Source organism: Ursus arctos, unplaced genomic scaffold (assembly GCF_023065955.2).
Source record: "Ursus arctos isolate Adak ecotype North America unplaced genomic scaffold, UrsArc2.0 scaffold_3, whole genome shotgun sequence".
NCBI classification, from domain to species: Eukaryota; Metazoa; Chordata; class Mammalia; order Carnivora; family Ursidae; genus Ursus; species Ursus arctos.
In genome coordinates, this window is record NW_026622985.1 from 29,277,163 (window position 1) to 29,413,761 (window position 136,599).

Sequence of the window (136,599 nt, forward strand, 5' to 3'; positions counted from 1 at the left end):
TTGCCCATTTTTCTTTGGAGGTGATAGCATTTTTTTCCTTTTAAAATTCTTTAGATAATAAGGATATCAATTGTTTACAATAAATATTGCAAATACTACTCCCAGCTTGTGTCTTTCAATCTTGTTCGTAGTTTTTTTTTTTTTTTTTCTTTTGTAGTCAGAGTATCATTCTTCAGGGTATTTTCTTTTTTCATTATGCTTGCATATGTCTCCACCACCAGAAGGATCAGCTTTGGAAGAGACCAATTACTGTGAAAAGTAATTCATTGTCAAAACAGAAAAAGAGTTTTATATTTTTTAAAGTGCAGGAATATTAAAATCCTGTAAGAGCCCTTTATAAGAGCAAGGCAAAATATTTGAATGTCAGATTATACACTTCACAACTGCACATCCTGTGCCCCACCCACCCCGGCCCCTAGAATTCTGTACTGATGTGTGTGGTTGGTGTGAGAGCTATCATAATGTAAAAACACAAGAACCAGCAGGATCACATCCACAAAGAATGAAGACTGGTGGTTCCAGAGGACCCACTGTGAAAAGACACGTACCATGGGAATTATTTATACTATTTAATGCTTCTCACAAAAATTAATGGAAGTTTTTAAAGAAGCCTTTCTTTTTTTCAAATGCAGAAATAATCTTTAATATTCCAAATGGGAGATGATGTGCGTACAAGCATTTTAGACAAGATGACTGTGGTCATATAAAAGTTTAGTTTTATTATAGCACTTTATGCAAACATTCAGTACTTTTTGCCTCTCCTATAATCTTTCAGCAAGGCAGTAAGTTACAAATAAGAAAATATAAACAAAAACTATACAATTTTATTAACAAAATCTACTTTGAATTATTCTGTAAGTTTTAGAATGCAGTTAACACCAGCATTTTATTCCATTTGATAGTGTTTCTTTTGGTTCCTTTAATTATAAAATCTGAAGACTCTGAACGTGGTGGAATAATCTTTGGTTGCGACAGGAAATGTTAAACAGGTAATTCTACAGGGTTTTTCCAGTAAGCACTCACTTTTAATTTTGATTAAATGCCATGTTTTAACACAAATATTAGAAAATATTTAACAGCTCCTATGGTCACAGTTCACTAGCGCTTTGCTCCAGCCTGGACACTGACCATGGAAAAATAGATGCCTTTCTGAGCCAGCAACTGTTGATGGGTGCCATGCTCCTTGACCTTGCCGTTCTGAAACACCACTATGAAGTCTGCGTTCTGGATGGTGGACAGGCGGTGAGCGATCACGATGCAGGTGCGGCCCTCTCTGGCTTTGTCCAGAGCTTCTTGGACAACCTGATCAATAACCACATAAGTTAATTCTGATAAAAACAGTCCTCTCCTTTCCTCCTCCATCATAAGGCTCACAAGCTTCCAACAATGGGTCCTTCTTTAATGACGGTATCAGTGAAATAGCACAGAATTGACCAAGCGAGGAATTTGTCGTATTGGAAGATAAGGGAATCCTAGTCTGGATTAGTTCTGAGGCAGGAGTTATTTTTTCTTGAAGTTACGGCAATAAATACAGTCTGTGCAATCGGGAAGGCATTTACTGGTGTGCTCACCCACACGACATCCTTCGGGGTTGCCCCCAGTCCAGCTCTGTAGCAAATCCAGGGAGACTGAGCACAGGCTGAACACAGCCGCCTTGAATTTTGGGATTTTAGTAAAGATAGGGGATATCTCAGAATTAATTTGTCTTTCAGGTACCTGAATAGTCAACTTTTTCTCAAACTGAGAATGATTACTAATATTTGTCTTAAGGTAGAGTCAGCTTTTATAGTGTATGAACCTCCCACTTCTTTATGTAGTTGCCGAGGACATGCCAATGGTAGAAATGGGGGAGTGGCCTCCTGAACACAGCGTCTTTGGTCCATACAAACTGATCCGGGGCTGTTTTTTGGAGCCTGAATGCTCTAAGACTAATTTCCCCTATTTTGTCTGAGGTCTCTTGAATAACCGCTACAGAAAGTGACCACACTCTGTGGAAAGCTGATGTAAGTAACAATCAACAAATCTGGGCTGAATTTTGTTCTCTACCGTGGAAGACAGAAGCATTTAAGGACAACCAATTCAAGGGTGATGGATCCAATTTAAATTCTTACCTTTTCACTCTCTGTATCCAGAGCTGATGTAGCTTCATCCAAAAGCAAAATATGAGGCTGTCGAACAAGGGCGCGAGCTATGGCAATGCGCTGCTTCTGGCCCCCAGAGAGCTGGGTTCCTTTGTCTCCTACTCTGGTGTTATATTTCTGTGAATAGGGTTTTGTTATTATGAAACACAAAACTGATATTCCTAAAAAAGAGTTTGCTCACAGAAAATAGGATGACCACTTCCATAAACACACAAAAAAAGTCTTGGTTCAGAAGCTAAGAATGGTCTCATAGAGGATTAAATATCAAAAATGTAGCTCTAGATGGCAGGTTTGACATCTCTTCTTGAAAATAGACATGCGGGGGGGGGGGGGGGCTCAGTCTGTTAAGCATCTGCCTTCAGCTTAGGTCACGATCCCAGGGTCCTGGGATAGAGCCCCATGTCGGGCTCCCTGCTCAGTGGGGAGTCTGCTTGTCCCTTTCCCTCTGCCTCTGCTCCTGCTTGTGCTCTCACATACACCCTCTCTCTCTCTCACTCTATCTTAAATCAATAAAAATCTTAAAAAAATTTTTTTTCGAAAAGAAAATAGACATTTGGGTCTGAGAATATATGTTTTAGTGTAACAAGTCAATATCTTTATGAGGAAGAATACTGTTACAATGTTAGTCTCTTTCAGTCTTCTGGTTTCATTATATTTGGGACAAAGTTTGGTTTGAGGAAGGAAATGTGACTTATACGGTCTATGTAATAAATGAAGCTTAGTTTACTTATAACCAGCAGGTGGTGCTCTCTGCATTAAAGTCAGGAAGGGAGACTTTTTGCGGGGGGGGGGGGGATTCTAGGGAGCCTTCTGGTCTCTCTAACACTTCAAAAATTTTAATGGATGCCAAGGAATTCCATCTTGATATCTAACTTTAAAAGCTAAAACCTTCTTTTTAATTTTTTGATTTTAGAGTTCTTCCAAAGTTCCTCTCATACTGAATCCCACAGTAGGTAACTGTCATTAACTACTCAATAGGATGATAGAGACAAGAGTTAAAAGGCTATGTAGGGGAGAGCAGGAACAAGATGTGACAGCATGTGTAACCTAGAAAACAAGACTATCATAATTTTCAGCCCCTTGCCGGGCTGGAATTTTAGTCAAACCATGGGCTCTGATTCTGACAACCAGAGTTTCACTTAAAAATTCATGTTCTATATAGGACCGCCTATTTTTATTGGCTCTCTCTTGTCTCCCTAGTTCAATGGCACTCAGACTGAGATCTCCACTGAGGACCCCAGGGGAGGTCCACCCCAGGCTGCCGGTGCCTCAGGAGGCAGGAGCACTGTGTGTTCCATGGGAGGGCAGGGGTTCCCAGGCTGCACTGAGACCGTATGATCCTGCTGCAGCAGGTAAAGGCAGGGCTGTGACCCTGAAGGAGGTCAGTAACCAGACTAGCCTCCTGCAGGGTGAGCTAAATCCTAGTAGGAATTGCTCAGGTAAAGAAGTGGGTCCTTGGGCAGAAAACAGGGCTCAAGACCGGGAGCCCAGAAAGGCTGGGTCCCTGTGACAGACAAATGAATGCCAGAGGGGCAAGGTATGTTTAATAAGCTAGTAATATGTACTCTCTGTGTTTGTCTTTGTTAACCCCTAGCCCAGTGGTGCTCAAACTGTAGCCCGGTATCTGGGCTATTAAAACAGATTGCTAGACTCTACCTTCAACATTTTTCATCCAGCAGGTTCTAATGGTTCATGCCCGTACTTTGAGATCATTAGTAAAGGGGATTGAAGCTGTATCTTTCAAGTTTTCTAGCCTTGGGAAAGACTGATTATCCACAGCTGGGCAAGAAAGTTAAATGGAGGGGAGAGGGACAATTCCTCCTCCTGGGGTCTATGATGTGGTGTCAGCAGTTATCGGAACAAGAGTCTCAAGGAAAGGAAGTTTGGGAAAGGGTTGGGGCCAGCTGGTATTGCCATCCTTCCGCATAAGGAAACTGCCTTCCCTGCTGGTTAGAGGCTACTGAGCTTTATTTTTGAGGGGTGCTTCCTTATTATAAAAAAACTAACCAGTGATAATGGGAGGGGGTATAGACAAGCCAGGTCCAGGTGACTTCAAAATGCAGTATCTAAGGGGCTTAAGAGAGGGCAAGAGGTTCCTTTTATCTAAATTCCCAGGAAGAATTCAGAGGGCATCCATGGACAACAGCTCAGGGAGCCCCAAAGAAGCTTTCAAGAATCAGCCCTATAAGCAGAGCTTGGGGGCCAGGAAATGTGCAATGATGAGAGATTACATAATACCACAGTCGCTCTAAGGGCTCCGTTCTATTCAAGGAGAGCCTTCTTTCGGACATGGGTTCAGTTCCCTGGCTGGGCCCAACTCCACAGAGGTAGGTTTGCAGCTTGGCGGAGAGCAGCAAGGAAGCAGAAGGAAGGTCAGAAGAGAAATGGGGGTGAAGAGGCTGTGCCTGCTTCTGTGGGCGCTGTACTTAGGCTCAGAGGGAAAGGCTTCCTCCAAATACACACTTTTCGGTCAGGCTTGCTCACAGAGAGAGCCAGTCCGGTGATCAGGCAAACACAGTATCAAATGGGGATAGGAAGTGTGGCAAGATGTTGTATACAGGTGTGTATTTTGGTTGTTCACTTCTCTTCACCTTTGGAAACCCAGCCCTTTAGAAATCAAAGTGCGGGCCAGGGAGGCTGCCACAGGCTCTTGGGCTCCTAATTTAGAGAAAGACTTACATCAGGGAGTGTCTCGATGAAGGGGTGTATGTTGGCCTCTTTGGCCGCCCGCACGATCTCTTCCTGGGACACGACCCGGCTGTTGTCTCCATAAGCAATGTTCTCAGCAATGCTGCAGTCGAACAGGATGGGCTCCTGGGACACAATGCCCAGGTGGGCTCGGAGCCATTGGACATTCAGGTGCTTTATCTCTACGCCATCAATTAGCTGCAAACGAGAGTTCATAGGTAAGTTCAAGGACCAGGTCATTTTTAATTTAGCAAAATCAGTATCGTTATTTCATACGCTAATATTGCCAAGTAACTATAGGGCAACATTTTTGTTGTTGTTCTGTTGAGTTTGGATTGTCAAAGTTAACTGAACAAGGTCATAGTTGTATGCTCTGACGAACTGTCACGCTCCTTCTGTTTAACCCTGGTTTCTGATACATGCATTGAGGAAAGGGCCAGGAGCTAGAAGAAGAAAATGGTCCCCTAGAGCCTGCAGAAGGAACACAGCACTGGTGACACTTTGATGTTAGCCTGGTGAAATCCATTCTAGCCATCTGACTTCCAGAATTTGTAAGATAATAAGTTTGTGCTGTTTTATACCACGAAATTTGCCGGCGTCCTTATTCTTACATATCAGTTTTTTGCAAGAAAAGTAGCTGAGATTAGGCTGGAAATCAGTAACTACTGCAAGCACATAATAGGTTTGCGGGTCAGGTTTCTAAGAATCAGGTTTTGGAAGAATGGGATGCAGCAGTTAAATGGAAAAGAAGTAAGTGTGGGAAGGTGGCTGCTGTATCTCTAAGTAGTTGCTGATCTTGGGAAAATGAATTAATTTCTCGACAGTTTCTTTGTGGGTAAAATGGGAATTACGATAATAATTCCTAAACTCATAGAACTGAGGACTGCATGAGGTCATGTCTAGACCGCACTCAGCACAGTGCTGGGCACTGGGTATGTGCTCCAAGACTATCAGAGATTGGTAACTGTATCACTGTAATGGAAACTACAGTGGATGGACGCAGGCTGGGTGGACAAAATGATGGACAGACATCTACAATGTTGGGCCAAAGGAGTAGGGGGAAGAAGCTGCCTCTTCTCTAGTGGCCTGGCTCCCTGGGTTACCCCGGAGGAGCCTGGGGAGTGTTCCTTCCAGCCTTGCTCTGATGCACACACGTCTGCCCAAAAGATCTACTTCACAAGAGAACTCTGGTATTCAAGTGAGAGAGCTACTCATCCCCTCTGAAGAAGCAAATGACTCAGCTTCAGGCTTTTCCCATAGTGCTGGTGAGTGTCTACTGTGCTGTATATACTCGCTGGATCCCATGTGCCTGGCTGGGTGCCCCTGGGAGACAGCTGGCTAGGGGTAAGGTACAATTTTTGCTGCAGGAACATGGCTTCTGTTCGTGAAGTTGGCAAGTACAGGGATAGGAAACACAGTCATGACCTTATTAGTACCAAGCCCAGTTGCCATGGAGACTATTTCAGCATCTATGTTCTAGGCTTCCCTACAGTGTTCAGTGAAGGTGGGAAGTAGAGGGTGGAGAGTGGCAGTAAAAACCATACAAGAATGTGGCAAAACAGCAGATCTTGTGAGATGGAACACTGTACTTGAGAAATGGAAATTTCAGGAAAGGAGTAGCTTAATTTTCTCCAAGCTTATACTCCTGGGAGGAAAACAGACACTGCCTAACTAATATAATTAGACATATTTGAATGATCCCATCAAGTTTTAATGAGTTTCTCCATCACGCTGAATACAGTAATACTCTTGGCTCTCCTCATCCCCACATGATACACCGGAATTGCAAATACTTTAAGCCTGGGTTAGCTGAAGCATCCTTTCTGTAGAGAAAACATGCTTAGAAACCCAAATGTAAAAGAGACCAGTGCAGAGGTTCTCTGGCTGAGGCATGGGTGATGGTCTGAGGGAAGACCAGGGAACTTTGGGAAATCAGCGAACACTGTTCAAAAGATACTGGCCTAAATACAGCTTAACCAAGAAAGTAAACACCTTGGTAATAATAAGGTAAAACCAGGTTAAGTGACTACTTATCTCTGTTCTAAATTGTTAAATACACTGCTGCCTTCCTTAGCACAATCAAATGTTAAATATGTATTATTCTCCTATATGTATTTACTCTGAAATCATGATTACAGATAAATCATTGAGCACTGACTATATTATAGGTCAGGTGATAAGCATGTCTCATGCATTCTCTTGTTTAATCTTCACAACAACCCTAGTGAGGTAGCTGGGTTTCGGTTGTTTTGTTTTTTTTTTTTTAGATTTATTTATTTATTTTAGAAAGAGAGTGTGTGCGGTGAGTGGGTGAAGGGGCAGAGGGAGAGAAACCCAAGCAGACTCTGTGCTGAGTGACCCTGGGGCTTAATCTCATGACCCATGAGATCCTGACCTGAGCCAAAACCAAGAGTCAGATGCTTAACTGACTGAATGACCCAGGAGGGCAGGTGTGGTTTTAATCTCCATTTTACAGATTAAAAAAAAATGAGCAAAGTTAAGTAATTTGCACAAGATCACACAGTAACTCGGGGAGGTAGGACTGAATTTATACACTATAGGTTGGGTTTTGGTAACACAAGTACCTTAGAATTAAAAGCTAATCTCTGTCCTCCCCTCATAGAGGAATGCCCCGTGTTAGCTCAGGTGCCCACTGGGTAATACCCGGACTATGACAACAGGCTTCTGACGATGGTGCGTGTGATAGACCGGAGAGGGGAGACAGGAAATGGGGAAGACTCAGACCAGAGGCGGTTTAACGGTGAAGGTAATGACGTTCGGCTTCCAGGGTCCTGAGCTGCAGGTCACTGCAGGCCGCTGAGCTGTGTTTTGCAGGGGAGGGAGGCCAGGCTGCAGCCAGGAAGCTCATCCAGGTGAGTATTCATGTAGCAGCCTCAAGAGGAAAGGGAGCTGAGGAGCGCCTGGGTGGCTCAGTCAGTTAAGCGTCTGCCTTCAGCTCAGGTCATGATCCTGGGTCCTGGGATCGAGCCCCCAGTCGGGGGGTGGGGGCGTCCCTGCTCAGCAGGAGTCTCCTTCTCCCTCTCCCCCTGCTCGTGTTCTCTCTTGTGCACTATCTCTCTCTCTCACTCAAATAAATGAGAAAAGGGACCCCAATCTTTAAAGTTTCAATATTTTGTTATGATTTGTTTTACTAAAGGTAAATATTCACTTTTGTACCTAATTTTGCATTCATAATTTTGTATTTTTTTAAGTGGAGTCCCTAAAAATGTATAACCGGCAGGCCCCACAAAAGTTGGAATGCCCCCTCTGTATAACTCACTAGCTTCATTTTTCAAGACTCTGCACAATTTAACCTACACCTTTCAAATGTATCAGCTCAGGGGGTCTCAAACAATGGCTGGCATCAGAATCATCTGGGAAAATTGCAAAATTAATAGGCCAGACCCTGAGGGACTCGAGTGAGCCAGGGTGGCTGCTCTTCAGTCGTTCCGTAAGCCATTCTGATACACATCAGTGGGAGAACCACAGCACCGGTCACTATGTCTCGAAGCATCCTTCAAGGCCCACGGAGGGTCATGAGGACTTCCCGACCTCACGGTCTCACCTTTCTTCAGTTCTCATGAGTGATCATGCTCAGATCCACACTCATTCTTACACGGCGATGAGAACTCATTACTCATCACCTACTCACTGGGTTAAGGGTTACTAATTGATACTCATAAACAAAACTTGGCACATTTATTCATGCCTCTTGAAGACACTTCCGCTAAGAATTCTGGCTGCTGTGACCACTTGGCAGTACTTCAAAGCCCTAGCACAAATGTACGGGAGCAGATAACAGCGTGCCTACAATAGACAAGGACACGTTGTTTTCCTAGCGTTTTCAGTGTTGTCTCGAGATGGTTATTGCCTTGTGCATTCAGCATTCATTTCCATATTCTTCTTTGTCTACCCTTCCATATATGAAGGGAGTGGAAGGCTAAAGACTATTTCCCAGACTCCCTTCCAGTTCTGGAAGTAACTGTGGCTCTGCCAGTGAGAGGCACTGTGCAAAATCTGGAAGGCACAGGCTGATTCTCTTTAGTAGCAGTGCTAAACTAACACACGTGACTACGAGTGCAGTGAGGAGAACATGACTTCTTTTTTTTTCTCTTCCTAAAGGGTTGTAATTTAAAAGTTTAAGAATCACAGCTCTCATTAAATCTGCTATTTCAGCCAAAATAGGCTATATGGACATTGGGAGCAAATCAACTATCAACCACAGCTCACATTCACTCTTTTTTTTCCACTTCAAATTTATTTTCTTTTAGGTTTTTATTTCTTTTTATGTTTAAAAAATATTTATTTTTTTAAAATTTAAATTCAATTAACATATAATGTATTACTGGCTTCAGAGGTAGAGGTCAGTGATTTATCAGCTTCATTACAACACGTGCCCTCCTTAATGTCCACCACCCAGTTACCTCATTTTGTGTCTTGCAACAAATGACATCTTGACTGCTCACTCTGTCACCCTCAGGCAACCAGCTCTACTTATCCCTTAAGAGCCAGCTCTAGGCCTATCTTCCTTTACATAACTGATGTAAGTATATGCCCCATCTCTTCAAGTGAAGTCTTTGAGTGCAGACATCATAACCTATAACTCATTAGAGCTCAACATTTAATACACTGCTTACTCCACATCTGTTAAGGGCCGTAATCAGAGTCTGAGAGCTAACATTTCCTTCTGTATTTGCTTCCTTTGTCTCTTCCTTTAGAGTCCTCTGTTCAAACTTTAACAGTAAAATTGAAGCATAAAATCAGAATTCACAGAAAATATAAAACAAGAAAGTAAAAATAAGTGACACAGCTTATGTAGCTGTTAAGAAACAGACTGAGTAGAATACAATAAAAAAATATTTATGACTGTGACTGAATTTAAAAAGAGCCCTGGACTACAGGTTGAAAGCTCTATTTTCATTAATGCAAGTGGGGCCCATATGCAGCTGGGGCTTCAATATGACTATGGAACAGGTGTCCATTCTGTTTGGTCAGTGCCATAACATTCTAGTAGTTAATTTTTTTGTAGAAAAGGGGGTAGGGGAGGGGCAGAGGGAGAAAAAGAGAGAGAATCTTAAGCAGGCTCCACGCCCAGCATGGAGCCTGATGTAGGCCTCCATCTCATGACCCTGAGATTATGACCTGCACCGAAATCAAGAGTCAGGACATTTAACCGACTCAGCCATCCAGGCACCCTTGTCGTTAAATATTTTTAATAGCTCCTCTGAGTACAACCAATAACTAAATACCTATATAGTAAAAATTTCTTCTATTCCTTCCTAATTTGATTCTTTTCCTATTCTCCCTTGTAGTCATTTAAAATTTCACTACTCCCTTCATGACTCCTATCTCATCCTCAGGACCTAAGAGAGTCCCTGACACGCACTCAGTAAATGTTTGCTGAACGTTGAACAAATAAATGTGACCCTCGTTTATTCTTTTAGTTCATGAAAGAAAAGGGAATCCCTCCATATTCTTCATCTGCTCCCCAAATTTGCTGATCTCACTTTTTCTTTCTTAGAAGGTGTTTCAATACGCTCTCTCAATGGTTTTACCTCGTCCTCAGCCATAAAAATGCTCCAGATTCCCCCTCCTGAACCTCTCTCCCCTGGACTCTGCCCCCTGCTCACACTGCTGTTCTTAATAGTCTTTCTTCCACCTTTGATCTTCTAGAGAGTCTGCACTCAGTCTCCGCTTCCCCTTCCGCCGTGCCTCAGCCATGCTAAACTCTTTCCCATCACCACCCCACTTCACTTAGAATACTTAAAAATGTCACAAGTAGCCCATTCATTGCCAAATCTTATCATGTCTTTTCAGCCTTCATCTTCTTAACTGTCCGCAGCATCTGTCATTGCTGACTACCTTCTCTTTCTTGAAACATTCCTCATCCTTGGCTCCCACCTTACTGTCTCTCTTAGCACCTCTTCCCTCCTCTATCTTTCTGGCTACTTAAATTTTTGCTAGATCTTCTCATGTAAGTGGAAACCTAGCCAAGGGAAGGGAGATGGGAGATAAAAAGGCTGCTCGCCAAGGACAGTGGAGGGGCAGTTTGAGAGAAGGCTGAAGAAGTTGCCTGGGAAAGCAGACACAGCTTGGAGCCTGTTATGTAGGACGTCAGACTTTAAGTAAGACAGTTGTTTAAAGGTTAGAAAACCTGTGGCTTACACTCAAGAATTAAATACATCCAGGCATTTAGAATGATGAAAAAGTTAAAATGAGGAGGTAAGAAAGTGTGCTCACCACTGTTCCAGCCAAGGGGTCATAGAACCGCTCAAGGAGCTGGACCACCGTGCTCTTCCCACAGCCGCTGCTGCCCACCAGTGCCAGCGTCTGGCCCTTCTTCACCTCAAGGCTCAGCCCCTGAAGCACGGAGATGTCTGGTCGAGTGGGATAGTTGAACACGACTTCATTAAATGTCACATTTCCTTCCAGTGTATTCTAAGATCAGAACAGTAACAAAAAGATGATTATTGCAATCCTGAAAACTCACTGTACAGAGAACCCCTCTCTACCACTAGGCATCAGAAGACAGTGAACTTGTATTACAATTAGGCTGCATTTGTAACTGCCAGAACGCAATAAATAAGATCTGAAAGAGTCAGTGTTTTTTTCCATGTATTGTTAATACAAATATACTAACTCAAATATGTTCTCCAAAAATACAATGACTTACATATAATAAAACCTGATAAACAGGATTTGCTTATAAACGGGGCAGTATATCTATCTCCTTGTAGCCTTGTTATACAAAAATACTGGATGTTAACATACATGATTAGCATTTATTAAAATGACCTCATGATCTAGAAAGTTTCTTTTTATTACCAGAAAAATTTTTTAAAAACCCACAGATTTTATTAAATTTCCTCTTAGAATGCTTCCACTCATCAGTTAGGAATATATCTTATCATCAAAACATCAAACTCACCGGCTGGAGGCCTCCTGTGCTGTAGCTGTCAATCAGAGGGGTTTTTTCAATGATCATGATGATGTGGGCTGCTGATACTTTGGCTTTGGCATAGTCAGGAGCAAATGAACTGACCTGCCCCACCGCCATGGCACCAAAGACGATAGCTGAGAATACCCTGCAAAAACACAGATGAAGCATGTGCAGAGTTAGGATTATAATGCTACACAGCTGGCAGTTCTACAACCACAGAGCAGTGCCTCAAACAATGAGAAAGAGAAGTTAAAAGATAACAAAACAAACAAGTGTCTTCATACAGTTCACGTCAGTGTAATACATTGTAAAATGGCCCCATTTTTCATCTGTTTCTCTCTCCTCGCCTTCTAGCAATGTGACTTGGCAGCTCCTCCATTAAGAAGTGGAATTTGTTTTCCTCGCCTTTGAATCCGGTTGGCCTGTGACTTGCTTTGGCTAACAGGATGTGGTGGAAGTGACTGTTGCCAGTTCTAAGCCTATGACTCAGGGGGCCTTGTGTGCCTTCGATCAATGCCACTAGCACAGCCCTGCTAGCTAGCTGGAGGACAAGGCACAGATGGAGACAAGCTGTGTGGGCTCCAGCCAACTAGCTTGCAGTCCACTGCACCCATGTGTGAGCCCAGCTGAGATCTGCTATGTCCAACCCAGCTCAGCAGAACTGCCTGGCTGACCCACAGATTTGTGGGCAAATATGAACGTTTATTATTGTATGTCACTGGGGCTTACTGGTTGGTTGTTATGCAGTGTGACTGTGGCAATCAATAACACATGTAGGCATTTGCGACAACATGGACAGACCTAGAGGATATTAAGCTAACTGGAATAAGTCAGACGGAAAAAAGACAAATGCCATATGATTTCACTCACGTGGAACCTAAAAATATAAATGAATAAACAAAGAGCAGAATCAGACTTATAAACCAGAGAACAAACTGATGGTCGCCAGAGGGGGGTGAGCAAAAGGGGCGAAGGGGAGTGGGAGAGACAGGCTTCCAGTTAGGGAATGAATATGTCACGAGAAAAAAAGGTATAGCATAAGGAACCCAGTCAATGATATTATAATAGCCTTGTATGTTAAGGGATGGTAGTTGAATTTGTGGTGAGCATAGCATAACGTATAGAGAAGCTAAATCATTATGTTGCACACCTGAAACTAATGTAACACTGTGTGTTAACTATTAAAAAAAAATAACAGATATGGGCAGTGGTGCTGAAATTACCTTGGGTTCATAGAAAATACGGGAGCTGTACAGAAAAGACTGAGCTCCTTACAGAGTCAGGTATCACGCTGCTCTCAAGATGCATCCACATGCTTAACCTATGACATGGGAATCAGCAGCTTAAAGCTGGGAAAGACTCTATAGGACGTCAAGTCCAGTTCCCAATGTTTGTTCCCTGGGCAACTTCCCCTAAGTTGGCTTCCATCCTTTGTTTTAGGAAGTAACAAGTTTGATTAAGTCTATTGTTAAAAAATTCTTTTTCAAATGGAAGAAAAATATACATCCTTTTGCATAATCCAGGCCTTAACTGGAATATTGTCAAAAAGGCCCTTTGCTTCTTTGGTAAATCCTTTCCCTCTCGACACTCCAGTTGCCCTCCTCTGGACACATTTCTCCATATGCCTTTTTATTATTTTATTTTTAATATTATTTTTTCCTTTCCAAGTTTTTATTTAAAATCCAGGTAGATGACATACAGTGTACTATGAGTTTCAAGTGAAGAATATGCTGATTCAACACTTCCAAACGACACCTGACGGTCATCAGGACAAGTGCCCTCCTTAATCCCCATCATCGATTTCACCCATCCCCCCACCCATCTCCCTTCAGGTAACCATCAGTTTGTTCTCTGTAGTTAAGAGTCTGTTTCTTGGTTTGCCTCTCTTCTTTTTCCCCTATGTTCATTTGTTCTGTTTCTTGAATTACACAGGTGAGTGAAATCATCTGTCTTTCTCTGACTTTTTTCTTCGCTTAGCGTTAAACTCTCTGGCTCCATCCATGGCATTGCAAGTGTCAAGATTTCATTTTTTTATAGTTGAGTAATATTCCATTGAATATATATACCTCTTCTTCTTTATCCATGCACCAGCCAATGGACACTTGGGGTGTTTCCATAATTTGGCTATTTCAACATGCCTTTTTAAACAGTGGGCCTGGAACTAACATAGTACTTGGGAACCCTCCCAGAAGAATACTGTGAGCCCATCAACATCCTCTCCTCTGGACTCTAGAAAATTATACAAATGGTTAATCTCTGGCTTGTCACTATTTACTCTTGTGAGATCTTTTAAAAATGGACTACTCTTCAGACAGGTCTCTCCTTTCCTTAACTTGGAGGATTGATTTTCTCGATCTAAATCCTCATGTGTCAGCAACTTTCATCAATTCAATGCCTTACCTTGAAGTAAGCTATATATCAAACAATTATCTAATCGAAGCCCCAATGACAATGATGCCTGGTTTTGATCTTTTTGTCTAAGTTATAAATAGCTCCTGCATATCATTTGTTAGACAGAGATATTAGGTAGAAATTTTAAATGTTCTGTTGAGGTCGTCCTGAGCAAATTATAATGCATGCACAAGCAAATGTCTAAATAGAATGGAAATATTACACTAACACCTTAGATTGGCCAGGCTTAGATGATTCTGGTTTAAATGTGAAACTGTACTACCACTAATGATGGTATGCTATCAAAGGTCAGAGTCTCACCCATCACCAAATCTAGATGCTCCGAAAGATTATACATACTTTTCACTACCCAACTGCATATTTGAGTACTTTGGAAGTATAATTAAGTTCAGGTCTGTCTTCCCCTGACTGAGGTACAATTTTCTGCATTTATAGCAATGGAGCAGAAATCCCCGTCTAGCTTTGTCCCTTCTGAATTTCTTCAGCTCTTACCTTCTAATTGCTCTTTTTGTATCAAGGAAAGCAAACTTATCCTAGAATCTCCCAGGGTTTGCAGAACTCAGTGTCCCACACCTTCTCTTTAGTTGCCCTGTTCAGAGACTTTTTTAAAAGGAGCCAGACCCTTGGCATTCTTCCCAAATGCCAAAACCTCCTGGAAACCCCTCATTGAATCACTACCCCCACTAAAACACATATTCAGAAAGGTCAAATGTATGAGTCAGCACTGGGGAAACGGGGCAGTCAATGATTCCCCAAAAGAAATGGGGTACTTCCATGATAATACACAGAGACTTGGGCAAAATTCCACCTTCTGAATCACCAAAATCTCTTCATGAAGCTTCACAGTAAGGTTTTTTATCCAGGCATGAAGCATGTTGACCTCAGTTTTATTTCTAGAGTTCAACTTTTAATATTAACCCAATACTTACAAAAGAACATCCTGAAAGTTCATGAACCTGTTTGCCACCAGGTAGGCACCAAATCGGAAACAGCCAGCATAGGAAAAATACATCATTGCCTGGGTGATGGAAAATGAGATCCCAAAGATGTGTGCTTTCCTCAAAGAGTTTCTGAAAAGAAGACGTTATGAAACTTACTAGACTTACTAGACTTTCATTGCTCAGTCCTTAAAACATAACCTTTGCTAGATCAGCAGTGGGGTGTGGCAGACAAAAATGGGTTCAGTTTCCAAAAAAGTTAAGTTTAGTCCTCAATTTCCTACTTGTGAAAATTTAGGAAACTGCCTAATAGAGGATTAACTATACCTCAAAATGTTGAGGCAAAGTTAAAATAAGCCAAGGAAAACATGAAGAAACTGTTAGGGATTCATAAATGGAAGTTCCTTCCCTTTCCCCCTACTTTTGGACATATAAAATACATGCACGCTAGAGTCAACATTAATTCAACACACATTTACCCAACACCTACAAGCTGCAGGGACCATGCTGGATGACACAGAACAATCAGTCACGTTCTTGCCCTTGGAGACCCACCACTCAAGTTGGCTGTAATTATGCAATGAAGGTACCCTATAAATAACATGTTAGGGAAAGAAAGGAGGAAGCACTGAACTGTCTGGGGGAGTGAGAGAAGGCATCACAAAGGCGTTAACGTTGGTGGATTCTCTGAGCCACATGAACCAAATGACATGGAGGTAAGAGCAGGCTGATGAGTGGGCAGCCTGTGGGTCTCCTACCTCTGCCTCAACCAGGTCAACTCTATTTCCGTCTGTTTCATATATTGGTATATCAAATGAAAAGATCTTCAGAAAAAAAAGACTCTACTCTTATTAAAAAATAAAAAGTCTGAAAACCCATTAAGTCCAACTCTCTCCTTTTACCATATAAGAAACTGAGACTCAGAGAGGTTGGGCTTACTTTTTAGAACTGTCACTGGATAAGTGCATTAAAGGAAATACGGAAGTTCTTCACTAGAGAAGCCTCAAGAGAGGAAGGAAAGGCATACTCAAAAAGCACCACCTACTCCACCCAGGTCCACAGACACATCAAATTTCATGTTCCATAGAGAAGTCATCCCCACTAAGAGCAAATAATAGGGTCATTACCAAAACCTGGCATCAGACAGCCATTCTCTATCTGTCCTCTCCCTCCTGCTTCCCATCAGTTCCCCGCTGTTATAGGAACTACCTCGGAGACGTCAGGGTCTTGTGATTTCTCTCCTGGATAATTACAAGTGCTTCCCAGTTGGTTCCTTTCTAGTAGTTTCTCCACTTGTTCCTTACCTTCTGACCAAAGCAATCTTTCTGAAAACAAAACCGATGACTGATAAACCTCCCCACACTCCCCTCCCACTCTTTGGTGATTATTACCTGTATGGTACTTGCAAACTCTGTGCATACATGTATTCAAACTTCTGCTCCCGGGTCAAAGAAACAACAGTTCGGAAGTTTTCGATCGCTTCAGTAGCAATCTGCAACAAAGAGCCCCCAGGCACAAAGGTGAATGAACAGTGGCAATTCGTGTGAATTCCATAGAAGAGGTTAATAAAATTAATTTTATTATGACATATTATTTGTTATGACCTATGAGCTTCTTCACTATGAGAAAGGAAACCCATTTATCAAATCAAATTTTAGATAGATCTGGAAGGAAGATTGGCTAATTCAATCTCCTCTTTATAGAGAGAGAAGCTAAGGCTTCAAGAGATGAGGACACTTAGCTGAAGCCACATAGCTTTCTTTACAGAGGAAAACTAACCTGAGAACTCAGTATTTTACATCTATCACAGTGCTCTTTCTTCTATGTTGGTCACATTTTAGGTTTATGATTATTTCATATATTTTTTAAATGTGATGTTATATTTTTCTCTTTATAACTATCATTCATGACAACTGAGGACTATTTGGAAAATATTGAAAAGATAAAAAAGTGAATAAAAAGCTCCATATATGTATATTTTATATATTAGCTTATATATATCTTTTTCTAAGCATGTATGTACTTAACAAAATTGGGACCAAATTCTCTTTTTGGCCTTTATGTCATTATTTTTTACCTTAACAAATATCAGGAGCATTTTCCAAGGTCATTAAATATACATTAATAATGTGATGTGTAATGGGCCACATAATATCCCAGCCAGTTAAGCCTTCTTTTATGGTTGAAAAAGGTTCTCCATTCTCTTCCTATTAAAAATAATGCTGTGACAAACATCCTTACACATAAACCTTTGTCCAAAGTAAATTATTTTCTTGAGAGAAGTTCTTAAAAGTAAAATTACAAGGTCAAAGGGAATAAATGAATTTTTAAGGAACATGGCATATATTATCCATTTGTTTTCCAGAAAGTTTCCCTCATTCTGTTATTTTTTTAATTAAATGCAACTTCCAACAAGTCTTTGTAATTAGGACAAATATATTCTTTTGGAGTCTGGGTAAAGCGCTGTAGAAAACATGAAAAATTCCAGTGCACAAAATGAGATTTCAGCCTGTATCAGCCATGGGACTTGGAAATCTCTGTGTCTCGGTCTCCTCATATGTAAAATGAGGGGGATGGACAAGAAGGTCCTGAAGTCCCCTTTACCTCTGTAATTCTAAGAGAAATAACTTTTAAAACTATAAGTCTAAATTATAAATCAGTGAGTAAGGGAAATCACTCTTCTATGAAGATGTCCTTCCTTTCTCTGGCCTGTACACTGGTCAGAATGGATTCTTTTTCTTTTTCTTTTTTAAGCAGGGAGAAGGACAGAGGGAGAGGGAGACAATCTTAAGCAGGCACCGCGCCCATCATGGAGGCTGACACGTGGTTCGATCTCACGACCCTGAGATCAAGACCTGAGCCAAAATCAAGAGTCGGATGCTTTAGCAGACTGAGCCATCCAGGTGCCCCATGGTCAGAAGTGATTCCAATAAAGACATTCATTTACAGTTGAATGATTTACAGCTTAAAAATCATAAACATGAATCCTCACTTATTTCTTACTAAATCCTTTATAGATTACCTAACTTCAAAGAGAAAAGCAAATATTTGACACATCATAAGTCAGTTTTAAAGAGTAATGCAAAGACCTATTAGAAGAAAAACAATAATACCATATACTTAAAAACAAAAACTTATTTAAAAAATAAAGTTTAAAATATTATACTCTGACCGGATTAGGCCAAGAATATCGAACTATGTTTACCATAAGCTACTAACAAAGGTAGGAAAATGTCCAGATTCAATTTATGTTAAAATATTTTATAAAAATCTGTACACACTATGACAATAATATACATTTATTTTAGAAAATCCTAAAAGTACAGAAAACAAAAAGAGGAACAAATTCACCTCCAGTCAAATCCACACACAATCCTTGTTCAGACCCATGTTAGAAATATTTTCAGTGATAACGCTCCCAACAAACGGAAAGATTCTTTGCATGAGTAAGGAAATTCAACAAATTATAACATCTGCTGAAAAACAGATTTTACTGTAAATTTCAATGTGGTTTCTTTTTTTTTTTTTTTTTTTTTAAAGATTTTATTTATTTATTTGACAGAGAGAGAGAGACAGCCAGCGAGAGAGGGAACACAAGCAGGGGGAGTGGGAGAGGAAGAAGCAGGCTCGTAGCGGAGGAGCCTGATGTGGGACTCGATCCCGGAACGCCGGGATCACGCCCTGAGCCGAAGGCAGGCGCTTAACCGCTGTGCCACCCAGGCGCCCCTTCAATGTGGTTTCTAAGACATATTTTCTGTGCACCATGTTCTAAGGCAGGTGTGTTTTGTTTGTGATTTGGTCTGTAAATGTGGTCACTCGTAGAGGGTGTAAACAGCCCAATACAAGTGAGTTTATGAGTCACAGACCTCGCGTAGTGACTAAAACAATATAGTAATCACTTCACCATCATCTTTATCTTGCCTCATGGTGAAGCAATTAGGAAAAGGTTTAATTAGTACTCTGCATCCTCACAGCTTCATTTTTCCAAGAGTTTTAAATAGAAACTCAGTAACCACTATGAGGAGAGAGAACTTTTTTTTAAAAGATTTATTTATTTGTTTGTTTATTTGTTTATTTAGAGAAGACAGAGAGCCGGGGGAGGGGCAAAGGGAGAAGGAGAATCTCAAGCAGACTCCCCACCCAGCACAGAGCCGGACTTGGGTTCCATCTTCACGACCGACAAGATCACGACCTATGAAATCACCACCTGAGCCAAAACCAAGACTCAGATGCTTAACAGACTGAGCCATCCAGACCCTCCAAGGAAAGAGAACTTCTGTGAGAAGAGTAAATAGCATTGAGTTTCCTTCAGTAGCCATCATGAACTAAATAATTTTGAAGAAAACAATATATTTTTTTTTTCTAGAAAGAAAAAAAACCCTCCTCGCACTTCTCTTCCTAGCTTCAAATAAACTGAGGTTTGATTATGGCTTTTATTTCTGAAAAGGAAAAAGCATCTATTTTATTAAGATGTTCACGAGTCAATAATAATGTAACAGAAGTCGACGGAGCACAGGCAGGGTAGAGGTTATGAGCAGGCTGACACCACAAGATCTTGCTCTGGAATCTTGGGGCTGCTCTGTCCCTGTAAGGGCAAACCAACAGACATAGTCCTGGTCCCCATGGAGCTTATGTCTTCATAAGGAAGACAGTGCATTAATCAATAAACAAAGAAATAGCAGAGAAACATCAAGTGCTGAGAAGTGTCATGAATTAATTCAAGTGTCAGGAAAGGCCTCTCCGAAGAGGTAATAATGCTGAGATCTAAATAATATAAAGGAACCAGCCATGGGAAGATCAGAGGGAGCCAACTTGGAATGTTCCAGGAACTGAAAGGGAGCCCCTGAGGCCAGAGCAGGGTGGACGCAGGAGAGAGTCAGGAAAGATGTGTTCATAGAAGTTGTCAGGGGGCTAAGTCATGCAAAGTCTTATAAACCAAAAAGTTGATTTTCTTCCAAGTGTGATTAGAAGCCACTGGAGGGTTTTAAGTTGGTAACCGGTTAGCGTGATCTTATTTGTGTTTGTAAAGAGACCAGTGTGGCTTCTGTGAGAAGACTGTAGAAAGTGGGTGGACAAGAAAGGAAGGAGTGGAAGCAGGAGATCAGTTAGAACTATTGCTATGTGATTTGGGCAAGTTACTCAACTTCTCTGAACCTTGGGTTTTATCATCTAATAGGAAGAATTCAAAAGTGTGATTAAGATTATCAAATGAGAAAATACACGCAGAGCTGCTCGCATGATGCCTCATATAATAAACAGTAAATGGTAATCTGGGAATGAGGAGCTTTGGGAGTTGATTTTCAAAATTACGTAGACCGGATGGTCCTGCAACAGCACTTTCCCTACTTGCTCTTACCAGTCTCATGAAACACCAGTGAGTCAGAGCACTTATCTCACCTCTGACCTTTGCTCAGTGAACCTGCCACATTCACACATAACCACGTCCATCTGCACCCCTTCCTTGCCCCCTGGGACAGAACTCCAAGAGTCTTAAATCTGATGGGCCGCTTCAGAAGTGCTAACCCGTGATGTCGAATGAATTACCTGATAACTGAGCGCCTTGATCACCTTCTTCCTCTAAATGACCTAAGGCTCCTCTCTGGGACATTTTGAACACCTCAGGAAATGACGATACTACTAAACACTAATACATTTTCTTTGTATACATTTTGTCCTAGATTTTTCCGTCTTCTCCTCACATGAAAAGTCAATGCCACAGGTAGAAAAAGCAAGACCGTAGGATATTAAATGAAGTGATTGGTCACAGAACATGTTCCCTGACAGGGGCCGATGCGACAGGGGCCAGCCCACGACCAGAGGCTGGTGGGTTAGCACGGCCCTGCTACAGCTCGGGACTGGGTCTCTGATGGCCTGAAGGGGAGCCTCACATGAGGCCTTTCTCCGAAAGACACTAGTTAGGAAGCACTAAAACTGGTCCAAAGGAATTTCCTGCAGGAATCCTAAGGATCAGGATAAAAGTCTGAGGAGATGGCTGGGAAGCAGAGGGTAAAGTGTCGGTGGTGATGATTAACTTCCATAAAGTTCCCTCTTTATCACTCTTCATTCTCTGGTGAGGTGCCTGGCCCGGAAACAAAGTACCCCAGACACACGGCCTAGATGGCCAGAGCCACTGGATCTTTCTGGGTCCCTGCCCAACTCTTAGGAACCTTGGAGGGTCCATTAAATAGAAGTATCCCTACCCAGTTCTGGGGGTCAGTCATGAACTGACAACTTATATTTCTGCAATGATACAAACCATGGGCTATCAGATTTGTTTGGCCATCAGCAGACCTCCCTGTTTCTTCTCAGAGGCACAATTTTGGATCCTGGCTCTGAGGCTTATCAACTCTAAGGCACTGTGGCCATTACCCACTGTGCCTCAGCTTCCCCTGAAAAAGGAGCTAATAATAGAGCCTACTTCCTAGGGTCACAACAAAAGGTGAAAATTGCCAAGGAAACACAGTAAATGCCATACAAGCATTTGTTTAAAAACAACAACTTGGGGTGCCTGGGTGGCTCAGTCGTTAAGCGGCTGCCTTCGGCTCAGGGAGTGGTCCTGGGGTTCTGGGACCGAGCCCCATGTCGGGCTCTTCCGCTATGAGCCTGCTTCTTCCTCTCCCACTCCCCCTGCTTGTGTTTCCTCTCTCTCTCTCAAATAACTAAATAAAATCTTAAAAAAAAAAAAAAAAACAACGACAACAACAACAAATAAATAAATATGTAGGAAGAGAATGAGAAGAAAGAGGAGAAGGAGGAAGAGAAGAAGAAGAAAAAGTAGCAGCAGCAGTAGGGTAAAGATAAACAGAAACAACAGGTCAGCAGGAGGCCTGATAAAAAGGAAAGAATGCTAGTAATTTAAGCCTGATAGAATAAATACCTTTAGGACTTTTCCATATTTGAATCCTCTCCCTATCATATGTAATTAAATGGGGCCGCTCTCCTCAATAAAGGAATGGATTTCAGCTTGCTTGAGGGAAAGAAGTGGGGGGCGGAGAGGGTGTAGAGGAAGAGGGTGAAGACAATGGTTCCAAAGGAGAAAAGCCTAATAAAATTAGGGATCAGCTTGTGAGCCTCAAAATTTGTGTTTCCTTTTCTTCAGTTTCCAGTCTTCTTCCAGTCAAGTGACACTGCTTTAAGGAATGGTTATAAAAACATTCTCCAAGCATAGGAAGTAGCAGTGAGTAACAGAACAACACTGATTAGAATATTTTACTCTATTAGATCAGCAGTTATATTTAGGTTGACTCACCTTCCCAGCACCTTCCAGTTCTTTCTTATCTTTCAGTGCTTGTCCAGACAACATTTTCATTTCAACAACTCCCGCTATTGCAATGATGGGTACAATTGCTAAGAGTAAAAGTGTTAATTGCCAGCCATAGATTAAGGATATAATAATGCCTGTCCCAAGATTTGCTATATTCTGGGTAATTACAGCAAGCCTGGAACCAATAGCCTACAAAACAAAGACACAAAACAAATTAGAGAAGCGCTTTCATATTCTCTTTAAGACCCATGCCTATATTTTCTTTAGGATTATGACATTTCAGCTTCATGAAAGTCTATTAATTATCTTCTCAGTTATAAAATAAAAATGACAAGTCTATTTCGTTTCTAAAATGAAGATTTCCATGACTTCAGAGTAAATACGGAAAGTAGAAGATCAATAATTCAGAGTTAAATTACATATTTCTATCTCTTCTAACTTTTTTTTAAGTAGGCTCTACGTCAACATGGGGCTTGAACTCATGACCCTGAGATCAAGACCTGAGCTGAGATCAAGAGTTGGACGTTTAACCAAATGAGCCACCCGAGGCACCTCTCTCTTCTAATTTTTAATACCAAGAAAATTTTCACTGATCAATGAAACCATGATCACTAAAGCAAGCTCTTCAAATTAACAAGATAAAATAGACAGTTAAGACTGGAAATGTTGGAAATTTCCAACGTTAGATACAAAGCAACACATAAGTTAAGTCTAATATTTGTCATTAAGGATATCCAATTATATCTGGGCCTCTTTGAGATGCTTATTGTGTTTAATTTAACCTGCATTTGATTTGGAAAAACTACACAGAGCTGAAGGGTATGGAATTTAATTTAGGCTATTAAGTGGGCATCAGAGCCTTTAGTTTGAGTGCCAGAGGGGAGTGTGAAGCATGACTTTTGGTAGCATGCAGTGACTTCCAGTTCTAAAGCCAGAAGTCAAACTATAAAGTGAAATCAGTCTACTACTCCAAACCGTACTTTTCTACCTTACAAACACCCGGAGCCCTCAATCCATTCCAAAGTCCGGCTCTGGTGCCCAGATCTGGAAATGGCCCATGTTTTTTCATCTCCTGAACTTCCCTCTGCCTGAGTGGGGCAGTCTCAGGTATAGATTACGATGCAGTAGAGTCCAGACTGGTCACTACCTCCTCTGTGACTTTGGACAAATTTCTTCCAACCCTCAAAATGAACAAATACGTTGATTAATAACCAAAACTCTCAGCCCTAAATGTTAGGACAGAATCCTTTATAACTCACTTCTCTATCACTCCACTGTCAATCCTCTGAAATCATTCAACACTTGTGTGATATAAACACTAGACCAGTCAATAGGGGCCAAGTGTATTACAACTACCTGGAGCCTCTGCACATTCAATTCTATGCCAGGAATTGCACCAGACAGCATGAATAATGGAGCATTTCTTTTTCTTTGATGCAGCCACTGAGTTTATATCAAAGGGATGCTTAACCAATCGGCTTAAGTCAAAGAATGAAGTGGATTTCAGAGCCAGCTCTCTGCATTTGCACATTTTCAATCTAAAAGTCAAAGGTTACAACCCAGACACAGTCTGTGGCACAAGGACAATGTAGACTGCTCCTGTTCTCAGAATCTACAAGTCCTAGCCAGAACTCATTTCCCACAGCAACTGAGAGAAGCGCTCAGAACACACCCCAGGTTCACGGCAGGTGAACGATTCTAGCACATTAATTCAGACATATGAATGTTCAGGTTTGCCTGGCAGTCAAGGCCATGAAAATAGAATGGATCAGAGATGACAAATTCTTCTCTAATGTACATGCAAGGTGAACGAAAAGATCGAGAACCTTAAGCTGGTGGGGTGTGGGAAGATTAAGCTCCTTGGCTTAACTTGATTTAGCACTTAGAGCCATGGTGCTGGTTACCATTCCTTATTCTAGAGACTAACTCGGTTCCACATCTATTCCTCACGTAGAGTAGGAGTCTAGAATTGGGCAGATCACAATGAATGGGACAGCATAGATTAGTAGTAGCCTGGTAGTTTTCATTTCAAAAAAGTAGAGCTGAGAGAAGATAACACTCCCAAAAACTACAGCCCAAGTGTGAAACAGGGTCAGACAAAAATAGACTAACACTTGAAACCCACTAAGACCCCTCGTTACCTCTCCACCTCACTGTACATTCAAGTAATTCTATCTCACTTCCTCTTCTACTCATTTTTCTGCCCATTCTTCCTTGTTACTCCCTGCCCTGCTATTTATTTCCTCCTCCAAACATGACCATATTGCTAGAAATCTAATTTAAAACATTTGTGCTTACTGGAAAAAAAAAAAAGCCTATTTCCTGAGCCTCTTTCTGAAATTAGAAACATTTATAACTTCATCTTCCCTTCAACCACCTTCTCCTGGGGAAAAAAAAAAATCTTAAATACATAGTGGCTTTTGATCTCTACATGGCTCTCATTTGCTTTTTTCTCCTGCAGAATCCTACTCCTATTACCAAAATAAAACTTAACAGCTCACCATTTCATAAGCAAATATTGAGATATATTTTCTCCTGATTTCTTTCTAGTAGAATTATGCTACTGACTCAAAAATACATCCGAGAACATGTTTCACTGACAGCGAAGTTAAATATGAAGAAAATTTAACCTAGATAAACATTATCACTAACTATATACACACAAATGAGTTAGCCCTGCCTTCGGTGGAATGATTTTTGACAATACTGCTTACCTTGGGTATTTTTAGATATAAAAAAATAATTTCACCACTTCCCACAGTGGAATACACACACACAAAGAGAATATATACACGTAAGTGTATATATGTATATGCATGTATATAGGTGTGTGTATGTATACATATTTACACACCTACACACATCTGCCCCATTATAAGCAGGTTAGCTGGTAGCATTAAGTGGATAGGACTGTCTTGTCTTGGCCAATTTGTGCTAGCAGCTACATTGGAATTTTCTGCTTCTGATGGCGCTCACAGACCTACTTGCTATCTCTTCCCTGGTTCTTCTTGATTAGCTGCTGTTTGAAGCTCTGGAGAGCAGTTCTAACCCGGTGGCTCACACAGGGGTGTGCAGGCTAGAGGGGCCGTGAGAGCATGAGTTTGAAGAAGCAAATGAAAAGCAGCCGGTCCACACCAGCAGGCAATCAGGGGCCACCGGAGCCCCTGTGAGTGGCTGAGGAGTTCACAAACAACAGTAGAGGGACGGGGCTGGCCACCAATCTTACAGATACAGGAAAGGATCGTGGCTTAGGACAGGCCATAACCCCGGAGGAATTTCAGAGAAGGACCGCCAGCACACAATGCCCACATTGCCCCTGCTCAGGGTTCTGCCACCCGGGGCTAAGTCAGCATTTCCTCTAGGTTGTGTCCTCCACACCAAATGGGATATGGGACATGTGTGTCCACATGAGCACATGCAGCCAGGTCTCATACTAAAGCGATGGCAGCAGAGGTTAACTAGGGAAAACTGGATTTCAGATATTACACACAATTTGTCCACACTGATCATGATCTCCGAGAACGGCTCTTGAAGGGAGGGAGCAAAATGGATTGATCCCAAGCTCACTGACTGATTCTCCTGCCAATTTAAATAAAAAAATAGGGGCGCCTGGGTGGCACAGCGGTTAAGCGTCTGCCTTCGGCTCAGGGCGTGATCCCGGCGTTATGGGATCGAGCCCCACATCAGGCTCCTCCGCTATGAGCCTGCTTCTTCCTCTCCCACTCCCCCTGCTTGTGTTCCCTCTCTCGCTGGCTGTCTCTATCTCTGTCAAATAAATAAATAAAATCTTAAAAAAAAAAAAAAAATAGAGACTGATGCTTTATGTCTTCTATCTACCGCCCACTTCTCTCCTCCATTTCCCAAAAAGTCCTTTCACGATGTATCTAATTGTGTTCGTCCTCTTTTCTCCTGTCTCTTGATCCCACTCCCAACAGGCTTAGCTCCCACCACACCCTTGAAATAGTTCCTGTCAGAACCATCAGCACCTGTAGCATAGTAAGATGTTCGGTTACTTTGCAAGCTCATCAGCAGTATCTGATATCCTAGATTGCTCCTCCTGAAAATGCTCTGTGTTGTTTCTAGGACACTGCTCTCCTCCCTCTCTGGTTGCTCTTTCCCAGTCCTCTTTGTGGGTCCATCCTCATAGCTTTGACCTCAGGGCCTAGGACTTGCCATGCTCTCTATCTGCATATGCTTCCTTGGCTATCTTAGTCTCCTGGTTTACAAGCTACCAATGCACTGAAAAAAATCTCCAAATGTTTATTTCTAGACCAGACTTCCGTGCTCAGCTCTAGACTTGCACATCTAATCTGTCTTCTTGGTATCTCCACTTGGACATCTCATTGGACATCTCAAATGTACCATGTTCCAGAGAGAACTCTCAACTCTCCCTCAAATCTTTTCTTTCAACAGGCTCCCAGTTCATTAAGAAGCAACCTAATTTTTTAAGTGATGCAGGTCAAAAATTGTGGAGACAGTCTACATCCCCATTCTCTTATACCCCACATATAACCAACAAATTCTGTTCGCTGTACCTTCAGACTGTGTCTAGAATCTGATTACTTTTTGTCACCTTCACGATGACCCCTCCCCCCAGTCTAAAACATTATCATCCCTCCCCTGATTTATGGCAATAGAGTCCCTGACTCCATCCTTGCTCCCTTCAGCCTAGTCATATGGCAGCCTTTAAAACTTTCAGATCCCATCACACCTGTGTTCAAAACCTTACAATCGTTTCCCATCTGTTTCCAGATATAATGCTGCTCACAATTCTTATGACTCTTCCTTTCAGTCACTTGACTCCAGCCACACTATCCTCTTTACTGTTTTGGAACAGTTACGGAAATGCTCCAGCCTCAGGGCCTTGGCACTTGCTGATCCTTCTGTTTAGAACACTCCTCTCTATGCATTTACAGGGCTAGTACCTTTCCCTCATTCAGGCCTCTTGCATAAACCACCGTATCTCTGAGGCCTTCCTCACCTGACAACCAGAAAGGCCCTCCCTATACATGTTGCTGTTATTTTTTTCCCGTAGCACTTAGTGACGATCTGACCTATGGTGTAGACACCATAAGGCCAGGGTTGTTGTCTGCTTTAGGAAGTTCAAAGTTATTTCAAGCAGTGCATATTTGGCCCTGTTAGGTTTTATAAACTTGATCTAAACCTCAATGTTTGTTGATCTGTTTGCTTTTAAGCAAAGAAATCTGTATTAAAACAATTCTCAAGATTTATATTGTAATTTAAAACTCTGTGTGCTTCCACATTCATAACCTAATTTATTCTTAAGCCCCATGTATTCAACAGAAGAAACTTTAATATAGAGCTATCTTATAGAAAGACTAGAAGATAAAGATTAATAAGGTTCAACAGAGGGAAAGACATGGCAGAGATCACATGCTTTATTTTCAAATCCTACATTATCTTATGGATTTTTGCTATCGACAGTTGTAGTTGTAGAGGTAATGGTCACTCTCTCTGCAAATCAAAACCTCCCGGTTCAACAGTTTGTAGTTAGAGAAATTAAAGAGAGTCATGCAGTAGTAAAATTTGGACTTTATAATCTGATCAAGTTGTTCCTTCTACCACTGCTTTAATTTTTTAATGAGCTTCTCATTTTTTTCAACCTGTTTTTATTTTTAGTTTTAGTTTTATTATTGTTATTTTTTTTTTTGAGAGAGAGAGCACATACATGCAAGCAGGGTGGGCAGGGAAGGACCGAGGGAGAGGGAGAGAGAGAATCTTAAGCAGGTTCCACGTCTGCCCAGTGAGGAGCCTGATGTGGGGCTTGATCTCATGACTCTGAGATCATGACCTGAGCCGAAATCAAGAGTCTGATACTTAACCGACTGAGTCACCCAAGTGCCCCTCAACCTGTTTTTAGAGTTTTCTTCCCTCTCTTCTAAACTGCAGTGCTCCTAAACGTTCATACAGAAACTACACACATTCTTTTTTTCAGTAGCAATGACAGTTTTGTGTTGATTAGCTGAACCCAAAACAGACTGATCCTGCGTGATATGCTAACAAATACTTCCTTTTCTAAATAATTATCCTTCCATGTTAGTAGCATCCTGTTAGTAGCATGACTAACTAGTAAATAACAAAAGAATGCTTGTAAATTATATATACACTATACAGTATACAATGTTTAAATAGTTAACATTTTTGCTCTGAGGCACATGATTTATTGTGCTAAATATATATCCAATATTTTGATGATAATGAGAACACCTATAATGGGAAAATTAATTTCATGCTGAGATCCAAAATGGCCAATTAAGACCAAAATGAGCAGAAAGGAGGCACATACCCCTTTAACTTGAGCAGCATCATTGGCAAGCCTGGTTGTCAATGCTCCGGTGGTATTTTTAGGGTCATCAAACCAGCTCACATCCTGTGGCACAGAAAATGATTTTATTATCTTAAAGCTCTATTTAGGAGATCCTTGGCTCCGAAGGCAAGGACAGGGTCAGGCTGGTTATCACTTACATCCCTTGCAGTTAGCACTCAGAATTTGACATTCAATAGACAAGAAAGGGACTTAATAGACAAACACATAAATAATTTCATTTGTCAAAATAATTTTTTGAGTGCCTACTACTTAGACATCCATTTTATTTATTTTTTAAAGATTTCATTTATTTATTTGACAGAGAGACAGTGAGAGAGGGAACACAAGCAGGGGGAGTGAGAGAGGGAGAAGGAGGCCTCCCGCCCAGCAGGGAGCCTGAAGCGGAGCTTGATCTCAGGACCCTGGGATCAGGGCCTGAGCCAAAGGCAGGTGCCCCTACTTAGACATCCAAATAGAGAGGCTGAATAGGCAGTTTAGATAATGTAGTTCAGGGCAGAAAAAATGAATTGGGTTTAAAAAAAATCAACAAAAGAAATCTAGATTAAAATTTAAGATTAACATAAAATAGGATTTTTTGGTAAAGCCATTTACCTTTTATTTTTCATTTTTTAAATTTAATTTTATTTAAAATCAATTAATTAACATATCGTGTATTAGTTTCAGAAGTAGAGTTCAGTGATTCATCAGTCATATGTAATACCCAGTGCTCATTACATCACGTTTTCTCCTTAATGTCAATCACCCAGTTACCTCTCTCCTCCAACAAACCCTCAGTTTGTTTCTTATAGTTAAGAGTCTCTCATGGTTTGCCTCCCTCTCTGATTTCCTCTTATTTTCCCTCTCCTTCCCCATGATCTGGTCTTATGTCTTAAATTCCACATATAAGTGAATGATATGATAATTGGGTTTCTCTGATTGACTTATTTCACTTAGCATTATACCCTCTGTTCCATCCATGTCTTTGCAAATGGCAAGATTTCATTTTTTTGATGGTTGAGTAATATTCCATATATATATAAATACGCACACCACATCTTCTTTATCCGGATAATTCATCTGTTGATGGACATCTGGGCTCTTTCCATAGTTTGGTTATTGTGAACATTACTGCTATGAACATTGGGGTGCAGGTGCCCCTTCAGATCACTATGTTAGTATCTTTTGGGTAAATACCCAGTAGTGCAATTGCTGGGTCATAGAGTAGCTCTATTTTTTTTTTTAAGATGACTTTTTTTTTAAGATGTTATTTATTTATTTGACAGAGAGAGAGACAGCGAGAGAGGGAACACAAGCAGGGGGAGTGGGAGAGGGAGAAGCAGGCTTCCCGCTGAGCAGGGAGCCTGATGTGGGGCTCGATCCCAGGACCCTGGGATCATGACCTGAGCCAAAGGCAGATGCTTAATGACTGAGCCACGCAGGTGCCTGGTAGCTCTATTTTTAACTTTTTGAGGAACCTCCACACTGTTTTCCAGAGTGGCTGCACCAGCTTGCATTCCCACCAACAATGTAAGAGGGTTCCCCTTTCTCCACATCCTCACCAACATTTGTTGTTTCCTGACTTAATTTTAGCCATTCTAACTGGTGTGAGGTGGTATCTCATTGTGGTTTTGATTTGTATTTCCTTGATGCCGAGTGATGTGGAGCATTTTTTCATGTGTCTGTTGGCCATTTGTCCATTTAACTTTTTAAATATGTAAGTACTGAAAATATTGTGAGTTTGAAGTACGAATTTATATCCACAATAACTATGGTCCTGTTACCTGTACTGGTGATTTGCACTTAAAGCAATATGTATCATTTTTTCCCCCAAATATTTAAGAAAATAGTGTTACAAGTTATGGCATGTATCACTTTGCTTTTTAAAATTGCTTTGTTTAAGTGCCTCTACCACTGGCACATAACTCCCTTGAAGACAGGGACTGTTGAGGTTTGAATGCCTGACAATACTGCATATTATGGCTCTGAAGCAGAAGGTCCTTAATATGTATTTGCCAGACTTAGTAATTTATGGAAAGGGCATTACACAAACCATCAGCTCTGCTTCCAAAGTATAATGGACCCAGGAGTCGGCCTGGGGGCTGGGAGGGTAATGGGGCATTTGGCTCTGGACCAAGATCAGCCTCGATCCTAAATGGAATCTCAGTTATAAATACGGTTTCACTCAAAGTCCTAGGACAGGGTCCCCATCAAATAGTGCTCTGTTACTCATTCAAGTCAGTCCTGGCTCTGTGAGTTACTGGCTAGCAATTCCCACAAATATGCTTTTTTTTTTAAAGTCATGGTGGCACAGGTGGGAAAGGCTGGAGGAACCGAAGACAGCCAAGAAAATGTGAATGTCATCTAGAAACCCTAACACGGCAAACCGATGCTTCTCAGCTAGGCTTCCAGCACTCCTGGCGCGTCCCAGGCGTCCCTCTGGAGCCTCATTTTATTCACTGGCGAGTGACCAGTGATTTTACAAGGAAGAATTATAAAATCACATACAAAATGTTAGGGGCTGTAAAAGAAACTTTCTCTTTGAACTGGGCTGCTTTGGGTGACATTCCCAGAAGCTCCCTCCCCCTTCCCCTAAGAAAACATTCACATCTGCCTGTTAGGGTTTTGAAGGTTTGAAATGGAAGAGGCATTCCAGCCGCTTGTTACACTACTGGCATCAGTTACTGTATCGATCTAACTGCAGCAAAGAACCTGGGCAGTGCGGATACATTCTGATTTGTGGAAACACAGGTTTCAGGTGGCATCTCTTAGTGGGAAGAAACATAAATGTCTTGGGTGTCCCAGGGGAAAGAAGGAAAGAAAGAGAGAAAAGGGATGAGGGGTGCTGCCTCCTCCACCTCCAGCTGCCACGACAAAGGCTGGGGCTGAACCTGCTCTGGGGACTGTCAGGGGCGATCCTATCCCTCGTCCTGCCCACAGTGGACAGACAGCAGGGCTCTGAGCCAGAGCTGGGGGGTCCAATCACATCTGTGAGGGGAGACGGAGGGAAGAGCACCACAGAGGCTGAGTAACCTGACCACACTGGCACTGCACGGGCGCGAGGAGGGAGCTCCGCACAGCCCAGGTGCAGTCCTCAACACACATACCTGTCTCAGCATCGACCTGAAAACCATGTATCGGAGGCGCTTGGTGAGGATCTCCCCGGCTTTGCCAAACGTGAAGCCCTGTGAATGTGAACACGCCACAAGGAAGGAGACTTGTCAGAGCCCCAGCCACTGATTATACAGAAGAGGGAGGCCGGATTGGTCACTGCTGAGAGGACACGAGGTCAGAAAGCCCAACGTCAGGCTGGGCTGTGTTTCGGTCACTGGGTACCATGGTGCATAGCCACACTGGCAGCGCGGCCAGGATAGCCCCGTTTTGAAATCATCATTGCCATTCCCCCGTTCCTGGCAGGCTGATCAGGATTTATTAGTCAATGTGTTTCTTCGTCTCTACTCCTATGCCTGCTTATTTCTCTCAGTGAGCCAGGGTCTATCACCCAGGAAGTTCAAGTTGTTTCCAAGGCAGGGGCACTGGAAGCAGGGCGGGTCTGTTACATATCATCCAAACCACTTTGGATGGGACACTTTGAGAATGCCAAAGGGATACTGCTAAGATATATATCAGGACCTGAAGTGTCATCTGGGGAAACAGAAATATCCAGCCACCCCAGCAATAAAGGATGCAGAGAACAAAGACACCAAATTCCTAGTTTCCAAGTTAAAAAAAGCCAAAGTCTAGGAGCAAAATAGGCCAGGGAAGAAGGCTGACCAAGAGAGAATTTTCTGCTCTGCCCCTTCCCTTCCCCCAAGGATCTAACTTTTTGTTTCTGGGAGGAGAGAGGAGTTACTCCAGGAAATAAAGAGTCCGAAGTGAGTGTGCTATCATGGGGGGTCACATATGCGGAAGAAGGGTAACAGAAACCTCATCCCAATGGGTTTGGGGATACAGGACTAGGGAGAAGCAGTGCTCCTCATCTTTCTGGAGCTCCAGGAAGTGGCAGCCTACGGATAAGGCCCACCACACAATGGCGTGGGGAAAGCAGAGAGGAAATGGCCCATGGTGCATCAGAAGAGGAGAGGCCCTAATAACAGCCCAATTCCCTGCAGAATCAAAGATATGGAAAGGGCAGTTATATCTCTTTTGTGCCCCCAACTAGTGTGTGGACATTACTGAGAGAGAGAAGAAACACAGGCAAAGAGCACAAGTGAAGAAAGAGCCAATTCTTCTGAATGGGTCTGATAAAGGGGGACAGCCAGGTGGGACCATGTAACTGAAGGCCGCAGGCCCTACCAGGTGCCAGCATGAAGCCGGCAGGTACATTATGTCCACAGACCATCCCCCTGCACCCCTCTGCCAACAGACACTGATCCAGGAGAAGGAGGAAAGGGAGAAATCCTAGATTCCCTGAATTAAAGCCTGAAATTACTAAAGCAATTTAATTTACTTAGAAATGGCCAGATTAAGGTTTCTGTACCAGACTGAATGAAATGGGAAATATCTTGCTCACTACAGGAATTGCTGTTATTTTTGTTGAGACCTAGCTGTTGTTGAGTGCTTATTCTGACACCATACTTTATATAAAGTACATCAATACGTATACATATAGGTATATATGTACACAGAGGACAACCTTTTTAGTGATGGAAGAATGTCATTCTTACGACAACTGTATAATCACCACTTTACAAAAGAACTGAGGTTTAGTTGCCAGAGGACCCAATTATAAGGTGGCAGAGGTGAACCTGAATCTGGGTCTATGAGAATCCTGACAAGAATGGGAACCCAGAGCCTGAGATTTTATTACCCACGGAGCTCCCTCCTTTTGTTTCTAAATGAGGGGTCGGCCATTCTAACGTTGTTGGCCACTCTGCCATCTCTACAGTTTTGAGATCCTGTAATTTAGAGCCTTTGTTTCCACTCGGTTTTACCAGGCAAGTCAGGCTCCTATCTCCCCGAGCATCACCATGTTACAAAGGTACTGCTTTCGCTGCCTTTGCCAAACCAATTCAAATCTCCCTCGCCTGTGGGGACATGACCGCCCAGGGCAGCAGAGGGCTCCGGGCATGCGCAGTCACACGGTGCTGCTCCGCAGCCTGGCTCCGAGGTTCCGCCGGGCTCCGCCAGACAGCTGCCCGGCCGCGTGCTCCAATGCTCCTCTCCAGTGATGGAGAGGGCCCGTGACACAGGTCACATTATTTATTTTATTCATCAAGAGGAAGGTACTAATGTCCCTATTTCACAGATGAGGAATTTGAGGCTTAAATTATTTATTTGCCCAAAACCGCAAAATTAGGAACTGATGCAAATCACACTCAAACCAAAGTCTAACACCAAAACCAACGCTGCCTGACCTTACTAAACTTTTATAGCGCTTAACTTCTTTGCAGTTCTGTTCCAGCCAAACGGTGTGCAGCTGTAAAATATGACTCTTCACAAAAGGGTCTACAGTTTAAGGCTGTGAGACTGACATTCTTCCATTATTGAGAAAGGTTCTTTCTCCTTTAGCAAAAGGTGAATGATAAACTCTTCAAACATTTTTTAAATCAGTGTGATGTGCTTATCGGGTTTTCAGGACATACTAAGACATTTTGAGTATTTAAACTCACTGACAGTACTTATATCCAAACTTAAGCCCAGGGTTCCCCTGAATTCCATTTTTGAGTCCCCAGCTTTCATTTCTAGTCATCATATTAGATCAAACACCCACTTCCCTCTGATTTCATTAATATTTCATTTGGGGGAGATGACGGAGAGAAGGTAAGCAAGTGCTCCAGTGGAAGCAAAACATCTTTGTTTTAAAATATTTTTACTTTTAAAATTTTATGTAAGTATGTATGTATTTTTGAGAGAGAGAGAGAAAGAGAGACAAAGAGAGTGTGTGTGTGAGTGGGGTGAAGGGGCAGAGGCAAAGGGAGAGAGGGAGAATCAAGCAGGTTCCATGCCCAGCACAGAACCAGACTTGGGGCTTGATCCCATAACCCTGAGCTAAAATCAAGAGTCAGATGCTTCACTGACTGAGCCACTCAAGTGCCCCAAAATATTTTTGTTTTAAATATGTCAAAGAAAGTTGGTTGCTAATAGTCCAGCTAATAGAGCAAATTACATAAATGTCTAGAAATTTCCCCAGCTGAATAACAATGCATTCCCCAAAATGAATAAAGTGAAAATGCAGACACTTACCTGGAGGAAAAATGTAATAAAAGAAATAATTCCAAGGACTAGAAACAATAAAGAAAACATATTACTATTCTGTCGTTTTGTTTCAGGATCCCCATCTCTCGTAAAAATCTGTTGAGAAAATATTGAAAGGTTTTCAGTTTAAAGACTAAGGACGTCATTCTGGGTCTGACCCATTTTCCATCAAGCACAATATTTGGGGGTCAAGATAGGCATAGTATGACGGAAGTCAGGGCTGGTTTCCCTAAAGCCAAACCTAAAGGTGTGCGAACTTTACCTTCCTTAAGGGCCAAGAATGGGTCTATTGTTCCTAAAGGGACCCAATACTTTTTCTGCGTACACTCCTTCTTGGAGTAATGAGTGCCACGAGGCCACACCAGCTATGTAAAATAGAAATGAGAATGAATACGGTTCCCCTTTGGTGGGAAACTACATTGTATGGCAATTTGTTATTTTACAATTTGGACACATCAAGCTGGAGACAAATCTGCCGATGCTGCTTTGGTAAACCAGAGAGAGGTAGTCATTCACTCAGCCCAGGCCCTCTGTAAGAAGGGAGCCTCCTTGAGCCATCTCCTTTTGTAGGACGGCCTGTTAGAAAGCCAGCTGACCTGGCACCACACGTGGAGACCTTTCCAGAGATGGTAAAAAGGCTAACAGGATGTCTTGGGCTTAGAGAACACAGAAAATAACTACTTCACAGGGAGAGAAAACAACTCCCTTCACAGTGGGCCAAATTTGTCTTATAACAGAACTACATTCCTAACCCAACCCAGTAAACTTTATCCTCTATACAGGGGGGGAAAAAAGCCCTTTGGAGGAGATAAAATTCATTTTTCTTGGTTATTCCACCCAAAAATAGCTAACAATCAGTGAGCTCTTATTCTGTGATAGATACTATTCTATACAAATTCATGTATACCATTCCTTTTATCCTCACAATCACCTCCTAACATTCATTATCATCACCAGTTTACACAGAGGCACAGAGAGGTTAATTAACTCGTTCAAAGTAACACAGCCTGCAAGTGATGACCCCAAGATTTAAACCCAGGCAATCTAACTCAGAGCCCAAAACCTTAAACCCTGTGTTACAAACCTTCAATGAGGCAGAAGACTGGTTGCCTAACCAATATCTAGGAGTCAGTGTGCTAACCCTGAGTCACTTGCTTCCAGACTTACTGTTCCATGAGGAACGAAGAAAATATAAAATCCTTAGGTTGAGTTTTTGCAACACACAGCCAAACCCATTCCTGACTAGTCCACTCCCAATTTTTTTTTTCTGATGATGCCACTGTCCACTTCACTGCCTGTACAACAAATGCTAGACCAGTAATCAGTTCCCTGTGGACCACCAGCCAAATGTTTATACGAAGCTTTAATGGAATAGTGCCATGTTCATTTGTTTCTGCACTATGGGCACTTCAACACTACAGCAGTAGAGCTAAGTACTTGCAACAGAGACCAGATGGCGCTCAAAATCTAAACTGTTTACTCTCTTACCCTTCATAGAAAAAGTCTGCTAACCCCTGTCCTAGAACATATGCTCCATGCTATCAGACACTTTATCTCCTTCTTGGCATTTTCTTTTCTTTTCTTTTTTTTTTAACCACCTGAAACAGTATGTGGCACACAGCAGTCACTGCAAACATAGTTCTTGAATGAATACACTGAACATACGAATACCAAAGAGAAATCAGTTAGCCAGGCATGGGGAGACCTGCCTATTAATGTATTTTTTGGTACATCAAAAGTTAACGTTTGGCCTCTTCCATGGAGCAAGCAACTTCTTTCTCCATAATGTTTTCAGCTGTTATGGCAAGGGTACCCTCAACGTGATATTCAAACATCTACCGCGAAACAGAGAGCATTCCTGCCTTGGTGGTAGCTTTACTGATAAAAATGCCATCATTGAAAGCAGGTACGATCAACACATGTCAACCTTTCAGAATCTGTTCCTTTTTGTTTCCATCTTAAAAAGTGGGATGGGCGTCCCCCAGAGGCAGCATGCCAGACCTGCTCACATCCCAACAAGTGTGTATGTCACACAACAGCTCTGGCTCAAGCCAGTCTGGCAAACACACCATGAACCCTCTCTGAACGCCAGTGATAGGACTTCTCATACGTTTACTCAGAGCCCAGTGACAGCAGAGACTCTCATCAGGTCAGGTTCATGGACTATTTCAGGAACCTGGGCCCTAAGAGAACAACTAACTGCAAGGACAAAGGAAGATTGAAAAATTAGCTTTCCTATCCCAAACCAGACTTACACCTTCAAGTTGCTGAGTTTCATATGAAGGTACAATATTTTTTGTGGCTTATGTATACAGCTACAAATAGAAACAGCTCAGTCTTTACTCAGGACTCACAGGTAAATCCAAAAAATGAACATAAACACTTACCCCTATAATCCTTGAAAATATGACTGAAAATGCTGGTTGCAGGCCTCCATTTATAATAGCACAAAATATACCAACCACGAAATAAGGCCATTCAGTTATATTCAGCTTCAGAATCCTCCAGAAGGAAACTGGAGGTACATTTTCATCCTGGAAAGCAAAATATTACAACAGGCTAGTTAGAAAAAGAACTGATACTTTTTATCAATTTAATGATGCACAGTCCTTCAATATGTACCAAAATTTTTAAAAAATATTTCATTTATATATTTATTTGAGAGAGAGAGAACACAAGCAGGAGCAGAGGGAGAGGGAGAAGCAGACTCCCTTGCTGAGCAGAAAGCCCAGTGTGGGGCTCGATCCCAGGACCCTGGGATCATGACCTGAGCTGAAGGCAGAAGCCTAACTGACTGAGCCACCCAGGCACCCCTGTACCAAAATTTCTAAATGAAGATATCTTATTCCTGTTTTCTTATGAACTGATGGCTATTTAATTTTTTAAAAAGTGCTGACAGATTCTATTATATTGCTCCTATATATTTTAAGAAATAAATGATGTTTTCACAAACATTTAACACTTACCAGACATTTAGAAAATTTACAAGTAGGGATAAAAGAACAGAAATGTCCCCATTAGAATCTCTTTATAATATAGAGGTGCCTGGGTGGCTCAGTCAGTTAAGCATCCAACTCTTGATTTCAGCTCAGGTCATGATCTCAGGGTCTTGAGATCAAGCCCTGTGTCAGGCTCTGTGCTCAGCAGGGAGTCTCTTCTCCCTCTCCCTCTGTCTTCCCCCTTCCCCCACCCCTACCTTTCATGCACTCACTCTCAAAGGAATAAATAAGTCTCTTAAAAAAAGAATATCTTTACATTATAAATTCTAATTCTAAAATTGTCTTATAAATTCTCATTCATAAATTTCTGAGCCTAAAATGTTGAGATTTTGGTTTGTGGAACGTTTTGGGAATAGGACAGGAGAATTCTGGATAACTTTTGCTCCTACTCCTGCCACCCCAATGCTAGCCCAGAGGGAGGGCTGAAGGCATAACTCTACATCCTCTCCGTACCAAGTCCTCTTTTGTACCAAGCTTTCTGTCCTGGCCTTGTGGGGCATGTATACTCTTGCGGGTTGATCTTCTTCTTATTAAACTGGATCCTGAATCCTTTGGAGACATTTCCAAGGCATCAATTTCACTTTTGGATTCACCAGTTCCATTTTCTAATTCAATTTCATTTCCACTTGTCTAAAATAAACAAGAAATAAGCATAAGCAGGTTAGGCTCAGAAAACAAGTGAAAATTAATTGCCAAACATCAGCTATCAAGGAAAGTGGTAATTTACATCATTGTAGGAAAGGATAAAGTTAAACTGCTACTGGGGGAGTAGTGTGTAAATGTGTGATCTATTTGAAAATTAAAATCACTGAAGGGGGACTGCCGCTGAATATACTGAAATAACATGACATCTTTTCCTTGTATCTTACCTTGTCATCTCCTTTTTGTGGGTGTTTGGGGCTCAATAATATTTGCTTTGGGCTAGTGCTATCGATGGAAATATGGTGCACACCATTCTGTGACCCACGTCTGTCATTTAAAATTTTCTCAGTAGCCATGTTAAAAAATGCGAGAGATAAATCCATTTTTACTCTGCATTTTATTTAACCTAATGTATCCAAGATATTAGCATTTCAACATGTAATCATTGTCAAAACTTAGTGAGATAGTTTGCATTCTTCTTTTGTACCACGTCTTTGGAATCTGGAATACATTTTCAATTCAGAGTAATTGCCACTGAAGTGTTCAAGAGCCACATGAGACTAGTGGCTATTACAGTGGATAGATTACCTTTAAACCTTTTTAAAGTTTTAATTTTCTCTAATTACCCTTCTTTATTTTCCCTCTTTTTAAATGGGAAGAAAAACCTGGTCTGAATTCCCCAAGTATTTTTCTTGCCTATCAAGATTATCAAGTCAAGTAATGTTTATTTGTAGTTCTAAATACACAAAATCAGTTTGTCCCTAAATTACTGCATGAAAACTCTAGAGCTGGACTATACCTGCATTGTGACAAGCTTGAAGTAAATGCCTTTCTCTCTCATGAGTTCATCATGACTTCCTTTCTCCACAATGACTCCATCATCAAAGCCAGCGATGACATCAGCATTACGAACTGTAGACAAACGATGAGCTATCACAATGGTGGTCCGGCCTTTCCTGGCCTAAAGAGAGAAAAATGAGGTTTTTGAATACATGAACGATTACAGGCAAAAATTCATTCAATTTATATTTATTGAATGCCAATGCCTTGGATATTATAAAAACCATCTAAGCTATATCGGCTTTAATAAATATATAGTCAATTGATAACAGTTTAAAATAATGTTTTATTATAATAAATATTAACACAAATATGATAGTCACATATCAATATTAGGTAAGCTTCTGAGAATTTTACTTAACCTCTATCAGCCCAAGTTTACAATAATAATCAGGGGCTTATACGAAGTAAAAAATGCTGCAGTCCAAGCCCTGGCCAATCAGAGCAGACCCAGGCCAGTGTGTGGTATTAGTACAGACTAGACAGCACTGGTCTGGGGACGCCTAGCATCCCATCTCACAGAACTTCTGGATGATTAAGATGGGCAATCAGTGTGAGGCAGCAAAGTCCAGTCTTCAGTGCCACATTGATCTGAACTCAAATCGTAGCTCTGACATTTACGAATTCCACAATTTTATCCAAATCTTTTACCCTGTGTGAAGCTCAGTTTATTCACATATAAAATGGAGATAATATTAGTACTCTATTCTTCAAGTAGTTGTGATGACCAAATAATATAATGTACACAAAGCATTGTGATATATATACAGTAAGTATCTAATAAATGTTACTTATTCCTAGGTAGAAGCATTACAGAAAAACTGAAGAGCTATGCAAATGTTTTTAAATGCCCAGTGTCATTTTTGTTTAATATGAAACAGAAGTTAACAGAGTTAATATGGAACCAGAACTTGTCTAAGATTTCTTTCACCTCTGTAACTTTCCCCAAGGCTTATGACTTTTGTGACTTTGTATCTCTCTCCAGGAACTAGCAATAAAATCCTCAAACTAACAACAAGAGGTATTAGGATCAATATAAAAAAGACAAGTGGAAAACTCTGACGGGAAAAAGCAATACATGTAGAAAAATTAGGTGGTAGCAACTAGAAGGTAGAGAAGATAATGGATCAATTCTTCAGGTGTTTTTAAGAAAAGGGGGCATGTGGAATTCTCCCTCCAAAATTTACATTCTAAAGGAAAAGTACTTTTTTAATAGTTAATGTATTTTTGGGGGGTGGAGAAGAGGGGAAGGGCAGAGGGAGAGGGAGAGAGAATCTTAAGTATACTCCATGCCCAGTGCAGAGCCCTACACGAGGCTCAATCTCACGATTCCGAGATTGTGACCAGAGCTGAAATCAAGAGTCAGACGCTCAACCAACTGAGCCACCCAGGTGTTCCTCAAGGAAAAGTATTTTTAATGCAAAAGTATTTTTTAAATCATTTTAATTTATAATTTAATACATACTTTCATTATAGAATAATAAGAAAAACACAGACGTAAAATTACAGATAACCAAAGTGAAAGGGGAAATAGCAGCCACTATCCCACCTACCTCTATTTTGGTTCACTCAATTTTTAGTAACTTGCTTTTCCCTCCTATTGAACACATTGACAGGATGTTTAAAGGAACATCCAGTAGTGTTGTTTTGTTATTAGAGAAGGGGAGAGCTGGAACAAATATGAGTTCATCTTTGAATTCTACTGTGAGAATTCAACTTTGAATTCTACTTTGAATTCTACTCCTAGGAGAGGAAGATGGTGGTGGAGTAGGAAGACCCTAGGTTCACCTTTTCCCACAAACACAGCTAGATAACTGTCATATCATCCTAGATATCCCAGAAATCAACCTAAAGACTGACAGAACAAACTCCACAACTAAGGAGAGAGAAGAGGCCCCATTAAGAAGGTCGGAAGTGAGGAGATGTGACTTAGGGGGAAACAGATCACAAGTGCTGCAGTGAAGAGGGAGTAATGGTTGCAGAAAAAGGCATGTGCGCATGTGAGAGAGATGGTGGGGGGCGGAGAGGAACACACAGGGATTGCACAAGGAGAATGTTTCCCGAAAGCCATTGGCTTGGAAAACAAGATGGACTGAATTTTGTGAGTTCTTGCAACCACCGGGGCTTAAAGCCTGGAGTTTTAAAGGTCAGTGGAGTTGGCTATGATAAAGCTTGGAGGGCACTGCACTGGTCCTGGAAAGAAGACAGACAAACAACCTTGGAGGAGATAGTGTGGAAGTAGTGATCTGAAAAATGCTTGGGGTACACTGGGGGGATATTATTCACTCTTCACAAAGTGCATCCCCAAGAGGCAGTGTTCACAGAGACTCCATTCGGGGAACAGGAGATGGCTGGTGCCATTTCCCTCCCCTGATCTTGGCATAAACACAGAGCCACCTGCAAGAAGCAGTGCACTGCTAACACAGGCTGCCTAACTTACATCAAGCTCCTGTGCTCTGGCGGGGATGCCCTTTTCAGTCAAGCTTCCCTCAGTCCCAGTGTGGTGAACCCCTTCCCCCAGAAGACCAGCACAAGCCCCTGCCTGCACCACATCTCTAAAGCCTGAAGTTTTAAAGTTCAGCAGGCTTAGATGGGATAAAGCCAGGAGGGCACTTCACTGCTACCGGAGAGAAGGCAGGCAAAGAAGTCTAAGACAGTGTGAAAACAGCAATCTGAAAAATGTCTGGGGCACACAGTAGGGAGATTACTCTGTATTCTAGAAGTGCTTTCCTGAGAGGCAGTCTTTGAGGAGATACCTCGTTGGGAACAAAGGAGCTGGCTGGCACCACTTCCCTTCCCTACCTCTCAGCATAAACACAAAGCCAGCCACCTGAGGAAAGCAGCTCAGCTCAGACAATGGCTGCCTAACTTGCTTAAACCAAGCCCCACCCTCCTGTGCTCTGGCAGGACTGCCCTTCTAAGTCAGGCTTGCCTCAGTCTGAGCATGGTGAACTCCTCCTCCAGAAAACCAGCACAAACCCCTGCCTACTCCACCTCTCCCAACCAGAGAGTGCTACAGGGTCTCAGTTCTGATGGAGTTGGTGTGAGGTCTCGTTTTGCAAGCAGACCAGAGCACACCTAGTTAAAACATGCCACATTCAGGCCAGGGACCAAACAATGCCTACAGCAGGCAAGAAGAGCCTCTGCAAAGGACTGGCCCGAAGGATAGAGCGGCCAAAATGCAACAGCAGAGTACATGCAGCACACATCAGAGACACTCCCTGAAGGACCAGGTCCTGGGTAGTGTATGACCTCTTCTTCATAAAGCCATTATTTTCCAGAAGCAGGAGACATAAATGGTTTTTGTAGCAAGAAGGCAGAGACTTAGACAAAATGCCAAGATGGAGGAATTTATCTGAAATGAAAGAACAAATCAAGGCCACAGCCAGAGAAATAAGCAAAACAGATATAAGTAACATGCCTGATGGGGAATTTAAAGCAACAATCATAAGGATACTCACTGAGCTTTTTAAAGTTTTAAAAAAAGAATAGAAGACATCAGGGAGACCCTTACCACAGAGATAAAGAAGTTAAAAAAGAATTAGAGATGAAGAATGCAATAAACGAGTTTGGAAACAGGTTTGATGCAATGAACAGCATACTGGGAGAAGCAGAGGAATGAATTAGTGACCTTGAAGACAAAATAATGGAAAATAATGAAGCTGAACAAAAGAGAAAAAGAAAAATTATGGAACATGAGAATAGACTGAGGGAACTCAGTGATTTCATCAAACATAATAACATTCATTTTATAGGAGTCCTAGAAGGAGAGAGAGAAAAGGGGGCAGAAAATTTATTTCAAGAAACAATAGCAGAGAACTTCCCTAATCTGGGGAAGGAAACAGATGTCCAGATCCAGAAGGAACAGAGAACTCCCATCAAAATCAACAAAAGCAGGCCCACACAAAAACATATTGTAATTAAATTTGCAAAATACAGTGATTTTTAAAAATCTTAAAAGCAACAAGACAAAAGAAGTCCTTAACTTACAAGTGAAAACCCATAAGGCTAGCTGTAGATCTCTCAACAAAAACTTGGCAAGCCAGAAGGGAGCAGCATTATATATTCAAGGTGCTGAATGGGAAAAATGTGCAACCAAAAATACTCTATCCACCAAGGCTACCATTCAGAATAGAAGGAGTGATTAAAAATATCCTAGACAAACAAAACTAAAGGAATTTGTGACCACTAAACCAGCCCTGCAAGAAATATTAAGGGGGACTCTTTGAGTGCAAAGGAGAGACCAAAAGTGACAAAGACAAGAAAGGATTAGAGAAAATCTCTGCAAACAATGACAAAGCAAGTAATAAAATGAAAATAAATACATACCTATCAATAATTATTTTAATGTAAATGGACTAAACACTCAATCAAAAGACAAAGGGTATGAGAATGGATAAATATACAAAACCCATCTTTATGCTGCCTACAAGAGACTCGTTTTAGACCTAAAGACACCTACAGATTGAAAGTGAGGGGATGGAAAAACATTTATCATGCAAATGGATGTCAAAAGAAAGCTAGAGTAGCAATCCTTATATCGGATAAACCAGACTTTAAAACAAAGACTGTGAAAAGAGACAAAGAAGGGCATTATACAACCATAAAGAAGACATTCCAGCAAAAAGATATAACAGCTATAAATATCTATGTACCCAACAAGTGAGCACCCAAATATATATAAAAAATTAATAACATAAAGATACTAATTGATAGTACAATAGTAATAGGGGAACTTTAACACCCCACTTACATCAATGAACAGATCATGCATGCAGAAGACAACAAGGAAACAATGGCTTTGAATGACATACTGGACCAGATGGACTTAACATATGTATTCAGAACATCCCATCCTAAAACAGCAGAATACATATTTTTCAAGGGCACATGGGATATTCTCTAGAACAGATCACATATTGGGCAACAAAAGAGGCCTCAACAAATACAAAAAGACTGAAATCATACCATACACCTTTTCTAACAGTGCACAATGAAACTAGTAATCAACCACAAGAAAAAATTTGGAAAGACCACAAATACATTAAGGGTTAAAGAACATGCTACTGAAGAACAAATCAAAGAGGAAATTAAAAAATTCATGGAAACAAATGAAAATGAAAACAAAACAGTCCAAAACCTTTGGGATACAGCAAAAGCAGTTTTAGAGGGAAGTATATAGCAATACAGGCTTACCTCAACAACCTAACCTTACACCTAAAGAAGCTAGAAAAACAACAACAAATGAATCCTAGAGCCAGCAGAAGGAAGGAAATAACAAAGACTAGAGCAGAAATAAATGATATAGAAACTAAAAAAACCCAACAGAATAGGTCAATGAAACCAGGAACTGGTTCTCTGAAAAAAAATCAACAAAATTGATAAACCTCTAGCAAGACTTATCAAAAAGAAAAGAGAAAGGACCCAAGCAAAATTGCAAACAAAAGAGGAGAGATCACAACCAACACCGCAGAAATACAAACAATTATAAGAGAATATTATGAGCATCTATATGCCAACAAATTGGGCAATCTGGAAGAAATGGAAAAATTCCTAGAAACACATCAACTACCAAAACTGAAACAGGAAGAAATAGAAAACTTGAACAGACCCATAACCAGCAAAGAAATTGAAGCAGTCATCAAATATCTCCCAACAAACAAGAGTCCAGGGCCTGATGGCTTCCCAAGGGAATGCTACCAAACATTTAAAGAAGAGTTAATACCCATCCTTCTGAAACTGTTTCAAAATAACAGAAACAGAAGGAAAACTTCCAAACTCATTCTATGAGGCCAGCATTACCCTGATACTAAAACCAGATACAGACTCCACTAAAAAGGAGAATTATAGACCAATATCCCTGATGAACATGAATGCAAAACTTTTCAATAGAATACTAGCAAACCAAATCCAGCAATATATTTAAAAAATCATTCACCATGATTAATCGAGATTTATTCCTGGGTTGCAAGGGTTGTTCAATATTCTCAAATCAATCAACACAACACATTAACAAAAGAAAGGATAAGAACCATTTCATTTCATTTCAGTAGACATAGAAAAAGCATGTGACAAAGGAAAACATCCATTTGTGATAAAAACCCTGAACAAAGTAGGTTTAGAGGGAACACACTTCAACATCATAAAAGCCATATATGAAAGACCCACAGCTCATACCATCCTCAATGGGGAAAAACTGAGAGCTTTTCCCCTAAGGTCAGGAACATGACATGGATATCCACTCTCACCGCTATTGTTCAACATAGTACTGGAAGTCCTAGCCTCAGCAATCAGACAACAAAAGGAAATTAAAAGCATCCAAGTCAGAAATGAACCCACAACTATATGGTCAATTAACCTTTGACAAAGCAGGAAAGAATATCCCATGGGAAAAAGTCTCCAACAAATAGTGTTGGGAAAACTGGATAGCAACATACAAAAGAATCAAGCTGGACCACTTTCTTATACCAGACGCAAAAATAAATTCAAAATGGATTAAATACCTAAATTTGAGAACTGAAATCATAAAAATCCTAGAGGAAAACAAAGGTAGTAAACCTCTTTAACATCAGCTATAGAAATTTTTTCCTAGATATGTCTCCTCAGGCAAGGGAAACAAAAGCAAAAATAAACTACTAAGACTTGATCAAAATAAAAACTTCTGCACAGTGAGGGAAATAATCAACTAAAACTAAAAGGCAACCTACTGAATGGTAGAAGGTATTTGCAAATCACATATCTGATAAAGGGTTAGTATCCAAAATATATAAAGAATTATAAAACTCAATACTCAGAAAATGAATAATCCAATAAAAAATGGGCAGAAGATACGAATAGACATTTTTCCAAAGAAGACATACAGATGACCAGTAGACACATGAAAAGCTGCTCAACATCACTCATCATCAGGGAATTACAAAACTACAGTGTGATATCACCTCACACCTGTCAGAATGGCTAAAATCAACAACACAAGAAAGGACAGGTGTTGGTGAGGATGTGGAGAAAAAGGAACACTTGTGCACTGCTGGTGGGAATGCAAACTGGTGCAGTCACTGTGGAAGACAGTATGGAACTTCCTCAAAAAGTTAAAAATGGAACTACACTATGACCCAGCCACTGCACTACTAGGTATTGACCCAAAGGATACAAAAATATTAATTCAAAGGGATACATGCCCCCCAGTGTTTATAGCAGCATTATCAACGATAGCCAAACTATGGAAACAGCCCAAGTGTCCATCAACTGATGAATGGATAGAGAAGAGGTGGTACAGGTATACAAAAGAATATTACTCAGCCATAAAAAGAATGAAATCTTGCCATTTGCAATGACGTGGATGGAGCTAGAGTGTATTATGCTAAGTGAAATAAGTCAGTCAGAGAAAGACAAATACTGTATTTCACTCATATGTGGAATTTAAGAAACAAAACAAATAAGCAGAGGGAAAACAAAGAGGGAAGCAAACCAAGAAACAGATTGTTAACTAGAGAACTAACTGATGGTTACCAGAGGGGAGGTGGGTGGGAGGATGGGTGAAACAGGTGATGTGTATTAAGGAGCACACTTGTTGTGATGAACACCAGGTGATGTATGAAAGTGTTGAATCACTATATTGTACACCTGAAACTAATATTATACTGTTTGTTAATGAACTGGAATTTAAATAAAAACTAAAAAAGAGGTCTTCATATTCCCTGTCCTCACAGAGCTAGGCTGGTTACCAATACATACCAGAGACCAAGCAAACAGCGCCTAGCTCAGTGTAAGTACTCAAATCTGATTTGGTGAATGAGTCATGTGAACTCAAGGATTGCAGGAAGGTCAAACTCTGTTGACTTCAAGGACATTTCACAGCCCAGGTAAGTTTCCAAGATCATCAGTTCTCTGCCCCTTTCCTGAGGACAAGAGGTTTCCCATTTCTCATAGGTATTTAATGTTTTGGAAATTAAATGTGAACCTTCATTATATTTTCCTCTTGTTGACAATAGCAAAAACAGAAACCTAAACAGGGTTATCTCTACAGCCAAGTTTTCAAGATCACAACAAAGACCAATTTTCATTTGTATCTCTCTTTCTCATTTAATTTTAAAGTTTTGCAAGTATCTTTCAGTGAAAGTTTATTCATTTCTACTTAAAAAGAACAGAAATAAATAGAAATTAAATGAACACATCCAAAGAGGACTGGAGATGTGATTTTGATACTTGACAGGGTCACTTTAGGAATCATCAGAAATGTCCTTTTTAAAAAATAATTTTTGAGAAGAATTAACAGTGGGATATCCTTATGCTTACAAATTAGGTTGGTGTAAATTGAGGTTCACAGACCTTATCCAGGGCCACCTGAACTACTGCTTCACTTTCAGTGTCCAGGGCTGACGTGGCCTCGTCCAGCAGGAGGATCTTGGGGTTGCGAACCAGGGCCCGAGCAATGGCGATTCTTTGCTTCTGTCCGCCGCTCAGCTGGGCGCCCCTCTCTCCAACCAGGGTGTCAAATTTCTGCAACATAGAAAATAAAGGGGGAGGGGCGGTTAGCAAAAGAACAAACTATGTCACCTACATTTTAAGATGGGAAGTAATCCCATAAACAACCCACAAAGGATCCAGTTCCTTAAAACTCAGCAATAACCAACCCCAATTTTTACAAATATGCCTAGTACGAGCTGATGGTGCTAGAGCTTTAAAATCTGAAGTCATCTTGATTTCTCTTCTTAGGAATTTCCTCTTGTGTACAGTAGATTCCTAACTTCTCCTGCATTAGGCCAGCATTCTGGTCTTTGAACCTCTAGCACGGCAAAGATGGAGAGGGACTTACGTTAGGGAGTTTCATGATAAAGTCATAGGCGTTGGCTTCCTTGACGGCTTTCTCGATCTCTTCCATGGTGACATTTTCGCGGCCATAGCGAATGTTTTCAGCTATGGTGGTGGCAAACAACACAGGTTCCTGACTCACCACGCCAGTAATTTCCCGAAGGTGCCTTACGTTTATGGTCCTAATGTCCTGTCCATCAATACAGACCTGAAATAAAAAGGAAGCGTGATTTCCGTGCATTGCAGATTTGGAATGTGAGACGGGCCAGGGTAACTGCTGATCGCTGCAGCATCGCATTCAGCAAGAACCACCTCACCATGCCGTCCGTGGGGTCATAGAGCCTCTGCAACAGCTGCACCGTCGTGCTCTTCCCGCAGCCGCTATTCCCGACCAGCGCCACCGTCTGCCCGCTCTCAACCTTCAGGCTGAGGCCCTTCAAGATCTAACAGAACAAATGAGAAATAAATGTAAGGGCGATACACAGACCCTGGGACTACAAACTGACAGTTCCAGTCAAAACTAGGTTTAAATATACATTTATAAATATACAAATATAAATATACATAAATATAAATTGCCCTTCAGGCAATTTTTAAATCACTAAAGTATCAGAAACTTCATCCAATACATGGTTGAATCACTGATTAATCATGTATCATTGTACCTTAACTTCTTTTCGCGACGGGTAACTGAAGTGAACATTTTTGAATTCCAAATTTCCCTTAATATTATCTGGTTTATGTCCGTTCTTCGAATAGCTGTCAATGCTTGGTTTCTAAACAGAATAAAATTTTCAGAAGATGACTAGGTTACAATAGCTATTTTTAGTAACACTTGTGGTGAGTTGGATAAAGCGATAAAGAAAGTAACTTTTAATTAGAAAAACTTGTAGACGGATAAATGGCTAGCCCAGACTTACGTTATCAATTATCTTGAAGATTTCATAAGCTGCTCCTCTTGCGTTTGCAAATGCTTCAATGCTTGGAGATGCCTGTCCGATACTAAAAGCCCCAATTAATACAGAAAAGAAGACCTGACGGATGTGAAGGAAAATCATCAAGTTACTTAGTGTTTATTACAATTTTTTCATACATCTTTCTTCTAACAAAGCTAATTAAATTTTATTATTATTATTAGCTTTGCTAATTAACTTTTAAACTGGCAAGCCAGCTTATGAGTCCTGCGTGTCAAAAACATTTTAAAAGTTTAAATCCTTTTTGATTTACAATACAGAATTAGTCTACTTGCTCAGTGAAACAATGGTACAAGTTCCACCGGACCAGAATATAATAGAATATATATTTATTTAATGGCTAATTACTTTGGTTTAGATTGTCAGCAGGGCATAGGGGAAACAAACATCAAAAGGAGTGTCAGGAGACCAAGGTCCAAATTGTGGATAAGCCCTAACTGGCTATATGTCTTCAGCCAATTCTCCTAGACTCTCCAGGCTTCGATTTCTTCATTTGCCAAACTAGGCAGGAGTCTGTTTTCCTGACCTGGCAACCTTAGAGTGTATCAAGTGAAACAGTGCATACAAAAATATTTTGTAAATGATAAAGCGCACATCTAGGGCATTATTCTTGATCCGGTTGTCTTCTTTTCTTCTACCAGACTGTGTTCTCTTTGAGGTCTGATAAACAGGTTTTTTGGGTTTTGGTGTATTTTTGGTTTTTTTTTTTTTCATTTTGCCCAAATGAAGTTGTTTTTCTTCAGGGTTACAGAGAACTAATATTATTATTCATTTCTTTCTAAATCACACAGGAATTACCCAGTAATTTACACAGAAGAAATTTTGCTAAGTGATTCTGTATTCATTTTCTCAGTTAGAACTTAGAACTACACTATAAGTTATGGCAAAGTATTCCTGCCATTTCCGTTTGGTAAAAGAGGTAGCAGAAACTTGAAAAGTCTACGTGGCCACCCCAAATCATGCAGTAAATAAGTAGCTGGAATTGGAGCCAAGTCATCCTGATTTCAAACCCCACGCTCTTACTCAGATTCTGCATGCTTATTACAGTTTGTGAGGCAGTTCTGGGATCAGTGAATACAAGATTTTAAACTGCATATCTACATCACAATTAAGTAGAACACATGTCTTATTACAATCTAGGTTCACCAATAGCATTACTATCCTAATAAAAGCTTTTGGGTAAAAGCCATTCTTAACTAAATAGCCTTGCACATTTTGGATGACACAATTATTATATCCACATTACAAATCTGGTTCTTGAGAAAGGAAACTGTTTTAAGGGACTCAAGAAATACAGTGTGTTACCGACAATACACTTGTGCTTAGCCTATGAAAAAGGAACTCAGTGACTCTTCTAATAGTATGTACTTTATTAGATCACGATACAGATTGGGTTTGGTTTATGAACGATTTCACCATTTTTAAATAAAAGAGGATAGCATCAAATGGCAAGCTTTCTGTGCTTGTACAAAGTTCTATAAGGCAGAGAACCTCCAAACAGAATATTCTTTAAGGAAGAGTAACAATTAATACTTCCATAACTTTGCATTGAATGACTGTCATTCAAAGAATTTGAAAAACAGTTAAACAGTGTATTTTGCCATTTATCAATAGTTGTGAATAGTCAATCAGAAAATAAAAAATGCTTAGCATTGAGACTGCCACAAAGAAATAACCTCAAGAAATGAGATTTCACGCTATAGATATTAGTGATGTTAATATTATTTAGCCTATAAGACAAACTGTGCAAGAGGTCTGCAAAAAAGACACTCAACATATCTAATTTTCTTTCCACTTTTTAATCTAGTAGCACATGGCTCTTGGTATTATTCAACAGTTCTTCAATACCTATTCTCCAACATCACTCAAGCCAACATCACTCAACTTCACTGGAATTTTTACGAGACTCATTTCTTAAAATAACATCACTTACAGTGAGTACTTGTCCAATAGAATATTCATTGGAGAGGACCAAGGAGGTCCCATACCAGAATGCCAGAGCATATGATGCATAGATCAACAGGAAAGCAGCACCAATAGAAATGTTGGCCGTGATAGCTTTCTTTATCCCAATTCTTTTAGCTTCTTCTAAATTTTTGTTATACCTGGGAGAAGTAACAAAAACTATCACATATACTCATAAATCATATGAAAAAAGCTGAGATAGCATGATGGTTGTTAAGTACTTAGAATGTGCCCAAACCTGTGGTAGGTGCTTAATGTCTATTTTCTCCATTTGTTCATACATTGACCCTATGGTGTTAGCACTATTTTAATCCCTTCTTGTAGAAGAGTAAACTGAGGCTTACTTCCACAGAGATTAAATTGTCTGGGGGAAAGTATTCTAAAGCTTCTTCTCTGGCCTTAGCAATAGTGAAACACATGAAATAGTGTTTAGTAAACTTCTAGAACTTGCACTGTTTCATAGGCAAGACAAAAGAGAAGCTATGGAAACATTTATGTTTTCCCTTCAAAATCTGCATGCCTTTTAAGTTTAATAATAAAAAGCAAATATAAGGCTAGAAAGTGCTCAACACAAGTAAAGACTTCAAATAGCTGAAATGTTTAAGGAAACATTAAGGAAGATCCTTTTTCTTTTTCTTTTTTCTTAATGCAGGCCCCATTAGCTTAGTTCCATGTCTCTTAAGAAGAATCTTTGTAAATATAGAATTAAGGTAAAATTATTAGAGAAATAGGACAGATTATAATTGAGTCTTAAACCTGTCTTTATCCTCTTAATCACGTCTCCCTGGGAACTTAGAACATTGTCTTGCAGAAAGAAAAAGTTCATAAGCATAGAAAGAACTTACTTCCACATAAAATTAATACTTTGAGGTCCTTGATCCATAAAAGCATGACTATACAAATATATAGTATTATATTAATTTTCTCTGGAGGATTCACTCCCTTAGTTGGAATGTACAGCAGAGTTCAAGTTCTGCTCAGTTAAAAGCATGGGGATTGCTTGCCTTCATGACTTTTTTTAACTAGCTACTTTACCAGTTGAAAGCCTGCCAAATAAAACTCGCATGACTACTATACCCACCAAAGACCAAATTTAAACAGAACTTTAGAGTGATACAATAGTAACACACTATTAGAGTTTCTCTCTGCAAAAATATGTATCCCTAACTTGTCAGTTACAATACTAGAGCAAAAAAATTATTTTTGAGTAATGTGTTTCAATGGTTGATCTATTTCTCACTTTTTTAGTTGACCTGAGACAAAAGGTATTACTAGGCATCAACAATACATAATTACAAATAAGGAACTTTAATGCATATGACTCACACCTTTACTGTTACTTTCTTTACGTCAGTTCTTGCTTACCGAGATTAATGCAGAACTCACTTCACTAATATGTTGTTGTACCATGCTGCCAGAGGAAACATTTTCAGAGGAAGAAGCAACAAGGAAGAAAATCATTTAGATACAAGAAAAGATAAATGAAAAAAGGAAAAGCATAAGGAGGAAGGAGACATCAACAATACTACTTTTACAAAGGCTTTTTGATTTATGTTTTGATAAAAATACCACACTACAAAACCACATATTAAAATCACCTACTCATTAAAAGCATTAGTATAAGATTGGTAATTAAAGTCACAGTTCCTAAAATGGATTAAAGATACATAACAAAAACACTGATGTTTAAAAAAATTCTTTTTAAATATTATGAAAATATTTATCAGTGACACAACCAACCACTTACAAGAGCAAGAAACAATTTTAGTTAAGCAGAGAAATCAATACTAAGCAGTAAGACATACGCAAGAGAGAAAAATATCATTTTAAAACTAAGGAGAATAAAACTATTCTTATACTACGGAACTGAATTCATTCTAAATTCTGGTTAAATTTCCATTCTAAGAGAGCCAGCTTCCTCCTGCATCTGTTAATTGGAAGAGAAAGTCCGACTAAGATCTTAATTACTTGTCCAAGCAAAAGCAGAGAAAGGAAGGGAAAGAACTAAAAAGAAAACTGAAGGATTATATTTGGCCTAAGAATAGTTTTAGCAACCCTACTTCCAAATTACATTTGAAATCTAGGTACTGTCTCCCCTCTCCTGCCTGCAGTCCACATCAGGGCACCATAAACCTTTCACCCGGGACTTACAACAACAGCCTTTCTACCAGTCTCCCTGCCTCCAATCTTTAACTGCTCTCCTCCATGTATCAAACCCATTATAGACAGAGAAATCATCTTAAAACATAATGTGGGTACTCATTCCTTTGTTTAAGACCCTCAACTGCTTTTCTGTGCCCTTGGAGTCAAATCCTAACTCCTCCATAGCTCCACCATCTTCAACACCCTTTCGTCTCCATCTCCCCTCACTCAACAGAGCTCCAGGCATACAAGCCTTACAGTAATTTCTAGAACATACCAAAGTTTGCCACCTCAGGAAATCTGGAAGACTCTTCTATCCCTCCCCCCACCAGTGTAGGCTTTTCATCATCCTTCAAGTCTCAGCCTAGATGAAACTTTCTCAAAGAGGGCTCCCCTGACTGCCATGGTTAAAGTAAAACTTCCCTCCTCACCTTCATCAGCACACTACTTGTTTCTTTCATAGCACGTTTTAAAAGCTGAAATTTCATTAATTTCTTCAGTAATTTCTTTCTTATCTTCCTACTTTCCTCCCTTCCCTTTATCTCCACTTTATTCTTTGGACTAAGGACCCTAAAAGGGAAAAGTTCTTCTATTTCCAATTAACTATTGAAAACCCAGAGTGTAGCACAGCACGTGTGGAAAGAAAACAAGACCAGCATGTTGTAGTCCTGAGTCTACTCTTGATTTAAAGGCAAAACTAATTTTCAGTTCGCTAGGAGAGAATATCTTTTCAAAGACACATCCCAATAACAAATATCTTTTGAAAAAATGATGTCACACATAAAATGAACCTCTGAATATAGTTGTGTGTGCCCATTTGCTTATTCTCATAATAAAAATTTGATCCCCATCTTTTTTTAAGATTTTATTTATTCATTTGACAGAGAGACAGCCAGCGAGAGAGGGAACACAAGCAGGGGGAGTGGGAGAGGAAGAAGCAGGCTCCCAGCCGAGCAGGGAGCCCGATGTGGGGCTCGATCCCAGAACCCTGGGATCACGCCCTGAGCCGAAGGCAGACGCTTAAGGACTGAGCCACCCGGGCGCCCCTGATCCCCATCTTCTTTAGGAAAAAAATATAAAACTCAATTCCTTTAAACTTTTACTGAACTAAAATGATCGATTTATCTAAGTTCTGAAGACTGGCCTTAACTCCCACAATGTCTTTTCCCTCCTTACTAATGTTATATCCCATACAGAATTATAATTTGTATTGCTAATAATAATCCCTTTTTAAAAAATTATCAGTCATCAAATTTAGGATGTTATTAATTGGGAGAAGTTAGTGTTATTCTGTTATTTTATGTAGCATTAAGGAGTTTGGTAGGACACTCCATATACAGCTGGGACCCAAAGGACTACAGCCTCAGGATAATAAGCACACACCCCAGGGAGAGTGACAGCAGGGGAACTCGTGCGTCTCAACCCTGGCATCAAGTAAAGGGACGAAAAAACAACTCCCTGAGAATCTGAACCACAGACAATACTCATGCAGATCTGAAATATAAATTCACACCACTGTGTGGTTCAAAAACTCCTACACAAAGAATTTCAGGTAAGGTGGTCTCAGGTTAATATCATCCCCAGTGAATGGTAGAAGCAAACACAAATCCTGCCTGTAAGAATCGACTTCAGTCCAGATCCACAATAATACTAAGATGGCACCGATTATAGGATTTATCTTAATTTCAGAACTGTGAGAGAAAAATGTACATCTTAGAATTAATGAAATTTTATTTATTTTCTAATCATTCATTGCTGGTTTCACGGGATTCTTCTCTGAATTGTGATCAGATGCCCAGAGATCTCACTGAGCATTGTTAGTCTTCAGTCTACTGGAACTTCCGTGCATATGATCATATCATCTGTGAATAATGACAATTTTGCTTCTTGTTTTCCAACTCTTCTAGCTTTTCTTTTTCATTTTATTTTTATTTTTCTTACTCTTATTTATTTCATTGGTGTTATTATCCAGTACCAGTTCAACACTAAATAGAAATAATGCTAGCAGATACACCTGTTTCATTCATTATTTTAAGGAATGCTTTGCACATTGCACCATTAAGTATTATGTTTCTTTATGTATCTCTATATACTCTATATTAAGAAAACTAATTCTTACTCTTAGTTTTGAATTTTTGTCATAAATCATATGTAATTAATGCTTTTCCCCCATCCATCAATACAAAACATTTCTTCCTTTCAATCTGTTAATATGCTTAATTATATTAATAGATTTCCTAATGTTAAACCATCTTTGCACTGATGGGATAAAACTAATAAGTTCAAGATTTTTTTTTAATCTGATGGTATTCTTCACATGAATTTGTTTAGCTGATAATTTATGTAGACCCTCTGCATCTATGTTTTAGGTGAAAATGCTTTATAATTTTCCTTTCTCACATATCTGCCTGATTGTGGCTTCAAAGTTACACTGTCCTTATAAGGTGAATTCACAACTTTCTATGCATTTTTTTCTCATTCTCTGAAACAATTTCTATAAGATAGGGTTATCTCTTTCTTGAAGTTTTGGGAGAACTTGTCTGTAAAATTATCTGGACTCTGTGGGTTTTGCTGTGTATATAAGGGCAGAAGGAGATTTTTTAACTTTGGATTCAATTCCTTTGATGATTGGAGGTCTACTCAAGTTTTCTTCCTCCTAAGTGAAAGTTTTAGCCTATATTTTTCTAGAATATTGTCTATTTCGTTTGAGTTTTAAATTCTGTTATAAAGCTGTACTTTTAAAAAATAAAGGGTTTTTTTTTGTCTGTAGCAATTCTTCCTTATTTATTCTTTGTTTAATTCCTGATTAAATTTGTAAAATACTTGGTTATTTGTCTTTTTGAAGAATGAGTTTATGGATTTGTCAAGCCTCCGCTTTCTTACACTGATTTTCTATTCAGTTAATTTTTGCTGTTTATTATTCCCTCCTTATACTTTTTGTACTCTGTGGCTCTTTTTCTAAGTTCTTAATTTGGATGCTTAGTTAATTAATTTTCAGCAATTTTTCATTTCTTCTACTGGGCACCCTAACGGTTGCACTGAACGAGGATTCACTTTTAATCTGAAATCCTCAGTTTGGGGGAGAGAGCACTCCCTCACTCACAGAGTTTTATAAATTCAGGCCCTAAGTGCACCAGAGGGTGAGGCCTGAGATTTTGGTTTCTTTAAGGAGATGCTTTCCCCCAGCTCAGAAACTAGGCAGAAGCAGAAGAGTTTGTCTCCCTGTGTTGGTGGACGTATTCTTTCTCTGGTCCACCTTTCCACTGAGAAAAACCAGAAAAGAATCTGAGTTCAAAACTTCATTCTCTGTTTGCTTAAACATTAACAATTCAGAGAAGACTTTTCTGAATCATCTCTCTAAATAGTACCCCCCTATGACTCTAAAAGAATATTTTATATCCCCAAATAATATTTACCCAACTGGTATATCAGATAGCTTGTTATTTGTGGTTGTCTTTACCTTTCTCCTCCCCTTGAAAGAATTTAACTTCCAAAAAGGAAGGGCTGTATTTGATTGGATGTTTGCCTGTTCATTAAGCAAGACTTCCCATTTCATTAGACATATTTTAAGGCAAAAGCAAAAAAATTGAGAGAGAACATAGTTATTACTCTCCTTTGAACTATGGTGCTCAGCCATCACAAATTTTCTCAGAGGACATCTTTGTGGGTATGAAATATATCAGATGAACAAAAGTATACTAAAAACGCACAGGTACAGTATAAAAAATAATTATGCAGCGAACACCCATGTCAGCACAACTGAGGTCAAGAAACAGAATACTGCCACAACCACAGAAGCCCCCCGCTATGTGTCTCACTCTTATTACCCACGTCTCATCTCCCCTGTAACTATCATTCTGACTCATCCAAATTTCCTTGTTTTCCTTATGGCTCTACCAACAACGTATAATGTTCCAAACAATATAGTTTAGTATTTCCTAAAATCCAAATACACATATATTCCTAACATTAAAATACTATAATATCAGATTATAACACATATTCAATAAAGTCTGTCACTGCTTAGAAATCTATGGATCTGATGACTATTATACATTGCAATAAATTTACCATCTATGCTCTCAGAAATCTACTAAAAGGGGACAGTTGTAAAAAATACTAAACGACACATAATAAAGATTTTGAAATTCTGTACAAATGTGCTTTTTAGTTATATTTTTATCTTCCAAATCATGGAGCATAACCCAACTGATGACGAACCTGGACAAGAGGGGAAACAAACCACAGATTAAAACGTATCCCTAGATCTTATCCAAAATACTCATTTAGTCTTAGAGAACAAAGAATTAACTTAATGGGGAAAAATTATCATCAGATATAAAAAATGTTTCAGCCTTAAGAAACTTTTTTATTGTCACTTCCCACCTAGGAGATTCTAGAAAATGTTTTGAATTAGCAGATGTAAGAAGAGTACAACTAAAACACAACTTTTCAAGAAAATTAGCTATGCTGTAGTATATCCAGGAAGCTATTTAAAAAAATACACACGCGCGCACACACACACACACACACCCTTATATTCAACACTGTCAATTTGAAGGCCATATAAGATGAAACAGAATTTAAAATTACTAGCAACATAAAATAAAAAACTCAAACCTTTCAAGTTCTTTCTTTTGTCCTCCAAAGGCAATCACAGTTCTGATTGCTGCTAAGACCTCTTCAGCTACTGCTCCAGCTTTTGCATATGCCAAGAGTTCTTTATCAGTAAATGAAGATAGTATCTGTTTAAAAATGCAATTTCAGATCATTTAAAATTTTTTAAAAAGTTAGTTTTATCTTTTGAAAAATAAAAATATATACACCAATGATCCATGTATGCTAACGTACATATAGAATGAAGTCTGCCTTTCATTCGTCTTTGGTCGTGATGTTCTGTTTTTAAGTACATATATTCACGCTGTTAACGTGCTTCTTTGTTGGACTGAGATGGTATACAATAAGTTAAAATTTTTATTTTCTCACCAACTACCTCATGGATCCTCATCTAAATAAATAAAACTAGGACTTTGGGGAGATCTTAAATTTCAGAAAAGGCGGTATATACTATAATCATAAACAAAATAAGAAAAAAAGGCATTAATCACATCACGGAAATACGGTGATGAGCTGAATAGAGCAATTGCTAATTGTGCTCTGGATCAGAAGTGTCAAGGTGGGAGACCAGAAAAATGCAGAGGACCAAGCACCATGTGGTGCATGGATTTCAAGAAGGTTTCCCCGGGGCCAGGGGAAGGAGAGTGCTCCCCTTTGCTGGTGCTCATGAGCAAAACTGTATACTCAGCCACCAGGGAGGTCTTTATTTTATGCATGCTCTTTGATCCTTCTGATTGGTTCCTGGGCATTTATTCTGTGGAACAGTACTGGGTGGATTATATACACAGGATCTCATTTACTCTTCTCAATTGCACAGTGAGGTAGGTATTATTTTCCCCACTTTACATATGAGGAAATGAAGGGGTGAAAAAGTTAAAGTAATTTGCTAATAAGTGAAACATCTAAGATTCAAGGCTAAGTCCATATGGCTGAAAAGCCTGAATTAACAAACAGGAAGGAGAGTGAACTTCTCTCTATCTGCAACCAGGCACTGACACATGACCTGGGCTCCTGGAGGGCCCTATTGTGAAAATGGGATCAACTAGCACAGGCAAAGGACTATGTTACTATTTGTACCTGGAATGGGTATGTAGTCAGCCACTGAAGGGTACATGCAAGTGATTAATAATAAAGTTCTAATTAAACAGTATTACACTCTTTCAATAAGTAATTTAGAAGCATTTGCGGACTCATTTCTACAAGTAGTATCAGTAAAAAGCTCAAAGTTGTTTTGATTTTAACAGTGCACTTCTTCTTTTGCTGCGTGTGAATGTAAAAGGAGCTGTGAGAGATTTAATAATGAAACTGATGCTGTTAACAAATGCGAGACTGCTCTAGTGTGAGGAAACTGTGGTTACCCTGATTGACTTAGGAGCCTGTTTTGCAGAAGTTGACAGACCACTGGTAAGACTAGCTGAGATAAGAGCAAATCGGGGGCGCAAAAGGGATCAAGAGTGGAAAAAAAAGGAACCTCTTTGATGACGCACCCCACACTCCTCCCACCTCCACCCCCGTCCTTCTTATGCTGACATTTAATGAACATGTGTCCCATGAGAAGGCATGATTTCTGAACGCACAAGCTTGGAAAGGAGGACACTTGCCTTTTCCCCTAGATCCAATCAGCTCATTCCATTCAACCTACATACCCTGAGACATCTTAACCCCTTGTCCTTAAATATACCCCATGGCAACTCTTCAGGGAGGCAGATTTGAGAAATTTTCTCGCACCTCCTTGTTTGGCGTTCTGTAATAAAACCCTTTCTCTCTGCCACAAAAGCGTTGTCAGCGTTTGGCGTGCAGCACAGCAGGCAACAGACCCTTGTCCAGTAACAAGAATGGGTGGGTGAAGGCAAGTGAACATCTATTAACCATGTTCTGTGTGCAGACACGGTGCTGCACGTACCTGTCTTCTTTGCTACCCAAGCAATAACCCATTTACGCACTAGACCTTCCTGACACCTCAAAGCAACTAAAAGGAAGTAGAATTTGTCACCCCAAATGTGCCCCTTTGGCATATTATCTTCTTGGACTGAAGGTGTAGATCTGTTTTAATTTAGGGTTTGTTCCAATATGCCTTCCACCCTCCTCTCTTTCTCCTCTTCCTTTGAGACTCCAGTGGTGACGAATGTTGGCATTTCTGTTATTGCTCCACCGCTCCCTGAAGCTCTTTCCATTTTCTCTCCATTTCAGAGTTAAGTGAATTCCCCTTGTTCTCTCCCTGGGTGCAGATTCTCTTCTGTCACCTCCACTCAGGGAGGCTGAGCCCAGCCACCATGACCCCGAGTTTCGCTGTTGTATCCTTCCGTTTTCTCCTTTCATTTCATCCTGTTTTTAGACCTTTGACTTCATTGCTGAGATTACCTATTTTTTCCTTTTATTTCGAGAGAATTTGTAATTGATTAATGAAGCATTTTTATGGTGGCTGTTTCAAAATCCATGTTCAATAATTCTAACATTTGATTTATCTCAGTGTTAGTGTCACAGTTCATTGTTTTTTTGTTTTGTTTTGTTTTGTTTTGTTTCTCATTCAGGGTGTGATTTTCTTGGTTCTTGGTATGGTAAGTGACTTTTTATTGTACCTTGGACATTTTGTCTGGTATGCTAGGAGAATGGGTCCTATTTAATTTTAGCAAGTCGTTACTTTGTGTGGGCTTAGCCTGAAATCCCTGGCCTACTTTTGTGAGCTGTGGTTCCAGTGGCAGTTTCCTATTCATTTTCTATTCCCTGTGCATTATTTTGGCTAGAATGGTTTATCTAGAGCTGCCAGTACTCCTGATGGCCTCTCTTTCTGCCACGCGAGTGAGTGAAAGTGGATTCTACAAGGTCAGACTACCAGCTGTCTCTCAGGGGAGGCAGCATGTGGTGGTTTTCCCTGCCTGTGCCCTCTAGCTGCCCCAGTGCCTCTAGGTGCAAGATGACAGTCACCAGCATACTGGTCTAAAGCTGCTTACTGGACAAGGACGCTTGCTGTGACAGGGTCGCTTCCTGTTCTTTCTTCTTGCCCCTGTTACAGAGAAGAGCCTTGGGCTCACAGGGACAAAGAAGCTTCCCAGGCTGGACCCCACTTCCTTTTTTAACAAGGCTGCTAACCAGAGAACTTATGAAATTAGTTTGAAATCATACCAAAACTTTAAGGCAGAGTGAGGATTAAAACTTGGGTCTCCAGCAATAAGCCTGCAGCTTCATTTATTAAATAAATAGTATTTGAAGCAATGCATAGTTATTAAAAGATTAACTTTCGGTCTGTTTTCCTAACTTAACTAGAACAGACATCAATACATATTAAACAGTTCTTCAATAAATACTGACATGAAGAGTTTGCCACCTGACTTGCCTGATGTTCTCGTAAACAGAAAAATCAATTAACACACACGATTTTTGCCAAGTATTTCAGCTGACTAATAGAGAAATGCATTTTAACCACCAAGAATATCATTTACACACTCTTTCTCTCAGCAACAAATTAACAGAGTCCTCAGAACCTCAATTTCTTCCTGTGCTAAATAAGGTAATACCTACACTTCAGAAGGATAATATGTACTTTCCTGATATAGTAGATGCTCAGTAAATGGTAGTTATTGTTTGTAATATCAAAATAATATCTATCTTACAGGGTAATATTTTAAAACTTCTTAATATTCACCATCTGATTTATTTTGTGTTAGGCTTGACTTTGGTTGGCCCCCCAGTACCTTTTATGCTTTTGCCAAATGAATTTGTAGTGCTTTCTCTAAGTTGTGGTGAACCCAAGAGAAATTACAAACTGACCCAATCTCTACCACCACGCATTCTTACATCGAATCAGTTTAAAATGAACACCACACCCAACCTTGAAAGGGAAAATAAGTTTTACAAGATCATCAGAGGCCTGTGTGCAGAGGCAGGAAGGGCCATTAATACTGTTTTGCCTTCATGATTGGGAGAAAAAACTGCAGGCTTGGATTTACATGCATCGGGGCTAGACAGTGTCTATTTTCTGAAAACTATTTTCATACCAATGGATTTAAATATATAAAACATTAGAGCACCATTTATAACACTGGCACAACTGCTAAATCAATATACAAATTAAACAAAACCTAAAAAACATTAAAATCAATAATGTTAGCTGAATGGGACATATGTGTTATTCAGTGAACTTGAATCTCTGTGAATATAGAATTGTCTACAAAGTACACAGCTCTTGAAGAGCTGAGCATGCCTTGGGGCCCCTGAGTGGCTCAGTCAGTTAAACGTCTGCTTTTGGCTCAGGTCATGATCCCAGCATCCTGGAATTAAGCCCTGTGTGGGACTCCCTGCTCAGTGGGGAACCTGCTTCTCCCTCTCCTTCTGCCCCCTCCCCCTGCTTGTTCTCTCTCTTTCCCTGCTCAGTGAGGAACCTGCTTCTCCCTCTCCTTCTGCCCCCCTCCCCTGCTTGTTCTCTCTCTCACTTGGGCTCTCTCTCTCAAGTAAATAAATAAAATCTTTTTTTAAACAAAGAGTTGAGTATACCCTTAAATGAAGTCAGTGGATGAGATGTGAGAGCTACTTCTTTCTAGCTCATCCCTTTCTCAAATAACTACACGGCCCAGGAGAGCATGGAGTCCTGGCAGAGGTAGGACTTAGTAAGGTTACAGCCATTTATTCCCACTGATTTTGAACCAATGATTTAAAACCAAGTATTGAGGTGCTCCTACAGCTTCAGGACAATTTGGACCACATCCTCAGGGAGGACCTCACAGACCTGACCAGCTGAGGATGGGGCTTTGCTGCAGTTTTCCTGGACATTTACCTGAGTAGCTTATTTTAACAAATAAACCAAAACCTAGCTAAAGGTCCAAACAGCCCCCACTGTGAGCAAGGAGGAACTCTGCAGAGGACTGACCTATGGGAAAGTGCAGCCAAAACACACGAGCAGAGCATACACAGCATATACCACAAACACCTCCTGAAGCACCAGGATCTGGACAGCGTGCGACCCCTTCTTAATATAGCATTACTCTCAGGAACAGGAAATCTACAAAATGACAAGATGGAAAAATTCTCCCCAAAAGAAAGATCAAGAAGAAATCAGAGTCAGAGATTTTTCTCAAAACAGATATAAGCAATATATCTGAACAAGAATTTAGAACAACAGTTGTAAGAATACTAGCCGGACTTGAAAGAAGCAAAGAAGACACCAGAGAAACCCTGACTGCAGATATAAAAGACCTAAAAACTAGTCAGGCCAAAATTTAAAAATGCTATAACAAAGATTAGAGCAGAAACAAATGATACAGAAATTAAAAAAAAAAAAAAAAAAAAGAACAGATCAATGAAATGAGGAGTTGGTTCTTTGAAAGAATTAACAAAATTGATAAACCCCTAGTTAGACTATCAAAAAGAAAAGAGAAAGGACAAGCAAATAAAATCACAAATGAAAGAGGAGAGATCACAACCAACACTGCAGAAATACAAACAATCATAACAGAACATTACAAGCATCTATATGCCAACAAATTGGGCAATCTGGAAGAAATGGAAAAATTCCTAGAAACACATCAACTACCAAAACTGAAACAGGAAGAAACAGAAAACCTGAACAGACCCATAACCAGCAAAGAAACTGAAGCAGTCATCAAAAGTCTCCCAACGAACAAGAGGCCAGAGCCTGAGGGCTTCCCAGGGGAATTCCACCAAACATTTAAAGAAGAGTTAATACCCATCCTTCTGAAACTGTTCCAAAATAATAGAAATGGAAGGAAAACTTCCAAACTCATTCTATGAGGCCAGCATTACCTTGATTCCAAATCAAAGATCCCACTAAAAAGAATTACAGACCAATATCCCTGATGAACATGGATACGAGGATTCTCAACAAGATATTAGCAAATCGAATTCAACAGTACACTGAAAGAATTATTCACCACAATCAAGTGGGATTTATTCCTGGGCTTTCGGGATGGTTCATTATCCACAAATCAATCAATATGACACACCACATTAATGAAAGTAAGGATCCTTTCAATAGATGTAGAAAACACATTTAACAAAATACAGCATCCTTTCTTGATAAAAACCCTCTTGATAAAAAGTAGGGATAGAAGAACATACCTTGACATCATAAAGGCTGAGTATGACAGACCCACAGGTAATATCATCCTCAATGGGGAAAAACTGAGAGTTTTCCCCTAAGGTTAGGAACATGACAGGGATATCCACTCTCTCCACTGTTGTTCAACACAGTACTGGAAGTCCTAGTCTTAGCAATCAGACAGCAAAAAGAAATAAAAGGCATCCAAATTGGCAAGGAAGAAGTCAAACTTTCACTATTTGCAGATGACATGACACTCTATGTAGAAAACCCAAAAGACTCCACCAAAAAATTACTAGAATTGATACACAAATTCAGCAAAGTTGCAGGATATAAAATCACCATACAGAAATCTGTTGCATGTCTATACACAAATAGTGAAATAGTAGAAAGAGAAATCAAGGAATTAATCCCATTTACAATTGCACAAAAAAACCATAAGATACCTAGGAATAAACCTAACCAAAGAGGTAAAACAACTGTATGCTGAAAACTACAGAACACTTATGAAAGAAATTGAAGAAGACACAAAGAAATGGAAAAACATTCCATGCTCATGGATTGGAAAAACAAATATTGTTATAATGTCTATACTACCCAAAGCAATCTATACACTGAATACAATCCTGATTAAAATACCAAAATACCACCAGCATTTTTCACAGAACTAGAACAATCCTAAAATTGTATGGAACCAGAAAAGACCCTGAGTAGCCAAAGGAATGTTGAAAAAGAAAAGCAAAGCAGGAGGCATTGTAATCCCAGACTTCAAGCTGTATTACAAAGCTGTAATCATCAAGACAGTATGGTACTGGCACAAAAAACTGACACATGAATCAATGGAACAGAACAGAGAACCCAGAAAGGACCCTCATCTCAATGGTCAAGTAATCCTCAACAAAGCAAGAAAGAATATCCAAAGGAAAAAAGACAGTCTCTTCAACAAATAATGTTGGGAAAATTGGACAGCCACATGCAGAAGAATGAAACTGGACCATTTTCTTACACCATTCACAAAAATAGACTCAAAATGGATGAAAGACCTAAATGTGAGACAGGAATCCATCAAAATCCTTGAGGAGAACACAGGCAGCAACCTCTTTGACCTCTGCCACAGCACTTCTTATTAGACATGTCTCCGGAGGCAGGGGAAACAAAAGCAAAAATGAAGTACCGGGATTTCATCAAGATAAAAAGCTTCTGCGCAGTGAAGGAAACAATCAACAGAACTAAAAGGCAACCAACAGAATGGGAGAAGACATGTACAAATGACATACTAGATAAAGGGCTAGTATCCAGAATCTAAAAGAACTCATGAAAATCAACAACCAAAAAATAAAAAATCCAGTTAAGAGATGGGCAGAAGACATGAACAGGCATCCTTCCAAAGAACACACACAAATGGCTAAAAGACACATGAAAAAACACTCAGCATCACTCATCATCAGGGAAATACAAATCAAAACCATGAGATACCACTAGTCAGAATGGCTAAAATTAACAACTGAGGGAACAACAGACGTTGGCGAGGATGAGGAAAAAGGGGAACCCTTTTGCACTGTTGGTGGGAATGCAAACTGGTGTGGTGATTCTGGAAAGCAGTATGGAGGTTCCTCAAAAAGTTAAAAATAGAAATACCCTACAACCCAGCAACTGCACTACTAGGTATATATCCAAAGGGTACAAAAATACTGATTTGAAGGGGCATATGCACCCCAATGTTTATAGCAGCACTATCAACAATAGTCTTAATTATAAAGAACCCAAATGTCCATCTACTGATGAATATATAAAGAAGAACCGGTGCGTTTGTGTGTAATATATATATATATAAAATACATGCATACACATAATACATACTGGAATATTACTTGACCGTCAAAAAGAATGAAATCTTACCATTTGTAAAGACATGGATCGAGCTACAGTGTATTATGCTAAGTGAAATAAGTCAGTCAGAGAAAAACAAATATATGATTTCACTCATATATGGAATTTAAGAAACAAAATAAATGAACATAGAGGAAGGGAAGGAAAAAGAAAAACAGTGAGGGAGACAAATCATAAGAGACTTAACTATAGAGAACAAACTGAGGGTTGTTGGAGGGGAGGTGGGTGGGAGATGGGCTAAATGGGTGATGGGCATTAAGGAGGGCACTTGTGATGAGTACTGGGTGTTATGTGTAAGAGATGAGTCACTATATTCTACTCCTGAAGCCAATACTACACTACATGTTAACTAACTTGAATTTAAATAAAAACATAAATAATAAAATAAAATAAAATAAAACCAAGTATTAAGTATAGAATCTGGGCCATCGTGTGATATAAAAACAGTCTTCCACCGTTGGGGGCGGCAGTAAGGTGGAGACAGTATAAAGTCTGGATTTACAACATGCTTTACCCACCTTTGCCCAGATAGCAGCTGACAGTCCAAGAACAGGACTGATGGCCAAAATCACAAGGGTTAGCTTCCAACCACGTGTAAATCCCACTATAAAACCGATGAAAAATGTTGCTATTGACTGAAAGAACATTCCAATTTTGTCACCAATTCCTTCATTGATTTTGGAGACATCACTAAAAGAATAGACAGTGTTAAAAATAAACATGAGAATTGTGAATATAGAACTGAATCCATTTAGCTGTTGTGTTCTGAGTATGGGGCAATTAGTTTACATCTAGGATTTTGCTCAGAAACTTCCTCAGAAAATATCACATTGTTGCTCTCCCGCGCCTCTCTCAGGGGACTTGCTGAGTCTGGCAGTTCTCCCTCATTCATTGCTGGTCATGCAAGTCCCCTCATGCCCCAGCAGGGTAACAGGAACCAAATGATCTATAAGACATGGTTGCTGCTCAGAAGAAATTCAGTCTCATAATTACTTCTGAGGTATGCACTAAATATCTCTGAAGAGATCTGATGACATCTCTTTTCATTTAAATAAGAATAAGAACCGTGTCTGTTTAAACGTAAAACCAGGTACTTACTCCGTGAGCCGGGTGTTAAGCTCTCCCACATCATGCACGTCAAACCAGCCGATCTCCTGTCTCATAATAGCGTGAAAAAACTGTTTCCTAATTTTGAGTATCTGTCTTCCAGCTGCCAGGCACCAGAAGGAAACCTGGATGTAAGCGGCAACTAGCACTCCAGCCCCAATCCCACTGTAATAATAGGCATACCTGCAAAGCAACGAGAACACTCCACAGACGCAGTTTTCCGATTCCCCGCAGCTTTCCCCGACAGACCACTCATACTTATGTCTTCAGTCATGTGGCTACCTTGCCACCCTTAACAAATTAGAAGAGGCGGTGGCAAGCAGAATTGGTGGTTGGCACCCAACTACGTTTACACCAATAGAGTGGGATGATTAGCAGTATGGCTTCTGCTTTGGCTCAAATCCCAGCTCTTCAATTAACTGCTGTATAATCCTGGGCAAGCTGCTTAACCTTTCTAAAGCTCAGTTTTCTAACTTCTTATCTGCAGTGAGATGCAGATAAGACTAGCAAGGCAGCGTGCATAACATGCACTTAGGCCAGTGCCGGGCACCGAGCAAGCTTCAGAGCATATGCCAGTTACTGTGAAAGACTCGTGTGTGCCTTGAGGCATCACAGCACCAAATGAGACCTACTGCTGTATTCCTGTCTACTTATATTGCCTCGGGATCAGTGATGAGCACTTTGAGGTGTTTCTGCACATTGGAGAATAGAAAGAAGTGACAGAACTTGTCAGAAAGTGGAACCAAGAGCTGGAAATGGTCCCTTGGCCTTTGAGGCTATGAATCTGGCAGAACACAGATGCCAAATAAAAAGTATTTTTACATCATCTGCCCGACTAGCCTTCGTGAGTTACCCTAACATGCCTAATGAATCAAATAGCATGCCTTCCAGTTTAAACTTGAACAACAGAAAACTTGACCATCTTCTAAAACCTGAGTCTTGATCATCTAGAAATAGTGAATTTATGTTTCTTTGCTCTGAGTCTTTATATTAAAAAAAAAAAAAAAGCAAACAAGTCTTGTGCCTTACTAAGTGAATTCATTCTTAGGTTAGAGACAAACATGCTAAAATGAAATATGGGATTCCAATATTCCCATTTTTACAAGTTCTCTACTTGCTACCTTCCAATAAAAAGGCTGGTATGAGCCATGCAGAAGCTATAAAAATGATTATGTAATAACCAGAGAGTCATGGGTATTACTGTTCACAACATGGTGTTCAACCCAGCAGGCATCTTGGTAAACACACCTTCCCCAAGCTATTCCTTGTGATTACAATGAATTTATCTGGGATGATGTAATGAGAATACTAAACTTTAGTTAATAGATAACTCAGTAATTAATTATTATACAAGTGTTAATGATACAACAAGAAATAGCTCTAAATAAACCCTACTTAACAAGTAGAATGAGGAGTTAATGTATTCTAAACCATCAGTCCACATTAATTCAAACAAAATATATTTATATTTAAACATTTGTAAGATGATTACAAGATACTGTTTCATTTTCCTCAATATAAAAAAAATGCCTCTCCATAAGAATATTTGCTTCTCATCTTTCAAAATATGATCAAGCATCTCTATTTTCTTCAAACCTAACAGATCATATACAGGATAACGTGGAACTATTACCTTCTGATTAACCAACTTGTACCTTTGGACATCTCTTTTAAGCTGTCCTGGGGAGCAAACTTCAAGATATATAAATCATTAACAAAAACTTCCCAGGGTGAGTAAAGGTCAGAGGGACTATATTTATTCTGGGATGTTTTGTTTCATTGTTTAGAATTTGATGCTGTGTTAAAGAAAAAAAATGTGTTGACTGGTCTCATCATATCATGACTAAAAAAATCCAGAAGGAAGCTAATAATTGCAAAGCTATTGTAAATATGTGATTCTTAATTTAACTACATTTTAAAAAGCCACTTTGAATTCTTCTAACTTCCTGTTATGATATTCTATATTTACAATGCATATATAAATCTAATCTAGGCTTAATTTTAATTTGAGTACAGCTCAGGCAGCAAATTCTTTACTTAAAAAATAAAAAAATTTACATTGTATCCTAGAAAACTAACAATGGCATTGTTCTTTAAAGCCTGATTCTTTATTATGCTAATGCAAAATTTTAAACAATGCTACAACTGGATACAGAAAATCTTAACAATAGTAAGGAAAACGTCTAATTACGTGGTCATTTCCTCCTCCAGAAGGTGGATGAAAGTTGCATTGTTCGTAATACCTAGATCGCCACAAAACAAACATATACCATTATGTCTCTTTGTTCTCCATTAAAAATAAGCATATAAAAATGAATCAAACTTGTGTCACTTTACAATTTATGCAAAAATAGGTCAAACTGATGTTTTAACTATGTGTAAGAATTATGGCATCCATTCAAATTTGTAACTGTTGGCCACGTGCAACCACACACACACTTAATTCAGTGAAGCTTATTTGCAAGAAGAAACCCACATTTATTAAGAAGCAGTGTGTCAGCTGGAATATTGGTGTCCATGAATTAAAATATTTTATGAAATATCACTCTAAGATGACATAGAGAAAACTCTTTTCTAGGGCCTCAATCCTGCTGATTAAATGTCAGTGCATGCTCGACACTAAAGCACTTAGCATTTAAAATCTAACACTGCATTTTTCCAGTTTTCATTTTCATTTAAAAAATATAAAACACAAAAGTTTATGTAACAAGCACTACTGAGCTCATCATGCAGTATTAGCAAATGTTGACATTTTTAGACAAGGTGCATGAAAACTTCAACACTGCCCACCCAACACACACACACACATACATACATACATACACACACACAATATTTTGGTGTGTATTTTTTCAGTTTCTTTCTGTATGTATGTCTATTCACACGTAAATACACATACATGTTGGTTTTTTTAAAAAAATCACAGCCCACAATCAGCAGCCAATTTTCTGTCAATGTGTGTATAAATGTGTATCTTCCTTTTTTCAAAGTTACATCTATTTCAGTTGTTTCCAATGTTTTACTGTTACAGGCAATGCTGCATTTAAAAACATACCCACACACGTATACCATATAGGAATGTATGGCATATATTTTTATAGGATAAACTATCATAATCAAGATTGCTGGCTCAGGGGGGAAGCACACTTTAAATCCTACTGTCATTTCAAAAGTTAGGTCATAATATGAGAGGGCTTCATTCAGCTGAGTCTCATTTTGACAGGCATGGGAAAGGGGAGGAAAAGTTTTTCTGGCAAAGGGAGCAATGTGGACAAAAGTCCATGGCATGTTTGGAAAGGGAATAAGCCACTTTGGCTGGGGTGTGGGTGTGTTGTGTGAATGGGAGAATGTGGGTATGTGACCGGAAAGATCATCCGGGCCCCATAGGTAAAGCATATAAAACTAGTAGTCACTCAGCGGTTTGAGCAGAAGAGGACGTGATTAGAGGTAGGGTTTAGGATGACACAGCACACCTGCTAGCAACGCATCAGATTAACCGGACTAGAGAGACCGAGCGATGTGAGCTACCGCGATGCGGTAAGCACAGAGGGTCTAAATGAGAACAGAAAAGAAGGAAAGGACCCATAAGATTCAGAGAAGGAGAAGTTACAGGTTCTAGCAACTGCTGAAACAATCAAGACTTCAAGTCTAAGCATCTGGAGCGTGGTGGTGTCACGGTGGGAAATAAATTAGAAAAAAAAAAAGAGCAGGTCTGGTTAGATGTAAGAGGATTACTGGTTCAGTTTTGAAGATTTCTATTCTGTGGTATTTGGAACATTCAACTGAAGGTGTCCAATAACTATTTAGACCATAGCACTCCAGTTCTGGAGAGAGTTCCGATCTGAATGATTTAGGAGTCACGTGCTGGAGGCCATAGCTAAATTCAGGAAAGAAAAAAGCCATCTCTCCTTACCTGTGCGGACAGGGTGGTGGGTAAGAAGAAGAGCGTGAGCAAGCACAGAACCCTGGGGGAATTTACCTTTAGGGGTAATACAGAATGAATGTAAGGAAGTAACAAAAAGATGCAGAGACGGCGGCGTAAAGCACGTAGCAGAGAACTTGATTGCTCCGTATCACTTTTGGCAAGGCAATAATACGTGTGTCCAGACTGATTTTTTAAATCAGTTAGGAGATTGCTTCTGCTCTGTATTTTCAAGGATAAAATAATAAACAGCTAGCTGGGTGAGGATTTTTCTCCACATGAGTCTTAGAAGATCCCTCATTAGGGATTTTCAATGTCATCTATCTAGCCAGGAAAGGTTCTAATTGGTATTAATTGTTGCTAGTGTGTATTACTACCAAAGCAAGACAAATTTTCAAAGCTAACTTAACATCTGTTTTCTATTCATCATTGCTACTACCAGTTTTCTCAATTCTAGAGGTAAGGAACCAAGAGAATTTAAATAAATGTTCTTAGGTAATGGTGGCTTCTAGGTCTATAGTCACTTTAGACTGTTTGAAAAGTAAGAAATGATGTTAAAGGTCAAAATTGACTCCTTTATGTTCTCGTACAATACACATATATAAATGCACACACATGTGTGTACAATACCGTACAATAAATTCATGTGTGTATATATATTTCTCTACATGTATGTGTGTGTATATACACACAGATTCAGTCATCAGACTCTAACTTTAGTACAAAGTGCATTTTACTTATGATTCAGTAATGTCAAACTGTACCAGTGAGAATAACAACAGAGCATGCAAATCATCTGACAGAGATAATCTCTACTGACCAATGAAATAAAAATATTACATTCTTTGGACTCCCTCCAACCAACTTTTCTTTTCCTCCAATCAATTCTTATGAATTAAAAGCTCTCTGGCCCAGAGATTTTTTTCCTGCTTCTATGAGCTTCTCACAAAATGCTCATCCTTAGGTATGCCTTCACAAGATCAAAACTTTTTTTTAAAAGATTTATTTTGGAGAGAGCGAGTGAGCATGAGCGTGAGTGGAGGGACAGGCAGAGGGAGAGAATCTTCAAGCAGACTCCCCACTCCGCACAGAGCCTGACATGGGGCTGGATCCCATGATCCCAAGATCATAACCCAAGCCGAAACCAAGAGTTGGATGCTCAATTGACTGAGCCACCTAGGTGCCCCCACAAAATCAAAACTTTTCAAGCTGAAATGACCTGACAAATCATACAGTACAGTGACTTTTTACTTGTATGGATCTCAAGGGTTACTGCCCAAAGCAATATTTATAAAGTAGAAAGTTTAAATAGTATCTAAAAGTTAATACTGTTTTTCAGTGGGAAACGTCAGAAACTCTCTATATAACAAATGTGTGCGTGTGTGTCTGTGCGTGGGTGTACACACACCTAACAATATCAACCAAATAACGAGTACAGAAAAACATTTAAGTGCACCTTTTGTTTTAATAAAATACTTGCTTAGACTCTTGACCACTTTCTCCTCCTCTGGCTTCCAGAACCTCCTCCTGGTTCCTCCACTACTGTGATTCTTTTTAGTGTCATTCACTGGCTCCTCATGTTCTCCCTCTCCCTACAAGCTGGGGTTTCCCAGAACTCCATGCGCACTCCCAGGGTGACCTCAACCACTTCCACAGCATTAGGGATTCCCATATCTGGGCTGGAGCTATTCAAATCCTCTCCTTCCTCAGGGTCAGTGCTCTGGTTCAGGGCCCCATCATCCCTTACCTCTACACTACTAAGAGCTCCTAACTGGTTTTTCTACTCAGTCAGGTCTTCACTCTGTCATCTGATTTTATGTTTGCAAACAAAAATGTAATCATACTGGGGCACCTGGGTGGCTCAGTCGGTTAAGTGTCTGACTCTTGGTTTGAGCTCAGATCATGATCTCAGGGTTGTGAGACTGAGCCCCGCATTAGGCTCCACATTAGGCATGGAGTCTGCTTAAGATGCTCTCCCTCCCTCTCCATCTGTTGCTACCCCCTCATGCGCTCTCTCTCTCTCGGATATATATATATATATATATATATATATATCTTCCATTAATAGCCTTCAATGACAGTCGCTGCATCACAGATGAAGTCCAAGGTCCATAACATGTCATATTAGCACCTTTTCAATCTTGAAAATATATTCCTGACAGGATAACATTTTTGAAAGGTCAATGAATGATTGTTATAAACATTTTCTTTACCCCCACAGCTTTCTTATTTCAGTACTAGGGCATTATGCAGTCACTGTCTGGAGGGAGGTCTGCTGTACCATAAAAAAAAAAAAAATAGTGCCCAAATTTTTTCTTGGTTTCTGTGCTCCTGAAGCCTTTGCCCTTGGGGACTGGAGAGTATACAGAGCATGACAACGTATGTTGATTAAATGTCATGAGGTTGAGCTCCACCCTTTTAGATTAAAGATTATCTTCCACATACTGAGAAGAGATTCAGTAGAGAAGTGATGACAGCTTTCTTCCTCCAAGCTTTTATTCATTTTCCTCTCTCTACCTGGAATGCCTTTTACCACATTTTTTTCTTCTGATAACGATCCCTCCTCCATGAATAAGTTCAAATATGACCTCTTCTCAAATGGCCTACCTTTAGTAGAGTGCCTCATCTTGTCACAGAACTCCAGAGTAACTGACACAGGATTCAATTTACTAAGTCAATGCTCGAAGTATGGTGAAGTACCGATAGAAGGATCGATATCTATCTCCTCCTCCCACTCCCACTGGCGTGAGCCCCTGCAGAACTGGACTTAGTTATCTTTGTCTCCTCCGTACACAGCCTGCTCTAACTGCTGTAACCTAGCCCGTCCCAAAGGTTTACAAGTGGTTTCACAGGGCCACCACACATGTAGACCATGGCTCAAAATATTCCATCCAATCATTCTATTTTGTATATAAGTGTCTCATATAAAATTAATAAGAGATACACTGAACCAGTACCTTACTACCCAAGCAAGACTTCAAAGAAACCTCAGCTGAACAGCGCCCACCACCATGACTAAAGACTCCATACCATTCAGGGATCACATTACATTGCATTTTTATCTGATCTGAATATCTCAATATGTTTAATAATTTTACCTACTGAACACTTACGAACAGTATGAATAAAAAGTATGAGACATAAATACATCTGTGATTTCCTAAGTGGTAAAAGGAGATTGTATTATAAGGGTGATTTTCAGACCATCTTCCACAGAGCCTTCACGTTAGACACTATTTCAGACACCGGGGACACAACCTAGCACAAGAAAGCCATTTTGTTCTAATCTTGTTGGATTTCTGTGCAAGCAGGAAATGCTTTTACTTTCAGGCCCAAACCTCATGTGACAGGGCACCACTGCTGAAATTTCTAAGATAGCTTTTCCCAGGAACTTCCTCTTTTCCCCCCTAGGCCTTTCTTCCCATTTGACAAGCTGTAATAAACAAGTAATCCAATAAATCAACAAGATAATTTCTCAGTAATAAATCTTGAGGCAAGTGGCAACACTTTAGTGACTTTCAAGTGGGTTGGGGACAAAAGGTCTTTCTGAGGGAGAAGTGAATGGTAAGAAGCCCTTACAGAGAGATGGGCAGTTTCTGCAACACTCCAAGCCAGGAAGGAGATGGGAGTGCTCAGAGAATGGAGACAAGGCTTTTATTAGGTTCATCCCATTTCTTAAGTATCTAAAATAGGTCAATTATTATCTGTGTATCATTTTTTATGCTGTCTTTATTATATGTTGTAGAGATGACATCTTAGCTAATCTACTTTTTGGCTTGAAAAAGCATTCTCCTAATAATCGCCAAAAAAAAAAAAAATCTGGCTACATTATACTACTATTCTAGAAAAAGTAGCCATATCTTAACTGTTAATACAAACTTTAAAAACTGCCACATCAAACAGTGTACTTCCAAATATGTTGTCAATATTGGATACTCAATTTTCCAGAAATTTACCTCTAAGAATTTTTCTAGTGAAATGGTTAGGGGCAGAGGAAAGCCATGAGCAAATGCAAGAAAACAGATCCATTATGGAAATTTTTATGAAATAACTTAGAATTCAAATATTATCTATCATTCTATTTTGGAGCATACCCAACACCGGCCTTGAGGGCACACATGGCAATGTCTTCGTTGCGTACATCAAAGTCTTGAAACACACATTCGAGATCTGTCCATGATTTACACACTCACAGTTTAAGCAGCAAAATACAGATATTATTTTGAGAATAATTTTACAGATAGTCTTCCTGTTCCTCATGAGTTTTAGAGCAGGGGGATGGAAATGATAAATATAATGATAAACATGAAAATAAGCTCTTTCCACTCTTCCCCTTTTTGTCTGAATTATGAAATTGTACTAGATTTTGAGTGACTCACATTTTCTCCACTCCTCAGCCCACGATGTGGTAGGAGACTAAACAGAACCAACCATAATACAGTTATAGAGAAAGAGAAAAAGTCATCAGTGTGGATGTACCATAAATGGAAACATTAGAGACAATAAATAATCAAGTGCTTATTGAAAGAATATCTCTGGCTGATAACCACCACAAGACATGGAAAATATCCTCTGTATCCCTTAATTTCTGAATCAGCTTGTCATCTTCAGTGTCTTCCTTTCTGGGTGTCCTTCTGTTTCCTTCAGTGTGTGGGCTTGGGACCAGTCTGCCTGGGCTTGAATCCTCATTACCAACTCTATGACCAGAGGCAATTTAAATCTACTCAACTCTCTGGACCCCTTTCCTAATCTGTCAAGAATATGGAGTCAATACATGTAATGTACTAAGAACAGCACCCAGCACATCTTAAATGCTCAACAAACATTAGCTTTTGTTATTGCAAACGACCGAGTCTTTTCTCAAGGCTTAAGGCTCCCACTCTCTATTTTTCTCTACCTCTTATCCCAGGAGGCTTAACATCCCTTCCACTCAAATATTGCCAACTCCTAGTCCTTTTCTGTAGGCCAAGATTCAGTCTTATTTCTTCAACTGCCTGGCTGTCATTTACACTTGTACCAAACCTGTCACCTTCAACATATGTCTAAAATCACAATCGTCTTTATCTGGGCTCATTTCCAGAGAGCTGTCAGTCTTAAGAGGAGGATGAGAACTCACAGAATACCAACAGAAAATCAGCAGTCATTAAGTTTTGTTCACCAAAGTTGTACAACAGGACCAGAGAGTTCTCTAGGCCCGAGGCATCAGAGATTTTCGGGAAAAGGCAAATTCTGAAAACAAGGTAAAGATAGATGGGAGTAGGGTATCAAGAAATCAGGTCCACAACAAAAAGAGCAGGACAAAGGCCAGTGTCTGATAATCAGGACAAGACATCAGGAGAAAAGAAAAACCCCTCGTAGGGGTTTATTGTAGCAGCAGAGAAGGATCTGCTCACTCCAAGTATTTAGAGCTGTCTAGTTAAATCCAACATTTAGTGTTAAACTCTCAGATTTTGAAGAGCCTTAGGAAATCCAAGTCTCCTCTACACAAGGAATACTTCTTGTCCAACAAGGAGGCTCTGGTCCTTAGTCTACCCCCATGGAAAGGTAATGAGGTTTTCCAGGGGGAGGACAAAAGAAGGTCAGAGTGTCAGGGGTCCTGGGAGTCCAGCAGACTGGCTCTCCTTCCAGAAACACCAGAGAGCTCGTTTGCTCTTATCTCTAGGGCCAGCATCAAAACCTTTGAAGCTGTCCCCACAAATGATCTGATATCTGGGAATCTGAATCTGCAGAGAAGCAGGTTAGTGACAGGCAACTGAGTGTCCCAGACTAAAAATTACAGTAGAGATTGCACGTTGCTTTTGAAAAGACATGGAAGGATATACAGCAGGGTAGTGGCAGTAAGGGGTGGTGTTGAGAGAAGGATATTAATTTATTTTTTACGTAATATTTATTTGAAAAGAATTTCTCTTGTTACATAGAACATGTTTATTTTGTGCAGGAGAGAGGTACAATGCTGACCAAACCTGGTTATCACCTCTTCTTGAATGCCTCCCATGATTCCTATATATGGAGTCAGGTGCCCTTCATGTCCTTTCCCAGGTATTTTGTATATATCTCTGTATCACAGCACTAATATCTGACTGCATTTTTTGCTTCATGTGTTCATTTCTTCCACTCTACTAAGTTTCTTGGGGGTTGGGAATGAATACTTAGGACATGTACTGTGCCTGGCACATGGAAAAGGTTAACACAAGTTTACTGACTTAACAATTGAAGATAATAACCCCCTACTCAATGCCCCACCTCAGAGACTGGTGATCTTTTACTGGCAAGAGTCAGAAAGTAAATATTTTTGGCTTTGGGGACCATAAGGTCTCTGTCATAACTATTCTACTGTACCACTGGCGTGTGAAAGTAGCTACAGAAAATATGCAAGTGAACGGGCATGGCTGTATTCTATTAAAACTTTATTTACAGATACTGTAATTTCAGTATCATATAATTATCCTGTGTCACAAAATATTCTTCTTCTTTTGACTTTTTTCCCCAATGATTTAAGAATAGAAAAACCATCCCTTTAGCTCACAAGCAGTACAAAATGAGGCAACAGCCCAGATTTGGCCCCTGGGCCATCGTTTGAGGACCCTTACCTTCCCAGAAAGGCATGGCTAGTGGTCCACAGTGACTAAGGAAATGCTGCTGAAAGGGACAATTATCCACATCTATAACAGGGACTGAGTAACTCTAGGTATGTCCCAAGATTAAAACAATAATAAAGATGGAGTATCACAGAGTTCTGTAAAGATGAAATGATATAAAGAACCACATCACCACTGCAAGTTATGTAGGTTCATTTGTGAAGAACATGAAAGCATGAGTTTACTGACGATATGACCACTTGTTGAGTGCTTTTTTATAAGGAGGCCCCGTTCTGTGAGCCTTAAGTGATAAATCCATTTAATTTTCACAACTACTCCATGAAGTAGGTTGGTCAACATTTTTATAGACAAGGAAATTAGAGTATGAAGAAATCCCCTAAAGCTTAAAACTAAAAAATGGTAAAGGTGAGGGTTTTACGGCCAGGCAGTCCAATTCCAGACCCTGCTTCCTAACAGTTAAATATGGTACCTCCTAAGAGCTTGACAGGAGCACAGTTTTCCCAAGATCAGAAGAGTGAGCTAAATGGGGAGGATGGGCAAGGAATGCAGAGTGAACTACAAACCCAGCTGGAAACCATATGACGCAGGCATGTATGAAGAAGCCTGCTGTGACCAGCCCATGCAGCCATCATCCAGCCCGGGGAACTGCTGGTCTCCGCAGCAGGACCAGCGCCTGGGAACTCATGCACGCTTATTAGATAACTAAGTCTGACTACTGTCCATCCCAACATGTCTACAGGAGGTAGACATAGGAATGATTAGTTCTCCTACTTAAAGAAATCAATTGTTTTTTCATAAAGTAAGGGACAATATCTGGGTGATGAGGATATAGTGTATAAAAAATGTTAATGCAGGGTTTTGTTTTGTTTTTTTTTAAAAAGACCACTGGACATTACAGTAGTTGAGTAGCTGAGGATCAGAATGGGCACAGATGGGGGCGCCTGGGTGGCTCAGTCGGTTAAGCATCTGCCTTCGGCTCAGGTTATGGTCTCAGGGTCCTGGGATCAAGACTCACGTCAGGCTCCCTGCTCAGCGAGGAGTCTGCTTCTCCCTCTGCCCCCCTCTTGTGTGCTCTGCCTCTCTCTCAAAAAAAATAAATAAATAAATAAAATCTTAAACAAAAAAGGATGGGCACAGATGTACACATAAAGTCTGCTGGGCTACCAGAGAGTACTGTAAGATTTGATTCTTCCACTGTAACGTAGTAGGAGAACTCACTCCAAGGAATATTGCCAAATACAGCATGCACAGGAACCAATAAATTTAGAGAGCATCAAGAACTTCCTTTGGGTGAATGGTACAAAAGGAAGGTGCCATTCCAAGGTGGTACACCTTCCGGCAGCTCCTTCTGAATGCCATAAAGGGCCATAATAAATACATAGGAATTTTACATAGCTCAGACATACTATAAAATTTTCTGGCCCAACTCGTACCTGCATTCACAGTATTGAAGTAAGCCTGCCTCAAGGTAAACAATGTGTTCTTCAGAATTACAAAGAAGGGGTTCCTAGGACCCACTGACAGGTATCAAAGGATCCATAAATACCCCAAATTTGTATGAATATTTATATGCACATTTTTGGGGAAGGATTTATAACATTCACCCGAGACTTAAACTTGAAAAAGCTATGTGAGTATCAATGTATTCTCAAACAGGCATTTTCAAAAGTCCTACCACTTTAGCACCCACCAGGTTGTAAGTCTTCGGTAAGTTTAGTTTAAATCAATCTAAGCTTGACCAAAGGTGACTTGAGAGCTCAGAGCTATCAACCAGTCCCTCCTCAATCAACTGTGAATGTGAGAGTGTGTGTGACACCCAAATCATTTCAATAGTCCATTCACTTTCCCACTCTACTGGAGGACTGTTTTAGATCTCCTTTATCAGCCAAATGTCTTACTTCCTACTTCACTGAGAAAACTGAAGTAATCCCAAGAAAACCTCCACAAATTCTCACCTCCTCATCAATGCGGCTTTGAGCACTGGCACGCACATGCTCCCTATTTCCACCCTTTACTGTGGATAAGTTTATCTGTGCTTCTACCGAAAGCAAGTATTTCCTTTCAGGTATTCTATTCCATCCTCGGTCAGGGACATCACGCAAACAAATCTCTTCCCTCTCTCTCGAAACATCATTTTCTTCTCTCTTTTGGATCATTTCCATTAGCATGCAAACAAGCTATTATTTCTTCCATCCTAAAATACACACACACATGCACAAATACACACACACAACTTCTCTTAGCCATATTTCTCCAAAGAGCCCAACCTGTGACAATACCCAAAATTAAGTTTCTGGTATTCACTGCCCAAACCTACTCTCTCTCCACCCTCCTTATCTCAGTTGATGATAACTGCTTCCAGTTTATCCTGTTTCTCAGGCTACAAATTTTAGAATCATCCTGGACTCTTGTCTCTGACACCCATTTCTATTATGTCAGAGAATCTCATAACTGATTCCTATTTATCATTCAACGTCTAGATTAGGTGGTTCTTTTACCTCTTCCTGAAACTTCCTGGGATCTTTCTGACTTAACAGAGCTGTCTTTTTCTACGTATATCTGCCAGCACTTCCAATGGGGATTCTAACGCTTGTGAATATTATCTTCTCAAACTCATTATGAATATGAACTGTAGCTCAGATCTCTCCATCTCCCACACAAGTAAAACCACTAGCGTATTTAATAAGAGCTAAACATCACTTCTAAGTAACAGATTTTTCTTTAAGTTTCCAATAAAATCAGTGCCGCAAATAATACTTACTTCCATTAGTTATGTTTATAAAAGATGTGTTTCTTGCAATTCCTGCATTTGCAAAGCTATCTGTCATGTCTCCAAAAACCAGCATCATGAGGGGGAGTGCAGCTCCGTGGACGATGGCAGCCATTGTCCCCACCAACATATAGAACCTATCAAGCCAATTTGAGTAGCGAAACTAAAAAAAAAAAAAAAGAAAAGAAAAGAAAATGTAAAGAACAGGGACAATTAGCAGACTTTCATGGATAGTTTGCTCTACTTTCCAAATATATCCAAAATCCTAACATTTCTCAGACTACTACTACTACTACCATCCTGGTCCAACCTAAACAATTATAACAGCCTAATTAGAAATGGGCATTTGATTATTCTATTGAGTTCTGACCTACTTTTTCATATTGGACTCGGTTTGTCTTCTTTTCTTATGTATGAGGCTTGATGAGAGGGATGGGACATTCTGGGAAATTATAAGTCTTTAATGGTACAACTATAGAAATATGTATTTGTTCTGATTTCCAAGAATAGAAACCACTTTTCATCACAAGATTTTTTTTAACCAAGAAAAATCTTGATTGCCAAAGGCCCCTCTAAGGACACCACTGAGGAAATATTTTGCTGCCTTATGAAAGTGGCTTGAGTAAAAGATCTGCCGCATAATGAAATTAGCATGAATGTAAAGTGATTTGAATGCAATTAGGCCTCAATAGTAAGAAGAAGGAAGAATTAGTTATATGCATGCTTCCCAAAAAGAGATTTCCTGAAAAGATAGAATAGGGCCATAATGACTGATAGTGTAGATGTGCCTATCTATTTAATCATAGGCAAGTCAAAAGTGAAGACAGACCTCTGGATCCAGAAAGAGATGAGAAGACAAGAGTAAGGGGAACGGGCTCAGGGCTCTGTGACAGTCCACTTGAGAAGCAATCAATACTTCTGTATAATTCAAGGAACTAGTTAAGGACTGAAAGAAAACCAAATCAAAGAAAACAGAAACAAAAACAGAGACAGATGAAGCCTTCCATGGGGGTTTGCGGATAAACCCCAATGCAGGTAATTGTCCTGTGGATGCATGAGGTAGAGTCAGCAGGTTTGTAATCTAGGAAGGAAAGTGGATTAAAAAAAGAAAAATCACAGGTCTAGGCAGGGAACATAAACCAAAACAAAGATCAAGATCAGGTAACATGAAAGACACATCAGCAGAAAGATTTTAGAGACAAAGAGACAGAAGCCAATCTTGAAGTTAGCTAAAAAGGAACTTACAGGAGTAATAAGTAGGAGTAAGTATTACATTGACAAGTGGAGAAATAAAGAGCAGAATAGTTCTAGTCCACGAAGTAGGAAAGAATTAGTAAATCTGAGTTGTAAAATTAACAAAAATTCAGGGTGCCTAGGTGGTTCAATTGGTTAAGCATCCAGCTCTTGGTTTCAGTTCAGGTCATGATCTCAGGGTCATGAGACTGAGTGCCACATCAGGCTCTGTGCTCAACGAGGAGTCTGCTTGAAAATTCTCTCCCTCTGCCTCTCCCTCCACATATGCTCTTTCCCTTTCTTTCTCTCCCTCAAATAAATAAATAAATAAATAAATAAATAAATATTTTTTTAATTAGCAAAAATTCAAGTTTGGTGTAAGAACAACATCTAACATATACTTAGGTGTTTGCATTTAAATTTTTTCTAGGGGCTCCTGGGTGGTTCAGTCGGTTAAGCATCTGACTCTTGGTTTTGGATCAGGTCGTGATCTCATGGGTTGTGAGCTTGAGCCCCGCACTGGGCCCCACACTCAGTGTGGAGTCTTGGTGAAGATTCTCTCCCACTGTCCCAACAAGGAACAGAGCACAAAGGCCAGCCCCCTCCCTCCCTCTCTCTCTCTCTCTCAAATAAATATTTTCATTTTATTTTTTCTAAAGATTTTATTTCTTTATTTGACAGAGAGAGAGAGAGCACAAGCAGGGGGAGCAGCAGAGGGAGAGGGAGAAGCAGGCTTCCCGCCAAGCAGGGAACCCAACATGGGGCTCAATCCCAGGATCCTGGGATCATGACTGGAGCCAAAGGCAGACACTTAACCAACTGAGCCACCCAGGTGCCCCTAAATAAATATTTTTTAAATAAATAAAATAAAATATTTCTAGCTCATAAAAATGCAATCAAGTAAGCTTAAGTTAATGACATATCCATAATTGATAACATCTTCTTCTTTACAAATTAAAACAGGGAAAATATGTTTTTTGGCATTTTTTTTCATATTTCACTGAAACCCTTGCTAAATTTTGCCATTATTTACTTTGTCTTAACTAAGCATTCATCCACCTCCTTAAAAAAAACACCAATAAGGAGGAAGAGATGGGCAGAAACCATTTACCTTCTCTTAGAGACTCCTTTAAAGTAGATAAAATATAAAATTCCTCGGTAGAGGAAGAGAAAATAGTTGATATACAAGGATTTCTCTTATCACCACTCCCACGGGATATTTTACTTCCAAAACTAATCACTGGCCATAATTAAAACAAGCAGGCCATGAATATAAATATTTACTCAATGCCTACCCAATGACGAATCAAAGCCTAAATACTAAAGGTTTAAGTCCTGCCTTCAAACGGCTTAAAGAAAAAGAGGAAGGCAAAGCAAAAAAGTGTATGCAATCTATATTGTGCATGCTAAAGACAGCATAGTGTATGCAGTAAAGCAGACATAAAACAGAGCAAATGGTCATTTCCTCCTTTGTGGAAAAGCTTCATAAAGGAGGTTTTGCATCCTCCCAGCTTTGAAAGGTTGGCATGTATTCAGAAGAAAGAAGGAAGACATTCTAACCAGAAAGAACAGCAGGCAGAGCAGTATGCTCAGAGAAGACTGGGGTCTGAGGTGGAAAAGAAGTAATAAAAAGCTGATCGACAAAGAAGCACCCTTCAGAGAGCTAGGGCAAACCAGAGGAGGCAAGAGTTTGGAGGCAAGGGACGCAGGGAAATCTCATTTTGTGCTATTTGATGGCTCGTCCTGGAAATGCTATCCGAGAAGCACATGGAGAGAATTCAGAGTTTGGAACGCAGTTTCATGATACTAGCGTATATAGCAGAAGTCATGGGAGTTGGAGGAGATCATCCAGGAAGAGAAAAAGAGTGACTGCGGTTAAGAATAATTGAAAATGAAGTAAAAGAGACAGCATGTTGACCGTCCTTTTGACGATCTTGGGGCAAAAGGAAAAGCAAGAGGACGGGAACCGGACACGGAGGAAACATCAAGGACAGACTATTTAATGAAGTCTCACACATGTTTATGGGTACATGGGTCACAGAGGTGATTGGTGAAAACACAGGAAGGAAACTGAAATGGGCAACATCCTATAGAATAAAGGAAACAAATCTTTCAAGAACCTGAGGAGAGGGAACATTGGTGGATGCTACACCTAACGGGTGAAACAAGATATCCCACGATGCCCCAAGATCACTCATAGCTTCGAGGGGGTAGAGATCCTTTTACAATGGAGGGGTCCAATCTGTCATCACCTTAACCAAGTGATCAAACTTAGTATTGTAAATACTCTGACATTTGATATTTCCAGATGTGATGAGACATGAAGTACACAGCATCCCCTACACAATCTTCTTACCACAAAATATTTAACATGAATGTATTCATAACTTTCAGCATATTAAAAATGTAAGCCACAGAAGAACAAGTGAAATGATGCCATAAGGAAGAAATAAAAAGAGTCTAGAAGGTGAGACATTCTACAGGACAAATAGTACTGTCTTTTCAGCATGTCAATGTCATTTTGAGAGGGGAGAAACTTCTAGACTCAGAAGACACAATATCTAAATGTTGTCACTGACTAGATCCTGTTTGGAACAAATCCATTGTAAAAGACATTTCTTTTGGGGGACAACTGAAAATATTTGAATACAAACTGGACATTACATAATATCAAGGAATGAGTACTCATTTTGTTAAATATGATCATTATATTATGTTTTATTAAAAAACGTTGTGTAGGAAAATTTTTGAGGTATGTCAACAGGCAGTTACGTATGAAACATCACAAAATCTGTAACTTCAGGTGAAATGGGAGGCAAACTGTTAACAATTGTTAGATATAGGCAATGGGTATATGAGCATGAATTTTATTGTTCTACTTTTCCATATGTTTGAAAGTCTTCAAATAAAACTTGGTAAAGGGAGAATGGTTCCCAAACAGGTAAAGATACATTGCTTCACCTCAAGAGAAGGAATGAGTTAGGAGTAGTCACAGATACAAACAAGTTCACAAGAACAAGGACAAAGCTGACAGAGTTCAGAACCTCATGTTTATTTGTGACATGAGGCAAGATTGATCTCTGAAGATAAAGTGGTAAGATTTGAGGAAAGTAGTAACATGAGGCTGAGTAGCACAAAGGACTCAGTGAAATGTCCTAGCTCTATCACTCACTAGGAAGGGGAATTGGGGAAAATAATCTCTTAATAATGTCTCAGTATCTACATTTATAAAATGGGGAAAATAGTCATACATGCAGCAAGCCTCGCATACTGGTTGTGAGGATGAAAATAAGAATTAAATAAACCTTAATTAGGTATACAATATAATAATATTTTATATAAGCAAGTAATGTTACAGGTGTAGAAAATGTAAAAATTAACAGACTTCAGTAGTTTATAATGAAGGAGACAAAAAAAAATATTGTAACACATCAGGTGAAATGTAAGACAGAGGCCTAAACTAATTATAATCAGAGCCCTTTAAATACAAGAAAATAGAAAATGTTTGGCTAGATACTGATAAGGAAGAGAGGAGAGGTGAGCCAGAACCACAGAGAAGGAAGGCTGATACACAAAGGAGAGTGGTTTAGGGGATATTCAGCAGGCTTGATGGTTAACATGCCCGTTCCCTGGTGCCTGGGTTGGAGAAGGAAGTCAATGAATCCATTAATTTATTCATTCATTCAACATTCAAAAGATATTTGTTAAGAAACTAATAAGGGTCAGGTTTGGTTCTAGATACCAGCAACAACAGTGAAAAAGATAAGCTACCTGTCCTCATATAGTATACACTCTAATGCAAATAGTAAAAGGGGGAATTGATGTATTCAACATTCACTCAGTATCTAAGTTCCGACACTAGGCACTAGGAGTACCTAGTGAAACAAACATACAAAAACTCCTTCTCTTGTGGAGCTTAGATCACAATGACAGGCAGGGTCAGCTGGCTTAGACTGGCTGGTCTGAGAAGACAACATCTGAGCTGAGATCTCAATGACAGGAAGGATACAGTTAGTCACTGGATGATTTGGAGACAGAGCATCCCAGGCAGGAAGAGCAAATGCAAAGGTCCTGTGGTGAACAGAAGCTTTGTGTACCTCAAGGACCAAACTGAATTATCACCGCGGCAAGAGCAGAGTGTAGGAGATTTGTCTGCAGCGAGGTCAGAGATTTGCCAGAAGATAGATTACATAAAGCCTTTATAGCCAGAGGAGGGAGTCTGGGTTTTACTCTAAACTTCCCAACTAAATGCAAAGGAAAAGCAGGAACTGAGGAGATTTGATGTGGTTAATATGGACAGAATGGCTTTTAGAAGAGCAGACATGGAGTAAGGGGACCAGCAATAGAGAGTGGTTGAGAGAGCAAAGCCTTGACCAGGTGTGATAGGCAGAATAATGCACCTGCCCCATAAACATGTCATATGCTAATCCCAGGAACCTTTGAATGTTTCCTTACATGGTAAAAAGGACTTTACAGATGTTAAGGGTCTTGAGATAGGGTGATTATCCTGTATTATCTAAGTGGACCAAATGTAATGACAAGGATCCTTACAAAAGGGAGCCAGGGGGTTCAGACTCAGTGGCAGGAAAAATGATGACTGAAGAGGTTAGAGGGATACAGGAAGAGGCCATAAGTCTAGGAGGGCAGACAGTCTCTCTAAAAGCTGAGGGGGGGGGGACATTCTATCTTAGAGCCTCCAAAAGGGATTCTGCTCTTCTGACACCTTGATTTTAGCCCAGTGAGACTTCTGGCCCCAGAACTATAAGGTAATGAATTTGTATTGTTTTAAGACACTGAATCAGTGGTACTTTATTACAATAGCAATAGGAAATGAATACACAAAGTCCGAAAAAGGATAACAAAGATAAAAGGCTAAGCTAGAAGGAATCAAAAATTGAGGTTGAAAAGTTGAAGACTGACACCTCTGAGTTTACAGCTTCTTAGATGGGAGTCCACCCAGGTGATAAACCCAAGGACCTTGTTCACAAGTGTAATTTACTTAAGTAGAGTAGGAGTGAAGGTTGTTGGAATTGAAAAGGTCAAAGAACATCAGGCCTAGGAGTCATTATTAAGGTTACCCAAACAGAAGAATAATGAGAGCATAGTTGAGAGAAGTAGAAGTAATTAAATGCCAACATCCTCAATGGAGGAACAAAAGTAACTATAAATTGGTAAAGGAAACCATTGCAAATGGATAGAAGATACTAAAACTGTGTGGAATGGAACTCAAATGAGAAAGAAGTTCTACATGAAAACAATTTGGAAATGCCTGTGTGAAAGTACAAAAATGTACTGAGTTCTGGGATAAGGGGTTAAGGAACTCTAACTTCACAGACTAAGATGACAAAAGAACAAAAGAGATAAGAGAGGGGCACCCAGGTGGCTCAGTTGGTTAAGCATCTGCCTTTGGCTCAGGTCATGATCCCAGGGTCCTGGGATTGAGCCCCATATCAGGCTCCCTGCTCAATGGGGAACCTATGTCTCCCCCTCCCTCTGCTTGTGCTCTCTTTCTGTCAAATAAAGAAATAAAATCTTTTAAAAATATATTAAAAAGAGAGATAAGACAAAATCAGCAGACTGTAGCATCATGGAAACAAAGACAAGAAAGAATATGGTGGACAGTGTCAAGCACTACTTGAAAGTCAAGATGGAATCAAGACATGTCTACTGAATTTGATGAGTGGTGGAAACTGAAGCCAAGTTATAATATGTTAAGAAGTGAATGCACAGTGAAACTGACACAAGTAAAGGCAGCTCCTGTGTGTCAAGCAAGCAAGAGAGGGGTGGCTTGAAGGATGGTGTTAGCGAAAGTGAGGACACCGCCCATGTAAATGCCAATGGGAAAGACCCAGTAGAGAGGGAGAGACTGTAGATACAGAAGAGAAAGGATAATGATAATAGTAATGTAAAGTCCTTGAGAAGGCAGAGGATGTGGGAGTCAAAGTACAAATGAGTGAGTTACATTTTTTCTCAAGAGAAAGAGTGTGAGAGTGCATGTGGGGGCAGGGAGGGGCAGAGGGAGAGGGAGAGAGAGAATCTCAAACAGGCTCTACGCTCAGTGCAGAGCCTGACATGGGACTCGATCTCATGACCCTGAGATCATGACCTGAGCTGAAATCAAGAGTCGGATGCTTAACTGACTGAGCCACCCAGGTGCTCCAAATGAGTGATTAGTTTTAAGAACCAGATTCTTCCTCTGTTACATTAGGAGGGAAAGAGGAGGGATCTGATCCGGGGAGAGAGATGCTTGTAGATTGGGAGGGATGAACTTTTGTCAGATGGCTTCCATTCTGTTTGTGAAATAAAAGGAGAGCTCATCCACCAAAGGGGTAAGAAGAAAAGTGGGAAATCTTAAAAGTGTAGAGGTTTGACACAGTCGGTGAGAAGAGGAGGAGTAGGATTTTGGCTGGGAATACACCCTGTTGTGAGGTGTGCTATAAAAATCAGGTGAAGGAAAGCAAGAAAGCAGACGGTGATTTTGCTTGGCCTTTGTGTATCAGATGACAAGTGAAAGGATGCTTATAGTTTGGGCAGGAGAAGGGGCTGATGGAAAAGTGATGGGTCAATGGGCCACATATTCAGAGAGAATAATGAGCAGATTGAAAAGAAAGGAGACAGCTGACTGATTTAAGCTGCTGCTTCAATCGGTCACATTGGAGGCACAATAGTTTCAAATCACAATAAAATTCAGGATGTAAGTATACAAGCAGACAGCTGGGGTGAAGGGAAGAAACAGATGACCGCACTTGTGAAGGTCAAGGAGCTGTTATCCAGAACACCATAAAAGTTACCCAAGGTGGTAGGAGCTCTGGGAGTGGAAAGGGAGACACTGATCCTGGTGGTGAAATCTCCAATGACTGAGAAATGACCAGGTGGCCAGAAGATAATAGCATCAAAAAAGAACTCTTTGAATCCAGTCAGATAAAAGCTTAGCCGATCATAAACTATCATAAATGATTAAAGTTGTTAAAAGCTCTAACTCTGGAGGCGCGCCTGGGTGGCTCAGTGGGTTAAGCCACCCAAGCGTGCCCCAGATAGATAATAGCTATATTCTCTATTTTGAAAAAAAAATAATTTTTCTATAAGATACACGAAGTAGAATGCTCAGAGTTGAATCTGCAACACCTTCCTGTCAAGAGTGTGTGGTCTTTCAGGAGGGCTCTGCGTAGGACCTGTAGCCCCACTTGTATTTTTCCTGTCCTGATTTCCATTTGTCCCATTTCCTTACTTCCTTTGGATTTTATCCTCCTTTTATGTTTCTTGTTCTGTTGAAAGTAGGCCCAATATTTTTTTAAAATGCTTGTAGAAAAACTTGAATATTACTTAGCTTTTTTCATCACTTTCTCAAGACTGCCAAAAAGTCTCATAGTAGAAATAAGTCAATGCTGGAAGCCTGAGATTTGCTGTTTCGAAAGACCTGTGTTCAAGACTAGCCCTTAGTGGGCATCTAGAGCTTGGATTTGGGGTGGGTTAACATCACCTAACTGATAAAAGTGGCCAAATTATTTGTACAAAGTGCTTTATGCTGAATACCTGCCCTCCTTCTATGAGTCTGGAATTCTGGTGTACGCCATGCCTATGTGATCAGCCGCTAGTATAAACTTTGAGTGCTGAGTTTCTGATGAGCTTGTCTGATAGCATTTCACAGTTGTCACAATTTATTGCTGGAGAATTAAGTGTGACTCCACTGGGCGAAGGCTCTGGGAGCTTATGCCTGGTTTCTCCTGGACCTCTGCCTCCCTCTTTCCTTTTCCAATCAAAATCCCTTGTTGATTTTGCTTTGTATCCTTTTGCTGTAATATCTTAGCCATGAGTATCACAAGTATGACAACATGCTGAGTCATGAGAGTCAGTCTTCCTAGTCAATCATCAAACCCAGGGTTCTTAAGGAGTCCTGACACATGAGTTTTTGTCTCAGCTGATAACATCAGCACTATACCATTCTGAATGTGTCCTCCTGTCTATAGGTTTTACATACGAGTTCAGTTCAGTTTTCTGTGTCAACTCCTTGGGAAAAAGACATGAGGAAAAATAAATACATAAATAGTGCAGCTCTTCATCAAAAGGCTTACAATATATTCCTCCTATGCCATCCTGAGCAATGTGATTGAGAACATGAACTTTACAGGTTTGAATCCTGGCCCTGTTGTATATTGAGTGGGCAAGCTAATATGTCTGGTCTCAGTCTCAAAGGAAGTTGTAACAGTTAAATGAGTTCTATAAACTTAGAACAACACATAGCATATAGTACTGTATGTGTTGTTATTCCCTCACATTTAAACTCCAGATTTTTATTCTTTGGTGGCTTAAATTGTATTGATATTATTACCTCTCTATATTAGATCTGTTAGATTTTCTAAAATAAGACTTTTTTAAAAAAAAATTTAAGCTACAAATAATAAAAACTAAACTACAAAAGACAAACGTTTTGGTCTCAAAATGACAAAACTGAAATTAAATCTTGGGAATAAACCCTACATGAACATAAAAGTTTCTTTTAACAGATAAGAATATAAAACAAAAGCTGTCCCTTGATTACCTGAGTAGTCTTTTTTTTTTAAGATTTATTTATTTTAGAGAGAGAGCGAGCGAGCGAGCATGCATAAGCAGGGAGAAGGGCAGAGGGAGAGAGAGAATCCCAAGCAGACTCTGTGCTGAGCATGGAGCCCGACATGGGGCTCAATCCCACGGCCCTGAGATCATGAACCTGAGCTGAAATCAAGAGTCAGAGACTTAACCTACTGAACTACTCAGGCACTCCCACCTGAGTAGTCTTTTTGAGAATGACCCAAACATATAGTTTCATTCCCAAAATATTCCAGAGAGGACAGATAGGACAAAAGTTTGAAACCATAGCCAGAGCAACTTTAGGGCAAGAAGATGTTCATGTAAGATAACCACAGAGTCTCCAGTGTCAAAGTCAGGCAACTGTTTTTCTCCTGCCTACACTTATTTTTATATTCAATTTGCTAATATCCATTTTACAAGATAGCCTATCCCTCCCCCACCATGGACATTCAAAAAACATCTGGTGTATTATGACTGGATTATAAAGCATGCACTCACTGCCAGACTTAATTGGTTCAGTAGTGTTCCAGGTTCTTGGGAAAGAAAAAAGAAGGATCCAGGTAGAGAGAGACCATCATCCAGCCACATCTATAAAATCCCTGTCTTACTGCAAGTCTGCTTAAAGAGAAGCTTCTAAGCAACCACCATGCAACCAGAAAATGAGATAAAGAATCATATAAAGGTTTTCAAATTCGAAATTATCAGTTATTCAGCACAGAGGAATAATGACATATACTAAGTTCATAGTAATAAGTAATGCATTGATAACTTCTATTTTTTGGGTGCCTGAGACTTTGACCTCAAACCTGCCAGAATTTGAGAGCCACTGATGACAAGGAGCCTTGTATCTTGTTAGCACCACACTCCATGGGGCTGGTTTCCTCTATCTAGATGGCTGAGACCATCCCTAGGGGAAGGGCTTGCATAGGTAACAGACCAATGGACACATAAAAAATTAACAGAATACTGAAATGTAGGCCAAGAAGAGTGGCTGTTGAGGCTCAATTTACATAGCACATTATAATCGGCAATCTGCTGAAAACAAGCTAAATTAAACCTATTAATTTTACCTCTCCATTAACATATGCTCCAAGAAAATATTATACCAGATGAAATATCTCTTTTCTAGGGAAGAAGTCAAATTTCCAAAGCATTTTGAACACTGAATAAATTCAGACTCACCATTGCAAATGTGCTGACAGTTGGTTTCTTTTCTTTCTTCTCATCTTTTTTACTGAAAAACAGCAACAGGATTACACAAAATTATGTAAATTTTTAAAGGACCAAATTAATGTAGATCCTATATTAAATAACAAATAGGATAAAGAAACATGTCTATATTATTCCATAAAAATATACATTAATAGGATGATTCCATTTATGAAGTTTGAAAATATTTACATCTATCTTGGAAATCCGTATATGTGGTTATCACCGGGTATTGAGATTTCTATCAAAGTATTTTCTTCTTTGTACCTTTGGTATTCCCTAATTTTCTACGATGAATATACAGACATACAATTTTTGCAATTATTAGAAATTATACTGGGGTGCCTGGGTGGCTCAGATGGTTAAGCATTTGCCTTTGGCTCAGGTCATAATCCCAGAGTCCTGGGATCAAGCCCTGTGTTAGGCTGCCTGCTCAGTGGGGAGTCTGCTTCTCCTTCTCCTTCTGCCCCACCCCCCTGCCTGTGCTCTTTCTCTCAAATGAATAAAATCTTTAAAAATAATAATTAAAAAAAGAGAGCTTCCTGTTTTTATTCTACAGACAGTCCCAGACTTACAATGGTTTGACTTCAGAATGGTAAGAAAGTGTTATGCATTCAATAGAAACTATACTTCCAGTCTGGAAGTTGCATGTTTTCCCTGCCGAGCAGTGTGCAGTACAGTAGTCTCTGGGGATGCTTGGCAGCAGCAGTGACCTACAGCTCCCAGTCAGCTGTGAGAGCATAAGGGTAAATAACCCATACACTTAAAACTATTCTGTACCTATACAACCATGGTGTTTTTCAGCACAGTATTCAATAGATCACATGAGCTATTCAACACTTTATTATAAAACAGGGTTTGCATTAGATGATTCTGCCCAACTCTAGCCTAATGTAAGTGTTCTGAGCATGTTTAGGGTAGGTTAGGGTAGGTTAGGCTAAACTGTGGTGTTCGGTAGGTTAGGTGTATTCAAGGCATTTTCAACTTATGACATTTTTAACTCACAATGGGGTTATGGGGAAATACCCCATGGTAAGTTAAGGAAAACCTGTAATTAGAAAATCATTCATGTTTTCCAGAGTTAATTCTCTTAATTATCATCTAAGCAATTCTAGCAGTAGATAGTCTATCTCCGTACTACCTACATATTATCCTTAATCATTCTCTCTACGAATAGAGAGTAGTGGCAATCAGATGCTGGGCATAAACTAACCTAAGAAGAAAGGTAATTAAATCATTCTCTATGAGCCAATCTAATTCTGAAAGGATGTCTGGAGCCATAAATGTACCATTACGGCAATAAATTCAATCTAGAAAAGCTATGAACAAAAAAGATGGTCTGTAAACTGTCAGAAAGCTGTCCTCAGGAATAAGAAGGCTAATTATTATTTTGAGCACAGATTCAAACAACTCTAGCTATAAGCTGTTTTCCACTCTGTATGATGGCCACCTATGAAAGCAAACTGACCAAAAGCGGCCTCTGCATCTTTATTTTCATGTGTACAAACAAAACGCTATTCCAGAGACGAATCACATTATTTTTATACAGATTTTCAAGTTCAAAAGTAAATTCATCTTTGTCTTTGTTCTTTATGCTAAATGAGGTCAAAGAATTGAAGAGACTTCTAAAGGAAAAAAAAAATCCACAGCTTACCCCATATTTGGCTTTAAAGTGATGTTAGACGGACATGAAAACACACAAAACACACAAACATAACTCTTCAAATTGGTCCCACCCTATTCCCAGTAAAGCATGGTTTCAGTATCTCTGGAACCAGGATGAGAGGAAAAAAGCAGTCACACATAATTGAATTTTAGCTCCAAGCCTTTTATTTATTTTTCATTCTCTAAAACTGCTCCTACTCTGGAAATTTTATAATATTTCAAATACTGGCTAAGTAAACACTTCCCATACACAATCTCATTTAATCTTATCTCAATCTCTGTGAGGCAGGCACATTTTTGTCCTTCTGTCAGAGCTGAGAAAACTGCAGGTGAAGAGAGTTCATGAACTTGTCCGAGGTCACACAGCTGGAATAGAGCCAAGTTTAAACGGAAAAGCCTATCCCCTAAACACTAAGTTATTATTCAGTGCAACCTCAGACTTCTAAGATACTGCATTCTATAGAAATGCTTTTCCACATTGATCTCTCATCCCTACTAGATCATTAATTTATCCTCATCAGCTTGAAACACAGGACTTAGAAAAGGCAAGTCACTTATCAGACCTTTAGAAATACATATATTCCAAATGATACTATCATCCGAACATTATATATATTAGCAAAGCCACATGCTTCTTTATAATTCTAGTTTAGAACATACAGTTTTAAAAAAGAACCTCATAGAACAAGAGATCAGATTCACAGTTATCAGAGGCTGAAAGGGGTGGAGACTAGAGGAATTTGATACAAAGGTACAAAGATAAGGCAGTCCCACGGGTGCAATGTACGACATGATGAGTACAGTGAACAGTGCTGTATGACACATATGAAAGCTGTTAGGAGTAGATCCTAAGAGTTCTCATCACAAGCAGAAAACAATTTTCTTTTTGCTTTTTCTTTTTAATCAGTGATGATGAGCACAGCTCAATAAGAATTACTTACCTAAAAAAACAATTTTTTGTTTAAAAGAAGTCCGTAGGCATGGGAAGAACCAATAATAAAATGAAGGTATGTGCAGGCTCCAACAAATTTCTTTACCATTTCCTTCCACATACCCTCAGCACTTCTGACTCCAATATCCTTAAGTGTTTGTGTATTAAGGACAGAGTTCTTTAAGGTATCAAACAAAACAAACAAACAACCTAAAAACAAAAAGGGCAATATCTTCCTTCCACTATACAGAGTCTTTTTCTTTTTGTGTATATAAAACTTTCAAAGAGAAAAATTGAAAGAACACTAATAATGACTATGCACACAAAATTCACCTAGATTCAACAACTGTTAACATTTTGACCATATGTTCTTTATGAATGTAAGTAAGTATACATTATCATTGTTAATATTTTGCTGAGCCATTTGAAAGTAAGTTGCAAACATCATGGAACTTCACATTTTCCTACCATTTTCACATTTCAGAAAACTAATAGCAATTTTTATATCAACTAATATCCAATCTACTTTCAAATTTCCCAAGAATGTTTTCTATAGCTTTCTCCTGTTTTGATTTTGAACTTAGATGTAATCAAGTTTCACACATTGTATTGGATGGTTTTGTCTCTTTAGTCTCTTTTTTATTCCTTTTTTTAAGATTTTATTTATTTATTTGACAGAGAGAGAGCCAGCAAAAGAGGGAACAGAGGCAGGGGGAGTGGGAGAGGAAGAAGCAGGCTCCCAGCGGAAGAGCCTGATGTGGGGCTCGATCCCAGAACACCAGGACCATGCCCTGAGCCGAAGGCAGACGCTTACTGACTGAGCCATCCAGGAGCCCCTCTTTAGTCTCTTTTATTTATAATTATATATATATATTTAAGATTTTATTTATTTGACAGAGAGATAGCCAGCGAGAGAGGGAACACAGCAGGGGAGTGGGAGAGGAGAAAGCAGGCTCCCAGCAGAGGAGCCCGATGTGGGACTCGATCCCAGAACGCCGGGATCACGCCCTGAGCCGAAGGCAGACGCTTAACGACTGTGCTACCCAGGCACCCCTAGTCTCTTTTTTAAATCAAAAAGTCCTTCTGCCCCCTCCACCCACATTGACTTTCTGTAGTAACAAGATCTCTTGCAGACTGTCCCGCATCTTAGATATGTCAGTGTCAAACTGAGTCCAAATTGAGATGTGCAGTAAGTATAAAATGCACAGCCGATTTGAGGACTTGGTGTGAAAAAGAGAATGCAAACTGTATCAATAATTCTGATTACATGTAGAAATAATTTAGATATTCTGGCTTCTTTAGAATATACTTTCAAAATTAATTTCACTTGTTTCTTTTATACTTTTTAAATGTTGCTACTGGAAAATTAACAATTACAAATGGGGCTCACATTATATTTCTATTGGACAACATCAGTCTAGAAGCTTGATAGGATTCAGACTCAATGTTTTTGCAAACGTACTTCCTAGGTGGTGTCCTGTCACTAACACAGGACTCCACCAGGAGTGATGCCAGGTCTGATCACTTGGTTAAGATTGCTAACTGCAAAAATCTCTCCACTCAAAAATCTCCATTTTCTTTCTTCCTAGCAAAAATTTGGGATAATTCTTAGATACAACTTTTTTCTGACTGGCTTAAGACGTATAACAATCCTTGCCTGGATCAATGATAACAATGAAGATTCCAATACGATAGCTGGCATTTTTCTGTAAAAAGTAGTCATTTATTCTCACTACCTCTTCCCACCTTTTTTGTTTCCCTCTTCGTTTCAGAATTTTACTAAAGATTCATGGACTATACTGTATACAGTATTTCACAATCAAGTACAGTGAAGCCAGCTCTTGTGTTCTTTTCGACAATTCTTTTTGAACAAGATAGTCCAGGCTCATTTTGTATCTGCCCCCCACCCAACCCCAACATCCATGGTTGTAATTAGCCATTTCTCCATAGAATACAGACTCCATTTAGCAAGGAATGATATTCAGAAACCGAGATCTAGCAATAAGTGTGCTCACTGCTACTGTCCCCTTCAGTGGGTAGAAAGTGAACTATTTTAAAAATCCTGAGTTCATAACGAAGTCCGTTTCAAATTTAACATTATTTTTTAAAACTTATTTGATGTCCCTATTTGTATTTTTCTTTTACACTGAAAAGCTTTGTTTCAAATAATATTAATATACTTCTTTTATTTTTAAATTTTTATTACAATTTACAACTAAGAACGAACCTATTGAGCAAAGTTTAAAATTTCCTGTATGCACATTGCACTGTGATAAAAATTTACTTAAAATTTCCCTATGTGGGGGCGCCTGGGTGGCACAGCGGTTGAGCGTCTGCCTTCGGCTCAGGGCGTGATACCGGCGTTGTGGGATCGAGTCCCACATCAGGCTCCTCCGCTATGAGCCTGCTTCTTCCTCTCCCACTCCCCCTGCTTGTGTTCCCTCTCTCGCTGGCTGTCTCTATCTCTGTCAAATAAATAAATAAAATCTTTAAAAAAAAAAAATTTCCCTATGTGGTTCCATTACCAATAATTTCACACAATGCTAGTAGCTTCCTTGGTACTGCAGTTTTCTTTTTTCAGAACTTCTTTTATAAAGGTCAGATAGTCATTGCCTTTTTTTAAAAAAACAAAAAACATTACCACCTACATGTAGTTGTGGCCTTCTGTCCCATCTGCCAGGCCACAAACATGCAATGTTTCTGTGACCAGAATGTTCATGTTTTACCAGAAGCAAGAGACGGGACCACGGAGCACAGCGCAAGCAGCACATGTTCGGGGACGTGGGCGATCAGCAGCTCTCGTAAAGCAGAAAGTTCATAAACCACAGAAAAGGATGTAAGAGCACTGCCGTGTGGGCGGCAGGGAGGCCGAGGAAGAAGCTCACCAAGGCCGTGGGAATGTGTAAACGTGTCCTCCACTCAACCAGTGAACTTCGGCAGAAAACCCACTTGCGTTTAAGGTTAAAAAAATCATCTCCATTTACTTCAGAGCTGGAGACTAGAAATCTATTTCCCAAATTTCTCAAGCCACGTTAAGGATGAAAGTGAAACAAACTGGCTACCTTTTTTTGCCCATTTTCAAGAAGTTCTTCTCTGCTCTTCCATTATGGCCTCCTTCAAGATCCATCGTGACCTGAGGAGAAACCACAGGCCATGGGTCAGATGGGGAACCCGCAGGAGGCGGAGGTGACACTCCAGGCGGGCAGCTGGAGGGCGGCGGCGCATCCCGGATTTTGGCCGCCGCCTCTGCGGCTCCGGCCCTGCTCCTCTCGGGGCGGTGATGCTTGCCCCGGGCACCTGCCGCCGGCTCAGACACCCGCTCTCCGCTCGGCGCCGGCTCTGCGCGCTCCGGGCAGCATTACCCGGTGCGCGCGGCGAGCGCCGAAGACTGTGGGCTGGGGTGCCTCAGGGGCTCCCCAGGGGACTTGCCAAGAGGACTCTCCCCCACCCTCCCCTCCGAAGCCCTTCTCCCACAGGGACCAAGCTCAGGAAATTGGGGGGCCCGACCCTTCCGCGAACTTGTCCCCATCTAGCCCTCAGCTTCGCGCGCCCCTACCTCGGGCTTTCCTTCGGAACCTCCACCAAGATGTGACTTTTGGAAGAAGAGAGTCAGATTTTAAAGGAAAGACCCGGCGGACACGAACAACGGCCTCGGCTCCTTAGAGCCAGGAGGAGCCGCTGCTCGAAAGCGCCCGGGTTTCCTGCGTCCCTGGGAGTGAGGCGAGAGCGCACAGCCCACGCCCCGGCGCTCCTGTGCCCAGCCAATCAGCCTCACCACTCCGGCGAGGTCCCGGCCCTGCTCGCCTGCACGCTGTTTGCAAGACGAGTTACGAAACAGATTGGATTTGCAGGAGGAATGTCCTCTCCTTTCTGTTGCTCCTCAGTAGAAGAGCCAAGAGAGAAATGGTTATCAGCTGAATCATGGGGGACACTTGATAGTTATAGTCATGTCTCTACATGTCTACATAACGCTCCATACCCATGGAAATATTTATATTCATTAATTTCCAGTGAAACCCAATCGTTTCCATGGGTCTCAAGTAGATAAGAGAAATTTTCTTTGTCATTGCGTCTGAGAAGTTGATAAAACAATCTCCGACCTCGTCCGTTCTGTAGTTAACGCAAGTTAAACTTTCCTTGCTAGCAGCAGCTGTAAAAAAAGCCAGGTGAAAATTTTCTGCAAGCCTTTCTTTAGTATGTTTGGCAGTTTCTGAGGTGTAGCTGTTCACCTTTTGTTTGAAGATAAATGAAAGGAAATAGGAAAATTTTTAAGTATGAAAATGGAAACGGATATTTCAGCGTAAAAATATTTAAAAGTATATGACCTTAACAGATTTTAGCCATCAGATCAATGCCCACGTTTTCTCCAAGGCGTTTCTAAACTCATATTTTAATTCGGATTATTTTTTAAAAAGTATCGTGTACTTTAGCATATTACTTTAGTTGTAATTTAATCCGATGTTTACTGCTACCATTTGCTATTTTTGGTCTACTGTTTTTTCACGTTGATGAAAAGTAAGTGCAATCTTCACGATAAAAATTCATAAAACAGTCTTAACTCACATCAGAGCTTTTCTTCTTATAAACCTAGGAGAAATAGATGTTTTTGTCACCTTTAGTCTTCATTCTCTGACCTACACCTGTGCCTCTCAGCTACCTGCAAAAGTTTAAAAGAAGAAAAACCTTGTATTTATTTTATTTATTTATGGGTTTGTTTATTTATTTCTGCATAGTGTACTTTCCCTGCTTTCTTTAAGAAAATCATACTGCAAAGCAAAACTTTCACCTTTTACCAAACATCCTCTGCCTTGATTTTTTTTTCTTAGCCGTATAGTCAAGCTTCTTTACAAGCCGTAAATTAGAGTTTCTAACAGGCCACTGATTTTCTCTATGTTGTAATTGGATATGCATGGAACAGCGTTGGTTCACTGGTTAAAGGCCTATCACCAACCCTGTGGTCCACCTGGGGCAAATGCATAACGCTTCCATCTTTGTCACATCCATTTTTAATCTGATTCATTCATGACTGCAGTCTGTATCCACTGTTGTTTTACTTTGTCCTGCTTTTAGTTTATGCGGTCTTGTTATGTTTTATGTATCCGTGTAAACGACCTTAAATCCTCCCTAAAACAATCTAGGATATTTTTTTTAGGTGTAATATTATGGTAATACTATGTCTACAGGCTTGAAGTGAAAACCTCTATCAAGAACATAAGTAGTTTAAGGATTAGAATAGCCCAGAGAGGTTTTTTTTTCATTTTTAAATTTTTTATTTAAAAATTTTTATAATTTAAATTTAATTTAGTTAATATGCAGTGTATTATTAGTTTTAGGAGCTGAATTTAGTGATTCATCAGTTGCATATAACACCCAGTGCTCATTACATCAAGTGCCCTCCTTTTTTTTTTAAATTTTATTTATTTTTAAAGACTTTACTTATATATTTGAGAGAGAGAGCAAGAGAGATCACAGAGGGAGAGGTAGAAGCAGACTTGCCCCTGAGCGGGGAGCCTGACAAGAGACTCAATCCTGGGACCCTGGATCATGACTTGAGCCAAAGTCAGCCGCCTAATTGACTGAGCCACCCAGGCACCCCTACATTAAGTCCCCTCCTTAATGCCCATCACCCAGTTACCCCATCCCCCACCATCTCCCCTCCAGCAACCCTCAGTTTGTTCCCTGTAGTTAAGAGTCTCTTATGGTTTGCCTCCCTCTCTGTTTTTATCTTATTTTATTTTTCCTTCTCTTCCCCTATGTTCATCTGTCTCATTTCTTAAATTCTACATATGAGTGAAATGCTTTGGTATTTGTCTTTCTCTGGCTGACTTATTTCGCTTAGCATAATACCCTCTAGTTCCATCCACATCGTTGCAAAAGGCAAATTTCATTCTTTTTGATGGCTGAGTAATATTCCTGTGTGTGTGTGTGTGTGTGTGTGTGTGTGTGTGATATCTCACATTCTCTTTATCCATTCATTTGTTGATGGACATCTGTAGCCCAGAGAGTTTTTAACAAAGTTCTGTTTTTCTTTTTTTTTTTTTTTTTTTAAATGATTTTTTATTATATTATGTTAGTCACCATACAGTACATCCCCGGTTTCCGATGTAAGGCTCGATGATTCATTAGTTGTGTATAACACCCAGTGCACCATGCAATACGTGCCCTCCTTACTACCCATCACCGGTCCAAAGTTCTGTTTTTCTGTTATATATATGATAGAAAAAGATATATATCTTTGAGTTTTTTCTCTCTGTGACCATCTTCATCTGCCTTACCTCTTCCTATTCTCTCCCTTACCCCCCAATACATACATACACATTTGTTCCATTTCAGCCTCAGATGACTGGCTCTTTCTCTTCATTCTAAATGGGAATCTTTCCACATGTAAGTCTGTAACTAAATTGATTTACAACAATTTCCATCTTCAGTATCTGACTCCACTAAACAACTTGGGATTTAGAGTCAGAAAAACAGATTCAATACCATTTCTGCTGTTCTTGCTGCATAAGTTCGAACAGGTTACTTCACTTTTCTGTCCTTCAGTTATGTCTTTGGTGGAGAGGGGATAATAATGGTACTGTATAGTGTCATTGGAAGATTAGGCAATCTGTGTATTTAAAAGGCTAGTACAGTGCCCAAAACAACCCCAAATACTCAACAATTGCTATGAACTAGTAGTAATACCCCTTCTCAATTGATTTTTGCCTTTCCTTGGCGCTCTTCAGCACTCATACATGTAGCTACATTTATTTATTCTCTCTTACTTTCAGTAGAGTAACAAAGAAAGGAAATCCAGGTGTGAATACCATTGCACACCTTCATTGCCACTCCCCCCAGCATCTGTCACCACGAATATTGAATACTGCAATAATTTCAAAACTGGTCTTTCTACTTCTACATTTACTACTCTCTAACAGTCTTTCTCTACCCTCTCCTCCCCAAAGTCTACTGCTAAGACTAAGTCAAGTCAAATTCTGTCACTAGCCCATGGTTTCCTCTCTTAGAGTAAAATCCAAAATACTTCCCATGGCCTGTAAGTCCCTGTGTGATCTGACCTCCTCTCACTTCTAATCTCATCTTCTATTATTCTTCCCTCATTCTGTTCCAGTCTCATCATCTTCTGTTCTTTGTTTTTTTGTTGCCTTTTTTTTTTTTTAAGATTTATTTATTTATTTGAGAGACAGTATGTGTGTGTTTGCACCCATGTGGGGAGGAGCAGAGGGAGAGGGAGAAGCAGGCATCCCGCTGAGCAGGGAACCCCACGTGGTGCTCAATCCCATGACCCTGGGATCATGACCACTGGAATCATGACCTGAGCCAAAGGCAGCTGCTTAACCAACTGAGCCACCCAGGCTTGAACATGCAAGCATGCTCCCACCTCAGGGCATTTGCTCTTACCATTATGTCTGCCAGAAACTCTCTTCCCCTAAGACAGCTATACAGCATGACTCATTTCCTCATTTTTTCAGGTCTTTACTCAAATGTCACACTATTTTGCTTGAAGCACCTACAAACAGTGTCTGGCAGATGGTAAATGCTCATGAAATATATGTTAAATAAGTGAGTAAAAAAATGAATGAGCCATTTGACTCAGGAACGTGTGGACTAAGTATAAAATTATATAAAAGCTTTTGATTATAAGATAGAACATTGTTTTTAAATTGTATGCTTCTTAAAATGGTTCTAATTATTTGAAAATAATTATGCTTATTGGAATGTTTCTTCATAGATCTGGGCTTCAGTTCCGTCAACATTTATTCCACAAACATTTACTGAGTGCTTGCCGTATGCCAAATATTGTGCTAATTACAGTGATGGATGATTTAAACATTATAATCTGCCTTCAGGGAGAGTGTAGATTATTTTATCTGTAGGTGTTCTGCTGTCCCAGATGGGCTGGGATTGTGTGTTTTACTTGTTTGTTTGAATAGCAGTCAGTATAGTGCTTTTCTAATAGCGGAGATTCCATTAAAGCTATTGTCAGGCTAGTTGCCTTATTTTCTTTGAAACTATTTGCCATCCAAATAACATGAACCTCTTCAGAAACGTACCTTTCTAACCTACCTCAAGCAAAACGGATATGCGAAGATCTACCAAAGAACTCAATCTTACAAGTGAAGAGTAGTTGCCATGTTAAGTCCCAAAACAGTGAGTTTCTCCTGGTGCATTAAAATATTAGATTTTAGATGTGGAAGGCCTACGAGTGGTTTAGCTACTCTCATTAGTTCTCCTTATCTCACAGCCTGCTAAACAATGCACAAGCAAATCTTAATTCTAATTCCTTCCTTTTTAATTTCTGCAAATGTGTTGTAAATAAATGTTTATATGTCTTAAATGTGAAATTTTCAGAAGCTTAACATTCTGCCTGAATAGAAGATCCATTACATGTGTTTCTATCAATCAACAAGCATTAAGTAAAAATGTGCTGTGAAGGAAGTACGGGCTCTCTGGTAGTATTTTCAGATAAATAGGATTTTCAGAGTAAATAGGATTATTTTCTCAAGCTTCTCTTAAAATTTGTCTTTTATGTTCTCACCTACTTTCCCTTCTTCTCATAAGAAGGGAATTCTTAATTCTTCAGAACTTTCTTCCCATCCCTCTTTTATTATAAATCTTGTATGTTTGTTTCCCTATCTCTTTAATAATTCATGCCCCCTATTTCTCCTGGCTCCTCTATTTCGCCAATCTGAGTCTGAATTGAAGGTTCAATTTTGTGAAAGAAGAAATACAGGTTCATGTCAATGAACTTAATTGACCTGAGCAGAGAAAGAATATACCTGAAATTTCCAGTCCAAAGGTCAAGACAAATGACTCAGTTGTGGCAATAACAATAAAGGATGAATATATTCTCCACCCATTTAGGTGCAATTGCTTTTATGTATGAAAAACATGTGACTGTCTTAATGATAAGGGACATTGAATGCCTGTATGTTGGACTATCTCAGATAGTTTCTACGCACGCATACACTTAAAAAAACAAAAGCAAGGGCACCTGGGTGGCTCAGTTGATTAAGCATCTGACTCTTGACTTTGGCTCAAGTCATGGCTCAGGGTCGTAAGATCGAGCCCCATGTCAGGCTCTGTGCTGGGCCCAGAGCCTGCTTAAGACTCTCCCTCCCTCTTCTTCTGTCCCCACCCCCCCCACCACTCTAAAAACAACAAAACAAAAACAAAAAAGCAAAAAGCTAGACACTGAACAGACTATTCATCCCCAAAGAGGTTATTTCTGGCAATATCATTTAACCAAAGCTGCAACATTGAAATAGTGACCAGGTGATAACGAATTGACTTAAAAATAAAGAATTGAGTCATATGTCAGTCAATGGCAAGTAGAAGCCTGAATTTTACCTCTCTATGAACCCTTCTCTGTCTACACCAGCCAGAAGTGTTTTCTACCCCTCCGTAACCCTGCTGCTCTTTATCTGTAGCTCTTCTTTGATATTTAATGTTAATATCATTTATGATTAGGACTTTTAAAATACTCTAGCAGTACAGCAACTTACACAAAATAAAGGTTCAATAGAAGTTGTGGTCCATATATACAATGGAATATTACTCAGCCATCAGAAAGAACGAGTTCTCAACATTTGCTGCAACATGGACAGCACTGGAGGAGATAATGCTAAGTGAAATAAGTCAAGCAGAGAAAGACAATTATCATATGATTTCTCTCATCTATGGAACATAAGAACTAGGAAGATCAGTAGGGGAAGAAAGGGATAAAGAAAGGGGGGTAATCAGAAGGGGGAATGAAGCATGAGAGACTATGGACTCTGAGAAACAAACTGAGGGCTTCAGAGGGGAGGGGGCGGGGGAATGGGACAGACCGGTGATGGGTAGTAAGGAGGGCACGTATTGCATGGTGCGCTGGGTGTTATACGCAACTAATGAATCATGGAACTTTACATCAGAAACCAGGGATGTACTGTATGGTGACTAACATAATATAATAAAAAAACATTAAAATAAAAAAAATAAAGGTTCAATAAATGCTTGTTGAAAATATTAAGTGTTGTGAATCTGATGTCAGAGACATCTTTACAGGTTTTAGACCAGCAGGCTAACTGCCTGGGTGACCATTAGGGTCCTTTCAAAGTTCTATAGTCTCTACCAGCCTTAAAACTGAGTAAGTCATTGTTCTCTCTTAAAATAAATCTACCATAATAGCACGAGAAGAAGCGTTTTTTGTTTTGTTTTGTTTTGTTTTAATGCATTACAAAATTAATGGGAGAGAGGAAAAAGGAGTAGGATAAAGGGAGAGGTAAGAATGAAGTGAGGCTCAGGAGGGTTTGAATTCCAGCCTCACCATTTATCAGCTGAGTGGCTTCAGACAGGTTACTCAGCCTCTCAAAACCTTGACTTCTCCCTCCTGAAAATGGAGACAATTAGAGAATCCACCTAGGTTTGTGTAAGAAGTAAATCAAGTGTTTGGTACTGAGTAAATAGGATTTTTACTCAGATATCCTAACAAAGATGATGCATGAACTACCAAGACAAGAATAAAAATTAAGAACTCGGGAGCAAAAGTGTCATGACTAGAAAGGGCTAATGATGGGCATTAAAAGGAAACAATGATATGGAAATAATTATAAGTAATTGTTTTAAATAAAGCTAAAAGGAAGAACATAAAAATTATATTGAAGAAATTCAAATTTAAAAGCAACAACTAACCAAATAGCTATTCATTATAAATAACACCATGAGTTAATATTCTTAATATAGTAAGAGCTCATATAAAATGATAAGAAAATTCAAAGGCTGAAATAGAACTGGGCAAAAGACACAAAAAGGCAATTTGCGTGAAAAAGGCTAAAGCACACTGGTGAAAAAAAGAGTGATGGAGTGAAATGTTCACACTAACTATAAAAAAATGCAAATTAAAACAGAAAGGACTTTTTGAAAAAATGAGATTATCAAGTGTTCACGGAAGTGAAGCAAAATAGGTAGGAAGTGAAAACTATAAAAGTGAGTAAGCAATGTGGCATACCTTAAATATGTTTGACTCAGTTTAGTTTTAGGAAATTTGTCCTAAAGAAATAATCCAAAGTACAGAAAAAAAAAATCAGGCAGAAGGATGCTCTTTGCTACTTTATTTGATAAGTGTAAAATGAGAAGTGACCTAAGTACGTAACTACATGTGAGTGGTTGAATAAATTATGATATGTTCCCTTAAAGAAAGTATAATATAAAATGTGTTCACAAGGAATTTATAATAACATTCAAAAACACATATGTTAATATTCAAGGAAAAGGGCAGGGGAAAACTGCAACAGCATGATATTAACTATGTAAAGAAAATCAATTGCTGTAATACTAGAAATATATGAAAATGTGAAGAATGGTTTTTTGTGGGTTTTTTTTTTAATGATGGAAGTTAGGTCAGTTTTTCCTTCACACTTTTCTGTTTTTCCAATTTTCTACAATAAAACAAATTGACAAAGAGAAAAAAGAGAGAGAGAGAAGAAAACCAAGAAGCGGACTCTTAGCTATAGAGAATGAGCTGACGTTACCAAAGGGGAGGAGGTGTGGGAGGATTGGGGAAATAAATGATGGGGATTAAGGAGTGCACTTGTCGTAGTGAACACCAGTGACGTATGGAAGTGTTGAATCACTATATTGTACACCTGAAACTCATATTACACCATACGGTAACTAGAATTTTTAAAAATAAGATTATTTATTTATTTATTTATTTATTTATTTATTTATTTGTCTGTGTGTGCGTGAGAGAGAGAGAGAGAGAGAGAAAACATGAACAGGGAGGAGGAGCAGAGGGAGAAGCAGACTCCCTGGGAGCCTGATGCAGGGCTCAATCCCAGGACCCTGAGATCATGACCTGAGCCAAAGGCAGATGCTTAACCAACTGAGCCACCCTGGCGCCCCGTACATTAACTAAAATTTATATAAAAAATAAAAGTGTATTATTTTTACAATGGAAAAACAATTAAATGAAATATTGTGTAAAGCATGCAGATGGGGATAAGGAAGTGGGTCCAGAATCCCAGTTCTTCTCAGTGGAGTTTGCTGTTTATTAGGGAGCAAACAGCAAATACTATGTGGCAGACATTCTGCTAGATGCTGATGATGTAAAGATAAACGGGCATGAAGTCCGTCAAGCGGTGTGTGTGTGTGTGTGTGTGTGTGTGTGTATTTTCAGGGTGAAAACTATTACTGTAATTTCAGTGTACAGGGCAATTGTTTTGTATTCGTTCTTTTGACAAACAAAACTAAACTTTCACATCTAAAATGATCACTATCCTTTTCAATGTCAACACCCAAGGGAGCTATGAACCAATTTCAATGATGCCAGCCAAGAAATAAAGTCATTTGAGCTTTTTAAAAATTTGTCTTCAGAGTCTGCAGAAATATGTTTTGAATGTCCTCAGTAAAAAAAATTCTGCCATTTACTGATAAAGTTAAGTTTTAGAAACAAGGGACAACCTAGCATTGCAGCAAAGAATGTGGGCTTTACCATTAAACAGTTCAAGTTTAAGTTCTGGTTATTTGACATCGAATCATCGATTTATTCTCATGGCAAGTGAAATTCCTTAATTTACATCATGAATGTAAAGCAGTTCGCTTACACCCGGGTGTGTAAGTTCTGAACGTTTACTTCTATGGTTGTCTTCATTATTGTTATTATTAATAATAGACCAGTGAAGGGCTTACTCGAGAGAAGTTTCAGTTGAAAAATGAAATATTTCTATCAGGGAATGAGCCCAATTCTCTTGTGTGCTTGATAAATTTGTAGAGATTATTCCTAAAGGGAAATTCCTTTGAAGTTTAATACTTATTTGGTTAGCTCAATCCTGGTATATAATATCTACTCAATCACTGTCTTACTTAACAGCCAAACCTTTTGCCCTCACACATCAGCACTGAGGAATTCCTAACATAAAAATAATAACATGTCCTTAAATGGTTTTTGAATTTGCGGAGTTCATAAAAAAAGTCATTTCCTTTTTGGTTTTTTAATTGTTTTATGATTCATTGACTTTGAACTCGTCTAATCTGAAATGAACTCTCTCCTGGGAACAAGGTCAGATCAGTTCAATGAACTGATGTTCACTCTTTTTTTTTAAGGTTTGTATTATTTCACAGGACAAATCTACTTAAAATATACTTCCATATGTAAGGAACATTGTGCTAGTAGACCAGTATGGTTGGTTAGATCTGTTTTTTACAATTATACCTAAGGTAAGGAGTGTTGCATTTTAAATTTATATTCGGAATTCACTCATTCATTCATTCAACACTAGTAATTTAGCACCTGCTATATGTCACATGCTATTCTAGGTTGGCAGGGATCCATGAACAAAACAAACAAAAAATCCCTGCCCGGGTAGAACTTATATTTGATGATGAGGGTAGGTGAATTAGCAAAAGCATAAAACAAAATAAATGACTTAGTATGTTAAAATGTGGACAGTGCTATAGGGGAGAACAGGTCAGAGGAAGGAGAACAGGTGTGCAGGTCAGAGAAAGATCACAATTTTAAGTAGGATGAACTCATTTGAACCAAGACAGAGAAATGAGGAAAGATTTGAGTAAGCAGTTAAGCTCTTGAAATCCTTGAATATTAATACTTTTAAGATTATTTCTGTAAAGTGGTTTTTACTCTAGGGTAATTCTCATGCTCCAGTGTTTCTAGATTCGTGGATATTCAGGATTATAAGAGAATGTAGAGGTTATAGTATGAAGTTCTTCATTACACCAGGTCTCTAAAATGCTAAGAAACTTGGGCACCTGGGTAGCTCAGTCAGTTAAGCGGCTGCCTTCAGCTCAGGTCATGATCCCAGGTCATAGGATCAAGTCCCACATTGGGCTCCCTTCTCCCTCTCACTCTGCTGCCCTCCCTGCTTGTGCTCTCTCTGTCAAATAAATAAATGAAATCTCAAAAAATAACAAAAATAAAAAATAAAATGCTAAGAAACTTGACCAAGTCTACACAATCAGTAAGAAAGAGGGTCAAGCCAACAACACAGGTTTCCTGACACAGAGTTTGCTGTTCTTTCTAACATATTAAGAGGGGATTCTAACAGTGAGGATTTCATATTGGCTAGTATGGGATACATGTTAGGGGGACAGGTGCATTCATATTTTCTAGCTATTTTACTTCACATTTGAGTAAAGTTTCTCTCATTTCAATTTTGTTTTTGCCTTTGATCAATCAGACTAGCCTGTTTTAATTACCATTCTTCAGGACCCAGGAGAAGGGCTATCAGTTCCAGAGTGCATTCTATTTATTTGCCTTAATAGTGTCTGCAGTTCAATTATCTAAAATTTTGGGCCTGAGGTTTATTTTATTGTTCAATACTTAGAAAAAATGAAAAAAATATCACTCATTACCAGTTGCATTTTTGCTGTAACTACTAATAAGAGGATCTATTAAAACACCTTCAATATTAACACATAAATGGAGGGGATGGTGCTAACCACAATAACAAAAAAATTGTCAATCTTTTAATTCATTGTGTGATCTTTTCATGAGATGCTGATGAAATCTGATTGTTATCTTTTAGTTTTCCTTGCATTAGTCCTTCCCCATGAGGTATTCTATAATTCTGTCAAATATTTGACTATCCTGTCTCTGTTGCATAATATGGCATGCCATGACATTGCAGTTATCGTGTTCCTTCGGAATGGCCAGTCATACTACACTGCTTTGTTCTGGGAACTGATAACTGAGTTTGCAATTCATATTCTGCTATCATTTCTAGCTTTGTGCCTTTTATTTTACTGATTAATGCATTTATGCATTAAAATCAAATAATGCTCTAAGCCAACTATATTATCTATATTATAATATCATCAAACGGCAAAGGCAAACCCTCTTACTATTTTGTAATCAGGTTTTCCTCGTCCCCATCGTCTTTGTTACCGCTAGAGATAGTAAATTCTAAAGCTCATTCCGTAGAATTGCCACCTGCGTGGCTCAACAGGTCTCACGTTGAGCACTAAACCGTTGGTCCTGTCCCCAAGCTGGTTTCTCTTGCAGCGAGCACATCTCAATACACAGCATTTACTATGTGTCAGAAACCTGGGGGTGGGACAGGAGTCATACTTGGCGCCCCTTTTCCCTGCTTTCTCTGTCTAGTTTTCAAATCCAACTTCTTCTCAACAGTGACAATAACCTTGTCTGAACCACTATTACCGCTATTCTTTCTTACTTGGGCCACTATCAGAGCTTCCTAACTAGTTTCTCCAATTCCATTCTAGATCCCTTCTAATCCACTCCCCACACAGCAGCCAAAGTAACTTAAAAAATGCACATATGACTATGTTACACGCCCAGGTAAGACTTACAATGGCTTCCCATTGCCCTCAGGTTCAATTGTGAAGGCCCTCCATGATCTGGCTTTTGCTCATCTCTCTAGACTCAGGCTACTTCTCTCTTTACTCCTTCAGGATCCAGCCATACTGGCCTTCTGGCAACTCCTAGGAGCTTTGCTGTGCCCTGTGTTCCTACTGCCTGGACCCCTGACACAGTCTTACTGTACCCTTTCCCACCCCTTCCAGTTGCCCAACATGTGTTTGCATGAACACACACACACACACACACACACACACACACACATATGCACACATCTCATCACCTTCCTAACACAGATTCATTCTTCTGGCTTAGTGTAAAAATCACTTCCTCAAGGAATGTTCCCTATGCTTTCTGATTGGATTTGGTCACCCTGACAGTAGTTCACGAAGTATCTTGTACTTCTCTCACAACACAATTGCAATTTTTGCTCATTACAAAATGTGTCTTTCCCATTCAGATGTGAGCTCTATAAGCACAGTTTATCTCCGCCTTGTTCTTCTGTTTCCCAGCAAATAAAGCACAGTGTGCACTCCATAAATATTTGCTGAATGAAAGCAGGACTAAATTAATATCGTTGCTCATTCCCCTCATTTTCCCCTCATTATATCCTACTGGGTACACTTGTTTTTCGATCCTTATTCCACATTTGTAGAACAATATTACAAGGTCTTAGCTGGCAAACAACATGACTACTTTCATTTTTCATTCTTAGAAAGATTCCCACCTCTTGAGACTAGGAAGAAAGTAATACGTGAGTATTTTTTTAAAAATTGGTTAGATAGTGTCTGAAATTCTTGGGTCTAGGGAGATTTGATTTTTGGGTTTACTTTCATGTTGTTTTAATTTTACTTGGAAATGCTAATACTTTCTTAATATTTCGTCATTAAATTTGGACATCTTCCATTTTTAAGGTTTGAAGTAATATGTTAAGTTTTGTGGACAGAAACTAAGTGACACATAGGCACCTTTTATAACTTAATGATGTTCTATAAACAAATACATTTCAAAAATCTGTTGTATGGTATCTGAGTATTATCTTTTAGATCAGTGCTTTAAAGAGATTGTTTTAGCACTTCTATAAGCTCTAAGATATCTGGAACATAAGATATTCACTGACCACCTGACTACAGAAAGTCGCCTAGAAAGGCAATGTTCTCATTTCACTGAGTGTGGAATAACTCGTCATTAACTTTCCTTTTAAGAAATCATAGTAACTCTATCTCTACCTTGAGAAAAGGTCTATGCTTTTGGCTGAAGTTTTCCTTCTTACACACCACGTTTAGGACAGTGATAACAGTGATAATATTCACTGCTTACTGTATTATGTAAAGCCATTGTCTTCCATCAACTCATTTTTTGAAAATTGTGGGCTTGTGGAATGTCAGAATGTGGAGGGGAAAAAAAAAGATCTTGAAACATGTGCATTCATGCCTTCCTATTCCAATCTTTCCCCATTCCCCCAATTATTCCCATTTTCCCAGACACTTCCTTTGCTTCCTTTAAAGGAAATAACTGCATAAATCCTGTAACCCTCTTGATGGAGAAGATTTATTTAGAAAGAAGAGGGTCTTTTTTTCTTTTTTAAAGTTTAACTTTTTAATTTATATCCTGGTTTGAACTGCCTCATCAGAACAGATAAGGCAAATTTTCATGAAGTTTAGTTATGAGATTGAGGTTCTTGGAGTAGAATTTTCTCACTGCCACATAGATTGAGAACTCCTTTATGCTTTCTTACAAACAGTGCCATGACCCTAGCATTGTGGATGAAGGACTCTAGGAAGGATACCTTGATCAAACTGACATCTAGATCCACTAGGCATTAACTCTCCAGGATTCTGTTTCTTATTTACCCTTTCTAAATTGCAGGGAAAAAAACATTTAAAAACCACAAAACCATTAAAGTAAGATAGTGGTGTTTCTTCACCATCCTAGAATCATCATACATGATACTCTTTTAGTCTACTCTTTTAGTCAAGAAGACAAGAAGGAATACATGTAATTGTACAAACCAGACATCTAGACTAAGGTTCCATGCCATTACTCCCAGGTTGTAGCAATCACTAAAAACTCTTTCCACACACACTCCACTCACAGAGACTCTGACAACACCTTTCTGGATTTAATTACCAATCTTCCCATGTCCCAAGGCTATCTACCCTGAGTCCCATGTCATTCAGAAACTAGCTCTGAGGGGCGCCTGGGTGGCACAGCGGTTAAGCGTCTGCCTTCGGCTCAGGGCGTGATCCTGGCGTTATGGGATCGAGCCCCACATCAGGCTCCTCCGCTATGAGCCTGCTTCTTCCTCTCCCACTCCCCCTGCTTGTGTTCCCTCTCTCGCTGGCTGTCTCTATCTCTGTCAAATAAATAAATAAAATCTTAAAAAAAAAAAAAAAAGAAACTAGCTCTGAAAAAATCACTCATCAAATCATTCAAATATACTCCAGCTTATTAGTTTCATTAGGCCTAATTTTACCTTAAGAAACTTGAAAATACATAACCATCAGTAGTTCAGGTTGGCTTGAAGTTTTCATGAAGTTGAATTGCTTTTCTTGGCACCTTGGTGGAGACCATTTTAAGTTCTCCTTCCAACAACGAAACAGTATTTATCCTCTCAAACTCTGTTATAGCTACATTTAGTATTAACTTATGTGGTTTACTCAGGGGGAAAAAATCAAACATGGAAATATGGGTTCTCGAAAAAAAAAAAAAGATGCCCTTCAGTAGTATACTAGCTGCCTGAAAAATCTCAGTTCTGTTAAACGTGTACTGTTATTCTGAACCTGAGGAAGCATGGAGAGGTGGTTAAATATATGGATTCTAGAATTCAAATTTCTGTGTGGGATCTTGGATGCAAGTTTCTGTTCCGCCACTCGCTGACTGTGCAATATTACACAGACTTTTAACTTCGCTGAATCTTCATTTCCCCTTGTTTAAAATGAATAAAATCATAGCTCTGCTTGTGACAGGATTGCGTGAAAAAACACCTGATTTATAGCTCAATAAATATTAGTCATTATTTTTATTTCCTTCCTTCAAACGCATTAGGAGCTCCTTTGAGGGAAAGGACTAACTCATTTCTCTTTATATCTAGAGTGCTCAGTGAAATTGCTCAATAAATACTTGTCAAATGTTGTTACAGAATTCTTAGATATCAGGGAACATCTGCAACACACTATAAAATTTTTTAAGTAATTTATTTCCTCTGGGATCAGATTACCAGAGCATAGTACGTAGTGGCAATGAGCAAGGAGCTCCTTCCAATACTGGTCACAAATCTTGATCATACTGGACTATCTAAAAACCTTCCAAACTATGTAATTTTCTTCAATAAAGGTGATTCATTGTATGCATAACTAAACATGATTAATTTATACCTCTGTAACATTTTTTATGTAAAGTCATAAATCAAAAATGATTTCTTCATGAAACCTAACATCCTGATTCTTTTTTTTTGCAACATGTACACAAAACCAAAACCAAATCTGCATAGGTCAAAGAATTTCAGAGAAGCCTTTAAAAAAATTAATGCTTTATTTTCTTTATAGTCTCCAAAGATGATACTGGCACAAACTGAATAATCAGAAGAGAACAGCTTGGTGATGCAGAAATTAACTCTGTTGTATATTAGAAAATAACATGGAGTAAAAGAAGCATTACAAGTAATAGCAAAGAAGGGATTTTTCAATAAATTGTATTTGAGCAATTGGCTATTTATGTAAAAAAAATAGATCTATTTAGATTTTTACCTCATACCACCTACCAAGGTTATTTTGGACATGTGCTTTAAAGTAAATAAAAAAGAAAACACAGACAAATTGGAACGTGTAATTAGATACATATCAAACCTCCAAAGAGAGAAGAACTACAATTTAGAAGTAATAGAAAAAAATCACAACAGAAAGGACTGACAGATTTGACAACATAAATACATAAAACCTCTGTGGGTAAAAATAATTAAAAGGCAAACCAGGCTAGAGAAAATGTTTACAGAGACATGAAAGACCAAAAATTAGTATCTTTACTGACCAGTAAGCATACTATTGTAGAGAATTCCTACTACATCTCAAAGTCCACATCTGCAAAATGGAGATAAAACAGTCTCTTACAGGGTTTTTAATTTGGATTAAATTAAATAATATATGTACAAGGCCTAGCGCATAGTAAGCAACTAATGAATTTATTTTTAGTTTACCATTATAAAAATATAAAGAAAATTAATGATTTTAAAGTGCTGAGATAGCACTGTTTAGATACATGGCATGTGGCTCTTGGCTGAACAAAATTAGACATTTTAAAGATAGAAATATTGAAACCAAGTGCAAAATAATAATTGGTACTTAGTAACAATAACTTGGCCTTTTTGTTGTTGTTTTGCATTTGCCTGTCCTCTACGGAAAGGTTTTTTTAAAGTGACATCTAACTGGCAAGGTGTGGTGAAACATGAATTTTTATGCATTGCCATTGTATTTTTTTCTAAGATTCTATTTATTTATTTATTTATTTATTTGAGAGAGAGAGAGAGAGAGATTGGAGGGAGCAGCAGGGGGAGAGGGAGAGGTACAAGCAGACTCCTTGCTGAGCACGGAGCCTGAGGTGGGGCTCAATCTCATAACCCCGAGATCATGACCTGAGCCGAAATCAAGAATCATATTCTTAACCAACTGAGCCACCCAGGTGCCCCAGCATTGCCGTTGTATTTGCAAATTAATGTAAACCTCTTAGAAAACAGTTTGGCTTAAAAAACAAAACAAAACAAAAAAACTTACAAGTGGGGCACCTGGGTGGTGCAGTCTGTTAAGCGTCAGACTCTTGGTTTCAGCTCAGGTCATGATCTCAGGGTTGTGAGATTGAGTCCCGCATCAGGGTCCACACTCAATGCAGAGTCTGCTTGAGGTTCTCTCTGCCTCTCCCTCAGCCCCCCCCCATACCCCTGCTCTTTCTCTCTCAAATAAATAAATAAATCTTAAAAAACCAAAACAAAACAAAACAAAAAAAAAACAAACTTACAAGTCTTAACATCTGTTCTAATAATCAGACTTTTAGATAAAGGTTTTAGAAAAGTAATTCTAAATACAAAAATGCTTTATGACAAACGTCATTATCACGGTATTATTTAAAGTGCAAGTAATGTACTGGAAATTAATTAATTATCCTACAATAGGGATACAAAAGTAAAAAGTCCATTTAATGTCAGTTTTTCCATTTAAATATTTGATTCTATGTTATGTGCAAGGCGTTGCACTCTGTGGCACAGATTTCATGGCAGATAAAAAGGAATACAAATTTGCTCTTGGCTTTAAGAAACCCACAATTAGTAGAATAAATGAAGTCTTGCCATATAATAAGATTTCTTTTTTATAGTTAAATTTAGTACAACATAGATCATGGAAAACATAGGTAACAACTGTTTTAGAAGAAATGTACCCTTTAAAACTTTTGTTCTGAGTTATTAAAGCATAAGACTAAATTTGAGCTGTCTACCCGTCAATATGTCAAGGCTTATGGAGAAAGTGAATGAGGATACGTGGAAATGATTATATTTAGGTTTAATTGAAACTCACATATCTTATATCTAGGTGCGCAGTGGAGAATTACTCGTCCTAGGGCCAAAGAGGCACCTTGAATGAGGACAGTCCTCACATGAATGTGTCTCCACCGGGCTCTGCCAACACTTAAAAAAACAATTTAAGCTAGGTACTGATTGTTTCCATTTTTTTTCCTTAGTAATTCTTCCACATATATTGAATATATCTTTCTTTCAATACGTTTTAAAGTATTTTGGTATACTCTTATTCTGAGTCATTACATGTAGGTTTTAAAATTTAACCATCAAGGGACAATCTGATATCCAGGTTCGGTAGGAAAACTTCATTACAGCTCTTGAGAACAGAGCAAATACTTCAAACACAGCTATTCTAAATAAATTTTCTTTTCTATTTTTGTCTTTTTGTAATTTATTTCCCAGAGATATCTGAATTATATTACAGTAACTTTATTTTAACTATTTTTCTCTCAGAAATAAAACTTGAATTTCTTTCAATCAAATATTAGCTCTGAAATGGGAAAATGCCCACATTGAAAGCTTTATTTCTGTTTATTAACCTGCAAAAACTTGACTTCTTTTTCTATCCTTTGGGTTCATGATAATATCTAATATCTGCTACTTGCTTGCTCCTCATTTTAACCAAACCATTCTAAATACTTTAATAATTCTTTTACTTTATAAAGTTAGTTCTCTATCCCAAACCAAAAAATAAAATCACGACACGATGAAAGAAAAAAACTTGATTAATATTTATGTACTGTGGCTTACAATTTCCTAGTTTATAGCGTTTCAAAGTTCATGCATGACCTTGCATTGCAAAGCATCAGATCAAATAATGATATTTCTCAAGGTGAATCTTATTAAGTAAGAAGAGTGTTGCAATCAAAAATAGAGCAAACGGAAATGTGTTAAAAGGCAGCCAGTTTAAATATTTACATCAACTATACTGTTGGTTTCACCTTTTATTTGTTTCCTGTCTCTCCTGTTACACTGTAAATCCGTTAAGGAAAGGGCTCTGTATCTTGTCCACTTCTATAATCCCTCAAAGCCTGTGCCCAGAATAGGGGCTTCATCCCTATTGGTTGACTCAGTGAACGAATAAGGTTGGGCTGTGCATTCACTCCACGAAGTTAACAAGAGGCCCAGAAATGAAGAAGGCAAAAATGGGGAGTTACTCTAAAATAAGCCACCTGCTTCTTGCCCCTGATCTCAGTCCCCTCCCATTCAAGTTCTATAGTGCACCAGAGTGACCTTTTTATTTTTTATTTTTTATTTTTTTTTTAAAGATTTTATTTATTTATTTGACAGAGATAGAGACAGCCAGCGAGAGAGGGAACACAAGCAGGGGGAGTGGGAGAGGAAGAAGCAGGCTCATAGCGGAGGAGCCTGATGTGGGGCTCGATCCCAGAACGCCGCGCCGGGATCACGCCCTGAGCCGAAGGCAGACGCTTAACCGCTGTGCCACCCAGGCGCCCCCAGAGTGACGTTTTTAAAGTTGAGAGAAAAGCAAATCTAACTAGGATACTTTTCTGACTAAAACATTCCGATGACTCTCACCCGCCTATCACAGTCCAAGCACTTCAAGGGAGGGAAGAAGCTGTCTTATTAATTTTTATAATGCCAGCAAAATACCTAGAATACAAGCACTCAATAAATGATGAGTGAATGAAAAAAAGGGAGATAAAGGAGGAAAAGAAAGCTGAGGCTGGTTTCGTTGATTCAAAAAGTAACAATTGAACAACTACCAAATGTCAAATACTGTTCTGCATCAGTGAACAAAACACAAAAATTTTTGCACTAGTGAAATTTTATGTCATAGTGAGAAGAGATAGAAAAGGAACAAATAGATAAGCGGAAAATACGTAGTATTAAGATGGTGATAGGTGCTACAGAGACAAAGGAAGCAGTGAAAAAATACAGAGAATTCAGAAGAACAGGGTTTGTAATTCAAATAGGGTATGCCTAGCTAAGTAGGTGACTGAAGGTGACTGAAGGAAGAAAGAGAACGGACCCTGTTCTTATCTGGGGTGCAGCAGTGCGAAGGACCTAAGGCCCTGAGGCATGCCTGGAATGTCCAAGGAGCAGCAGGAAGCCAGTGTGGCCAGAGCAGACTGACCAAGGGGTTATGAGCAGTAGGATACCATGTCATAGAATTAACGGTGACATCTAATTAGATCCTGTAGGGACTTTCACTGGGAGAGAGAAAAGCGTTGGAAAGTTGGGAGCAGAGGAGTAACAGAATCATCACTGGCTGTTCCATTGGAGGCTCAGGGCAGACGCAGGAAGCCAGTCCAGAGGAGTAGCAGTGCAGGTCATGAGAAATGTTCAGATTCTCCGTATATTTGGAAGATACTGCCAACAAGGTTGTAGAAGTGACAAAGGAGGAAAGAGAAGAAGGGCAAGTGGTCATATCAGAATGTCCAACGTTTATAAATTTGAAAAGGTATATTTAATCTAATTTTATATTGGGGAAAAATGATTTTTCAATACAGACCACAGAAAGTACAGATCCACAAAATCTCCTTGACTGGTGGCGATGAAGGATACTCAGATTACTGAAGAGAGCGTTGGGAGAGCCCAACGATTAACCTCATGCTTGGCTTTGTTAGTAAGTATGTTCACAGTCAATGGAAGGTGTGATTTGTATCTCTATGGCTATTGCTTCAAGTAAGTATAAGACATTTTAAGAAGAGTAGATTTTTTAAAAACATTTTATTTATTTATTTGACAGAGAGAGCACAAGCAGGGGGAGCAGCAGGCAGAGGGAGAGGGAGAAGCAAACTCTCCGATTCTGAGGTGGGGTTCGATCCCAGCACCCTGGGATCATGACCTGAGCTGAAGGCAGATGATTAACGACTGAGCCACCCAGGTGCCCCAAGGAGAGTAGATTTTAACGCAAACTTTGATGTGATAGTAATGGGATAAAATAATAAGAAGCATCTGCCCTGTAAACTTATGTAACTGAGTATTATTTATATCTTATGATGAGGGAACAGAAGGCTCGCTGAAGACAAAGCATAAACTGACACCCTGCGACCTCCTCCCCACACCCCCACTCTTGGATGGGGCATGCGTGACATTCTTCAGGAAGCCCCCAACCATCTTAATGCTAATGCCTTGCTAGAGGGAAAAACAACCTTAACTTGACGAGGGCAAGGGCTCTCCTATCCTGTGAATCTTCTTTAGCATATGAAAGTACTTTCTCAACCTCCCTTTTTTCCTTACCTTCCCCCAACCCCATAGTATATAATCAGCCACCCTTCACAACCCCGGTGCAGCAGCTCTTTCTGCCTACCGTTCCTGTCCCCGTGCTGTAATAAGCCACCATTCGGCACCAAAGGCGTCTCAAGAATTCTTTCTTGGTCGTCGGCTCCAGACTCCACCCCACCGAACCTCACTTATATTCTACAACCTCATCATCTTATATTCCGTATCTTCTATTAATATTTATATCTTATTTGTATCTTATTCTTCAGTATCTATTGGAATAATAAGGCATCTTAAGTATGAGCATATCCTGAGCTGTTACTGACTTGTTGTGACTTCTGGGTTGTGAGGTTTTGGAAGTCTTGTGCAGCGTGAGTGTATAGAAGAAAAGGACAAAGGTGATTCAGAATACCTGATTGGGCAAACCGGGATAATTAAAGAACATTTTTTATAAAACTATGAAGAAGAGGAAATGTCTGATAAGGAAGGATAGATATTCTGTCCAATCTGGAACTGACACAATTTTTTGTGTTCAAAAGAAAGAAAGAAAGAAAGAAAGAAAGAAAGAAAGAAAGAAAGAAAGAAAGAAAGAAAATAAAACAATATTAAGGTCAATTTCACAAAGCCTTTGCCAAGCCACGTAATATAGTTTCGGAGATACTAGCTGAATCCAGACTTGATGTTCTGGTGCTTTTTCCAGGAAGAACAATTAATCATAATAGTTAATAGCTAACACTTGTTAAACACTTCCTATACACCCTGTTTTAAGAGCTTCATTTATATTTCGTTTAATCTCAAAACCCAATGTAATAGGTATTGTCATCATTGTACAAACTTCAGAGATCAGAAAACTGAAGGACGTAGAAATGTAATTTCCCCCAAGGTGACGTAGAGCTCATGAAGGACAGAGCCAAGAGTTATTACACAACTTCATGGTAAGGGCAGATAGAATTTGTCTGAAAAGAGCTCAGTAAACCATATTCACCGTATCCTTTGAGAGTTAACAAGAAAATCTGCATATATCGTTAAGCAGGACTAGGTAGAGTGGTGGTCAATTTTGTGTCAATTCAACAGGCTATTGAGTGCCCAGATTAACATTACTTCTGGGTTTGCCTGTGAAAATGTTTTGGATGAGATTAGCTCTTGAATTGATGGATTCAGTAAAGCAGAGTTCATTCCCCAATGTCAGTGGGCATCATCTAAGCTAGTGAGGGCTTGAATAGAACAAAAGGCTGAAGAAAAGAGGAATTCACCTCTTTTCTTTTTCCTGCCTCACTGCTGAGCTGGGACTTCTCATCTCATCTCACCCTGTCCTTGGATTGGGAATTGGCTCCCATAGGATAAATTTTATAGATAATATATACTATAAATATATAATATTTTATACACAACATGGATTATATATATAGTTGTATAATATAGTATTTTATATATACTGTTATTTTTTTAAAAGATTTTATTTATTTGAGAGAGGGAAAGAGAGAGAGAGAAAGAGAGCACGAATGGAGGGAGCAGCAGAGGGAGAGGAAGAAGCAGGCTCCCCACTGAGCAGGGAGCCAGATGTAGGGTTCAATCCCAGGACCCTGGGATCATGACCTGAGCCAAAGGCAGACACTTTACCAAATGAGCCACCCAGGTGCCCCTCTATACTGTTATATACACATATAACACAATAGTATATACATATACATATAATACAATACATACATATATACAATAGCATACACACACACACACACACACACACACACACACACACTGTTAGCTCTGTTTCTCTGCATAACACTGACTGATACAGGTAGAGAAAGTGTATATGGGGCAAGGCAGAGCAGGGGACAAGCCCATAGGAATGAGATATGGGCTGATTTAGGTTATATGTTCTATTTACTCCATCCTATTATTTAGATTTCTGCCCATCCTTGTAAACTGGAAATAACAAAATCAGTGAAATAAGATTATCTAGATCTGCTGGCCTGGGGTTCTGTTAAATGGTTTAAGACATTGGTCTGATTGTTAAATTTCACTTAAGTGGGGGGTTGCTGAGCATAACCGGGACAATTCTGCACTCAGGCATTGCCTTTAAAAAATATTCACTAGTTAAAATAAAATGAAATAATAAAAAAATCAATAAAGAGGAAAGAATGAGTGAGCCACCATCCTTGAGGCTGGGTAAGGATGGTCGGGGGGGGGGGAGACGGCACCCTAAGGATCTAGGGACTAAATTGAAATGGACTGTCTCTCACAAGGACCTCCACCCACCAGATATCATCTGCCAAACAGATGCTCTGCTCAGCTTCCTCCTCCTCCATCCCACACTAGCAGACCCACTTCCCACTTCCCAGGGTTTGGGCACAAAGGGTGAGGTCACAGACACCTGTGTGGGGCTGTGGGTAGGAGAAAGTCTCATTCCATACCCAAGCACAGGCTAGAACCAGTTTGGATTCTCCCTATGAATTAGGGCAGGACAGGCGTATCATCTCCGTCATAAAACTATAAGTGGAAAATCAGAAAGCAATGGGTTACAGCCTGTGAATTGATAAAAAGACGTTCAATTTGTGACCTACGCAGTTACTCTACTTCAGACTAATGATTAGTTCTGAACTTCCTGGGGCAGATCGCATAAAAAGAGACAAATGGCCTGGGGCGCCTGGGTAGCGCAGTCGTTAAGCGTCTGCCTTCGGCTCAGGGCGTGATCCCGGCGTTCTGGGATCGAGTCCCACATCGGGCTCCTCTGCTGGGAGCCTGCTTCTTCCTCTCCCACTCCCCTGCTGTGTTCCCTCTCTCGCTGGCTGTCTGTCACATAAAAAAAAAAAAAAAAAAAAAAAAAATCTTAAAAAAAAAAAAAAAAGAGACAAATGGCCTAATATATACATACATATGGCTTTGAAGGAAAGGGTTGCCCTCCAATAATGGAGTCTAAAGGAAATTGTTAGAAAGAAAGAAAGAAAGAAAGAAAGAAAGAAAGAAAGAAAGAGACAAAAGTTTTTCATCACTGCCCAAGAAATTCTCACACTCTTCTCTGTTCTCTAATTTAATTAATTTTTTCTTGGATAGAAGATGATAATGACCCAAACAACCAAAACTTGATGAGGCATATATCAAGTGGGGATTCTCATATATTATAAAGATGGGCTTCTCCAACAACAACCTCACACAGTGTGGATGGCTAGAAAACCCCGAGGAATAGCAACTTACAGGCTTCCCATGTAAGGCAACACCACAGGTATATTACTGTAAAAGCAGTGGAGGTCGTTGTTGATGTTGTTGTTGTTTGGTATTATTTTTCTTCTTCTTCTACAAAGTACAATTTGGTCCAGTACATGAGTTTGCACAGTATGGGTACCTGTTATTAGGGACATACTAAGGCTTTTAAATGAGAACTGGAGTTTTCAATCACAATGCCTATGACCCTAAGTTATTAGGGAAACTCTAATGAAGTGTTGCATCCTGAGTGCTGTCAAATCATAATTCAGCAGCACTTGTTACTTGCTGCTTTCAATCATTCTCCACACTGCAGCCGGAGTGATCACGTCAAAACTCAGCTAGGGTCTTGTCAGCCTTTTGCTATGAACAGTTCCGGGGCTTCTCAGTGCTCTTAGGATAAAGATCAATGATGAGGTTGTGGAATATAGGTGAGGTTCAGTGGGGTGTAGTCCAGAGCTGACGACCAAGAAAGAATTCTTGAGACGCCTTTGGTGCAGAATGGTGGTTTATTAAAGCACAGGGACAGGACCCATGGGCAGAAAGAGCTGCTGCACCGGGTTGTGAGGGGTGGCTGATTATATACCATGGGGTTGGGGGAAGTAAGGAAAAAGGGAGGTTGAGAAAATACTTTCATATGTTAAAGAAGACTCACAAGATACCAGAGGCCTTGCCATTGTCAAGTGAAGATTGTTTTTCCCTCTAGCAAGGCATTAACATTAAGATGGTTGGGACCTTCCTGGAGGCTGCAGATTATAAGGACATTTAATCATATCTACAGTCCCTTCCGGAAGCTAGGTTATTGGTAGAAATGCTTCGTTCTTGTAAACTGCTAAGACATTTGTAAACTGAGGGAGACTTAAGTCTTGTGGGATCGTGGTATCTATAGGTTAACTATTTCTTTGTCCTTTAGGGCAGCCAGGAGTGCCTGAGGAAAGTCACATACATCCCATGGGGGTGGGGGTGGGGGTTGCGGGGTGTCAGTTTCTGCTTTGTCCTCAGCTTGCCTTCTGTTCCCTCATCAATCAAAATGCTTAATGTGATCCATGAGGCTCTGTATAAAGCAAATCCTATCCTCCTTTCTGGTCTTAGTTTCAACCACACCCTTAGAGTCCCCCTTTCACTCTGAGCTCCAGTCACACTGACCTCAGGCACAGTGGATTTCCTCGAGTTATAGATCATTTGTACATGCTCTTCATTCTGCCTACATGCTTTCTGCCACCATCACCCCCTTTCCCTAAGTCATTCCTAATTCTTCCATCACACCTCAGCTCTATTGTATTTCTTCCCTGACACCCCTGCAGGGACACAGGGAGCACTGTTGACATTACAGTCTATGAAAATAGTACCTCCTGGAATCCTGTTCCCAACTTTCTCTTTTACGCATTTTTCTCTCCTATGGAGTGTTTACTGTAAATTTACATATGTTTATATGTGTTTATGTCATGAGTTTGTATTAACACTTCTCTCTCTCTCTCATCTAAACCTTAAACTCAAAGAATCCAAACATTTTTGCTTACCATTGCACCCCCACAGCCTAGCCCAGTGATGTTTAATTTTACACATCGAGTTGCCTGGGCTTAGGGATAGGTCCCAAAACATTATTTCTGGATGTGTCATCTGTAAGGGTGTCTATGAAAGAGATTAGCATTGGATCAGTAGGCTGAGTAAAGAAGATCACCCTCACTGATTCCGGTGACCATCGTCCAATCGGCTGAGGGCTTGACCGGAATAAAAAGGGAGAAAGGGTGAATTATCTTTCTCTGTTAGTGGAAATATCCACTGTCTCCTGTCTTCGGGCTGTTGGACCCAGAACAGGACTTACACCATCAACCCTCAGATTCTTGGGCCTTTGAAGTCAGACTTACATCACCAACCCCCTGGTTCTCAGGCCTTCAGACTTGGACTGAATTACACCACTAGTTTTCCTGGTTCTCTAGCATGCATATGACAGATCCTGGGATTTCTTGGCCTCCATAATTGCATGAGTTCCTTGCTATAATTAATCTCCTCTTATATCTATCTTTTTAAAAGATTGTTTGTTTATTTTAGAGAGAGAAAAAGCACGAATGGGGGGAGGAGCTGGAGGCCGAGGGAGAGGGAGACTATCAAGCAGACTTGGTGCTGAGCCCACACCAGAGCTCAATCTCATGACCCTGAGATCATGACCTGAGCTGAAACCAAGACTCACTGACTGACTTAACTGACTGAGCCACCCAGGTGCACCATATCCATCTTTTTATATACATACATATACTATTGGTTCTGTTTCTCTGGAGGACCCTGATTAATACAACAATTGAAAATATATACATTGAGTGAGTAAAAATGACAAATGTTGTTTTCCTAGGCCTTGGAGACCCCCATTTGGTTGATGGTCTCTTTGAAGTTACCCATAACAAAATGCCTTAAGAACACCAATAGAAATGGTTTGGGGGGCGCCTGGGTGGCACAGCGGTTGAGCGTCTGCCTTCGGCTCAGGGCGTGATCCCGGCATTATGGGATCGAGCCCCACATCAGGCTCCTCCACTAGGAGCCTGCTTCTTCCTCTCCCACTCCCCCTGCTTGTGTTCCCTCTCTCACTGGCTGTCTCTATCTCTGTCAAATAAATAAATAAAATCTTTAAAAAAAAAAAAAAAGAAATGGTTTGGAGCTGGGAGGACAACACCAAGTTAACAAACATTTAACAAAATTAATGACTTTAAGGAATACATTGCTTCTTTCACCAGTGTAGTAGCAAAGTCCTAAAACGGTCCTTATGATCTCAGCTCCCTGCCTTTTATGCCTTTGTGCCCATGATTACATTACTTTATGTGGCAAAAGGCATTTTGCAGAAATACTTAAAGCTACCAATCAGTTGACCATGAGATAGGGAGGTAAACTAGATGGGCTCAACCAAATCACATGAGCCCTTTTTTAATATATTTTTTATTTTTAATTTTTTTAAAGATGTGTTTATTTGAGGGGCGCCTGAGTGGCGCAGTCGTTAAGCATCTGCCTTCGGCTCAGGGTGTGGTCCTGGCATTCTGGGATCGAGCCCCACGTCAGGCTCCTCTGCTGGGAGCCTGCTTCTTCCTCTCCCACTCCCCCTGCTTGTGTTCCCTCTCTCGCTGGCTGTCTCTCTGTCAAATAAATAAATAAAATCTTAAAAAAAAAAGATTAAAAAAAAAGATGTGTTTATTTGAGAGAGAGAGAGAGAGCAGGTGGAGGGACAGAAGGGGAGGGAGAAAGAGACTCCAGCAGACTTCCCACTGAGGGCAGAGCCTGATGCAGGCTCAGTCTCACAACCCCGAGACCATGACTCAAGCCAAAATCAAGAGTCGGATGCTTAACTGACTGAGCCACACAGGCACCGTACTTTTTATTTTTTTGAAGATTTATTTTAGAGAGAGAGAGAACACTTGAGTGGGGGGAGAGGCAGAGGGAGAGAATCTTCAAGCAGACTCCCAGCTGAGTACAGAGCCCAATGCAGGGCTCAACAGGGCTCCACACAGCGCTCCATCCCACAGCCCATGAGATCGTGACCCATGAGATGATGACCTGAGCTGAAACCAAGAGCTGGACCCACTTATCCCACTGAGCCACCCAGGCACCCCCACATAAGCCCTTTTAAAGCAGAGTTTTCTTTGCTGGTAGCAGAGGAGAAAATGAGAGTTTCAAAGCATGGGAGGATTTCTATGCGCTGTTGCTGATCTGAAGATGGAGGAAGCAATATGGAAAGGATTTGAGAGTGATTTTTAAGAGTTGGGAGTGATCCCCAGCCAACAGCCAGCAAGAAAACAAGGACCTTACTCCTACAACCAGAAGGAACTGGATTCTGCTAACAACCTAAATGAATTCATAAGTAGATTCTGCCCACAGCCTCCAGATAAGAACATAGCTTAGCTAACACTGTAATTTCAGCCTTATCAGACCCTGAGCAGAGAAGTCAGCCACCTACAGAACAGTAAATTAATAAATGGGTATTTTTAAGCCACTAAGTTTGTGATGATTATATAACAATAGAAAATTAATATAACCACTAAGCATTGGCTTCCAAAGTCTGCCAACCAATATGTGAGAGGATATTAACCTCATTATCAAGATCAATTATATGAACCACAAGAAATTAAACATAAGCTTGGTAAAGAATTGAATGATGACCATAGAATTCTTCTTGTCCTTGATATCATGGCTTAAAATCACATTTAGAAGTTTGTGAGTAACCCATTTCTCACCGATGTTTAGCTTTTGCCAAAATATCCCCAAGATGATTATTTTTAAGAGCTTACATTTGAATATGTTGCTTAAGATAACTTATAGAAAATTACTTTGTAGAATTTGTAAAATTGGTATGCACATATTTTTAGCTATGAAATAAATTCTTGATGTTAAAGAAATTTCTGTTACTGCACTAAACTCACTATTAATCTTTCTGTTTTTGAGCTAGTGTCTTTATATTTCATAATATGTTTTTATATACTTTGAAACATATTTTAATATCTGATTAAGCATGTCTTCTCTGTTACTTTTCTTTTACTAGATAGTCTTGGCTATATTTGCATGTTTACACTTACAGATGAAATTTAGAATTACTTTTCCAAGATCCAAAAATGTAAACCTACTTACTTCATCCTGGATAATTTAGTCTTTCTGATAACTTACTAAGATAAATAATAATAGGAATCGTAATAATTCCATGTAATGCTTATTGCATACTTAACAAGTGCTTGTCAATGTTATGAGTGCTACATGAATAAACTCAGATGATATGGTTGTTTTCCTGGAAACCTAAGAGAATCAACTGAAAACTTATTAAAAGCAATAAGCACACTTAAAAAAGTAGTTGTGCAAAAATGAATAGTTTCCCTATGTAAAAATTAAATCTACTCAAAAATACAATGGAAGAAAAAAAATCATAATATCAATCTAGACCTCTATGACAAAACTATAAAACTCCACCAAGTGAAATAAAAGAATATGCAAGGAAGAGCACCTGGGTGGCTCAGTCGTTAAGCGTCTGCCTTCGGCTCAGGGCATGGTCCTGGTGTTCTGGAATCGAGCCCCACATCAGGCTCCTCCACTGGGAGCCTGCTTCTTCCTCTCCCACTCCCCCTGCTGTGTTCCCTCTCTCACTGGCTCTCTCTCTCTCTCTGTCAAATAAATAAAATCTTTAAAAAAAAAAAAAAGAGTATGCAAGGAAATAAAGAGACATACCATGGTCTTAGAACAATGCAAATATCATAAAGTTGTTATTTTTTTTAATCTAATCTAGAAATGTAATACAATTCTAATCAGAATTTCTATAGGCTTCTTGGAGGGGGGAGGGTGAGAATGTGTCAAAATGATTCTAATGTTTATATGAAAGAATAGGCATTCCAGAATTATACCAGAATATTCTGAAAGAAGTAATTAGGAGATACTAGCCCTACTGTATAATTAAAAGAATTATAAGGTTTCAGTACTTATTCAATTTTGGTACCACTAGCTCACAGATGATAAATCAATGGATCAGAATAGAAAACCCAGCAATGGACTCAAATATATAGAAATATTTAGTACCTAATGAAGGTAGCATTTCATATCAGTGGGAAAAAATGCATTATTTAATACCACCATTGGAAAACTATTGGCCATTTGGAAAAGTTAGACTTTTAGAACCAATTGATTCCTACATCAAGATAGGTTCTGTAAGTATCCAATATACAAATGCCCCCCCCCAAAAAAGGAAAAATAAACATACCACAGAAAGATACGTAAACATTTTTATAATCTAAGCATAACAGAAAGCTTTTCTAAGCATGAAAACTCAGAAACCATAAAAATGAAAATATGTATTTTGGCTACAAAAAAATGTACAATTTTTTAAAGGAAGAAAACATTACAAACAAACATAAATAGTGACAGATGGTGAAAACATACATCAACTGTACATAGCATGAGCCCATCTGGGTAAAATTAAGTACATATATCTCTATTCTATGCCTCGAGAGATATCTTGAAAAAAGTTGCTGTGAAGTATTTATGTTAGTTGTCTCTGTGGATTTATTATCAAGAACACAAACCTTTATTACAAGTGCAAATTACTATGTAAAAATTATTACATGATAAGTTTAATATCACAAATCAGTAGGGGAAAGATGGCTCATTTAATAAGTAGAATTGGACAAATGGTTAATCATTTGGAAAAAAATAAAGTTATATCCTAATTCCACATCTTCATGTAGTCCATATAGATGACCTTTTTTTTTTTCATTCAAAAAATACTCATTGAATACTAACAAAGATATACCAGATGCTAAACATAATGAACATGATATCTGTCCTCCTGGAGACATAGTGCATAGACATTTTTACAGAAATAGGTTTTTAAATGAGAATTATTTTTGATAGAAACAAGCAACCATGAAATCTCTATAATCTTGGGAATGGCAAAGAGCTTTCTAAAATGACCAAAGGAAAACCAATAAAGGAAAAGATTGATAAAGCTCATTTATATAAGACATTTCAATGTGTCTCTATATAATAACTTAATGGGCACCATAAGTGAGGCAACCACAAGCAAGAAAAAGTAGTTGCTATATGCATAGTAGACCAATATGATAATAAGCCATTATAAAAAAGACTAATATTCTTTTAGAAAATATAGGCAAAGGGCTTAAATAGGCAAAACCAAAAGACTAAGTTACCAGTAAGAACATGAAATAAATGTGCAATTTCACTACTAATAAAAAATAAAAGTATAAATACGATAATGCTCTTTGCTAAGTTTATTAAATAAAACAACAAAAAGACTTATAGCTCCCAGAGTGAGAAAGTCTGTAAGAAAACACTCTTATGTACTGTTAGTAGGAATGTAAATTGGTAAGACATCCCTAGAGAAAAGTTTAATTTGTATCCATTAAAATTTTTCATATGGTTTGACTCAACAATACCTTCTGAGTCAAAAAGTGTATGCAACCATTTCTCTTAAAGCAGTAATCATGGACATGCAGATATTGTATTGCTAATGCCATGTAAAATCACATAATCGGAAAAATGCTGGAAATTCAACATAAATTATGATACAAGCACACCATGGAACATTATTTTGTTATTATGGTGCTGCAGAACAGTTTTATTGTCATTAGGGGACATAGAAAATGTTGGTGATACTTATTAGAAACACAGAAGGGGAGGGTGGGTAAAAACCGAAAATAATGTGCTGGAGAATGCTGACAATGGTTCCCTTTGGTATAAAATCATTCAATCTGGTTACAACATGAGGCTAACGTTCTAGTGCAAAAGGAAGCGTAAGATGGAGGAGAGAAATGAAAAGACTGCTGCCCTCCCTACATTGATCAGGGGACTTTCTTGCTAGCTCCAATGAAGAAACTCATCCCACCTTTCTTATAAAGCCTAATGGAAACTGGAGCTCTGCTCCTCTCGACTCTGGAGACTCTAGTCCATGAGTGGTGCAACTGGTCATTGTACACAACTCCTCCTGATTCTTAAGCATGATGTGTGCAAAGCAGAGGTTTTGTGTTTAAGGCTCACCTGGAGCTACTTTCTTAAAAAGGTAGCAAAACGTGTTAGGAAAAAGAATGGATCTGATAAAAGCAGTATGGCGTTTCCTTGAGAAATTAAAAACAGAAATACCACATACTCTAGTAATTCAACTACTAGGTATTTACCTAAAGAAAACGAAAACACTAATTCAAAAAGATACAGACACCCCTACGTGTATTGCAGCATTAGTTACAATAGCTAAGATAAGGAAGCAACCCAAGTGTTGCAAGTGAATGGATAAAGAAGATGTGATATATATACATATATATAATATTACTCACCCATAATATATATATATATATAAAATATGCAATATTACTCACTCATAAAAAGAATGAGATCTTGTCATTTGTGACAACATGGATAGACCCAGAAAGTATTATGCTAAGTGAAACAAGTCAGACAAAGACAAATACGATATAATTTTACTTATATGTGGACTCTAAAAAACAGAACAGTGAACAAAAGGAGAAACAGCTCCATAAATATAAAAAACAAACTGACGGTTGCCAGAGGGGCAAAGGGGGGATTGGCAAAACGGGTGAAGAGGAGTAAGGGATATAGACTTCCAGTTACAGAATAGATAAGTAACAAGGATGAAAGATACAGCATAGGGAAAACAGTCAATGATATTGCAATAGGTTTGCATGGTGACACAAAATAGCAACACTTGTAGTGAGCATGGCATAACATATAAATTTGTCAAATCACTGTTGTATACCTGAAACTAATGTAACTTTGTGTGTCGACTATACTTCAATTTAAAAACAAAAGGGTGGCAAAATGAAAAAAAAAAAAAGAATGGATCTAACAGATCAAGATTTTAATCTTGGCTCTGCGACTGTGTGACTTTCTGCAAGTTACTTAACCTCTCTAAGTCTCTGTTTCCTTGTTTGTAAATGGTAGAATATAACAGTACCTACTTCAGAGAATGGTTCTGAAGATTAGTTGATATAATCCATGCAATGTCTGGAGTCTGTAATTTTTAATTTGTTAACAACCCTCTCCAAGATTTGGAAAGAAAGAAAGAAAGAAAGAAAGAAAGAAAGAAAGAAAGAAAGAAAGAAAGAAAGAAAGAGAAAAAGAAAAAGAAGGAAGGGAGGGAGGGAGGGAGGAAGGAAAGGAAGGAAGGGAAGGAAAGGAAGCAAAAGCCCTCTGAACTAAGGGTCCGTGGTGCCTCCTTAAGGAAACTGTAAGACCAAATTCACCTTGTTTTGCTCAGCCATTGCTCAAAAAGTCTCTTAAAAAAAATTGTGACACCTGTCAAGGTATTCTTCAACACAGCTGGTAACACCAGCCTCACCGTCCATACCTTATTGTACCAACATATTTTGCACTTCTTTGATCTTGACCTTGTCTGCCACCCCTTCCATGATGACCTCTCAATTTTTGCTCTTTGGTCTCTCCACCCTCTTTCCTCAACGGAAGCCTGGATCTCCCCTGAGGACTCCTGCTTCCCTTGTACTTTCAAACAGATTTTTGTTTTGTTTAGTTTTGTTTTGTTTTGAAATATTTTCATCCCTTTCATACCTTAGAGCCAGAAGAATAGTGTCCTTCCTGGTTTCTACTGCCACTTCTAGACCATTATTTCCCCATCTCTTGTAAAAAGCAAGCAAACGAACAAAATTTGCTCTCAATCCTTGAGGTTTAGGTAATTTGACAATACTGTCATCTACTAATCTTCTGCTTACTCCCCCTAAATTATTGGAGGTAAGAAAACACAACAGCTACTGTGTGTTCTAAATCCTGCCATAGTTCTGGGTGACTTCATAACACATAAACGGCCATTCAACACTCTGACTTCCGAATTTTTTTACCTGCTCTCATCATCAGACCTACCCATACACTCCTCCACTGCCACACAATACCATGATTACAACCTTGGGTTTTGTCATCACCCATAACTGCTGTAATCAAAACTGCAAATTTAAGCCTACTGCTCTCTGACCACAATATCCAACCTCTTCTCCCAGTTTACTTGTGTAACTGTATGATTATTATGATTATTCTTGCTTGAAATCAATATCTTCCTTATTACCTGCATGCCACTATTCTAACTGTTCTGGACCGAATGCTTGTGTTCCCCCCTACTCCCAATCCATACATTGAGGCCCTAACCCTCAATGAGATAATATTCGGAGATGGAGACTTTGGGAGGTAATTAGGGTTAGATGAGCTCATTAGGGTGGACACAGAGGATGGGATTAGTGCCCTTGCAAGAAAAGACACCCAAGATCTTGCTCTCTCTCTTCCACTCCCCAACCCCATCCTCTGCACACAGAGAAGAGGTCATGTGAACACACAGGAAGATGGCAGTCATTGACAAGCCAGAAAGAGAGTTCTCACCAAGAACCAAACTGGTTGGCACGTTGATTTTAGACTTCCCAGCCTAGAACTTTGAGAAAATAAATTCTTATTGTTTAAAACCACCAAAACTATGGTATTTCATTATGGCAGACAAATGAGATGTCTAGGACAATAACAATACTCAAGAAAATCACTAGACAGGGTGGATATGTTTCAATGTGATTTTACCATTACACCCTCAAATGGGTCCTCAAACACTGACCAGGAGTCCTAGATTTCATTAGCCAACTTATTCTACTAGTCACTATTAGAAGGACTATTTCAATTTCTCAACTGGTGATGTCTTTCATATTGCAGATAACGCAGAAGCTGTCAGGTGGGAACTTCATGGACCTTCTAATAATAAAAGCTCAAAACTACTTACATCTGCACCAACACTTCTATTCTTTTCTCTGGTTACAACTGCAAATTGGTGCCTTTAACCAAAGCGCAATCCATCCATTTGTGTCTCGCATCCCATTGCTGTTTTGTATTCACTCTTCTGATCACTTTTTCTCTTATTTTACTAACCTTTCCTTCCTAGTGGATTCATTCTGTCAGCTTTAAAATATGCTCAAGTCACGAGATTTGGTGAAAAGCAACACCACCACAATGGGGATAAAATACCAACATTCCTCTATTTAATATTCCCCTATGCCACTCCCCTTGTTCTCTCCCCCTTCATTTGGCTTCAACCTTCATTGTTCCAGTGAAACAGTGCTTACTGATTTGTAGGAGTACTGTGTGTAAAAGGAAATGGGCTTTTGTTCATGATATTAGTTTTCAAGTCTGTTTTCCTAGTCTGTCATTTTTCTTTTGCTTTGTTTATGGAGAACTTTGCTTGGTGAATTTTTCTTTTAAATGTTTTTAAATGAGAAAGGTGCAGAAATCTCTGTACTTTCCCTCCCTTAGAAAAAATATTCCTTAGGATTGAGTTGGGGAAAGAACGATGGACTGGTCTAATTTAGCGTAAGAGGTCCTTTTTATGGGGCTGAAAGCAGCTCTCTTCATTAAAGTGCTGGGTAACATTGCTGTGACCTTGTCTAAGACAATCAAGAAAACTAGAGTCAGTGGAATGGCTCTTACACAGCTTACTGCCAGCTCAATGAGGACCAACAATGTGATATGCCTGCCCAGTTCATGTAACCCAAACTGTATTAAGAAAAACCTAGAGACTAGAATAAGGGAGAAGAGAGCCCACCAAATCCTCTTTACAACAGATCACTTCTGGAATGATCTCTTTCTAGAAATACAAGTTATGCACGTTGGGGTACCAGTGATATTACAACTTTGAGAAATTGTGCCCAAACATTGATGTTTACTTTGTCCATGCTCTAGAGTTCTCAAAGTGGCTACATTTATTATCTCACTGACCCTCAATATAAATCTATAATGTAACATTATTCCCATATGACAGATAAGAAAACTGAGGTCCAGAGCAGATAATAGACTATTCAGGAGGCAGAGCTTCCAGAATTTAAATATAAGCTTTTTGGTTCCAGGGTTGGATTTTTTTTTTTTTTTTTTTTTTTTTTTGCTTTACTATGACTTGAACTGTAATAAGCCCAGAGGCAGGGTCCAAGGTTGAGGATTCTGGAAGCCATATTTCAGAAGATTTTTTTTTTTTTTTTTAAGATTTTATTTATTTATTTGACAGAGAGACAGCCAGCGAGAGAGGGAACACAGCAGGGAGTGGGAGAGGAAGAAGCAGGCTCCCAGCGGAGGAGCCCGATGTGGGACTCCATCCCGGAACGCCGGGATCACGCCCTGAGCGGAAGGCAGACGCTCAACGACTGCGCCACCCAGGCGCCCCTCAGAAGGAGCTTTTGAAGAAACTAGCGATGTTTGGCCTGAAAGAGAGATGCTTTTAGAGGGCCTTTGATAGCTGTTGTCAAATGATTGAAATACATTACACGGAGGAGGGAGGAGACTTCTTTTTAACTCCAGAGGACAGAACTAGGGCTAACTGATTGAAATTATGATGAACCTGGATATTGAATACAAAACTGTCTGAAAGAGTGACAAGAGTTGAGTTGCAGAACTGTGTCCAGATAGGTCAACAAAGTAATGCTCCAGAGCAACAGAGAACGAACCTGGTTGCCTAAAGTTGGTCGGAGGCAGGGTCATCAGCACAAGTATCTGCAGCTGGTTTCACCTGTTTTTGTGGGCCAGCTGTCAGTCCAAAGCACCAGTCTCACTTTTGATTATATTCTCTGCGGTTTCCTCTGCCGAGGGGTCTTGTCCTAAAGGGGAACCCTGGCCAGTCAGTTTGGAAAGTTCATAGTTCAGAGCTGACTGCAGGCCCCTCCCACTCCCTGCCTGGATTGGGCAAAACCCCTCCCAGTACCTGCACAATTCTCTATAGGCCTGCAAGTGTTCCCACCTTTTGGCTCTTTTGGAATTCCCTGTTCTAGGTCTGTAGACTTCCCTCTGCTTTCTCACAGCTGCTGAGAGCATCCAGAGCTGCTACCGCTGGTGGTTTATCCCAACCTCTTTGCATTTGGGGTTCATGGGAATATCTCATCAGTGAGATTTGTGGTAAATGTTGTCCACAGCTGGGTTTCTTGGTTTTTGCTTCTTAGTAGCTCTGTATATATGGGTGGGAATTCAAAAAGATCCCAAACCTCTGCTGACCCATCACCACCATCCTGCCAGAATTCTCGGGCCTGCTACTGTTACTTCAAGCACCTTCTTCGGCTCTCTGGCGAGGTAGTTGCTAATTTAATTATATTCAGCTGTCCCTTAGAAACGAGCATCAGCATATAATAAAACACAACACTTCTGTGAAGGGGCTTGGAGTTACAAAATAAATTAAGCTCTGCTAAAACATAACTTAAAAAAGGAACTCAAGAAGATTTAAAAACAAATACACACTATTTTTTTTCACAGTGAGTTATGGTCCTGGGTGGGTAAGAAATGCAATTTATTTCCATTTTTGCATTCTTCACCCCAGGAGAGAACAATTCTCACAGTTGGATGTCTGACTTGTAATCTGTCGGTTTTGCCTGACTAAAGTCACATCACTGATTGATGCCAAATCTTGCTCAATTAAAGGTTCATTTTTCTTTTGGCTGTTGGCAAATGCAACCCTGATTATGGGTTATTAGCACCCACCCCCTCAGATTTCTAATGCGCTGGGAGAGGCCTGGGAGTGCTTGCCTGCATGCCAATTACAGCAGCAGCAACAGAGCTCTGCCACACCTTTCTATTCTGGGCCCAAGGACACCTGCCAGTATGTCTGACTGTAGGGAGGGATATGTTTATTCAGGTCCTTCCTGGGGAGATTAAAAGAAAAAAGGGATCCTTTCCAATCTCCATCTCACTGCCAGCTTTGCACCTCCACGCTAAGAAAAATGGTGATATTTTGTGACAACATGTGATTCTTTTTAACTTGTCTATTTATTCACTTGTTCATTTGCTCATTTATTGTATTCATCCAATAAATATTTTTGAGGACTGGCTCGTGGGGCCAATGAAAACAGTACAGAGACCAGAGAAGGATGAGACTGGGTCTCATAAGCCATGTGTGAAAGTAGTCCCTGCTTTCTTGCAAGCGGTCCTGAGCAGGATGTGGAAACCCTAAGACAATGGTGGTAGCTATACCTTCCTGTCAGGTCCTTCCTCTGATGTTTTCTGAAGAGAAGAAAGACTTCATGGTCTGCCTTTGGTCCATTCTGCCAAAGGACTTCAAGTTCTTCACTCACTATCTTCCATTTTGGGGTGGCCCCTCATCCCCTCAACACGCTCCAGCCTTGAACCATGCCTCTGTCCATATCAAGGTTCTATGAGAATGAAACGTAGCAGATCCTCCCTGCACGGCTGAGGCCTCCACACGAGTGCACTAGCAGCATGGAGTCCTTGGGCCTGGGCTGCCCCCGTCCAGTTTTCTCTGCATTCCTGCTTCCATGCCCGATTGGGCCCACGGGTCTCCACTATTTCCCAGGGCATTTGTTTGTGAGGGCTGTTTTTCCAGTTTCCACAGGCCCCCTGTGCTCCTTGGCTCCTTGCCCCCTTCCTCCATCTTCAAAGCCAGCAGTGTAGTGTCTCCTCTCCTCTCTAACCTCCACTTCTGTCTTCACATCCCCTTCCCTCACTTTGTGGATTTTTAAAAAATATTGTGTCTTCAAATTTATCCATCTTTTCTGTCTGGCTCCTGTGTTTAGGCATGCATAGAAATTCCACTTCTTTGAGATTAAAATAATCAATGGTTTGGTAATCTCTCTTGCTTATAGCACTTGAGATCTAAGGATATTAATATGTGAAGACATGTTACAGTTGTAATGGTCTTACTTGATGGGGAGAAAGAGGAGGTTGGGAAAATGGTGAATAAAGATGGTCTGTCCATTCAGTCTATAGAATTCTTACACTTTAAATTAGGCATCTACTACTTTCATTATTTTTCTTGGGAGTCTTTTTAACTCTCTGAATAACCTTTGTTCAAATGCTCAGATAAATGAAATAAAGAATTGCCACTGGTGCTGAAAAAAGTGGAAAAAGTAGTGTGAAAACTCATGTGGCTTTATAATAGTATTACACTTAGTAATGGATATAATTGATTAATTATTTCCAGATTTGTCTTCTAGAGAAAAAAGGAGACCCTGGACATATTGCTCAGGATAATTAAGAAAAAGCGTTATCAAATAAGGCCCCCATGTGGCAGCTTAATGACTCACTGTACATACAAAAAACGGCTTTTCTTTACGAGAGATCTTTTTCAGCAAATACCTATGTCAACTGAATCCCCTGAAAAGTAGCATTTGAAAAACTTTATTACCTAATCATCTAAGATGAAGGTTTACTAAGTCTTCAGTCATAAATATAAATTTATAGCACAAACAACATGAAAATGTACTTGAGGGTTGGGTAGTTCAGTGGGTTAAGTGTCTGCCTTCGGCTCAGGTCATAATCCCAGGGTCCTGAGATCAAGGTCCAGTCCACTTGCTGCTCAGTGGGGAGTCTGCTTCTCCCTCTCCTCCTTCCCCCTGCTCATGCTCTCTCTCTCTCTCACGTTCTCTTTCTCAACTAGACAAACAAAATCTTTAAAAAATGTACGAGACTGGAGAGCAAATTTTGAGAATAATGACACCTCACTCTTTTGTATTTGACATGACCACTTGGTTTTACCTTCCTTTTAGTTTTTTTTATCTTAAGATTTTATTTATTTATTCATGAGAGACAGGGAGGCAGAGGGAGAAGTAGGTTCCCGGGGAACAGGGGAGCTCAAGGCCGGACGCAATCCCAGGACCCCAGGATCACGACCTAAGCCAAAGGCAGACACTTAACCAACTGAGCCACCCAGGCGCCCTCAGTTTTGTCTTCTTGATAAGTGTTAAGGGATTTGTGTGTCTTCTCTCCCCCATGGGACAAACCAGCATAGGTGTCTAGGAATTTTCTTGGTAATTGATGGCTTTCCACTCTTTTCCTTATGCAGTTTTCATCTGTGTTTGAATCACAAACATTTCAATTTGAGTTGTATTTGTCACTACCAGTGCAAATACTTTACAGAGACTGCCTGTGTAGCTAGTGCATCTGTTTCCTGATGGCCACTTCTGAATTCAAACTGTTGGTGTAGCAAGAGGAAACAAGTTAAATTGGAGCTTCTAGAACGGCAACTC

General features: G+C 39.6%; 1 protein-coding gene across 3 annotated transcripts; it reads right to left on the reverse strand.

Annotated features, from left to right (window-relative positions):
- Positions 1–699: 699 nt before the first annotated feature.
- Positions 700–97,596, reverse strand: ABCB1 (ATP binding cassette subfamily B member 1). 3 transcript variants are annotated; one of them, XM_026504905.4, is made up of 28 exons: positions 97,399–97,581; positions 96,905–96,975; positions 91,220–91,271; positions 80,228–80,399; positions 69,137–69,188; positions 66,937–67,128; positions 66,357–66,528; positions 57,900–58,024; positions 51,106–51,277; positions 49,119–49,232; positions 48,864–48,974; positions 48,516–48,641; positions 48,203–48,406; positions 47,716–47,886; positions 39,347–39,508; positions 38,359–38,535; positions 37,294–37,440; positions 34,895–35,002; positions 31,816–31,893; positions 28,691–28,774; positions 22,369–22,572; positions 16,511–16,611; positions 15,111–15,251; positions 11,758–11,914; positions 11,070–11,267; positions 4,821–5,027; positions 2,112–2,258; positions 700–1,302 (listed from the first exon to the last, which is right to left on the reverse strand). In XM_026504905.4, exons 2-28 carry the CDS (start codon positions 96,967–96,969, stop codon positions 1,099–1,101), a joined length of 3,843 nt encoding a protein of 1,280 aa, XP_026360690.2. In that variant the 5' UTR covers positions 96,970–96,975; positions 97,399–97,581; the 3' UTR covers positions 700–1,098. The 3 variants fall into 3 exon arrangements, with proteins under 3 accessions (XP_026360690.2, XP_026360698.2, XP_044242193.2); XM_026504913.4 differs by lacking the exon at positions 66,937–67,128 and having other exon boundaries at positions 97,399–97,596; XM_044386258.3 differs by lacking the exon at positions 97,399–97,581 and having other exon boundaries at positions 91,220–91,273; positions 96,906–96,924.
- Between the last annotated feature and the right edge of the window lie 39,003 nt (positions 97,597–136,599).

Bases quoted from the DNA above. Each gene is read 5' to 3' on its own strand.
- ABCB1 (XM_026504905.4), bottom strand. From the start codon at position 96,969: ATGGATCTTGAAGGAGGCCATAATGGAAGAGCAGAGAAGAACTTCTTG. The intron at 66,529-66,936 runs GTAAGTACCTGG...CTATTCTTTTAG, and splicing joins CTTAACACCCGGCTCACGGA to TGATGTCTCCAAAATCAATG. The intron at 2,259-4,820 runs GTAAGTCTTTCT...CCCTATTCACAG, and splicing joins TCATCGAGACACTCCCTGAT to AAATATAACACCAGAGTAGG.